The 113,821-nt window shown below is 47.9% G+C and overlaps 1 protein-coding gene across 1 annotated transcript; it reads right to left on the bottom strand.

Annotated features, from left to right (window-relative positions):
* Window positions 1-30,411: 30,411 nt before the first annotated feature.
* DMBT1 (deleted in malignant brain tumors 1) lies at window positions 30,412-100,785 on the bottom strand. Its single transcript, XM_033180335.1, is given in 37 exon segments — window positions 30,412-30,458; window positions 30,461-30,702; window positions 33,355-33,752; window positions 35,655-35,839; window positions 36,830-37,038; window positions 39,337-39,487; window positions 39,779-39,808; window positions 40,780-40,800; window positions 41,371-41,691; window positions 42,170-42,372; window positions 42,667-42,820; window positions 46,679-46,711; window positions 47,341-47,367; window positions 51,261-51,584; window positions 55,397-55,435; window positions 56,339-56,368; window positions 57,335-57,658; window positions 58,361-58,393; window positions 59,292-59,321; window positions 60,297-60,620; window positions 61,388-61,426; window positions 63,642-63,965; window positions 64,727-64,765; window positions 67,598-67,921; window positions 68,684-68,722; window positions 71,003-71,326; window positions 72,436-72,474; window positions 73,423-73,452; window positions 74,548-74,871; window positions 75,652-75,690; window positions 77,498-77,545; window positions 78,625-78,672; window positions 79,842-79,889; window positions 83,360-83,407; window positions 87,544-87,573; window positions 94,859-94,888; window positions 100,703-100,785. Coding segments are annotated over 37 exon segments (4,944 nt in total). The 5' UTR covers window positions 100,764-100,785; the 3' UTR covers window positions 30,412-30,426.
* Between the last annotated feature and the right edge of the window lie 13,036 nt (window positions 100,786-113,821).

Consider the following 113,821-nt stretch of genomic DNA (forward strand, 5'->3'; position numbering starts at 1 on the left):
AAAGAGAATTAACAGCATATGTCTAGGTATAAATTTGTACATGAATGTTCATAGTAGCATTGCTTACATTAGCTAAAGAGGGGAAACAATCTAATATCAATGGATGAACAGATGAAGAAAACTTGGTATAGCCATAATGGGAATTAATTAATCCATATGAAGGAATTTGCCAATTTGCCAACCAAAGACTGACCAATTTATACAACAACCAGGACTTCATGAGGACCCATTTTCCTAAACTCTAACCAACTCCTGATTTTGTCATATCTTTTAATATGTCTTATAATCAAATATGATGGAAATAATACCTAATGTTATAAAATGCATTTCCCCAAAGTCCAATGGGGCTGGCATCCTTTCAATGCCTCCACTCCCACAGCAGCTCTTTCGGAAATGCCTGTTCATATCTTCAGGACAATCTTGTATTGCATCACTTGTCTTCTTATGGATCATAGAAGCCACTGTTGGCCTTTCCTTCCCACAACTTTATTTGCACAGGCCCTAATGATTTCACAGTGTGAAGGAGCTTTCCAACTCAAGTAGAACAGACTGACACTGCTGGGCTGGGAGCCCAGTTGTTTCTCCCTACTCAGAAGTCGCTGAAAATGGCTGTCTTAGTGTTAAGCCCCCATGTATTACTAAAGTGAGCTGCAATACTTCCTCACAATTCGCCTTCCTCCTCTTACTCCAGATACCCTGTCCCATTACCCCTCATTCACCCTACTCCTGGCTCTGGGCTGGGAAGAGGTCAAAGCTCCCCACCATTGGATGTGAATGCCCAGATGGAGCAAACGCTGGAGCCCATGGAGAGGATGCATCCTTCCTCTTCTACCCCAGCCCAAGGATCCTGCCATGGGCTCCAATGTGTCGGGATAGCTATGTGTCTTCCAGCAGCGTCCCCGCATGGCTGTGGCTGCCTGAGGGAACAAAGACCTAGTATCTTTTCTAGAGGACCCTGGAAACCAAAGTCTTGGGTACTGCAAGTCACGACGTCCACTTGGAGGAAAGATTTGGGTTAGCCCCAGCTTCTGAGGATTTGCGTCCCTCAGATCTTTATCCTCCCAGGTCGTCCCTTGCTCCTATGTAGCCCTAAGTGGATTTGTTTATTTCCCTTTGTATGTTCTTCTCTCATAGCCTGCTGCACTCAGACCTGTCCTCTGCTTCTCCAGGAGAGGTTAGTAATTCTCTGCACCTTGTTCAAAGACCCCTATGACTGATTGCCATCCATAGTGTCAGAACTGTCCAACTGGTCTCCTCTGTTCCAGGTCTGCCATTATCTGCCTCCTCATCACCCTTACTTTTACTTTACCAGGAAGAGTTTTAGGGTCTGATGGGCATTATGTGTGTTGTCTCCCTAGCATGATTTTCCAGTTGGAAAAAAAAAAAAAAAAAAAACCAACTTTTTTCCAAGTTATCTATTTTCACCCAGCATACCCAATGTGTCTTGGGAGCAACTGACCCCAAGCTCAGCTCCAAAACTTGGCCTGAGTAGAGTAGGAAGTTGGCATGGATGGTGACAAGAAGGCTCACCCTCTGTATCAGTGATGGATACAGACTCGAATGTGTGACCCAAATTGGTCCAATGGCGTCAAAGGAAGGTGTGACTCAGAGGGAGGTGGGCATGACTGCTCCCCACTTGCTGCCAGGATGAGGATGAAGCCAAATGGCAGAGCTGCAGAGCAAGGCAATGGTGGGAAGGCCATGCCAGAGCTGCTGGTGACGTCAGTCCCAAAGCCTCTGCATTGTCCAGACACAGGCGTCAATCCCTGTCCTTGTTGTTTAAGCCAATTGGAGATGGGGTTTCTGTGCATGTAGCTGAAAACATCCTAAGCTCTACAAGGCCCCCTGAACACCAGAAATTAAAGTGCTTGCTCTTTAGAGAGTCTTGGAAGAATGAGAACCATCCATCACCTGCTAAAGTCCCCCAGGCTGAGCAGACCCGCCACGGCACCTCATTTTGGAGATTCCAAACAGCTTGGGCGGGTGGTGCCACAGAAACCTCCAAGGTCCCTTTGACAAAATGCTGACTATGTCAACTTCCAGAGGCCTTGAGGCTCATGTGCGTGTGTGTGCTTCTCTTTACTGCCTCACCAAACTCCAGACACCAGCCACAGCCATCAGAAAATACAGCCATCTAAATTACAAGACTAAGCAGAGGGAAATATGCAAAACATTATGCTTGGGAAACACTCATCCTGAAGAGTTATGTAAAATGGTAGTTACTGAATAAAGTAACCGCAATCTATTGACTGGGCTTCTGAAAATCAAATCATGGAAAGCCAGGCTATGGCTAACCTCCAAGCCCTTATGCCGGTAACTACAGCAAAAATTCCATCTTCATTTGGCAATATCTTTTCCTATGCTTATTTGTTATCTGTCTATCTTCTGTGAAAGAAAAATAAAAACTCCAAACTCCAATTTACTATGTCAAAAGGAAAAATGAAACTAAGCTGAAAGCTGAGGCATGCAAGAAGCTGCCTTTCCTTTTGTTCCTAAGCAGAGAGCTACAGATAAAAGGTTAAATATCTACGCAGGTAGTTACTTTATGTTCACCTTATCTTACGTAAAATGCTTATTTACTGAGTGTGAGAAAAACTCATGATTGACTATCTCCTACCTGCTCCTTTTCTTAAGACTTTAAAAATGTTTTGAAAGTAATGAGTTAAGATTATTGATTGAGAAGGAAACAAAATCAACACAATGAAATGTACGAACAGAGATGCAAGAGAAGCTGCTTAATCCTACACCTTCCAGCCCGAGCGGCACAGCATAGACATGTGGATAACCCTCTTTCCCTTCCAGCCATCTTTTCCCCTTTAAGTACTGAAGCCCACAAAATCATCTTGGGACCACAAGCTTTTTCTGTGATTGTGTGTGTGTGTGCGTGCGTGTATGTGTTTGTTTTTTCAATTTCTGGTCATGTCCTTAACCTTGGCAAAATAAACTTTTAAATCACTTGAGACCTGTCTCAGATACCTTCTGGTTTACAAATTGGTGACCAACTAAAGAGCCTCTGAGTGGAGGTGCCCCTAACCTTTGATGAATCTCCTGTGGGTGCTTGGTAGTGGCTTAGGCTATCTTTATTTCTCAAATAAATGGGACAATTTGCTGAGTCTTGGGAGCTTCCCCACTCCAGAGAATCCCTGATCTCCCCCAAAACTGGGTGAGATCTAAGGTTTATTTTGCCATACAACTCCTTTTCTGGAGTTTTACTCACTTCCAACAAGGAAGGTAAGTTTGTTTTCCTGCTTTCGATGACATTGGAAAGAGGAAAGTAAGTCCTTCCTGGAATTTCCACTTACTTGCAACAGGGAAGGTGAGTTTGAGTTTTTTTCCTGCTTCTAAGATGGTAGAGAGCCATCTTCAGCCTGGGACCCATTCCTAGGTAAGTAGCTGAGTTGCGATACTGTGTTGAAAATTCTCCTTACTGACTAAAAGTTAAGACTGATAACCAGCTGGTCTTAATTTCTCCTTACCATTAGAGTGTTCAGTGGGGCAGGTGGTGACACAGAATCCTTCAAGGTCCCTTTGACTAAACGCTGACTATGTCAACTTCTCAGAGGTCCGGAGGAACACGTACATATTGGCTCCTTCAGTTTACTGCTTCACCAAAATCTCCGAATAGCCATCCTCCTCAGTCATCCAAAAAATACAGCTATATGAATAAGAAGAATAATCATACTGTTTGTTTTTTTGGGGTTTTTTTTTTAGTCTTTCTCCCATTGGATTTGACCAACTGTACTGGGCTTGGTCAAATCTGGATAATAATTCCAAATTACGGAGAATGAGGCCTCTGAATTGGCTAAAATCCCCCACAGCTGCAAAAAGAAAAACAAAAAAACAGGCTCTTGGTTTCTCTGTTCACTTCCCTTCTTAAAAATTGTTGTTTCACTTGCTTTTCTTCTGTCCTGTTGCCATCTTCAGTACCAAGTGAAAGAAAGATCCAGAAAAGGCTTCTAATAATTGGGATCCCTTAAAAAGCTCAGGATAAAGGCACCACTCACTCCTTTTAGGGCTGTTCTTCTTTCTTTGTGGAGTTTCAACAGTCGTGGGCAGATTCTTCTCATGTCTAAAGCTCTCCTGTCTTGTATTGCATTACCTGGTTTCTTTGGCTTTGAGGGGTACCAGAGATTACCTTGTACTGTGAGAGGATCAGACTTTTGTGTATGTAATGGCAGATGACAGCTACAATTTTAGGGATGGCTGAGGATAGTTGACAGGAAATCGTCATTACTACAGGGAGATACTCCTTTCTTCACACATTTGGATAAGAACACTGTGGTTTAGTCTTTAAAAAATGCATGCTTTCTTGGCCCCATTCCCCAAAGAGCTCTACCCTAAAGCCAGTCATCTAATCAAGCTAAGTTAAAAGACCACCTATCATTAGCCGGGCATGGTGGTGGGCCCCTGTAGTCCCAGCTACTCAGGAGGCTGAGGCAGGAGAATGACATGAACCCGGGAGGGGAGGTTGTGGTGAGCTGAGATTGCGTGACTGCACTCCAGACTGGGCAACACAGTGAGACTCCATCTCAAACAAAAACAAAAACAAAAACAAACAAACAAAAAAAACCTATCAAATTAAGTCACTTTAATAAAAACATTTTGTAAAGAAAATTTACATCATTAAAGGAAATCTCTGTTTTGTAAGAGAATCTCTGTCTCTGCATCTGTACCGCTAGGAACCTTAACTGGGGGAAGACAATGGCTTAAAGTTTACATAACAGACCTTGACTTTGTTTAGGTCTAAGTCTGTGCCTTTGAGATGTACATTTTCTACCCTGTTTCACCGAAGCCGTGTCTTTGGAGTTGTACATTTAGAGTTGCTTAGTTAATAATTATTTTGGACGTGGAACAGATCATCAGGAGATTAATAATCTAAAGTAGGGGACAGAAAACTTTTGAAAACACACCAAGATCTGCCTCTGTCTGTGTCCATCTATAGAATTATATGTGTCATGTGGAAGTGATATTTCAAGACCAAGTTATATGAAAGAGCTCTAATTGTCTTAAAGAAAAGTCTAGAGAACTCTAATTAGTTGTCTTAAAAAAAAGTCTAAGTGTTTATTGGACTAACAGAAACTAGTTCAGAGGCTTTTCAGTTCACATGACTCTGGTAATCTTTGGTAAGATTAATTTGGTAAATTTAATTTTCTCTGTTGATTTGAAATCTTAAAGTCATGTTATGTTAAATTAAGTATTCCTAGAATTTTCACTGGGAATTAGACTTACTAACAGTTAGAGAAATAGGAGAATAAGATGTGTTTTTGGTGAAACAAAAACATAAGGATATGGTTTTTGCTTAAGAAAATGTGTTTTTTTGTAGTTTAGAGGACCATTCTACTGGTGTTAAGATAAAAACTACTGCTTGCATCCAACCATTTTTTAATAAACTGGTGAGTTTGTGTTGATATCTCTTGGTTAGAGTTCCAAAGTAAAAGCTAGAGGATCTTTGTATGAGTGTGTATGTGTGCTTAGATGTATTTACGTGTACACACATCTGTTTTATTATGTGTTGTGACCAGAAGGTACTAAATTGGCTTAGAAATAAAGGAGTACTCATAAATTAAGGAAATAAGCCCAAATGTGTGAGATAGCCCCATGCACTGGAGCACTTTCAGCACTTTCTTGAAGAAAACTACAAAACAAAATAGAGGACCAGTGACTTAGAAGCCTGCCTGAGCAGAGGACACCAGCCCCTCACCCATGGCCACCGTTACGGGAGAGCAAGTTGCTGTGGGGACTCAGCTCCACAGGGCAGCCCTGTGCCGAGCAGAGTGTGTCCTCCAGGATGATAGGCCTGCAGCCTGGCCAGACCAGGCACTTTCCAGGGCCAACACTTCAGCCTGATCTTGCACCCCTCGTCTTCACTTAGCCCCCAGTGCATCTCCTGCTCCCAGAAGGGAGCCCAGAGGCTCTGTAGGATAGGAAGATAAGAGAGGCACATCCCAGAACAGCAGAAATATAGGAACCTTCTGTACTAGTTTTCCTATTGGCTGAACCTTGAGCCTCTTGTTGACAGGGACAGTCAGAACCAAAAAAACCTTTGAAAAAGGAAAGGGTCAATAGGAAAATGTTCCAAACATCTCACTCCTCTGACCCGTGGAGAAATAGCGACACAAGAAATGCCTGGCTCGTTCAGCCCTGTCCTCCCCGCAAGCTCCTTCTCTCTGTTCCCTGATTCATGACCTTCGTGAACATACCATTATTTTCTGCCTTATGAAAACAAAGTTTGTGTAGAGGGTTGTAGCACTGCTTGTGTAAGAGCTGTTTCCCAGGTGTCCTTCCTTCTAGAAAGCCCCGAGTAACTTAGTGGGGTATTGACACCACCCCATGTCTGGAGAGGGAGGAGCCCTTAGTCTCTCAGATTTCATCACCTGTCTCATCCACCACTGTGGCCTGTGCTTGGCTTTGTCTGGAGTTGATGGAAATGTGACTCCCACGTTAAAATCCATGATGATGGCCCTGGGAACAGCACACAGCAAAGATGCCCAGTGTGTGAGGCTCCCACCAACAGTGTGGGCTTTTCTGTTTTACTCAGAGTTGTTAAAGGGACCCATACCCAGATTTGAAGGGCTGTTTCTTATCAGTCAGTAGGAAACAGAAGAAATGTAACATGAATCCCTAAAACATGCTTTATTTTCACCACATTTGGCAGATTTTTGAGGAGAAAACCAAGGCCAACACCTCTTTTGTGTTCCCTGGAGTTCTTTTATTACTGCAGGCCAAAGAGACAGCAAATCATCAGTTCTGCTTCAAGACAGACGGCATTAGTCAGAGTTCTCCAGAGAGAGAGAGAACCAATGTGATAGATGGTTGATAAAGAGAGATGATAGATAGATATAGACAGATAGGTAGATAGATTGATAATGGGTAGATAGATGATAGATAGATAGGTGATAGATAGATAGATAGATAATAGATAGAGGCAATTTATTTATTGGGGGGAATTGGCTCATGCTATTATGGAGGCAGGGAAGTCTCATGAGAGTCCGTCTGCAAGCTGGAGCCCCAGGGATGCCAGTTGTGTGGTGCAGTAAAGTCTGAAGGCCTCACCATGGGAGGTGATGATGGTGTCACTCTCAATCTGAAGATGAAGCCTGAGAACCTATTAGTGCACTGCTGCAAGTCCTAAAGTGCAAAGACCAGAGAACCAGGAGTTCTGATGTCCAGGGCAGGAGACGAAGGATGTCCCAGCACCAGGAGACAGAGAGCATGCCTGCATGGTTCCCTGGTGTTTTTGTTCTCTCTGGGCTCCAATGAATTGAATGGTGACCACTCACAGAGATGGTGAATCTTTTCATTCAGTTCACTGATTCACACCCATCTCCTCCAGAAACACCCTCAGAGACACACCCGGAAATACTGCTTTCCCACTTATCCGGATGCCTTTTAATCCAGTCAAGTTGACACTTGTAATTAACCATCACAGAGGTTGAACCATTCAGAAAATAAGAATCCAACTGCTTTAAAAAGTGCATCTGAATGGGCTCCCACCACTCTCAGTGATGAGGGTTCAGTTTCCACACTGTCTAACGAGGAGAATTATAGCCATTTCCTTGAGGGTGTTCTAGGATCCAATATGTTCCTATTTTAAAAGGTTTGTGCTGTACCTGGCAAGTCCTCTGTATGATAAAAAATAAATTAATAAGCTGCCTGAATCACAGGGAAACTGCTCCCGCCTCCAACCCGCATCCTCCGTGCTGAGGTTCTTCCCTCTTCCTTCACAGCTCTCACTTTTGACTCTGAAGATGGAGCAGTCCGTCCGCTCTCCAGACTCTGGGCACTTAGAGGAGGCTCCTGTCCCCCTGAGACACAGGTTTTGTGGAGAGGCAGCTCCTTTCCCTGCCCAGTGAGGCTTCCCAGATGGGAAGGCAGAGGGGACCCTCATGCTGGAAAGGAGTTGACAGAGCTGGGGGGATGTTCCAGGAAGGAGACCCCTGAGAGGTCCAGTCTCATGTCTGAGCCTCTCAAATGCTCCACTCAACTGTCCTGCCCCAACCCACCCCAGTGCACACATCTCTGGACCAGCAATGCCCACAGGGACCATGAGGAAGTGTCTCTCTCTCCTTGTCCTTCAGTTCACTCCACTCAGGTGACTCCACTCCTGGTCATGGCACCTGCCCACCACGTCCTATTGCAGTCTTCCCAGGCCTCCCCATCCTGAAGGCCAGGCCTGAGCTCCACCTCACTGGGAAGCCTGGTGTGATCAGTGCAGTTGGGGCCGACTTCAAACTTCACAGTGTCTGCAGCTTCCACCCATTGCCCGGTGGAGGTGTTGGGGGCCGTTGCTTCTTGTGCTGCCACTTGACTCTGTGTAAGCTAGTTTCAGTCCTCAACTGAATACACGCCTCTGGGGATACAGACTGGGCATTGGTCCACTCGTGTGTCAACATGAGTTGCTCCAGGCTATAATCGTATGTCCCGATGCTTTTTTGTACTACCTATACTCAATACTGGGCCACTGGAAGGTAGTCTCACCTTTTTTTCTGGCAGTCACAGAAACATCTGTATATGCAATATGTCACTCTGCTGGCTTCCACAGAGAAGGGGAGAATCAGCACATTCCCCCCTTCCCCACCTACCTTCTGAGTCACTATGGTAATATACATCAAAGAATGTGGATGGTTGGCTGGAAGTTCTGTTATATATGATGGTCATAATATTGGAAGAGGATTGGTAGGTCAGGGACACGTCTTTACACATTTTGCTCAGGGATCTGGACCGCAGAGATCGATCCAAGACTTCTACCTGTTCACTCCCACAGGTGAGGCTGTGGGGCAGAGAACTGACAGGTGTTAGCATTTGGAATCACCCTCCCTCCAACAGGCAGCCTCCTCCCCAGCGACTGGCACCAGCTTTCATCAGCTCCGCTTCTCAAAAGTGCAAGGCCTGGGGCGAGCAAGGAATGGAAAGTCTAACAGTTCTTCTGTACACAGATTAGTCTCTTTCCATAACCCCTGAATAAAATAAATGTTTTGTTCACCAGGGCTGCAGGCATCTTCCAAGTTCCCTTGGGAACCCTGCCTGTGGATGGGAATACCACTTAGAAATTTTAATTCCAGGCACCAGCTGTGTTTCAGGCCCCACAAGCTACAAAATCTGCATCTCAGGGACATGCATTTCAGTCACAGCCTCTGTGTCAGGATGAGATGCTCCAGACATGAGTGTGTGGATGCCACTCTGTGATTCCTGCTTCTCCTTCCCTTGGCAAATAGAGGGGCAACAAGGGTCCCCAGCCCAAGCTTGGCTTCCTTGACTCAAGGCAGGGAAGGGCCTCCATTTCTTACCTACAGTGAGATATTGTGGACATGGATTGTCACTCTCCTGAGAGGTCTCCCCGCTACTCTCACTCCCTTCAACCACCTTTCACACTGCAGTGATACTATAAACACAATGTTAACACCCCACCTTTCACACCGCGGTGATCATACTATAAATACAATGTTCACACTCCACCTTTCACACCGCGGTGATCATACTATAAACACAATGTTCACTCCCTTCAACTCTGACCTCTCATCCTCAGTTAGCCCCCAGCCAACTTTATGTGCCTGGGAGAGTGTTTACAGCTTATCTGAAGTATGAGAAGACCGTTAAGAGATATCCCATTAGGAAACACACAGGGTTGACTTTATACTAGTTTTGTTCCTGGCCCAGCCTGAATTCTTCCTTGATGCCAAGGACAGTGAGATCTAAAACCAATCTTTGAAAAGGGCAAAGAAACAATACAGGAAACTGTTCAGAGCTGCCAATCCTGAGCCCGGAAAAATGATGGCACAGGGAATTCCCAACTCCTTTATCCCAGGTCCTTCTCCAACCGCCTTCTCTCCCTGTTTCCCCATCTTAGTCTCCTGGGCTGCACATCCTTTTTCAGAATCACTGGAGCCCGTGTTGGGCAAATGGTCTAAGTTCTATATCTGAGGCAGCCATCTGAAAGATGTTCTTCATCACCCAGAGCACCTCCATAACCTGGAGGTCCAAGCCCAAAAGCCAGTATGGAGGGGAAGGGGGACCTTAGTCACACAAATTCCATCATCTTTCTCATCCACATCCTGGGTTGTGTTTGGCTTGGTCTGGAATTGATGGAAATGTGGCTGCCATGCTCAATCAGAACAGACTGTCTTGGGTATAAATGCTACAGGGTTTTCTGCCTTCTGGGATCTTATCACTGCTTTCGTTCATTCAATCATTCATTCATGTATTCATTCATTATCAATTTTGCCTTGAACCCCAAAAGAGAGCTTCCATTGCAGTGGTGTCAAAGAATGAAACAAGTGTCAGTGTACATTGAAAAGACACCTCGGCCTTTTCTGAAGATATCTAGTAGGGTGCAAAAGAGAGAGCTCTGCCCATCTGGGAAGGAGTCATGCAGACACTTTGGAAGAGCTGGGCCTCCAGCTGAATCATGAAATCCTCGTGGAGGACCCTAAGGAGAGGGCAGATGAGTCTGACAGAGGTAGAAGGAGGCGTTCTCATCAGAGCCCAGTGTGAGCAACGGCAAGGAGCTGCTTCACAGACGGTGCCAGGAACCCCAGTGTGGGGGAAGCCGAAGGCAGGAGTGGGTGGAGACGAGGAGAGGTCCAGGAGCCGTAATGGGAAGTATTTTGCAATGCAGGCTAAGGAGAGAGAACCTGACCTGGAAGACAGGGAGGTACTAAATGCATTTGCAGCGGGAAAGGAAGGCTCCAATTCTATTTAGAGGCCTCTGGGTTGAGTAGGGGTAAACTGGCAAGATGACAGGTGGATTTCATCCCAGAAAACTGTACCATCAACAAAGAAAATCACATCCTGAACATTCACTTGAGGAGAGGAAATGACAGATGGATTTTCTTTTGGTTTCACCCGGATGACCCAGATACATTCCGTTTTGTTCCTGACTGAGTTGAAAACCTTCCCAGAGAATACGTCAGGACATCCCCCACATCGAGGACACCCCTACACTGAGGACACCCCACACTGAGGACACACCCACACTGAGGACGCCCCACCCTTAGGACACCCCCACCCTTAGGACACCCCCACCCTTAGGACACCCCCACACTGAGGACACCCCCACACTGAGGACAGCCCCACACTGAGGACACACCCACACTGAGGACACCCCTACACTGAGGACAGCCCCACACTGAGGACACACCCACACTGAGGACGCCCCACCCTTAGGACACCCCCCACCCTTAGGACACCCCCACCCTTAGGACCCCCCACCCTTAGGACACCCCCACACTGAGGATGCCCCCACACCAGACACCCCAACACCGAGGATGCCCCCACACCGAGGACACCCCTACACTGAGGACAGCCCCACACTGAGGACACACCCACACTGAGGACACACCCACACTGAGGACACACCCACACTGAGGACGCCCCACACTGAGGACACACCCACACTGAGGACACACCCACACTGAGGACACACCCCACACTGAGGACACCCCTACACTGAGGACACACCCACACTGAGGACACCCCCCACCCTTAGGACACCCCCACCCTTAGGACACCCCCACACTGAGGACACCCCCACACTGAGGATGCCCCCACACCAGACACCCCAACACCGAGGATGCCCCCACACCGAGGACACCCTGACACTGAGGATGTCCCCACACCGAGGAAACCCCCACACTGAGGATACCCCCACACTGAGCAGGTCCTACAACCACAGAATCAGGAACCAGCATGGCTCCAGGGCATCTCCTGAGCTGAGGGACTTTGCTATTTCTGGGGCAAATGGTTGTTGATACTCACCACTTTCAGGAGTTCTCAGAAAAATTGCTGATCAGGCCAGGTGCGGTGGCTCACACATGTAATCCCAGAACTTTGGGAGGCCGAGGCAGGCACATCACTTGAGATCAGGAGTTTGAGACCAGTCTAGCCAACAGGGTGAAATCCCGTCTGTACTAAAAAATACAAACATTAGCTGGGTGTGGTTGTGCACACCTGTAATCCCATCTACTCAAGAGGCTGAGGCACAAGAATCACTTGAACTCAGGAGGTGGAGGTTGTAGTGAGCCAAGATAGCGCCACTGCCCTCCAGCCTGGGTGACAGAGCCAGACTCGGTCTCAAAGAAACAAAAACAAAACAAAACAAAACAAAACAAAAACAAAAAAGAAAAAAGAAAATTGGTGACCAAATAGCCATTCCCCCAAAACTAATGGGCTTCTGTTTCATACACTCAGAGATTTTGAGTTCTCACACCCATTTGTACTATAATTTCTTTTAGATCACTGGGAAATAGAGGAAATTTAGCACCCCTCAGCAAATATTCCTTATCCTCTACCCCACTGCCACAATGGAAAACAGAAAGTCAGCACGAATACCTCCTTTCTACCTCTCCAACTGTCCTTTCCACCTCTCCGACTGTCCTTTCCTAAGGAGGCCAGAAAAAATAGCAAATAGGCAGTGTTCCTGCCCCCAGAGAGGCCTAACCCCTCATATATGAGAATCCATGTCACTGTAAGACCCGAGGGTGTGGTTCCAGAACACTGTTCAGTGAGATGAAAGTAGCACCTAGCATAAGGGGGCAAACGTGTTCGGATGTGTAAAGTGCCCAGCAGGTACCGAGCAACTGCCTAAGCACTCAGTAAATAAATCCATCCATCAACAAGCTGCCTGCAGCAGGAGGAAACCTCTCCTCTCTTCCCTCTGACCCACACTCTCCACGCTGCAGTTCTTCCGTCTTCCTTCAAGGCTTTCATCTCTGACTCCGAGGATACAGCAGCCCCTCAGCTCTCCAGAACTCCAGGTGTTTAGAAGAGGCTCCCATTCTCCTGGGACACAGCTGGGCAGGGAGGAGACTCCTTTCTCTGCACAGTGAGGCTGCAGAGAAGGCAGGAGAAGAGAGGGGGCTCCATGGGGCTTGAAGGAGTTGGGGGGCACACAGAGGAAGACCATATGTGGAGACAGAAGTTTCAGGATTGAGCTGAAGTTGTATCAGTGCTAAAGCTGATATTCAGATACATGTACCACATTCTTTTGGCCCAGAAAAAGGCTCAGGTCCCACACTTCCTGTTGAGACATGTGGTGTCCAACTCAGAAATATGTAGTCCTTGTGTGAGGAGAGGAAAAGGGTGAATATATATTGCCCATGTTTACTTCTTGTCATTGTTGGTGAATGGATTATTCCTGAATAACCATGAAAACAGAAAAGCAAAACGAAAAGCCAAAGTTACCAATGAGTCAAGGGAGGAGAATGGAAAATGACCACACTATGAGGAGGAGCTTGAGAGCAAAGGGACAGAGCTGGGCAGGGAGAGGAGGGGACATTGCTGTCCCCATCCCTGGAGCAGCCCTGGGTCACAAGGAAAGAAGGAATGGCTCTCAGCACTCATGGACCAGCCCACTCACTGCTTTCTCCTTGTTTGGTTTGACTCAAAATGCAATGTCCACATTCTGACACCACAGTCTGAAAAACTGTTCTGATCAAGGGGACTGTCGTGTCCTAGTTTTTGATGAGTTTTGTTGCTTTAGCATGGAAGATCACTTGTCCATGAACCTTTCATCCTGGGCAAAACTGGAGAGTTTTTCACACTAAACCCTTTCTGAACATTTCTTGTTGTAAATTTCATAATAAAATCAATAATCAACTTGAATAAATTTTTAAGTGAAGGGAAATGACACGTTTATTTATGGAAGGCTCACCATTTCAGGGACGTGTCATGGATTTGGATGCAGGAGCTCTGGGTGCAGTCGCAGGGCCTCCCTCAGGCAACGTGTTTCTGTGGCCCACACTCGTGACAGACATGGTGGCAGGAGCCCAGCCTCTGCATCAGACGGCCCTCATCTGGCATGAGAGCATGTGCCTCTAGGGAAGCTGTTTTCAACTTATTTACTTTCTCAAACCCTAAAAATTTTGGGAAAACGATTACTATTCAAAAAGTTCTAATCATGATGGAATTAGACAACCTGTGTGAAATTATTAATGTAGTACCTAGAGAATGTTGAGAGCTGAATAAGTGTTTAATGGTCTTCACCATTATTATTTCTCTGTTACCTGTTTCTATCTCCAATTCATAAATGAGAAAATTGTGGTTGACAGAGGTGAAAGGCCTGACCTGGAGCAGCATGTCAGTCAGCAGGAGAATGGGCACAGGCACCTTGTTATTTCTATTTCTTTGACTTTTTTGGCCAGAGTTTCCCTGGACCCTTTCCAGTCAAAGACATCAGTGTGCTAAGCAGAAGCTAGAACTCAGCTGGTCCCATCGTATTATTCTATTCCAGGGTGCTCTAGGAACATCAAAGACCTGGATCTGCTCACACTAAATCCCAGGGTACCGTGTGCTATGTGCCAGAGCTAGAGGACAATGCCTACCTGCAGCGCCTCTGTATCTGTTAATTTAGAAAAACAGAAAGAGCAAATAAAAGTAGGATTTGCTTTTCTTCTCCACACGTGTCAGTGAGTTTCAGGTGATCTTTCAAGCTCTAAGACAAACATTCAGAACAACTTAGATGACATGACAGAGATACTCGCTTCATGTGAGGTTTACAGGACCCGGACGCTCCTTCCAGCTTCATGGGTGGAAGAAAACTCTGCAAGGGTAGCTCTGGAATGTCCCTGACCCTGTGTCCTCCGCCCCCACAATCACATTCATGGAGGACTGTGGGCCTCCCCAAAGCCCACCAAGTGTCTTGGAAAAAACCCAGACCCATCTAGAACCAAGACCAGGAGTCAAGCCCTCTTCTGTCCCCAGAGAGACCTCACGCATGGTGAAGCAAGAAGCAGCCACTTCAGCAATGAGCCTGAAATGCACTCACATATGCTCAAATGTGCCTAACCCAGGCCCCAGTGTGAGCTTTGCCCTTCCTGAAACACTCAGAATATGGAGGGAGCACCTTTCTCTGTGTTCTCTTTGTTCCTAAATTCACCCCACTCAGGTGTCCACCTCTGCTCACAGCATCTGCTCAGCACGTCCTACTCTGGTCTCATCAGACCTCCCCATGCTGGAGGCCAGGCCTGAGCTCCACCTCACTGGGAAGCCTGGCTTGATCAGCACAGCTGGGCAAACCCCAGACCTCACAGGGTCTGCAGCTGCCTCCCACTGCCTGGTGGGGCTGTCGGGGGCCATTACTTCTTGTGCTGCTGTTTGACGGTGTGAGCTGGTTTCAGTCCTCAATTGAATACAAGCCTCTTAGGGAGGGATAATGTGTGCTGTGTGTTTCAGTAGTGATTCACAGGGCACCAGCTGTCACCACGTTCCATGAGTTATGAGTTTCTTTATTTTATATATTTTTTCTAGGATATATATCTTATATAGACATTGGGTATTATACATCCTTGATATTATAAAGTTCACATGCTACTTATTTTGCATAAATAAATTGGGAAATGCCATAGGGCTTATAATAACATCAACGAAGAGGAAGAAGATAGAGTCTAAGAGACACATGCTCCAATATCAAGAGGACAGGAACGATAGAATAGTTTTCACATCTGATCTACTGACCCCAAAGAAGTAGGTGTACAGAAATGCTGGAACAGAATCCATGTATGTTTCCGGAAGGGTCAGTGGGTCGTACTCCTTCTCCCTCACCCAAGGCTGATCCAGGAAAACTGTGGCTCAATCTTATTTCTGCAGTCACAGGTGCAGCTTCTGCCCAACATGTGCGGAGCCAGGCTCGCCTGGGCCAGGGGAGCATCAGCAGATGCTCACATCACCTGGAACGCCTCCAAAGCAAGACCGTGTCTCATTCTCTCAGCCACTTCTGGGTGAGCCCAGGCTGGCCCACTGTAGAATCTCAGTATAAGTTGCTTAAGGCAAGGAAGAGGCCCATAGATCCAAGAGCTGAGAAATGTTAAAAATCATGCTGACATCAGCCCAGTGACCAGAACAATCCCTGTCTGTCCCTTCCTCCTCCAGTACTAAGGGGAAAGTGACACATTTTGTATGGAGGAGAGTATCTCACAGCCAATCAGCCACGAGCCTCTTCCTATGCAAAAAGCAAACTACAACACCCTCAGAATGGAACAGGAAAGCAAAGAGAAGCCCAGGACAAAGGGCTCAGGGGCCACACATTACCTGTACTGCACAGCAGTGCCCAAGCGAAGGCTCTGAACAGCCTCATCCTGAGCAAAGCCTGGCACCAGCCTCAGGAGTGAGCACAGCGCTGGTGGCTTGGGGCTATATAGAGCCACTCCTGAAATCGGATTCCCTCCCTCCCACCTGGAGCCAGGGCTGTCCAAGCTGCAGGATCTGAGGGTGCTGCAGGATCACCTGCAGCACTGGGTGGTCTAGACAGGGAGGTGTGAGGTGTGGCTAGATGCTAATGAACACTGATCTTTCTCGGTCTGGTTCAGAGTCCTCTGTCACCTAGAACGAGATATAATGATCAGATTCTCCTTCTCGTTTCCTCTCTGGGTGGTCTCAGAGGAAGAATCGCAAGTTGACCACAGACCATCATGACCTCCTAATTGGGCAGCCCGCCTGCCTTAGGTTAGCTCATAGCACTTTCACCTGTGTTACACTGCAAAAGCCTCATAACACCTGAGAGGTGAGGCAGGGCAGGAGTCCTTGGACAGGCAAAGAACCAAGACCCACAAAGACCAGGAGACTTGCCCAAAGTCACAGGGCATCAGGGGTGCAACCAGGGCGAGGTCCCAACCTCCTGACTGCTTGTGGCTCCCACGGCCCTCCCTGTGTCCGTGGAGGACAAAGGCACAGAATCAGGCCCCTAAGTTGCTCAAGGTGTGAGTGGGTCATGGTGGGGCCACTGCAGGGGCAGGTCCACCTGTGTAGGAATGTCCAGGTGGATGGCATGAGTACCTGCGTCTGTATTTATTACACGTGGGTCGTGCTCGGACCCACACAGCTCAGTCCCAGGGCGGGATTGTGGTTAAAATAACATAGCACGAGCCTCTGTGGAAACAGGTTGGCAGTTTTCCTTAAGGTTACACAGAGAGTTCCCTTATGGCCCATAAATTCCATCAGGTATATACTTAAGAGAAATGAAAACATAAGCCCACACAAAAATTGGTACATGAATTTCCATAGCAGCATTGCTTATAATAGCCATCATGTGGAAGCAGCCCAAGTGTCCATCAGCTGATGAATAAGTAAGTGAAACGTGGTATGGACTTATGATGGACTGTTCCTCTACCATAAATACGAATGAGAGCTGCAATGCCTACCAAGGACTGTTGCCAATTTATACAACAACTAAGACAACAGGAGCATCCACCTTTCTGAACTATTTACCAAATCTTTTCATGTGTCTTGCTGATCCATTATGCTGGAAACAATACCTAGCTTTATTAAATGTGTGTTTTCCCAAATTCCAGTGGGACTGGCATCTTTTCAACGTCTCTGCTCCAGCTGAGGCTCTTTTGGAAATGCCTGTCCGTGCCTTCAGAACAGTTTTCTCTTGCATTGCTCTTCTTCTTCTTATGAATCATAGAGGCCACACTTGTCATTTCCTTCCCATAACTTTATTTGCACAGGCCCTGATGGGTTCACAGTGTGAAGGAGCTTTCCAACTCAAGTAGAACAGGCTGACCCTGCCGGGCTAGGAGCCATCTAGACATTCATAGCATCCCAGCTGAGGAAGGGAGGCAGAAGTGAAGTTGGTAAGTTTCCTCTCTGCTCAGAATTCAGTGCTAAGGCTGTTTTAGTGTTAAGCTCCCAGGTATTACCAAAGTAAACTGCAATGCTTCCTCACAATTCTCCTTCCTTCTCTTACTCCAGATACCCTGTCCCATTACCCCTCATTCATCTTTCTTCTGGCCCTGGACTGGGGAAGGACAAAGCTCCCCACCATTGGATGTGAATGCCCAGATGGAGCAAATGCAGGAGCCCATGGAGAGGATATGTCCTTCTTCTTGTAGTCCATGCTGAGGATGCTACCATGGGCTCCAATGTGTCAGGGCAGCTGTGCTCTTCAACCAGCAGCATCCCAGCATGGCTGCAGCTTCCTGGGAAGAAGAAGCAGTTAATCTCTTACTACCTAACTTCTTTCCTGGGGGACCCCAGAAATCAAAGTCTTAGGTACCCCAAATAGTGTCTTCTTGGAGGAAAGACCTGGGTTCACACCAGCTTTTGAGGATTTGTGTCCCTCGGATCTTTGTTCCTTCAGGTCATTCCTAGTTTCCAAATGGTCCTAGGCATACTGGCATTTCTCCCATTTGTATGTTCCTTCCTCAGAGCCTTCTGCACTGCAGTTTTTCTCTCTGCTTCTCCAGGAGAGTTTAGTAATTCTCCGCATCTTGTTCAAACACCCCCTCTGTCTGCCCCCCACAGATTCAGAACTGTCACACTGGTCTTCTCGCCACTGCCCCAGGGTCTGTCATCATCCACCTCCCCAGCACCCTTGCCTTTATTTTACTGGGAAAAGTTTAAGGATCTTGTGGGCATTTCATAACTTGCTTCTCCAGCATAGTTTCCCTCCTTTTTTATAGAACTCCAATTTTTTCCATGTATCTATTCTCACCCCACGCACCCAATGTGCCCATGGGGCAACTGACTTCATACTCAGGTCTGAGAACTGGCCTGAGTTGCCACGTCCCACCTGCCCATTATTCACTTAGGAGCCATCTGGGTTACAAGATTGAGTGTGTTGTATAGCCATGCTAGCATCCAAATAACCTTTATTTTATTTAAAAATGGCCTTAAGGTGCAGGACGTGGAATCATGACAATCTGGATATGCTATAGAGAAGTCATGAAGTGCGTTCTTTAAGTGAAAATGTGAATATTCTTGGCTTAAAAAGGAAAAAAGATGTGTGTGCTGAAGTTGCTAAGATCTACAGTACAATAAGATGTTTTGAGAGACAAAGGCAGACCACATTTACATAACTTTTATTATAGTATATTTTTATAACTGTTCTATGTATTATCATTGTCGTTAATCTCTTACTGTCTAATTTATGAAATAAATGTTGTCATAGGTATGTATGAATAGGAGAAAACATAGTATATATAGGATTTAGTACTACCTGCAATTTCAGGTATTTATTAGGGTCTTGAAATGTATACTTTGTGGATAAGGGGGACTACTGTATTTGTCCTTGGTGTTTAAGCCAACTTGAGTGGGTTTCTGTTACATGAAGCTAAAAATATCCTAACCCCTACAATGTCCCATGAATACCAGAAAATAAAACGCCCCTTAAGAAAGTCTTTCAACAACAAGAACAACACTCCATCACCTGTTAGTCACGCCCCTTCCAGAACTAACCAGACATGCTCTGCCTGTTCACTTTTAGTGATACCAAACTCCTTGGACAGGTGGTTACAAAGAAATCTTCCAGGTTCGTCTAACAAATGTTAACTTCATCTTCTTAGAAGCATACGTGCATATCTGCGACTTTGGTTCAGTGCTTCAGCCCAGTCTCCACAAGCCTGTCAAAGCTGTTCTAGAATACAACCAAATAAATATCAAAAACAATCAGATAGAAATATGAAAAATACTATGCTTGGAAAACACCCATCCTGACAGTTTACACCAAATGATTCTTAATAACTTTCCTAATCTTAGACTATATTGACAGGGCTTGCAAAAATTAAACCACGGAAAGCCAGGACATAGCTAGAATCAATGGACTATATATTGCTAACTACCACTATAATTCCATATTCACAATGCAACAAATAACCCCGGCACTATTGTGAGCAATTATTGCTCAACTTTGGTACAGACTCAGAATGTTTTAAATTAAACAGATCCAGAAAGTTCAAAAGACTTCATTTTCAATGAAAATATCCAAATTCCTACACAGATTAATTGATGCTTTAACCTCTCTCTCATTTTTTAAAATTCTGTGGTAATAGCCGTCAGAGAGATGAAGCACTTAAGACTTAAAGTCTACAAAAATACCAAATGCATCACTGAATTTCACTCCATTCCAAATTGGCCCATCACTTGTCATTTGGTAACTGCTCTTATTAAAGAGTTGTATAGCTTTTAAGTCAGACATTCTCTTGAAATCCTTTTCATTCACTGCTTTTGACCATCCAATTCTTCTCACATATCAGAGGTTGTTTCAGCCATTTTTGACATGGAGAGCATAAAACATTCTTTCCTGCTTAGAAGGGAGTTTTTTTTTTTTTTTTTTTAAACATGAAATGCTTTCAAAGAGAAATACCATGGATTTTAAAGAGTTAAAAAGCATTCCTGTTTTTAAAATCACAGTGGTATTTATTGCTTATAATGTGGGGGTTAAATGTTAGCTAATTATATTTACATCCTAATGAGTAACTGGTTCATAGCTACTAAAAATAAACATTATGACCTTAGTAACTATGTCCCAATAGAAAAAAGAAAGAAAGAAGAAAGAAAAAGAAAGAAGGAAAGAAAGAAAGAAGAAAGAAAGAAAGAAAGAAGAAAGAAAAGAAAGAAGAAAGAAAGAAAAAGAAAGAAGGAAAGAAAGAAAGAAAGAAAGAAGAAAGAAAGAAAAGAGAAGAGAAAAGAAAGAAAGAAAGAAGGAAGGAAGAAAGGAAGAAGGAAGGAAGGAAGGAAGGAAGGAAGGAAGGAAGGAAGGTAGGTCAACATCAACCTACTTTCACATTGCTCCTTATATCAAAGGTGATTGTGGACACCCACAAATGTAGGCCTAAGAAACTTTTATTACAGTTATCCAGGCTTATACAGTTCAAGGCTATATGCCAACTGATGAATTTATTTATTTAAAGAAAAAATGTCCAAGGCAGAGGGGAAGGGTGATGTGAGCAAGATGGCAGAATAGGAATCCCCAGCTCTCACTTTTCCACAGAACAACAATTGGGCAACCATCCACAGACACATATACCTGTATGGAAGCTTCAGGACCCAGGTAGGAGGTTGTGACACACCATTGGAACCTAAGAGCATGGAAATCTGCTTCTAGAAGGTATGCCTGTGTCCCAGGAACAGGTCAGCTACCATAGACTCAGCCCCAGACTCAAAACCAGCCTGCATAGTCAACTCTAGCCCTACTATCCATAGTGTTAAAAGCAGTCTCTTTTCTCTGGGGACCCCACAGAAACTATACTCACCCACACCCAGGATAACAGGACTGCCAACCATGGACCCAGCTGAAGACATGAAAGAAGCCCCATGACCAAGGGTCATCCCATCTTGACTGCAGTCCCAGAGGCAGCATATCTGTCTTGAGACCCAGTAGATCATTTCCTACAAAATCCAGTCTTTAAAGATCAGAAGAGGCGACTGCTCCTTTAGATGCACAGACACCAATGCAAGATTACAAGGACCATTAAGAATCAGGCAAACATGATTCCATCAAAGGAAACTAATAAGCCTCCAGTAACCAACTCTAAAGAAGTGGAAATCCATTAACTACTTGACAAATAATTCAAATAATTGTCTTGAAGTTCATAGAAAAGAACAGACTTAGTAGTACATGAAATCTATGAAACAACAATGACCAAAATTATAAGTTCATTTAAAAAATAGAAACCATAAAAAGAAACAAGCAGAAATCCTATCACTGAAGAATACAATGACTGAGCTGAAAAACTCAAGAGATCTTCAATAGTAAGCACAATTGGCAGAAGAAAGAATCAGTGAACTCAAACACTGGTTATTTGAAATCATTTGGTTAGATAAACAAAAAGAAGAAAGATGAAAAAGAGGAGGAAAAGACTGGGATTTATGTGACACCGTCAGGCAAACAAATGTAAATATTCTGAGAATTCCAGATGCAGAAAAGAGAGAAAAAAGGGAGAAAAACATATTTAAGAAAATCATAATTGAGAATTTCTGATAGCTAGGCAGAGAAATGGACATTCAGATTCATGAAGATCAAAGGTTCCCAGTAGGTGAATCCTAAAAGGTTTACACTGAGACACAATATAATTAAATTTTCAGTAGTCAAAGAGAGAATTTTGAGAGAAACAAGAGAAAAGCAACTTATCATATACAACGGCACTCCCCTTAAGACTGAGTTAATTTCTCAGTGGAAACTTTGCAGGCCGGGAGAGAGTGGGATAATGATACATTCAAAATACTAAAAGAAAAGAGTCATCCAACCATTAATACTTTAGATGGGAAAACTGTCCTTTTTAAACAAAGGAAATATAAAGATTTTCCCAGACTAACTATAACCAAGGGAGTTCATTAGTTTATCACCACTAGACCTTCCCTACAAGAAATGCTAAAAGGAATTATTCAAATTAAGTTGAAAAGAGACTAAAAAAGTGAAAGTCTAAATTTCATTGCTAAAGGTTTTCCAGTCTTCTGTGTTTCATGATTGTTACAGCATCTGGACCTCCTCTTCCCTATGGCCTTGTCCAGAGGCTCTAGAGTGAGCAGTTATTCTGGTTTGTCTGAGATTGAAGGGTTCCAGAACTTGAGATTTTCAGTGCTAAAACTGGAAAAGTCCCAGGGAAATAGTACTGAATTGGTTCCCCTACCAAAGTTCTGGGTGTAATTTAAAGGACAATCCAGTGATCAGAGGAAGGGAGAAGAGACAGAGATTTTATTAACAAAAGTGCCAGGAAAATAATACTGAATTGGTTCTCCTACCAGAATTCTGGATGTAATTTAAAGGAAAATCCAGTGATCAGAGAAAGGGAGAAGAGACAACAATTTTATTAACCAGGCAGCCATCCTGACACAATGGGAGCCAACCAGATCCTGGCCAAACCTAACCAGAGAGGCTTCCACAAAGATTTAAGAGTTCCAGCAGTTTCCTGATACCCCCTCACCAACTCCACTCCTCTCCTCACAGCACACAGAAGACAGCCCTCTGGGAGAAGGTGACAAGCTGGGACAGTCACTGTGGGTCTCTCTTCTGAGAAGTTACTGATCCTGTGTCCCTGTGAGTTTCTTCATAATCTTCCACCCCCACCCACCCCTCCAACACAAAAGTCTGAGCTTGGCACTATCCCTAGGCACCCCAGGCCAACACTCAGCCCTCCAGTATTTACATACTTGGGAGAAGACAGGTATCAAGAAGCAAAGACTCGCCATCTTTGCCACCTGTAGCCCCATATATAGAAAGCTGCAATGGTGAATGGGGTGGAGGTGGGTTGAAGAGAGATTCTAACTCATCAGAACACAGGAAAGCCTGGGTGCCTGTGCACACATTCCAAGCCTCCCTGACCATGGAGAGCTCCCCAGTAGGCTGTGAATGAGGATGGAGCAGTTCACCCCTCTATGTTCCCTGCCAGCTCTGTACAAATCTTAGATCTCAGTCAGATGAGTCATAACCCAACATGGTGGCCTCACTCTGCCTTGGCCTCTCCTTTGTCCTGAGCAGCTATCCCAGGCCAAGCCCTTTGGGCCATCCGTGCCCCCACATGACTCCATCACTTAATCTTGGAGCTTAAGCCTCTTGGAAGAGGCTGTTGCAGAAACAAATGTTTGTCTCTGATTCCACAGGGATGCTATTCCTCATTTCGAAGCTTGGACAAACCATATGGGCTCCCAGGCACTTACAGGTATAGAGTTCCAGGGAAAACAGTACTGTCACCTGAATGTTGGCTCAGGCCAGAGATCCACAGCTGGGGCTGAGGGGTATCAGACTTCCTCATGGCTAAGAGGAACAGGAGAAGGATCTGGTGCTGGACTCAGGCAGAGGGAGATGAGGCAGTACTCTGACATGTGCCATCCGTAGCCTCCACCACCTGGCTCCCCATCTTTGGCCTGCCCCTAAACCTGCATCTGGACAGCTTTCCCTTTGCCAGGGGCCCACAGTAGGCCAAGCACCACAACCACTGCTTCCATCAGAGCCTGTGGGAGCTTCCTGAGGCATCTCCTTGCCCAGGTAGCTTTGGATTCCACACTTGCTAAAATACAGGTGCTTTCCAAAAAAAATGTAATGCCAATGGAGGAAACTTGAACATGGTGGCAGGCCAATGAAGTCTTTTTCCAAGCTCTCCTAGTGTAGTTGCCCCTTTCTGGGTGAGCTGTAGGCAGTGGGGTGTTGTGAAATCTCTACCAACAGGCTCTGGGAAGGGGGAAGCTTCCTTTGTATCATGATTTCCATGGTGTGAATCCTCCCCCATGGCCATTTTATGCCAGCAATAAGACGCCAGTGCGTGTGGAGCTGGGAGAGCTGGGCAGTCACTCCGCAGGGGACAGTATTTCCAGCAGACAGACATGATGTGATGTAAATATCCTTGGGCACAGATAATAGTAAAATGGAGTCAAATAACCAGAAAGTGCTGAGTTTTGGTATGTAATACTTTTATTTTTAATATAATTTACTTAATTGTAAGACTCGACAGTTTCATTTTTAAAATGGCCATATAACATCCAGCTTGTATGATTTCGGAAAAGGCAGTATTTCACAGACACAGGTTTCCTGAGAGGACCTTTTCCCTCCAGTCAGTGCACGCCTGAGTGGCCTCGCTAAGCACTCGGAACACTAAAAGTATTCCAGCCAACACAGGCAATGGGGAGAGACGCTGAGGTCAAAAGTTTCATCCCCTACAGGAAACGATCATTGGCTGGGACTGTCCCTGATTCCCACACACCAGAAGCCATTCAGGTGCCATCAAACCTGCAGAGGATAGAGCCCCTGCCCAGGGAAGAACCCCTGACTGGCCACTGCAGGGATCCGGATGCCAGGAACAGGGCCGGAAGGGACAGGATCTCAAGGGGCTGCTGGATGCCACCTTCAGCCTGTGGTAGGGACCAGGCAGAAAGGGGAGCTACCATCCACTCTGTTGTCAGAGAATAGATCAGATTCTGTCCTCTTAAAGTAAGGGAAAGGAGCCAGGACAGGCTTTCACAAGAGTCCTTTATTAGAGCTGAAAACTGTGGAACCCCTTCCTATAATGGACAACCACTGGCACTCACAGTAAACACAGTAACAAGTTCCTCAGGAATAAAATAGTTCCAAGGTTACTCTGCAGCACCCTCTGGCACTGGCAGGTGGGCCAATAGGAGGGTGGTGAGAGATGCTGCTGTGGTTCGAAGCGGCTGGAGGGCAGTTTCTGTCCCTACAAGGTCACAGGAGACAGCTCAAAACAGGTGCCATGTGGCCCAGCCTTGTGTTCTCCTGGCGTCTGGTTGTCAGTCACTCTGCTGGGGGTGGAGCCTGGGGCAGGATCACTGGGCTATGAGCAGGTCCTGGAGGTGCAGAGAACTTGGAGGAGCCACCACAGGTCAAATGAGCAGTCCTGTGGGGCCAGCTGGGGTGTGGGTGTGGTGTAGACATCACAACCCTCCTGTAACCCCTCCTTTTGCACCTGGTACTACATCCCACACAGGAGCTGCAGACAGGAGTGTGTCTGATGCAGTTCTCTGTGCAAACTCAATGTGAGGCCAGGCCTCCTGGGCTCCTGGGCTCCTGGTGCCTTGAGGATGATGGAACAGGGAGGAGGGAACCTAGGACCAGGAGTCAGTGACCCCGACTCAGACCCCAGCTCTGCCACTCGCTGCCCGAATCCTGTGCAGTTCTGTGCTGACTCACCTCTCTCAGCCTCAGTTTCCATCCCTGACAGGTGAGAATAATACCTGGTCACACAGAGGATTAGAGGATTACGTCCAAGGTGCCAGGCTGGCAGAAGATGCTTAATCAGTGTTTCCTCTACGGCATATTCTCATGGATGGCAGAGGCTGGGGCAAATGTGAATCAGCAGAAATGAGGCACTTTTAGGTCAGTGGTATTTTGATATGGTCTTTTGGGACTTGGAAAGTAGATCTTTCAGGAACACTCAGGGGAAGCCTGCTGAGACCCCGGCCCCACGGTTTCCTTCATCCTCACAGCAGGGACCCATAGTCTCCACTGCTCCTTCTTCAGCTCAGGGCACAACCTGGACTCTTTCAGAGGGATTTAAGGAGTCCTAAACCAGCAACTCTCAATATTGGAACAACCTGTGTCTGGTGGGTCACCAGTGTCCAGGCCTACCCTCTGGTTAGATTCTGATCTAACTGGCCTGGGTGCAGCCTGGCAGCAGCAGATTCAAAAGCCCCTGGGCCATTCTCATGTGCAGTAGAGTCGAGCACCCTTGCCTCAAACCACAGTCTCAGTTGCTGCGAATCACAGCCACTTGGTGTGAGCCCAGTCCTCCCTGAGTGTGGTGTGGATGGGGGGGACGGGTCCCTGCTCCCAAGCAAGCCTGCTTCTCTGTGTCCCCTGTGACTGGACCCTCAGTCACACTCTGACAGCTTTACTCCAGAGGCCCTGTCATCAGTGACCCTGTCTTCTGCTCCACATGTCACCTGGACGTTACTGTCTCTTGCTGCCAAACTCATCTGTCCCTACTAGCCACTCATCTGGCTGGGCCCTGCTGATAAAGGGGCCCTTACCGCCTTCCTTGAGAGGCTGCCAAGTGGCTAAGACTGTGGTGGTTATCTGTGAAGCAGCACTGGCTACTGGGGCTCTTTTTAAGGAGGGAGGACACTTCAGGAGGTGGAAATGTTTCCAGTGGAAATAAATTTCCCCTTTATAATGGTGACCCTTGCATGACCTCTCTTTGTAGCCACAGGTTCAAGCACAGAGCCTGGCTTGGGGTTAGAACGCATGGGGACCACTCAGGGCAAGCCTGCTGAGCCCCAGCCCCAGGGTCCCCCTCATCCTCACAGCGGGGACCCGCAGCCTCCACTGCTCCTTCTCAAGCACAGGGTACAACCTGGACATTCATGAATGAGTGAATGAATGAATGGGGAGTTGGGATTCCATGTTGGGTTCCCAGCCTCTGAACTTTTTTGAATTCTCAGATGTCTGACTTGCCACTTCATTACTGTGTTTGATGTGTATCTCAAACCCACACACCACTCCAGGTTCCTGCTTCTTCTGCAACTGCTCAGATCCAGTCCTGGGCTGGTGCCTGCATTCCACTGTATTGACATTGCTTTTCAGGGCAGACTCATGGTCACAGGGTGACCCTCAAGGCTTTCCTTAACTGCCCCAGCCTGGGAGGGTAAGGGTGAGTGTGGGGGGTGATGGCAAGGAGAATGGAAACCAACAAGAGACAGTCCCTGGGGCCCCCTAGCTCCTCAGGACTTACCCTGCATCCCACGGAGGCTCACGGCCTCTCACCACAGCTGTCGGTGGTGGGCAGCTCTTGGGTAGCCCTAGTCAGAGCTGGCAGCTGTGGCCAAGTCTCTGTTGGAATTCTCTGTGCCCTCGTCCTGGGGTTTCCCCTGTAGCCGTTGCCCTGCTGGGATCTCATGCAGCTCAACTCCCACATCCAGAGTTAGGTTGTCTGAGCTGTCCCCTCTTGGGACAGGGGTCCTGAGATTGGCTTCATGGGGCTAACACTGGCACTGCCAGGGCAGTAAACAAAAGCTCCCATTCCTGCCAAGCCTAACCTAGGAGTTCTGAGCCTGATGTCTCTCTGATTTTCCAGGCAAATTCACTGCTTCCTTGGAACCCAGCTCATCCCTTTGCTTCTTCTGAGCTCCTTGGGTCGCCTGTCGATCTCCTTCTCTCTGGAGACCTCATGCAAACAGGACTCTCTTCCTAAGGGCTCTAAGGAGTTTGCTTCTTTCCCTGAACCGCCCCAGCCCACTGCTCTGGAGATGATGTGTCAAAAACCAACAGGCAGGTCCCTAGAGAAATGGAGGCAATCATCTTTAATTTTCAATCACAGCCACTGAAACTTATGATGCAGGTAGCATTCTTGTCTTTCTCCAGGCTGCATCCTGCATATCCTGCTTTGGGAAGAACAAAATCACTCCAAGGACACTGGGAAGACACACGAGCTGCCCCTTCTCATTCTGTATGACAACCACCCCACCTGTCTGCTTAATTTGAAGGGATCTAGTTCTTAGGGGAAATAAAGTAAACAGTATCCAAACTGACACTTACTCTGAAAAAGGTTATTTGTTCAGCTGGCTCTACCCTAAGGAAAGGCTGAGATTTATGCTACAGGCCTAAGAAGTGAGCTTATAAAAGGTCAGAAAAGAGGCCAGGTACAGTGGCTCATGCCTGTAATCCTGGCACTTTGGGAGGCCTAGGCGGGCAGATCACTCGAAGTCAGGAGTTTGAGACCAGCCTGGCCAACATGATGAAACCTCGTCTCTACTAAAAATACAAAACTTAGCTGGGCGTGGGTCTATCGTGTCTGTAATCCCAGCTACTAGGGAAGTTGGGGCAGAACAATTGCTTGAACCCGGGAGACGGAGGTTGCAGCGAGTTCAGATTGTGCCACTGCACTCAAGCCTGGGCGACAGAGCAAGAGTCTGTCTCAAAAAAAAAAAAAAAAAAAAAGTGAGACTTTAGACGTTAGCACCTGTTTACCTTTGACATTTTGCCCCAGAACTGAGCCTTTGGATCTGGGGAAAACCTGGGCCCCACCTTTCTTCACCCCACCTCCACCCACGCCACCATACACCTGTGCAAAGGTAAATGGAGTTCAGGTGCTGCTGGGCCCCAAGCTCTGCACCCTTGTTTCTTCCATCCTCTCTCGGGTGCCTGGGCTGGCAGAGCCAATATCTAAACACCTTCTCTGCGCTTCACATCTTGGAGCTCAGAGGCCGGCCACTGGTGCTGTGTGTCTTCCTCCCCAGGGTGAAGGCCACCACAGCCAGGACCACAGCCAGGAAGACCCCAGCAGAGATGGCAGTGCTGTGATAGCTCCCCTGGGAGCTGGCTGTCTCCAGTTGGTGTCAGCCACCAACACGTCTGGGAAGGATAGGAGACCACAATAATAGAGTGGGGACCAGGACACAGCCCGGCAGAGGAGGAGAGAAAGACAAGTAAAGGCCGTGGCCCCCTGGGCATGGTAAAGACAATCAGAACTGTTTGGTGGGAAGGGATAAAAAATTTGGAGAAGGAAGTGCTGAATGGGAAACTGAGGCCAGACCCCAATGGGCAGCTGTCTGTCGGACTAAAGGGATTTCACGTTTGTCAGCCAAGGAGAGTCAGGGAAGGTTTCCTTAGCAGGAACTGGGAACTGGGCTTTGGCAGAACAAATCTGGCCTGAGGCTCCAGATGGATGGGAGGGGAGAGAAGTGGGCATTTTAGACCAGCTGGGAAATGATGACAAGAGTCCCAGGTAAGAGGCCTCCAGGACGTGAGCTACTACAGCAGCTGCAGGGAACAGGAGGAAGAGGAGGGAAGTGAGCCTGTGCCTGCAGGCGCCTTCGCCCTACCCTGCTGTCCTCTGCTCCTCACTCCAACCCCATTGCATGCACCATTCATGAGACTTATTCTGAATTGTATCTTTTCCTGCAAGACTTTATCTGCCTCCTGGTGCATAACATTCCTTCATTAAACATGTATTGAATGAATGAACAAGTGAGGAAAGAGTCTGGAATCAGCTGGACATAAAGACGGCCTGAACAGGAATAAAGAAGAGAGAGAGCTGTCAAAGATGCCCCATGGACAGCGCCCTGAACAAGGAGAGGGTTTGTGACAACTACTGCTACCCTACCCATCCCCAATACCACGGCCACCACATCCATTGACCTGGCCCCAGACTGGGCCAGAAATCCTGGGCATCACCCTGCGAACATTCATTCCCTCATGCATGTCCACAACACGGCAACACAACAGCACAGCAACACAGCAGCACAGCAACACGGCAACAGAACAACACAGCAGCACAGCAGCACAGGCAACACAGCAGCACAGCAACACGGCAACAGAACAACACAGCAGCACAGCAGCACAGGCAACACAGCAGCACAGCAACACGGCAACAGAACAACACAGCAGCACAGCAGCCCAGGCAACACAGCAGCACAGCAGCACAGCAGCACAGCAACAGAGCAACACAGCAGCACAGCAGCAGAGCAGCACAGCAGCACAGCAGGAGAGCAGCACAGCAACACAGCAACAGAACAACACAGCAGCACAGCAGGAGAGCAGCACAGCAGCACAGCAACAGAGCAACACAGCAGCACAGCAGCAGAGCAGCACAGCAGGAGAGCAGCACAGCAACAGCACAGCACAACAACACAGCAGCACACAACACAGCAACACAACAACAGAGCAACACAGCAGCGGGTGCACTCCCTGTTCCAGAGGAGAAAAGTGACATGGCTTGTGCCGAGCAGAGCCTGCCAGCGGTCAGGACAAATCGATGCAGCTGGCATCCCCATGGCGCTGCCTAGACCCTGATGTCAACACATCTGCTGTCATAGTTACTATCATTGTGAGGAATACTGTCATCATTAGTGTTGTTAACATGGGTGACAACAGGAGTAACAGAAACTACCATTTACCAAGCACTCAATGACTTGCACCAGGAACAGGCTGAGGCAGTTTCACCAAAATTCTTTTATGTAACCCTCTCAACAGTGCTAAGAAGTAAGTATTGACATTTTCATTTTGCAGATGAGAAGCATGGATTCTGGGACGTCAGGTCTATGGGCCATCCAGGTCAGAACTCTCTTGACCTCGCCCTGCAATGGGTCCTCTAAGGACCATGAGCCTTGGAGAAGGCAGGAACCAGGTCTGATTCAACTCTGTATGACCAGGTGCAGCACAGTGTAGAGCTCAATTTGAGTTGGAGTATGACACCAAGAGAAACATCCCAAGTCCCCGAAAGTCAGGGGTCTGTGCCCCGGTGGGCAGTGGGGTCTGATAGCGACCACCTACTGAGGCTCCTCTTCTAGGCGTGGGGGGTCTGCAGCTGGATGGGACCCAGGACGACGTCCACCTTTTCCTGGTAGGAGCCCACATCCCTCTTGGACCTCATCACACAGCCTCGGTTGCAGCGGGAAGAGGGGTCATACGCCCTGCACACCACCATTTTACAATGCAGGTACACGGAGGGGAAGCGGTTCAGGAAGTGGAAGGCCCTGAACCGGAAGCGGGCAATGCGAGGAGACGGCTGGGAGTAGGATCCGTAGGTGTCATCCCTCACGCATCTGGAAGAAAACAGTAGCCCTTTAGCTCTCACCAAGGCCCAATTCTTCCTTCATGACTCAGTTATGCCAGGTGAGGAACTCCACAGCCTGTCCTCACTGCCCTTGCCTCCTGCACACCTGACTTTCCTTCTGTCAGAACGTGTGGATCAGACACTCGCTGTGGGGCCTGCAGACAAACCCTGGCAGCTCCGGTACCTCACCGCCATCTTTAGGTAGCAAAGCCTGCGGGGGTTTTCCCGATAGACAAGCAGGCCCCATACTGCATAGTGGGTTGGGGCCTAATTCCACAATGACCACACGCTCCATGTACCCAGGTAAGCCAGGTGAGTCAGGGAAGTAGCTGGAGTTTGGCGCCCAGGAGCGGGACCCTGAGAGACAGCAGAAAAGGAAATGACCTTCCCTTCTCTCTCCTGGTGTCAGGGCCAGGCAAGGTCTCATTGGGCTGCACTCTGAGTACAGTGCCCTGGCCCTCCCTCTCCCAGGGTCTCTCTCTCCTGACCCTGGTCAGCCTGCCCTGAGCCCTATGCAACTGTACTTTCCACACTGGCCTGCGAACCCTCCAGTAGCCCCTACCCTGATATCAACCCCTTCCTCATTCCCTTGGGCACCTCCTGTCAGCCACTGTCAGAAGGAAAATAACCTAAGGATATGCTTACAGGAATTTTTCTAAGATATGGAAGAAGCAGCTCACACTAACCCAGTTATTATAGATTGGTGGGATTTTGAAGGGTGCAGCAAACAGAAGAGCCAGGAAAGTTGGCCCACGGGCCTAGAATGGGCATTTCTCATGGGTGGTTGGTGTGGCTCCAGGACAGTCTGGCTCAGCCTGGGAACCCGGCCAGGATCTACTCCCCTCCTTCTATCTTCTAGAGCCTCCTTCCTTCCTCCATAGGCAACCCAGATTCTCTCAAATACCAAGATTTTTTTTTTCCCACAGTAGCTCCCTTAGTGGCAAAGGAGGAATCAAAAATAGCTGGAGGCTTGTTCAGAGGTGGGACACTGGGGGAAAAGGTCAGGGTCACTCAGAAGCCCCCGGGCAGTCATTGTATTTGCCATCAAACCCTGCCATTCAGGGCTTCAGGCAGACCAGAATGCCACAGCGAAGCTACAGCCAAGAGTCCACCTCAGAATCACTCAAGATTTTTTAAATGTAACCCAGGCCCCACCAGGCCAAATACAGAGAATGTATGGGTGGGGCCTGGGCAGGGTGTGTTTGGAGCCCTGGTCATTCTAATGTACATCCAGGTGCATGATCTTGTTGATGGCCAGGGATAGCCTATAAGTCCCTGTGCTCCAGGTACAGCCAGGGTGCATCTACCCCTGCACACACATCCCCATCTTTCCAGCAAATTGCATTGTCATATATAAATGGCAGGATTTGACCAGAAAGAATCCTTTGGCAGGGAAGAACTAAGTCACCCACTTGTTTTCATTAATGTCAATCAATTCACACAAATTTAAATGTCACCTTATGACACTTTGTACAAAGGGAATCTGGTTAAGCTTTCTCCCCTCCTCTCAGCCACCAAGGGGGCTGCTGTGAATTGAACAAACTGCATAGACTGTGAACAAGATGAGCCTCAACACCTGCTTACTGAACTGACATATGTTCACCCTATGCCTGGAAAGAGGTGCTATGCTTAGCATATCAAGGGGGTGTTGAATTGAATCCACCCACCTCTAATTCCTAGCAGAACCCTTTACCCTATTGGTATAAATTCTCTTGGAAGGCAATGGCTACTGAAGTGTCCAGGTCTAGATTGTAAGCCAAGAAGCGTGGTACACACCCATCAACAGAGACTTCAGAGGGGGCTGGAGTTGCACATCATGGTGTTGTCATGAGTGTAGAAGAGTCAAACCCCACCTCATCCACGTGCAGTCATCCCAGGAAGCTGGGCTGTGGTAGAGCAGCCCAGCCTGGACACCCTCTGGCCCCAGCCTGACATTCCTGGCCTGACCTCTGCACTTCCTGAGCTTGACTAGAACCATGGACTCCCAGAGCTTCTATTCCCAGACTGAAGGAGGGCAGCAGGGCTCCTGCCATCTTCAGTGCACATTCCTGGTATACCACCTGCCGCACACTGTCTGTGCTCAGTGCCCCGTCCACTCTCTCTCATCTCATCCTCCCAACAGCCTTACGATGTGTGTGTCATTATCCCTACCTGACAGGCGAGCAGCTGGGCCATAGAGGTGCTTTCACTGGCCCAGAATCAGGCAACTGGCATGTGGCAGAGCTGACATTTCAACTTGGTCTGCTGCAAATCAATGCTTTTCCCACTATATGTAGGTCTTTTTAACCATATGGCTGGAGTTCAGTCACCTGGAGTCTAATCCCAGTTTACAGCTAACCTGCTGAGTGAACACCGCTGAGCTGTTCTATTCTCCAGACACCCACCTCCCCAGATGTTAACTGGAGATGATACATGGTCATCCTACCTGATGAGAAATCAGGGATGTGATACAGAACACAGAGTAAAATCACCTCAAAGGTAAAAGCTACAGGATGTTACTACATGTAGAAAGGGATCTAGTTAAGCTTGAAGTACTGGGAACTGCAGTTCATCAAAATTTGCATTCTTCAAGCCTTTAGGGCTACTCATGTTTGAGTTATCAAGTAAAGATTTAAGGTCATCGCATAAAGACACTCCTTACCCACTCCGGATTAGATCATAATTCAAAGACGTGAAGTCATTGGAGTATGGTGATGCCACGCAGGTGTCCACAAACAAGGTCAGTGCAGCATCAGAATGGAGGATCTCAGCCTGAACGTACAAGTCCTGGTTCAGCTTCACATAGTAAGGGTGGCTGGTCACAGGATACAAGAAAGAGGAGGAAGTATAAAAGGAAACGTTCACGTCAAAATTGCCATACTGGACTTCCTCGACCTGGATGGTGTCATTAGCAATGTACATGGTGTCAACCCAGGTGTTCTGAAGCATCCTGCAGCTGACGTGAATACGGAAGTTCTTCCTCCTTGTGATGATGCCATGTGATGGTGCCACGTGAGCTGCTGTGAGGAAGTTGGAATAGTCGATGGTGTCATTGTCTGCCTAGAAGAGGCAGGCGAGAGAGCAGAGTCAGGCACATGTCACCTGCTAAGGGAATCCCACAGCTGATTTGGGTGTGAATGAGAGGGACATGATTCAGCAAGACTTCCACCCCTCCCAGAATCACTCAGAGATGGCGATGGCACGTGCCTGTCCTTTAGCTATGAGGCAGCAGAGGATGCCAGAGCCCACACTCTGGTTCCATGTCTGGGGAAGACCCACAGGAAGGGGTTCTACGTTGCCCACCTGCTCTTAGCTACATTTTCTGACTCTAAACTGTCTTAAAAAAATTTTTTTTGCTTTATATTTCAGTACCAACAGTTGTCACAATAAATCATATGACTTAAACCATATGACCACAATAAACCGTATTGTCAGGCCTCTGAGCCTAAGCCAGCACATAAACATCCAGATGGCCTGAGGTAACTGAAGAATCACAAAAGAAGTGAAAATGGCCAGTTCCTGCCTTAACTGATGACATTACCTTGTGAAATTCCTTCTCCTGGTTCAGAAGCTCCCCCACTGAGCACCTTGTGACCCCTACCCCTGCCCACCAGAGAACAACCCGCTTTGACTGTAATTTTCCACTACCTACCCAAATCCTATAAAATGGCCCCACCCCTATCTCCCTTCACTGACGCTCTTTTTGGACTCAGCCCGCCTGCACCCAGGTGATTAAAAAGTTTTATTGCTCACACAAAGCCTGTTTGGTGGTCTTTTCACATGGATGCACGTGACATTTGGTGCCGTGACTCAGATTGGGGGACCTCCCTTGGGAGATCAATCCCCTGTCCTCCTGCTCTTTGTTCCATGAGAAAGATCCGCCTATGACCTCTGGTCCTCAGACCAACCAGCCCAATGAACATCTCACCAATTTTAAATTGGGTAAGTGGCCACTTTTTACTCTCTTCCCCAACCTCTCTCACTGTCCCTCAACCTCTTTCTCCTTTCAATCCTGGCGCCTTCCTTCAATCTCTGCCTTCTCTTAATTTCAGTTCCTTTTCTGGTAGAGACAGAGAAGACACGTTTTATCCGTGAACCCAAAACTCCGGCATCAGTCACAGACTCAGGAAGACAGTCTCCCCTTGGTGTTTAATCACTGTGGGGATGCCTGCTTGATTATTCCACGTTTCAGAGGTGTCTGATCACTGCAGGGATGCCTGCCTTGATCCTTCACCCTTAGTGGCAAGCACTGCTTTTCTGGGGGGCAAGCACCCCCAACCCCTTCTCTCGTGTCTCTATCCTTTCTTTTCTCTGGGGGAAAAGGTCAGGGTCACTCAGAAGCCCCCAGGCAGTCATTGTATTTGCCATCAAACCCTGCCATTCAGGGCTTCAGGCAGACCAGAATGCCACAGCGAAGCTACAGCCAAGAGTCCACCTCAGAATCACTCAAGATTTTTTAAATGTAACCCAGGCCCCACCAGGCCAAATACAGAGAATGTATGGACTCAGTCTGGAAATAGAAGCTCTGGGAGTCCATGGTTCTAGTCAAGCTCAGGAAGTGCAGAGGTCAGGCCAGGAATGTCAGGCTGGGGCCAGAGGGTGTCCAGGCTGGGCTGCTCTACCACAGTCCAGCTTCCTGGGATGACTGCACGTGGATGAGGTGGGGTTTGACTCTTCTACACTCATGACAACACCATGATGTGCAACTCCAGCCCCCTCTGAAGTCTCTGTTGATGGGTGTGTACCACGCTTCTTGGCTTACAATCTAGACCTGGACACTTCAGTAGCCATTGCCTTCCAAGAGAATTTATACCAAAAGTTTTTTTATCTTCATTTATTCCAATTATGTCCTGATTATGCCAAAATCATAATTTCTGCATCCCCAGAATTCAAGAAGCACAGCACATACCACTATAAGAAAGCTCGTGCACTGAGAAATGGAATGGGAAGCCCCAGGCTTACCTGCTTGATGGTGCCGCAGCCTGAGTAGGGAATTGTGAATATCACCAGGCTCGGTGTTATCTGGGACCGACACTCGTAGTACCCGTTCCAGGTGGAAATGACAAGGTCACGGGCAGAAAAGCCCAAGGATTGGAGGTAGCTCCTGCTCACGCTGGCTTGCATGTGATTTGGCAGACAGAGCAGGTCTGATAGACAAGGACAGATAAGGCACTCAGTCATTGCCCCGGACTCCACAAGTCCTACGGAGTCAGATGCCCTTTCCACTTAAAAAGTGCACAGACCAGGGTGGCTGACAGGGAGGGTGGGCACCTAGGGTGTGGGCACAGACTTCACTGCAATCCCCCAAGGACCCTAGGGTCAAGTCAGCCCCATTCTTATGAAAGCCCAGGGAGAGCACGTGGACTCGGGATTTCTCTGATGGAGACTTGGAGGCAGCATTTTCAAATAAGTGGAATGTTTGGCCAATAAGTGGAATATTTATCCTTTATAGATAATATTTGTTTACCATTATGTTTACCATAATAAATGTTTACCATTTATCTCTAAAGGAAAGTAACTGCATGGTCAAATTGTGGGAATGTCATGAAACAAGGCCTTTTAGCCATGAAGCAAGTCAATCTTTAATCCTGACTGCATAGGAGACCCTGGAGGTCACCTTGCCTGGCCCTTGGCCATCTATACATCAGTCCATATGGCAACTCAAATCATAGCCACACAGGCTCTGCTGGAAGTGGCTGAGTGACCTTATCTCAGCCACTTCCAGCCACCCAGCTCAGTCTATCTTCAGATAGAAGCCAAATGTGTTAGGTCTCAGGCCATGGACACAGTGTCCCACACTCTGAGAAGGTCACAAGGTTTCAAGCCAAGAGGTCACCTCTGCCTCTGGCACTGACTCATCACTCTCCACTAAGAGCATCATCTGGGACCCTCTACTTAGTCTCTGCTGACCACAGAAAGGCCAATCAGCACCTCTCAGCTAGTTCTAGTCCTGACTTCATTTCTGGGCAGCCAGAGTCCTGAGGCCCACTACTCCTGGCCCCTTTCAGCTGAAAATCAAGCCCTGGTGACCTGAAAGGGTTCCTTCATTTCTTATTTCACAACCACAGGACAGTTGAGCCACAGATGCTCTCAGGATGTCCCCAGGCCCAACAGATCATTCCCACAAGAGGACTTACTGGTGCTGTCATTGGAGGGACTGGAGTAGTACTCAGCCCGGAACCCTCTCCTCGTGATGCTGTGGTCACTGACGAAGCGAATGGACATGAAGTTGGAGGAGGAAGTGAAGGAGCCTCTGGCCCCATCACAAACTCGAGCAATGAGAGGGGAACTGTGGTAGGGGCCATCGAAAACTTCAACGTAATCATAGTTGCAGCCACCTTCAAGCCTGCAAAGACAGGAAACACCATTTGGCTTCATTTCCTCCCAGAATTTGACACAGGGGTCAGATCTCAGGGTGGGGTTGCACCTCTGTGCCAGAAACTCTGACAAAGTTCATCAATGAAAGTCATAGGTCTCCTTGGCTGGGCACGGTAGCTCACGCTTATAATCCCAGCACTTTGGGAGGCCGAGGCGGGTGGATCATCTGAGGTCATAAGTTCGAGACCAGCCTGGCCAATGTGGTGAAACCCTGTCTCTACTAAAAATACAAAAATTAGCTGGGTGTGGTGGCACAAGCCTATAGTGTGAGGGAGGCTACTCAGGAGGCTGAGGTAGGAGAATCACTTGAACCCGGGAGGCAGAGGTTCCAGTGAGCCAAGATCGTGCCACTGCACTCCAGTTTGGGCAACAGAGCAAGGCCCTGTCTCAAAAACTAAAAAGAAAAATAAAAATTGAAGAAAAAGAAAGCCATAGGTCTCCTTAAATCAAGAGAGTCTCATCTTCCCTCAACCTCCATGCCTGGGTCTCAGTCCTGCCCTTTGTAGTCACAAATACGAAATCTACAGCCCTTCACGTATCAGCCCTTTACATCAGGAAAGGAAGGGCTCGCATCCTGATCTAGACCATTTTTCTTCTATCGAAAAGTCCCTGGTGCCCCCACAGAATAAAATCAATATGCATGAGTTCATAGTGAGAGAAATAAATAACTGAATAAATATTGGGCAAGTCAAATAATCTCTCTAAAGATTTTCCTGTTTACAAAGGCCAAATAATCTGATCCATACGTGCTGAAGAGGGCTATGGTGAAGCTCAAATAAAACAACATACAGAAAAGGGCTTTGTAAAATGTCACAAATGGTGATGGTCATTGCTGTCAAGATGCTGGTTAAAGAACCAGTCATGGTCAACCTTTTCCCATAGGACTGCATAAGTTTTAAGTGCAATCTTTGTATTGTAATGACAAAGAGAATAAAATGATGTATCTTTTGCAAAATCCCAAATGAACTACTAAAGCAGAGACTCCAAAACCCACTGCAAACAGAAATCAACAGGGCAAACTGTTTTGTTCAATAGTGGCTGTTAGAGAAGAAATTAGTGTAGCCCCTCGTTCAGGACACTAGAAAATACTGGTGCCTCTTCGCGGTCAGCTGGGCCACCCACCTCCTTGGATAAATCATATATTAATGTACTTTTGATGTCAGCCATGGTGGCTCACACCTGTAATCCCAGCACTTTGGGAGGCCGAGGTGGGAGGGTCACCTGAGGTCAGAGTTGAAGACCAGCCTGGCCAACATGGTGAAACCCCATCTCTAATAAAAATACAAAAATTAGCCAGGCATTGTGGTATGCGCCTGTAATCCCAGCTACTTGAGAGGCTGAAGCAGGAGAATCGCTTGAACCCAGGAGGCGGAGGTTAGAGTGAGCCAAGACTGTGCCTCTACACTCCAGCCTGGGCGACAGAGCGAGACTCCGTGTCAAAAAAAAAAAAAAAAAAAAAGAAAGAAAGAAAAGAAAAGAAAAGAAAAGAAAAGAAAAGTGCTTTTAGTAATGTCCCCTCTGCTTAAAACGATGATTTCTACTTGTGATTGGATGCAGAGCAGATACCCTACCCTCTGCAGCAGCAATTCCTCCAACTCTGCCCGATCCCTGGGGAACTCACATGAAGAAAGGAGAGGGTGGAGAGAAAGGGTTCCACAAAACCGATACAATTGTTCTTTTTGTTTTGTTTTGTTTTTTTCCATAGAGATGGGGGTCTCCCTATGTTGCTCAGGTTGGTCTTGAACTCCTGGGCTCAGGTGATCCTCTTGCCTCAGCCTCCGAAACTGTTGGGATTACAAGCCTGAAGCACCATACCTGGCCAGTGTGGTTGCTAATAGGATTGTTTGTGCTATTATTGCCCCTAAGTCTATCATTACTACTTAACAACCATCTTTTCCATTGGACAACATTTTGTAAATATTTTCACATCTCTCTCCCTCTCTCTCCTCTCTCTTTCTCGTGACCTTCCCAGTAACCAATGAGGTGAGGAGACCAGGTATTTTATTCCCCCCTTTTGACTGAGGCTCAGGAAAGTTGAGTGACTTCCTGTGGTCACACAGCAAATTGGTGGCAGACCTAGAACTTGAAACCAGAGCTTTTGTCCAGTCCAAGGCTCTTGTGTCCCCTCCCCAACTCTCCACGGGATGCCTCTGGGCTAGGTCAGAAATGTCTTCCAGCAAACATCTCTCCTGATGTTCTAAGTACCATTTATTCCCTCTTGAAAGGTCTGTGAGGCCCCAAGGCATTCTTCTTGGTGCACACTTACTGGACATCTCTGAAGATCACCGTCACACGGTGGTTGTTTTGCACCTCAATGTCCCACACACACTTGGCATTGTTCGGATAGTTCTTGGGATAGAATGGGCTGGAAAAGTCCCCTGATGGTCGGGACAGGAACCCTCCACAGGAATAATTTGCTGTCAGGACAAAAAACGGGAATGTCGGGGACCCTCAGAGCATACTGCACAGTCACCTGGGGACTATTTTAAATTTAAATTACTTTAAAAATTTAAAAAATAATTCCCAAGACAGAAACCAAATAAAAGCAAGAGGTGGCCTAGATCTGGACCATCCACTGAGGGCTGGTGGGGCAGGGAGACCACTTTTGGGGAAGCCATCTCCTCCCCAGCCCCATTGTCACTGAGGAAATGGGAAGGGGGATTTCCAGGCCACTCTGCCACAGACTCATCAGGGAGCTCAGAACTTACTGTTTGGACGGGTGACGCTGAGAAAAGGAGCTGTTGACAAAAAGAAAAGATCAGGATCAGCTTTCCGGCATCCCTGGCACAGCTGTCGACTGCTCGTGAGCTGTGCAGATGCTGTGCCAAGCCTGAGTCCACAGGGAGGAGCTGGACACAGGCCTTGCCTTTGGGGAGCTCACTTGCCCTTGGGGAGGTCTGGAGGAGAGCGAATCCCAGCAGAGTGGGAAGAGGCTGAGATTGACCAAAGCCTGGGGAAGGAGAGGAGCCTGAAAGTCTGGCCCCTGCCCCAGATGGAGTGGGGAAAAAAGGGCAGTAATTAGAGGGCAGGCAAAGAGGTAGAAACGGGGTGTCCCAGGCAGAGGAACAGCAGGTGCAACTGCACCCAGGTGGAAGAGATTTGGGAACCTCCCTGTGGATGGAGCAGCAGCAGAGGGTGAGAGGGCACCAAGCATAGGGAGCCCTGGCAGTCATGCTGTGCTGAGGAGGGGGTCACCACCAGAAGACCCTGAGGAATCACTTGAAGGGGCTGCACAGTGGAGAATGGATGAGAGGGGCAGGCCTGAAGCTGCTGCTGTGGGAGGCCAGAAGATGACAAGGCAAGCAGCGGTGGGAGGTGGTATTGGAAAGGAAAGACCTGAAGTGCCAGGGCCATGCTGGGAACACTCAGAGCAGCTCAGGAGCAGGTAGGGAGGAGCTTAGCGATGCAGTGGGCTCCATTTGGCCAACACTGGTCAGGGTCTGGTGTCTGCGAGGACAGGCAAATTTGACAGGTGGCAGGCCTCACCTTGGGACTGACTGGAGATCCTACTCTTAGGTGGGCCAAGCCACTGAAGCACAGAGAGGGGCACACCGTCCTGGTGGCTGGCAGGGGAGGGGACAGGGGCTGTAGAGGAGGGCACCACAGATGAACTCCTTGGAGAGTGAGCAACATGCCCTGCACAGTCTAGGCAGCAGCAATGGAGAGATCTGGAGACCAGGGAAGTGGAATGGAAATCGGGGGGACTTACCAGGTGTCGATAGTGGGTTTCCTGAAAAGGAATAGAAGAAAAGCATAGGTCACAGATGTGTGGCTTTGACGAGGGGCCAGAATGAGGCAGAGATACACGTACATAGCTCATAACCTGACCCCCTCGCCGAGGACCCCCAGGTCCACCGAGCAATTGCTGTTGAGAAGCCTTCGCAGCTTCCCCAGATGCTCCCTAAGTCCCGTCATACTTGTGGTCATCAGGATTACAGCTGAGGTCATAACACCCATCACTCTCTCCTTGACCATGACTGTTCTAAAATCATCCCAACTGTCACTGGTAGCAAGTACTATCATAGCCACCCCGACTCAACAGTCAAGGAAACTGAAGCATAAAGAAGTTGAATCATTGCTGGAGGTCCTTTAGTCAGAGGAGTGTTCAGCATAATGGCCCTGGGTCCAGAAACTGGCCAAAGATAAAGCAGCCCCCTGCATGCTCTTCTGGAGTGCACAGGCCACGAGCACACATGACCAGCTCCTGCCTGGGCCACAGACACCATCAGCCACTGGCCTTAAGCTCTCCCTTGATAGCAGGTTACAGGTGAAATGGGCCTTCCATGGCATTGGGCCATACCTGAGCAGATGACACCAGCATCTTCGTTGTGACGACAGTTGTGGGAGAACCAGCCTCGGTTCCGGCACTGCCAGAGAGTGGATTCCGTCCCTGAGCACTCTACATCGTCCAGGGTGATGGGGCCAGAGCCAGCGCCAAAATAGGCGTTTCCAAGGGCTGAAACTGCACGTCCACACCCCAGCTGTCTGCAGACCACCTCAGCTTCGTGAATGGTCCAGGAGTCATCACAAACTGTCCCCCAGGTGCCACCATGGTAAATTTCAACACGCCCGGCACATAGACCGTAGGATGAGTTTAAATTGACCAACCTCAAGGTGGCATCTGAAAGACACATTAACTGGGAAATCATGGCCATTTCCCACAACAAATGTCCCACAACAAACCTCAAAGGCCAAGCATCCCACAGGCCTTTCCCCACCTCCAAAGTCATCAAATAGAAATGTGGAAAAGCTGGAATGGAGGTACTGGACTCCATGCAGAGCTGAAAGGGGCTCCAGACATCGTCAAGCTCAGATCTCCTCACCTCCAGACAGAGAGGGGTGGCTCTGCAACTTTCCAGGTCCCCCGGAAAGTTAGTGGCAGACCCAAGGCCAGGTGTGACCCCCCCAGTCTGCACCCTTTGCTGCCTTCCCAAAGGCCTGCCCCTCCTTGAGGCTCACACAGTCAGTGCCAAGAGAAGGAGAATGGGCAATGCATTGATGAGGCCCTTCTTTGATTTCCTTGGGGAACCATGATGCCCCCAAAGAGGCAGCTGGGTAAATCCACCAAGCCTCGAAGGCATGGTCTAGTGTGCACTTACCGCTTGGGAAGGAGTTATACCAAGCCAAAAAGCCGGTGTTTTGGAAACTGATGTCACTTCGAAAGTGAATAGTCATTCGGTTGTAAGAAGATGTAAATATTTGCCTGGTATCATTACAGATTTTCCCCAGCAGGTGACTGCTATTTAATGATCCATCAAAGATTTCAACATAATCAAAACTGCAGTTATACTGCACCTCCAACCTGTATGGAGAAAATGTATTCAAGTCAACATTGAAATTCCTATTGGCCCTCCATTTTTAAAATAGTTTGGACTTTACGAGTGATGCCATTGAATACAGGTTTTTCTTCTAGCTCTTCCTCAATTAAGTCAAAGGACATCAGTATTCCTTGATTCTTTATGATAAGAACCAAAGCCACCAAAAGCTTGTCCACAGCACACAAGAGTGAAAAACATCCCAGCCCAGGACACAGTCTAAACCACTGGGTGTGCTGCAGAGGGACTCACCCCTCATCAGATGACCAGGCATTACTTACTGCAGATTACTGAAGCCCAGGTTTATGCGATAACCAGAATTCACTTCTATTTCCCAAACACATTTAGCATTGTTGGGGTAATATGCAGGGTAGGATGGGCTGGAGAATGTCCCACTGGCACTGAATAAGAAGCCACCACAATTTGAAGAGGGTCCTAGAGAGGAGAGAGGGGACATCTCCATTGTACCAGGTCTTCAGGTATTTTGTGATAAGCAATCGTCTGTGTAAGTATCATCCAGTTTCATCTTCTGCACTTTATGACATGACTTAACTTTCCCTGTAAACAAGTCCCCTCTCTTGGGCCTGGTTCGAGGTGGCCCAACATTAGGAGCTTTGATTCGAGTCTGCTTTCCCTGTTGGGCCTGGACAGCAATCCTCTGGGAGGAGGTGACCTAAGCTTCAGAGGGAGCATGTGTCACCTCTAGCAAAAATGCCAAGAAAGCAACAAAGTGACTGCTATCATTGTTCAATCAGCTACAGACAGGGACGTGGGATAGTCCCGGCTGAGCACAGCACTGACCCGTGGAGAGCACTCCATAATACAAGGTGTTCCCTAGCGTCTTCCATGAGCACAGGACTCTGTCAATTCACAAGTAGCACAACGTTGGGTTAGGAGCAGGGTTTCTGCAACAAGAAGCCTGGGTTTGCATCTTGGCTCTGCCTCCATCAGCTCTATGATCCGGAGCCAGTTACTTAACCTCTCTGCCTCAGTTTCCTCATCAGAAAAATGAGAGTGGTAATGGCATCTGCCTCATCAGACTCTTATAGGTATTAAATAAGATATGTATATATGAACATTTACACATAAACATGAGATATGTTTCTATGTCTATATAAACTCTTAGAGAGTGCCAGGCACATAAGCACCCAGCAATATGAGCTATTGCTATTTATCAGAAAGGGATAAATACTAAACAGTCAAACATTTTGTTGGTGGTTTATAGTAATAAAAACTTATTTAAAACGTGCACACTCAGTGATATAAATTAAAACGTTTTCTTTTTTTTTCTTTTTCATAACTCTTTGTTTACTTCTTCTAAGGGGACAAGTCCCTGGTTTTTAGCATACTCAGAGCTCTGAAATCACCACAGTTTTAGATTATTTTCGTCACCCTAAAAAGAAACCTTGTACCCATCAGCAATCACTCCCCATTTCTTCTCAACACCCTCCATTCCTGGCAACCACTGATCTACTTTTCTGTCTCTACAGATTTGCCTATTCTGGACATTTCATATAAAACAAATTGTACAATATGGTAGTCTTTTTTTTACTTACTTCTCAATGTGTTTTCAAAGTTCATCATGTTGTAGCATAAATCAGTATTAAATTCTTTTTTTTTTTTTTTTTTGAGATGGAGTTTCGCTCTTGTAGCCCAGGCTGGAGTGCAACGGCATAATCTCAGCTCATTGCAACCTCCGCTTCCCAGATTCAAGCGATTCTCCTGCCCCAGCCTCCCAAGTAGCTGGGATCACAGCCACCCACCATCATGCCCAGCTAATTTTTGTATTTTTAGTAGAGACAGGGTTTCACCATGTTGGCCAGGCTGGTCTCGAAGTCCTGACCTCAGCCAATCCACCCATCGCAGCCTCCCAAAGTGCTGGGATTACAGGCGTGAGCCACCGCGTCCGGCCACTATTAAATTCATTTTTATTGCCAAATAATACTCCACTGCATGGACGTATCATATTTGTTTCTTGATTCACCATGAGGAACGTTTGCACTGCGTTCACATTTGGCTACTACGAATGAAGCTGTCCTGAACATTCACATACAAGTTTCTGTGTGGACATATGTTTTCATGTCTCCTGGGTATATGCCTAGGAGTTCAAGTGATGGGTCATGTGGTGACTCCAGGTCTAACCTTTTGGTGAGCCACCAAACTACTTCTCACAGTGGCTGTACCATTTCACATTCCCTGAAGCCATGTATAAGGTTTCCAATTTCTCCACATCCTCATCAACACTTGCTATGATCTGGCTCTCTGACTACCACCCGCCTACTGGGCGTTTCGTTTGCATGTCCTTGACGGCTAATGACATTGAGCATCTTTCCAATGCCTTCTCTGCCATCTGTGAATCTTCGGCAGAGAAATATCTTTTAGGTCTTTTGCTCATGGTTCAGTTGGGTTATTTGACGTTTTATCATTGACTACAAGAGTCACTTACGTATCATAGGTACAAGTCCCTTATGAGACAGAAATGTGTTCTCCCATTTGGCGGGAATACAGTGTTTCTTGAAGATCGTGTGGCCTGCCCACCCATTCTATTTCTACACTGGGAAATAATTAAGGATAAAGTCAAACTTTCAGAGGCAAGGATACGAATTACATATTTCTAAACATTAAATAGAAATGGTTATAAAACATGCTATTGTATGTAGTCACTTAACATTATAAAATATAATTGGAAACAATGTTTTTGTCCCACATTAGTAACTGTTTAACTAAATGATGGTATATCTATACAGTGGAAAATTGTGTAGTCATTAAACCTACTTCTATACAAATAATTTCAATGCTATAAAAATGCTAATTTTAAGGTCATAAAAAAGTATTATATACACTTAAATGAAAATGATGGGTTATACAATGGGATATAAAGCATGCCATACTGTGTGTGTGTGTGTGTGTGTGTGTGTGTGTGTGTATAGTGCATGGAATGTATGCCAAAATGCGAACAGTAATTATGTATGTATTCATTAATTTATCCATTCATTCATTTATTCTTTCAATAAATAGTTCTTGAAAGGCAGACACAACGCTGCATAATAAGGATACATTATGGAAAAGGCAGACACGGCCCCTGCCTTCAGGAAATGCAGTTTGGCAGAAAAGATAAACATGATCTTTTGCAAATATATTTCCAATTAGCTAATTCTCAAGATTAAAATCTTTCCACAGCCTCCCTACCTTTAGGATAAAGATGGAAGTCTGAACCCACCCACAAGACCCTGAATGATCTGGCCTCACCCAACAGATTTCCTGCAGTCCCTCCTTGCCCCCACCCCACCCTCCTTCAAAGAGCCAAGCTCCTTCCCAGCCTAGGGCCTTCAAAGCATTCCTTCTAGTTAGAAGACACTTCAGCAAATGAACCTGCTCCTCTGTTAACTCCCAGCTTAAATGTCACTTCCATAAGGAACTTCCCCAACCCCCCAGTCAAGGAAGATCTCTATTAATACTTCCTCTTTGCACACTGAACTTTTCCTTGGAGACACTTGTCACAACTGTAATTGTCTAGTTGGTTGGGTATTAAATAATATTGTGAGCTCTGAGGAAGAAGATCACTTTGTCTCTTACATCATTCCATAATTTTACAACCATTCTTGATGGTAGTTGGACCATACACACAGCAAGATCTTAAAATACCTAACACAGTAAAAGTTAGTATGTATGAAGTACATTCTATGTACCAGGCACTATGTGGATGTTGACTTTAGTCCAGTACACCCATTTATATCCTAAAGGAAAAATTAGTGAGATATGCAAAAAAATTGTCTATAAAAATATTCTTCATCACAAAATCATTTACAGTAATGAAAAAATACAAACAAATATCTAGTATCTGAGGATCTGTCAAATAATTCATGGCATATCTCTATAGCAGAATACAATACAGGCACTTAAAATGATTGTGAGAAAACATTTAATAACACAGAAAAGTAGTCCTACTGTTTTTTAAAAGCAATGAAAATCTATTGAAACATATCCATATAGTGAAATAAAAATGACATGGAAAAGCATAGTTTGTAGTAAAATTATCCATTTACTATTTGTCTCCCTTCTTCTTCCCAAAGCTTTAGAGATACCCCCAAAATAAAAGCCTTTAAGTCGATTATTTTAAGAATACTTATCTCATTGATTCAAATGAAGAGGTGAAGGGTGTAGTGGGACAGGCCAGGGCTATGTGCAGATTGAGGAAGGCTGGGGTGGGGGCAGAGCATTCACTCATGGATAGCCAAGCTTGAGGATAAGAAATGCATGACCTATGGTTCAGGTGGAAAACGTGATACTTACTTGTAGTGGTTGTAGTTGTTGGATGCCACCAATCTAGAACAAAAAAATGAAGCTGTTTAGGAATTTACTAGATAATTTTTCCATTCCATAGTCATTTGTTTGACTGACAAAGTTAAATCCTTTTCCTTAGTACAGGACTTCTCAGAGCCTTCACCATTCCAGTTTACACTGTTCATGGCCAGTAAGGTTTAGAGTATGTAGCACCTCCCAACATATTTGGCCCAGGATATTTTCACTGTGGCACAAAAACACATTGGGGATGGCTCCCTCAAAGTGAAAGAATTCTTTATTTGACAAATACGTGCAGAAGTATCGCTTGGCTATGTTTCTAAAATGAAGGTCCTAATTTTCCATGGGTTAATATAGACAGTTATTTTCATCTGAAATAATGGGAGGACCAAAGCCTCCTTCCACAGCAGCATGTCTGCCAGCACTTAGCACTATCAGCAGGCAATAGCAGGAGGCCACAGGGGCTCTCTGCGGTGAGCCAGACATGAGAGTGATGGCAGTGGGAACTCAGCTCATCACCCTAACAAAGGTCTGAGTCCTCAGAGAGAAATTACCCCTCAGGGGGAACTTACCCTACTCCTCCTACTTCTGGAAACAAGAGAGGGTGGAATTTCCAAGAGAAATATTGCTAGGCTGGGGTGGAGCAGACTCACCTGTCGTAGTAGAATTTATTTGGGTGGCTGCAAGGAAAAGAAGAAAACATGAGTCAGTCCCAGTGCCCAGGATGATGAGCGAGAGTAATGTTGAGTGTCTGTCCCCACCTTGTCACTTAGAAATGCTCCCCAAGAGTTGTCCAGGAGAGTGGAACAGTAGACATAAACATTAAGGGTTAGTCTCAAAAAAGGTGTTTGAAGAATTCATTCTTACAGCTGAAAGTGGACTGAACCCTTGTTTGCTATAGGAACCTATGTAAGGAAGAAGCTAGTGCCTACCCATAAAAGTCAAAGACACCGATAACATTTGCTGATGTTCTTGCCCTGTTGAGGTATCAGAGAAACTGGCCATCTAGAAGAGAAGCTCAGGCTGGGAGGAGGCTAGTGCAAAGAGAAGCCTTGTCATGGAGAAAACCATGCACTAAAATAGAGGCCCATCTGAACAGATGACAGTGGCTTCACTATGCTGATAGCTGTGGGAGAGCCAGTCATTGTGGAGGCAGCTCCACAGGTAGGACTCATTCCCTGAGCAGTGCACGTCATCCAGGACAACGGGTCCTGAGCCCTGACCAAACTGGGCATTTCCAGGGGCTGACATGGCCCAGCCACAGCCCAGCTGCCTGCAGACCACATTGGCATCATTGGTGTCCCAGCTGTCATCACACATGGTGCCCCAGGAGCCTTGGTATAGGACTTCCACTCCTGACCCCTGTCACCTCCATTCACCAGCCTCAGGCCCACACCAGAATTGGATTCTAGAAGAGACAGGAAAATTCACTCTCTCCTGTATCTCCTAAAGGGAGAGGATCTGAGGTCAGAGTGAAGTTCTGAATTCTTCCAGAAGGCCAAGGTTTCTGGGTCTCCAGTCAATGTTCTCCAGCAGCATAGACACTGACAGAAGCCTCTTCTTCAACATGTTATCCTTAAGGGCTATCTTCCAGAACCTTTGGGCATGGACTGAGCTGTGCATGTTCTCCAATGGAGTTATCCCAGTGCCCAGAAATTCAAGTGCTGAGCCAGGCCTTCAGATTCAGAGGTTAAAGTGCAGGAGCCATCAGCCTGGATCTGCAGGGACCACTGGGCTCAAGCGCCCCTGCAGCAGGATGCAACCAAGACCAGCTCCCACTTGCCTGGCAAGGTGCAGCCCTAGGACCTGGCTCTTGGGAGATTCCAGGTCTCCACCTCTGGCTGACTCACTCTGCTCACAGGGACCACCCCATCAAGCCTGAGGCTTGTTCCTGAGTCACTTTCAAACCCACAGCTTGCCTTCAATCTGAAACAAAACCTGGACCCACTGAATACCATGAGCTACAGGGACAGTGGGCAGAAGTGACTATGATAACACTTAGTTGTGCATACCTAGAGGTGCCTATGCCTGAGAGTGGAGGAAAAATGGCAGAGTTAGGCCTCCATGAAGGAATGTCACATGCTAGACACAACACTGGGCCAGGCATCCTGATCCCTCTGTGTAACTGAACCCTGTCCTGTAAGCCTGGGAGCTGGGCTAAGATACTGACATTAGTCTAGTTCTTCTGGTCTTCAGCTTAGTATCTATAAAAAAGCCACTCTTCTCCCAAGGATATATACAAAGGGCCCACCAACACATGAAAAGATGCTCAGCATCATTAGTCATCAGGGAAATGCAAATCAAAACACCATGAAATACCACCTTACACCCACTGGGATGGCCACGATGAAAAAGACATCATAACAAGTGTTGGTGAGGATATGGAGGAATCAGAATTCTCAGGCATTGCTAGGGGGAAAGCAAATTGATGCAGCAGCTATGGCAACTGTTCGGTATTTCCACAATAAATTAAACATAATTACCCTATTACCCAGCAATCCCACTCCTAGGTATATATCTCCCAAAACTGGAAACACAAGAGCAAACAAAAAATCATACACTAATGTTCATAGCAGCCTTATTCACAACAGCCAAAAGATGGAAGCAACCCAAATGTCCATAAGCTGATAAATGGATAGACAAAAATGGCATGGCCATACAATGGAATATTAGTTGGCAATTAAAAGTAATGAAGTTCTGACACATGCTAAAACATGAATGAACCTTGGAAACATTATGTTAAGTGAATGAAGCCAGAAAGAAAAGGCTATGATTCCATTCACAGAAAATGATCAGGGTTCTTAGTAAAATCTGTATACAGAGACAGAAAGCAGATTAGTGGTTGTCAGGAGCTGAGGGAAAGGGGAATGGATTATGAATGGTTAAGGGGTAAGAGCTTTCAGTTGGGGATAATGAAAAAGTCCTGGAACTAGATAGAGACGATGGTAATGAACATGGACAACAGCCAGGGAGAGGGAAGGTTCCATCTCGGGATAGAGGGGTAACATCAGCCAGCAAAGAGCAGAGAGTATCAAAGGAAAGGAAGGGTCCAACTAAGGGACTGCTGTCTCTGTCTCAAACATCCTGCCTGTTTTTTATTCTAACAGAAACAGTCATTCCTATTTTAAAAAGTAGCATCCTACAAGGTTCAAGTACAGCCTAGTGCCCCCATCCTTCCCATTGCCCCAAGGGAACACAAAGATGGGTATAGAACTCTGGCTGAGCCATCAGAGCTAATAGAGATGGTTTGGAAGAAAGCACCTGTTGACAAGCAGGTCAATCAGAGTCCTCCCAGGCCTTGTCAGCCAGAGGTACTGGGACAGACTGACTCCTTCTCCTAAAGGGATATGGACTTGGGGCTGCCCTCTGCTGTCTTTCAGCCATATGCAAAAAGCAAGTTGATAGTGAAGCCCACACAGATAAAAGAGTAGATGTAAGCAAAGCATAGGGAAAAAAAGACGTGGAACTTCCGGAACCAGCTGTACCTGAAGCTCCAGATCCACCACTAAACATTCTGGATACCTGAGCCAATGAATTCCTTTCTAGCTTAAGAGAGTTTGAGTTGAGTTCCTGCCATGTGCAAACAAAAGCATCCCTAATAATAAATCCTCTTTAAAGATCAATTGACAACTGGTAAATAAGGGAATCTTCCACATCGAATGAGGTAGGGAGTGGCCAGAGGCTTCAAGCAAGACCCAGGAGTTTCACCCAGACCTGCTGAATGCCAGTGCTTTGGCTGGACTCAAAGATGCTCCTTAGAAGGGGTCCAAGCAGATTCTGCCCACCATTTCCAGCTCCAAGGCGATTAACTCTGTGTCTGGATGTGATGTTCAAGTTGAACCAAAACCAACCCTTACCCTTGCAGGTTTTAGCAATTCACCAAGTCAGCAAGTCTCAGGATACCACTCCAGCAAAAATCTCCTGTGTAATCTTCCATCCCAAACCACAGGTAATAACAAGGGTTTGCCTGGCAGATCTCATGGGGGCTGCCCTCCCAACACCAGGCTTGCTAGACAGACAATGCACTTCAGTTCTTTGGAAGGAGCTGAAACTGACCAAGAACCAGGTCACACAGGCACAGCTACCTATTTGCACTCCTAGCCCATATGCCTCCAATCAAAATGCTCCTTACTGGGGCCTTAAGTGAGAATTCCCTACCCCAACATATGTCCTTTCCTTACCATGAGCCTCTCACAAGGAGAGGATCCCTCCTCTGCCCCGCTGTCTGTCCAGTGGCTACCATACCCTCACTCAGTGTTACTCAGCAGGGGAGAAATGGAACCCTGGGGAGCCAGCAGTTTTCTCTTCTGCCTCTTCCTTGCACTGCCTCAGGAAGGGGATAAACTCTGGATTGTTGTTTGAGTTTGGCCCCTCTCCTAAGTGACCATAGGAACACCAGGCAGTGAATTCATACGGATTCTTAACAGAGAGCTAACAAGTCTTCAGAAACATAGGAAACATAGAAGAAGCTTCGAGTGAGGAGATTAGAATGTAATTAGGACTTTCCTCTGGAGCAAACTCCACCCCAGGAGAGGGACCCCACTCTTGGGTCTGAAAGGTCTCGAAGGCCCACCTGAGCAGATGACACCAGCGTCTTCACTATGGCCACAGTTGTGGGAAAGCCAGCCTCTGTGGGGACAGTTCCACAGGTAGGACTCGTGTCCTGAGCAGCGCACGTCATCCAGGACAATGGGTCCTGAGCCCTGGCCAAACCGGGCATTTCCTGGGGCCGACGTGGCCCAGCCACAGCCCAGCTGCCTGCAGACCACATTGGCATCATTGGTGTCCCAGAAGTCATCACACACGGTGCCCCAGGAGCCTCGGTATAGGACCTCCACTCGGCCCTGACACCTGTCACCTCCATTCACCAGCCTCAGGGCCAAACTGGATTCAGATCCTACAGGGGAACACAAGAACCCTTCATCCATACTGATTATGAGTTCAAGGATTTAAGGAATGTTCTACACTCAGGGCACTTCCTCGTGGCCAAAGTCACGTGGGCAGGTAATCACCTTTGAATATGAATACAAACAGAGGTTCAGCTTCATCAGAGTGGAAGAAGCAGTGAGCTCCTACTCTGCCCAAGTCTATGGAAGCTCAAATAATTGGGAAAGCACCTGTGACTCCACTGGAGGTGACAGGAATGGATGCCTCACTCCTCATTCTGAGCTCCATTCTCACACAGGATGAAGCTGCACAGCTCCAGACAGGAGGCCGACACCTGCCTCATGTTCAGGAGTTTGGTGGCACCCACAGGGTCCCCTCTGGCTTCTAACAAAGTGCCAGGAATGGCAGGACTTGGCCAGACAGTGGCAGGGACAGGTACTTTCCCCACTCTTCTCAGGTCTGCAGCCTGTGGCCTGAGGGCCAGGAACAAGGTCCCAGTAGGATTAGGAGCCCTCCAGGGCTAGTCCTGAGCACCTGGATGAGGATCTTTCCTGACTACATAAGACAGAATCCAGGGGAGACAGGTCACTAGTACCCTCCAACCTCCAACATCAGACCCGGGACTAGGTTCCCAGGGAGTCCACCTTTCTCCCCAGGCAACTTGCAGAAAAATAAAAAACAGAGGCACCCACTTGAGATTCATTCTACCATTTTTAAAAGAAACATTTGTCCAGAGGTAGAGAGTGAGCCTCTGGGAGGAGTGAGAGGATCATTTACCTATTGGCGATGTCAGTAAGTTCGTGGTCAGCAAAGCATCTGTAAATTGCAACAAAAAAAAGGGACAAAATTAGACTTGAAGGTGAAAAGCTACAAGAGGAAAAAGTCTCTGGACCAGGCAAGCATCATGAAAACTATTCAATTTCTGGTTCCTGCCACTTGCTCCAAGTGCTGCCCAAGTCTTCAGCTCAGTGAGCTCAGTCAGGAACAAAAGTCTTGCTGAAAACCAGTCTGATCCTTTCTACCTCTGAAGTGTGAGATGTCCTCTTCTCGGCTACAAAGGGTTAGCCTGCCCCATCCAGTGACACATGGACTGATGGGCACATCTGACACCATTGCTGAGACTCTGACACTTGGAGCTAAAATGTTAGGAAACCAAGGAGCCGTCCAAAGGGGTATCAAGTTTCTTGGGAAGTGGAGGCATCAGAAATATTTATTATCCTTCTCCCTGCCCAAGCATGGCCTCTGTCTTTTCTGGATGCAGATGTAGCCCTGCAAAATCTGCAGAGTTTGAAGGAGTGAGGGATGGAGGGATCAGGCTTGCACTGACACTGCTTGCCCATGGCAGAAGTCATGTTTAAGGCTCGAACTGACATTGTCTTCCCAGGTGACTTTGGCAATCACTCTCAATTCTCAGAAAGGTTATATCAGCTCTGAATATGAAGGAGCCAAAACTCATTAAACATGAGGCCACTTCCTGAACCTGTAAGGGTTGTCCATTGTACAGTATGAAACTGCTTCATAAAAGCTGAGATAAATTGAACAGAAAACAGAAGCCTCCAGAACCCTATGTCTGTTGAAGCACTGTGCTGGGGTCTCAGTTACAGAGTGGTGGGGGTGAAAATAATATGCCCCACACTATCTGCACAGAGAAGCAGGAGAGCTCTGTGGAGTGGGGAAGAGGTAACTGGGCAGAAAGAGAAGGGACATCCTGCGGAAGGATGCTGGGGACTCACCTGGCCTGGGCGTTGACTGGGACTCAGCAGCTGTGAGAAAGAGAAGGTCAGATCAGATGCACTATACACAAAATGGCAAAACTGGAACAAAGGTAGAAGGAACTGGGCAAGCCTGACACTCAGTCCATCCCAGTCCCTGTCACAGAGGGAGAGGCATTGCCGGGCACATCCCCACAGAGATGCACCATATAAGGGGTCTGGGCAGATCCCAGCCACTATTGTCAGCTCCGAGGTGAGTGACTGTGTCTGCCCAGGGTGACCAGATTGACCCAAAGCTAACCCTCTCCCTTGCATGTTTTGGCAGTTCCTGAGTCAGCAAGGCTGAGGAGGCCACTCCAGCCCAAATGCCTTGTGTGATCTTCCAGACCCGACCACAGGCAATAACAAGCCATGCCTGACTGGCTTCATGGGGGCTGCCCTCCGCACACCAGACCTGGGACACAGGCAGTGCCCTGCAGCGTTCTGAGAGGACCTGAGGTCAAGGACTCCAACCCCATGTGACCCAGGCCTGACACAAACAGACACGCATTTGCACCCCTAACCCTTCAGCCGCTATTTCCAGACATCCTCACTGGGTCTCAGCTGAGAACCCATTTCCAGACAAGCATCTTTAGTTCAGAGTTCCTCGCAGTGACAGGATCCCTCCCTGGCCCTGCTGTCTGTGCTGTGTCCACGATACCCTCGCCCAGTGCTACTCAGCAGGGGAGAAATGGAGCCCTGGTGAGCCAGCACATTTGTCTTCTGCCTCTTCCTTGCACTACCTCAGGAAGGGGATAAAGTCTGAGTGGTTGTCTCAGTTTGGAGCCCTGGCCTAAGTGACCAGGAACTGTAGCAAAATTCATATAGATTCTTAGCAAAGAGCTAACAAGACTACAGAAATATAGAAAACACAGAAGAATCTTTGAGTGAGATTAGAATGTAATTAGGACTTTCTTCCGGAACAAACTCTACCCCAAGAGAGGGAGCCCACTCTTGGGTCTGAAAGGTCTCGAAGGCCCACCTGAGCAGATGACACCAGCGTCTTCATAATGGCCACAGTTGTGGGAGAGCCAGCCTCTATGGGGACAGTTCCACAGGTAGGACTCATGTCCTGAGCAGCCCACGTCATCCAGGACAATGGGTCCTGAGCCCTGGCCAAACCGGGCATTTCCTGGGGCCGACGTGGCCCAGCCACAGCCCAGCTGCCTGCAGACCACATTGGCATCATTGTGTCCCAGAAGTCATCACACACGGTGCCCCAGGAGCCTCGGTATAGGACCTCCACTCGGCCCTGACACCTGTCACTCCATTCACCAGCCTCAGGGCCAAACTGGATTCAGATCCTACAGGGGAACACAAGAACCCTTCATTCATACTGATTATGAGCTCAAGGATTTAAGGAATGTTCTACACTCAGGCACTTCCTCGTGGCCAAAGTCACGTGGGCAGGTAGTCACCTTTGAATATGAACAAACAGAGGTTCAGCTTCATCAGAGTGGAAGAAGCAGTGAGCTCCTACTCTGCCCAAGTCTATGGAAACTCAAATAATTGGGAAAGCACCTGTGACTCCACTGGAGGTGACAGGAATGGATGCCTCACTCCTCATTCTGAGCTCCATTCTCACACAGGATGAAGCTGCACAGCTCCAGACAGGAGGCCGAGACCTGCCTCATGTTCAGGAGTTTGCTGGCACCCACAGGGTCCCCTCTGGCTTCTAACAAAGTGCCAGGAATGGCAGGACTTTGGCCAGACAATGGCGGGGACAGGCACTTTCCCCACTCTTCTCAGGTCTGCAGCCTGTGGCCTGAGGGCCAGGAACAAGGTCCCAGTAGGATTAGGGAGCCCTCCAGGGCTAGTCCTGAGCACCTGGATGAGGATCTTTCCTGACTACATAAGACAGAATCCCGGGGGAGACGGGTCACTAGTACCCTCCAACCTCCAACATCAGACCCGGGACTAGGTTCCCAGGGAGTCCACCTTTCTCCCCAGGCAACTTGCAGAAAAATGAAAAACAGAGGCACCCACTTGAGCCTCATTCTATCATTTTCAAAAGAAACATTTGTCCAGAGGCAGAGAGTGAGCCTCTGGGAGGAGTGAGAGGATCATTTACCTATTAGCGATGTCAGTAAGTTGGTGGTCAGCCAAGTATCTGTAAATTGCAACAAAGAGAAAGGACAAAATTAGACTTGAAGGTGAAAAGCTACAAAAAAAGGTCTCTGGACCTGGCAAGCATCATGAAAACTATTCGATTTCTGGTTCCTGCCACTTGCTCCAAGTGCTGCCCAGGTCTTCAGCTCAGTGAGCTCAGCCAGGAACAAAAAGACCAGTCTGATCCCTCCTACCTCTGAAGGGTGAGATGTCCTCTTCTCGGCTACAAAGGGTTAGCCGGCCCCATCCAGTGACACATGGATGGGGCCGGCACATCTGACACCATTGCTGAGACTCTGACACTTGGAGCTAAAATGTTAGGAAACCAAGGAGCCGTCCAAAGGGGTATCAAGTTTCTTGGGAAGTGGAGGCATCAGATATATTTATTATCCTTCTCCCTGCCCAAGCATGGCCTCTGTCTTTTCTGGATGCAGATGTAGCCCTGCAAAATCTGCAGAGTTTGAAGGAGTGAGGGATGGAGGGATCAGGCTTGCACTGACACTGCTTGCCCATGGCAGAAGTCATGTTTAAGGCTCGAACTGACATTGTCTTCCCAGGTGACTTTGGCAATCACTCTCAATTCTCAGAAAGGTTATATCAGCTCTGAATATGAAGGAGCCAAAACTCATTAAACATGAGGCCACTTCCTGAACCTGTAAGGGTTGTCCATTGTACAGTATGAAACTGCTTCATAAAAGCTGAGATAAATGGAACAGAAAACAGAAGCCTCCGGAACCCTATGTCTGTTGAAGCACTGTGCTGGGTCTCAGTTACAGAGTGGTGGGGGTGAAAATAATATGCCCCACACTATCTGCACAGAGAAGCAGGAGAGCTCTGTGGAGTGGGGAAGAGGTAACTGGGCAGAAAGAGAAGGACATCCTGCGGAAGGATGCTGGGGACTCACCTGGCCTGGGCGTTGACTGGGACTCAGCAGCTGTGAGAAAGAGAAGGTCAGATCAGATGCACTATACACAAAATGGCAAAACTGGAACAAAGGTAGAAGGAACTGGGCAAGCCTGACACTCAGTCCATCCCAGTCCCTGTCACAGAGGGAGAGGCATTGCCGGGCACATCCCCACAGAGATGCACCATATAAGGGGTCTGGGCAGATCCCAGCCACTATTGTCAGCTCCGAGGTGAGTGACTGTGTCTGCCCAGGGTGACCAGATTGACCCAAAGCTAACCCTCTCCCTTGCATGTTTTGGCAGTTCCTGAGTCAGCAAGGCTGAGGAGGCCACTCCAGCCCAAATGCCTTGTGTGATCTTCCAGACCCGACCACAGGCAATAACAAGCCATGCCTGACTGGCTTCATGGGGGCTGCCCTCCGCACACCAGACCTGGGACACAGGCAGTGCCCTGCAGCGTTCTGAGAGGACCTGAGGTCAAGGACTCCAACCCCATGTGACCCAGGCCTGACACAAACAGACACGCATTTGCACCCCTAACCCTTCAGCCGCTATTTCCAGACATCCTCACTGGGTCTCAGCTGAGAACCCATCTCTAGACAAGCATTTTTAGTTCAGAGTTCCTCGCAGTGAGAGGATCTCTGCCCCTGCTGTCTGTGCTGTGTCCACGATACCCTCACCCAGTGCTACTCAGCAGGGGAGAAATGGAGCCCTGGGGAGCCAGCACGTTTCTCTTCTGCCTCTTCCTTATACTACCTCAGGAAGGGGATAAAGTCTGGGTGGTTGTCTCAGTTTGGAGCACTGGCCTAAGTGACCACAGCTACACCAGGTACTGTAGTAAAATTCATACAGATTCTTAGCAGAGAGCTAACAAGACTACAGAAATATAGGAAACATAGAAGAATCTTTGAGTGAGGAGATCAGAATGTAATTAGGATTTTCTTCCCGAGCAAACTTGAACTTAAGAGAGGGAGCCCAAGTGCTTGAAGGCTCACCTGAGCAAATGACACCAGCGTCTTCATGATGGCCACAGTTGTGGGAGAGCCAGCCTCTATGGGGACAGTTCCACAGGTAGGACTCATGCCCTGAGCAGCTCACGTCATCCAGGACAATGGGTCCTGAGCCCTGGCCAAACCGGGCATTTCCTGGGGCTGATGTGGCCCAGCCACAGCCCAGCTGCCTGCAGACCACATTGGCATCATTGGTGTCCCAGCTGTCATCACACACGGTGCCCCAGGAGCCTCGGTATAGGACCTCCACTCGGCCCTGACACCTGTCACCTCCATTCACCAGCCTCAGGGCCAAACTGGATTCAGATCCTACAGGGGAACACAAGAACCCTTCATCCATCCCTCAAGAACCCTTCATCCATCCCTATCAAGGATTGTATATTACTGCTACCGGAGGTTCAGCTTTATCACAGTGGAAGGAGAGGTGATGTACTATGTTGCCCGGGTTTATGGAGGCTCGGATTTTGGGGAAACATCTGTGACCCCAGTGGAGGTGACAGGAATGGAAGCCCCACTCCCTACTCTGGGCACACACAGGATGGAACTCCACAGCTCCAGAGGGCAGGCCCATGTTGGCCCCATGTTCAAGAGTTTGGTGGCACCCATGCAGTCCTCTCTGGTTTCTGCAAATTGCCAGGGATAGCGGGGCCATGGCCAGAGAGCTGCACGGATAGAAATTTTCACCCACCCTTGCAGGTCTGCAGTGCATGGTCAGAAGGCCAGGAATGAGGTCCCTACAGAATTAGGGAGCCCTCCAGTGCTTGTCCTGAGCACCTGGATGAGGATCATTCCCGAACACTTGGAACAGGGTCCCGTGAGAGACAGATCACCAGCAGCCTCCACCCTCCAACATCAGACCCAGGACTGGCTCACCAGAGACTCCACCTTCCTCCCACACAACCCACAGGGACATGAAGAGAGGGGCCCACCTTGAGCCGCATCCTATCAGTTTGAAACACAAAATACGTCCAGAGATAGTGAGCCCTGGGGAGGGGTGAGAGGATTATTTACCTGCTGTTGATGCACGTGAGATGGGCCAAGTGTCTGTAAATTGCAACAAAGAAAAAAGACAGAATTAGACTTGAAGGCAAAAGGCCCAAAACAAAAGGTTCTCTGGGAAGGGGAATCAAATTGGAAACAATTCCACTTCCTGTTCCTGCCACTTGCTTCCCATGTGTCTGCCCTGGTTTCCTCTGCTGTGAACTCATCCAGGGACAAAGGTCCTGCTGGAGACCAGACTAAGCCCTCCATTTCTCTAATCCTGGGGTATCTTTCTATGTGTTAGGGGATACTCCCCACCACGCCATCCCACATCTGCTGATGCATGGACTGACTAAGATATCAGACGCCATTGCTGAGGCTTGGACACTGGAAGCTAAAATGTTAGGGGCACCAGGGGCTTCCCAGGGGACAATCAGAAATCAGGTTTCTGGCTAAGCAGAGACACCACAAACCTTTATTATCCCTTTCCCTGCCCAAGCACAAACTCTGGCTATTCTGGATACAAATGTGGCCCATCATAATCTTGGAATTTTTCCAGCAGCGATGGATGGGGGTATTGAGCCTGCCCTGACAATGCGTTGAACAGTTCAGAAGGTGACACCCTCAATTTTCAGAAACTATATGTGAGTCCTGAATATAAAAGGACCAAAGCTGATTAAACAAGGGCCAGTTCCTGAACCTGTAAGGGTTGTCCACTGGGCCGGTTTGAAACTGTTTCATGAAAGCTGAGAGGGGTTGAAAAGAAGACAGAAGCCTCCTGAATCCTATGTGTGTTTAAAAAGCGTTGTGCTGGGGTCTCAGTTACATAGCCGGTGTTGGGGGTGGAAATAATATGCTCCACAGTATCCACACAGAGAAACAGGAGAGGTCTGTGGAGTGGGGAAGAGGTGATTGGGCAGAAAGAGAAGGGGCGTTTTGAGGAAGGACACTGGAAACTTACCTGGGCCAGGTGTCGACTGGGACTGGGAAACTGTGAGAAAGAGAAGAGAAGGTCAGATCAGGCATGTTACACAGAAGTCTGCAAAACTGGAAGGAGGAGGGAAAGAAATGGGCAAGTGTGACACTCAGTCCATCCTAGTTCCTATCACACAGGCAGGAACATTGCCATGCCCATTCCCACAGAGATGCACCGTGTAAGGAGTCGAGGCAGATCCTGTCCACTATTGCCCGCTCTGAGGTGACTAACTTTGTGTCTGCCCAGGGTAACCAGGTTGACCCCAAACCAACCCTCTCCCTTGCATGTCTTAGGCGTTTCTGAGTCAACAAGGCTGAGGAAGCCACTCCAGCCAAAATCCCTTGTGTGATCTTCCAGCCTGGACCAGAGGCAATAACAAGGCCATGCCTGACCGGCCTCATGTGGGCTGCCCTCCCCACACCAGACCTGGAACACAGGCAATGCTCAGCAGCGTTCTGAGAGGAGCTGAGGTCAAGAACTCCAACCCCACACAACCCAGGCCTGACATGAAGAGACACACATTTACATTCCTAACCCTTGAGCCTCTATTTGCAGACGTCCTCACTGGGTCTCAGCTGAGAACCCACTTCCAGAGAAGCATTTTTAGTTCAGAGTTCCTCGCAGCGAGAGGATTCCTCCCCTGCCTTGCTGTCTGTCCTGCGTCCATGATACCCTCACCCAGTGCTACTCAGCAGGGCAGAAATGGAACCCTGGGGAGCCAGCACTTTTCTCTTCTGCCTCTTCCTTGCACTACCTCAAGAAAGGGAGAAAGTCTGGGTTGTTCGAGTTTGGTCCCCTGTCCTAAGTGACCATAGGAACACCAGGCCCTGTAGCGAAATTCATACAGATTCTTAGCAGAGAGCTAACAAGACTGCATAAATACGGGAAACATAGAAGAAGCTTTGAGTGAGGAGATCAGAATGTAATTAGGATTTTCTTCCTAAGCAAACTCCAGCCTAGGAGAGGGAACCCAAGGTCTTGGAGGCCCACCTGAGCAGATGACACCAGCATCTTCATGATGGCCACAGTTGTGGGAGAGCCAGCCATTGTGGGGGCAGCTCCACAGGTAGGACTCCTGTCCTGAGCAGCGCACGTCATCCAGGACAATGGGTCCTGAGCCCTGGCCAAACCGGGCATTTCCTGGGGCTGATGTGGCCCAGCCACAGCCCAGCTGCCTGCAGACCACATTGGCATCACTGGTGTCCCAGCTGTCATCACACACGGTGCCCCAGGAGCCTCGGTATAGGACCTCCACTCGGCCCTGACACCTGTCACTTCCATTCACCAGCCTCACGGCCAAACTGGATTCAGATCCTACAGGGGAACACAAGAACCCTTTATCCATCCCTACCATGAGGTCAAGGATCTAAGGCACGTTCCACACTCAGGGCACTTCCTAATGGCCAAGGTCACCTGGACAAGCAGTCACAATTGAATATGACTGCAACCAGAGGTTCAGCTTCATCACAGTGGAAGGAGAGGTGATACCCTATTCTGCCTGGGTTTGTGGAGTCTCAGGTTTTGGGGAAGCACCTGTGACCCCAGTGGAGGTGACAGGAATGGACGCCCCACTCTATACTCTGAGCACACACAGGATGGAGCTCCACAACTCCAGAGGCCAGGCCCATGCTGTCCCCATGTTGAAGACTTTGGTGGTACCCACGTGGTCCTCTGTGACTTCTGGAAAATTACCAGGGATGGCAAGGCCTTGGCCAGACAGCTGCAGGGACAGGAATTTTCACCCATCCTTGCAGGTCTGCAATGCATGGCCAGAGGGCCAGGAATGAGGTCCCAGGAATAGGGAGCCCTCCAGAGCTTGTCCTGAGCACCTGAATGAGGATCTTTCTGATACTTGGAACAGGGTCCCACAGGAGACCACAGGAGACAGGTCACCAACACCATCCACCCTCCAACACCCGACCCAGGACTGGCTCCCCAGAGACTCCAACTTCCTCTCACTCAATGCACAGGGACATGAAACAGAGAAGGGCCCACCTTGACCCTCATCCTATCATTTTCATTCAAAATATTTGTCCAGAGGTAGACAGTGAGCCCTAAGGAGGGGTGAGAGGATTATTTACCTACTGTCGATGCAGGTAAGGTGCTGGTCGACAACGTGTCTGTAAATTGCAACAAAGACAAAGGCTGGAATTAAAGTTGAAGGTGAAAAACTCCAAAAGGAAAGGTCTCTGGACAAGGCAAGCATCATGAAAACTACTCAATTTCTGGTTCCTGCCACTTGCTCCCCATGTGTCTGCCCAAGTCTATAGGTCAAGGAGCACAGCCAGGGACATAGGCCTCGCTGGAGACCAGTCCAATCCCTCTTACCTCTGAAGTGTGGAATATCCTCTTCTCAGCTACAAAGGGTTTACCTGCCCCATCCACAGACACATGGACTGATGGGCACATTGGACACCATTGCTGAGACTCTCACACTTGAAACTAAAATGTTAGAAGGATCGGGGAGCTGCCCAAAGGAGTACAAAGTCTCCTGGCAAGTGGAGGTACCAGAAATATCTAATATATCTCTCCCCGCCCGAGCACGGCCTCTGCCTTTCTGGAGGTAGATGGGGCCCTGCCGCATCTGGGGGTGTTTGAAGGAGTGAGGAATGGAGGTATCAGGCCTGCACTGACATTGCTTGCCCACCGACAGTCATGTTTAAGGCTCTAGCTGACATTGCCTTCCCAGGAGACTTTGGCAATCACTCTCAATTCTTAGAAAGATCATACCTTCTTAACCATGTCTGGTTAAGAAGCTTCATGCTAGGGTCTCAGTTACAGAGCAGGGAAAATAGTATGACCCACAGTATCCACACGGATAAGAAGGAGGGCTCTGCAGAGTGAGAAAAAGGACAATTGTACAGAAAGAAAAGGGACATCCCAAGGAAGGACACTGGGGAATCACCTGGCCTGGGTGTCAACCGGGACTGGGTGGCTGTGAGAAAGAGGAGGTCAGATCAGATGCACTACACAGAAGCTGGCAAAACTGGAACAAAGGTGGAAGGAACTAAACAGGTCATTCGTTCAGTCTATGCTAGGTCCCCATCAAGAGGGAGGGGCATTGCCATGCACGTCCCCACAAGGATGCTCCTTGGAAGATGTCTGGGCAGATCCTGCCACTACTGCTAGCTCCAAAGTGATTAAGTTTGTGTCTGTCCATAGTAATCAGGTTGACACAAAACCAACCCTCTCCCTTGCATGTCTTAGCAGTCCCTGAGTCAGCAAGTATGAAGAGGCCACTCTAGCAAAAATCCAGCCTGTGATCTTCCAGCCCAGCCCACAGTCATTCAGAACAAGGCTTTGCTCAGCAGGCCTCATGGGCACTGCCCACCCCACACCTGACCAGTGCACAGGCAGGACCCTGCAGTTCTCTGGAGGGAATTGCAGTCAAGCACTCACACCCCCAAAACCCAGGCCAGACATGGACAGACACAGATCTGCATTCCAAGCCTTGTGTTTCCAGTCTGAGGCCTGCTTACTGGGCCTCACCAGAAGACCCTCCCTTCCCAGCATGAGCCTTTGCTTCTGGGCTCCTCCCAGTGAGATTGACCCTCCCCCAATGCCTATATGTGCTGCATCCACCTCACTGTCACCTAAACCTTTCAGTAGGGGAAAGGCGGAACCTTGGAGAGACAGTGTGCTATAGATTGGATGTTTGTCCCATCCAAGACTCATCTTGGGATTGGAAACCCCAAGTATAGAGGTGAGGCCTGATGCGCCATGTCTGGGTCATGGAGGCCAACCCTTTATGAATCACTTAGTGCCCTCTCTGGTCAAGGGTGAGTTCTTCTCTTAGTTCCTAGCAAGAGCTGGTGGTTGAAGAGTCTGGGCCCTCCCTCTTGCCCTCTCTTACTTCGTTTACTTCTTAACCATGTGACCTCTGCCCAGGACAGCTCCCCATCTCCTTCTGCCAGGAGCTAAAGCAGCCTGAGGCCCGCAGCAGCAGCCAAGCAGATATCATGCTCCTATGCAGCCTGCAAAGCCACGACCCAAATCAACCTCTATCTTCATGAGCAACCTGGCCCCAGCTATTCCTTTCCAGCCACACTAAAAGGCAAAGACCCAGCACTTTTCTCTTCTCTCTGCTTGCGCTGCCTCAGTAGGTGAACAAAGACGTGACCCTTATTACACTTTGGCCCATTTTTCTCCCTAAACTCCTCAAAACCTGGTAATGTGGCAAGGACTCATGCAGTTTCCTAGGAGAGAGCTAAGGAGATATCAGAAATATAGGGAAGGTTGAAAAAGCTCTGAGTGAGGAGATTAGAACATATTAAGACCTCACTTCCTGAGCAAAATCTACCCCAAGAGAGGAGACCCAAAGTCTTGGAGACCCACCTGAACAGATGACACCAGCGTCTTCACCATGGCCACAGTTGTGGGAGAGCCAGCCTCTGTGGGGACAGTTCCACAGGTAGGACTCATTCCCCGAGCAGCGCACGTCATCCAGGACAATGGGTCCTGAGCCCTGGCCAAACCGGGCATTTCCTGGGGCTGACGTGGCCCAGCCACAGTCCAGCTGCCTGCAGACCACATTGGCGTCATTGGTGTCCCAGTAGTCATCACACACGGTGCCCCAGGAGCCTCGGTATAGGACCTCCACTCGGCCCTGACACCTGTTAGCTCCATTCACCAGCCTCAGGGCCAAACTGGATTCAGGTCCTACAGGGGAACACAAGAAACCTTCATCCATCTCTATCAGGAGGTCAAGGATCTAAGGCACATTCCACACTCAGGGCACTTCCTAATGGCCAAAGTCACCTGGGCAGGCAGTCACGATTGAGTATGACTGCAACCAGAGGTTCAGTTTTATCACAGTGGAAGGAGAGGTGATATGCTATCCTGCCCAGGTTTATGGAGGATCAAGTTTTGGGGAAGCACCTGTGTCCCCAGTGGAGGTAACAGGAATAGGTGCCCTACTCCCTACTCTGGGCACACACAGGATGGAGTGCCACAGCTCCAGCGGGCAGGCCCATGCTGTCCCCATGTTCAAGAGTTAGGTGGCACCCATGTGGTCCTCCGTGGTTTCTGGCAAATTGCCAAGGATGGCAAGGCTTTGGCCAGACAGCTGCAGGGACAGGAACGGTCACCCACCCTTGCAGGTCTGCAGTGCATGGTCCGGAGGGCCAGGAACAAGGTCCCATTAGGATGTAGGGAGACCTCCAGGGCTTGTACTCAGCACCTTGATGAGGATCTATCCTAATACTTGGAAGAAGATCCCACGGGAGACAGGTCACCAGCACCCTTCAGCCTCCAACACCAGAACCAGGATTCGCTCCCCAGAGACTCGAACTTCCTCCCACTAATACACAAGGACATGAAAAACACAGGGGCCCACCTTGACCCTCATCCTATCCTTTTCAGAAAAACATTTGTCCAGAGGTAGAGAGTGAGCCCTAGGAAGGGTTGAGAGGATTATTTACCTACTGTCGACGCAGGTAAGGGAGTGGTCGGCAACATGTCTTTAATTGCAACAAAGACAAAGGTTAGAATTAAACTTGAGGGTGAAAAGTTCCAAAAGGAAAAGTCTCCGGACATGGCAAGCATCATGAAAACTACTCAATTTCTGGTTCCTGTCACTTGCTCCCCATGTGTCTGCCCAAGTCTTCAGCCCAGTGAGCTCAGCAAGGGACACAGGCCTCGCTGGAGACCAGTCTGATCCCTCCGACCTCTGAAGTATGGGATATCCTCTTCTCAGGTACAAAGGGTTTGCCTGCCCCATCCAGTGACATGTGTTGCGGGAAGTCAGGGACCCCAAACGGAGGGAACGGCTGAAGCCGCAGCAGAAGAAGATAAATTGTGAAGATTTCACGGACATTTATTAGTTCCCCAAATTAATACTTTTATAATTTCTTACACCTGTCTTTACTGTAATCTCTGAAGATAAATTGTGAAGATTTCGTGCACACTTATCACTTCCCCAATCAATACCCTTGTGATTTCCTATGCCTGTTTTTACTTTAATCTCTTAATCCCATCATCTTCTTCATAAACTGAGGAGGATGAAGGTCGCCTCAGGACCCTGTGATTGTATCAACTGCACAAATTGTTTGTAGAACATGTGTGTTTGAACAATATGAAATCTGGGCATCTTAAAAAAAAAGAACAGGATAACAGTGAGATTCAGGGAGCAAGAGAGGTAACTTTGAACTGGCTGTTGATGAGCCGGACAGAACAGAGCTATATTTCTCCTCTTTTATAAGCAAATAGGAGAAATATTGCTGAATTCTTTTTCTCAGCAAGGAACATCCCTGAGAAAGAGAATGCACCCTGAAGGTAGGCTTATAGACGGCCCCTTTTAAGGCGTCCTGTCTTTTATGGTTGAAGCCGAAGGGATGAAATAAGCCCCGGTCTCCTATAGTGCTCCCAGGCTTATTAGGTGGAGGAAAATTCCTGCCTAATAAATTTGGTCAGACAGGTTACCTGCTCTCAAACCCTGTTTCCTGATAAGATGTTATCAATGACAATGCGTGCCCGAAATTTCATTAGCAATTTTAATTTCACCTCACCTGGTGGTCCTGTGATCTCACCCTGCCTCCATTTGCTTTGTGATATTTTATTACCTTGTGAAGTATACGATCTCTGTGACCCACACCCTATTCGTGCACTCCCTCCCCTTTTGAAAATTGCTAATAAAAACTTGCTGGTTTTACGGCTCAGGGAACATCACGGATCCTGCCGATATGTGATGTCTCCCCCAGACACCCAGCTTTAAATTTCTCTCTCTTGTGCTCTTTCCCTTTATTTCTGAACCCAGCTGAGACACTTAGGAAATAGAAAAGAACCCACGTTAAACATTGGGAGCAGGTTTTCCCGATACACACGGACTAATGGGCACATCTGATACCATTGCTGAGCCTCCGACCATTGGAGCTAAATGTTAGAAGGATCAGGGAGATGCCCAAAGGAGTAGAAAGTCTCCTAGCAAGTGGAGGCACCAGAAATATATAATATCTCTCTCCCTGCACGAGCATGGCCTTTGTCTTTCTGGATGTAGATGGGGCCCTGATGCATCTGGGGGTGTTTGAAGGACTTTGTGTCTGCCCATAGCAATCAGGTTGACACAAAACCAACCCTCTCCCCGGCACGTGTTAGCAGTCCCTGCATCAGCAAGTATGAAGAGGCCACTCCAGCAAAAATCCAGCCTGTCATCTCCTAGCCCAGCCCACAGGCATTCATAACAAGGCTTTGCTCAGCAGGCCTCATGGGCATTGCCACCACCCCACCACCACCACACCTGACTGGTGCACAGGCAGGACACTGCAGTGCTCTGGAGGGAACTGCAGTCAAGCACTCACACCCCCAAAATCCAGGCCAGACATGGACAGTCACAAAACTGTACTCTCAGCCTTGTGTTTCCAGTCTGATGCCTCCTTATTGGTCCTCAGCAGAAGACCCTCCCTTCCCAGCATGAGCCTTTGCTTCTGGGCTCCTCCCAGTGAGATTGACCCTCCTCCAACGCCTATATGTGCTGCATCCACCTCACCCTCACCTAAACCTTTCAGTAGGGGAAAGGCAGAACCCTGGAGAGCCAGAGTGCTATAGTTTGGATGCTTGTCCCCTCCAAGACTCATGTTGGGATTGGATCCCCAAGTGTACAGGGGAGGCCTGATGTCCCATGTCTGGGTCATGGAGGCCAACCCTTCATGAATCACTTAGTGACCTCCCTGGTCAGGGATGAGTTCTTCTCTTAGTTCCTAGCAAGAGCTGTGGTTGAAAAGAGTCTGGGCCCTCCGTCTTGCTCTCTCTTGCTTCCTCCCTTACCATGTGACCTCTGTCCAAGCCACTTCCCCATCTCCTTCTGCCATCTTGCTTCCTCCCTCGCCATGTGACCTATGCCCAAGCCAGCTCCCCATCCCCTTCTGCCAGGAGTACAAGCAGCCTGAGGCCCGCAGAGGAAGCTGAGCAGATGCCTGCACCATGCTCCTATGCAGCCTGCAAAGTCACAACCCAAATCAACCACTATCTTCATGAGCAACCTAGCCCCAGCTATTCCTTTCCAGCCACACTAAAAGGCAAAGACCTGGCGCTTTTGTCTTCTCCCTCTGCTTGTGCTGCCTCGGTGAACAAAGGTGTGACCCTTATTTCACTTTGGCCCATTGTCCTCTCTGACCTCCTCAAAACCTGGCAATGTGGTAAAGACTCATGCAGTTTCCTAGGAGAGAGCTAAGGAGATACCAGAAATATAGGAAAGACTGAAAAAGCTCTGAGTGAGAAGATTGGAACATATTAAGATCTCGCTTCCTGAGCAAAATCTACCCCAAGAGAGGAAACCCAAAGTCTTGGAGACTCACCTGAGCAGATGACACCAGCGTCTTCACCATGGCCACAGTTGTGGGAGAGCCAGCCTCTGTGGGGACAGTTCCACAGGTAGGACTCATTCCCGGAACAGCGCACGTCATCCAGGACAATGGGTCCTGAGCCCCGGCCAAACTGGGCATTTCCTGGGGCTGATGTGGCCCAGCCACAGTCCAGCTGCCTGCAGACCACATTGGCGTCATTGGTGTCCCAGTAGTCATCACACACAGTGCCCCAGGAGCCTCGGTATAGGACCTCCACACGGCCCTGACACCTGTCTCCTCCATTCACCAGCCTCAGGGCCAAACTGGATTCAGGTCCTACAGGGGAACACAAGAACTCTTCATCAATCCCTATCAGGAGGTCAAGGATCTAAGGAATGTTCCACACTCAAGGCACATCCTAATGGCTAAAGTTACCTGAGCAGGCAGTCACCTTTGAATATGACTGCAACCAGAGATTCAGCTTCATCAAAGTCAAAGGAGCAGTGACACCCTTTTCTGTCTGGGTTCATGAAGGCTCAAGTTTTGGGGAAGCACCTGTGATCCCATTGGAGTTAAAGGGAATTGATATTCCATTCCCTAACTTGGGCACACCCAGGACAGAGCTACACAGCTACAGTTGGCAGGCGAGACCCTCCCCATGCTCAGGAGCTTGGTGGCTATTTCATGGTCCTGTCTGCCTTCTGAAAATTTCACAGGTATGACAAGGCCTTGGCCAGACAGGTGCAGGGACGGTTACTTTCACTGACTCTTCACACCTCTGCAATGCATGAGCTGAGGGACAGGAATGAGGTCTTAGCAGGATTAGGGAATCCTCCAGGGCTTTTCCTCAGCACCTGGATGAGGATCTTTCCTGACCAGTTGGAACAGGATTCCACAGGAGACAAGTCACCAGCAACCTTCAGCCTCCAACATCAGACCCAGAGCTTGGTCCCCACAGACTCTACCTTCCTCCCCCGCAACCCACAGGGACATGAAAAAGAGAGGGGCCCTCCTTGACCCTCATCCTATCATTTTCAGACAAAACATTTGTCCAGAGGTAGAGAGCAAGCCCTAGGGAGGAGTGAGAGGACTATTTACCTACTGTTGATGCAGGTAAGGTGGTGGTCGGCAACGCGTCTGTAAATTGCAACAAAGACAAAGGCTAGAGTTAAACCTGAGGGTGAAAAGCCCCAAAAGGAAAGGTCTCTGGACAAGGCAAGCATCATTAAAACTACCCCACTTCTGGTTCCCGCCACTTGTTCCCTATGTGTCTGCCCAAGTCTTCAGCTCAGCAGGCTTGGCAAGGGACATAGGCCTCACAGAAGACTAGTTTGATCCCTCCTATCTCTGAAGTGTGGGATGTCCTCTTCTCAGTCACAAAGGGTTAGCCTGTTCCATGAACTGACACATGGACTGACAGGCACATTTGACACCATTGCTAAGACTCTACTAGTTTGAGCTAAAGTGTTAGGGGAACCAAGGAGCTGACCGAAGGGGTATCAAGTTTCCTGGTAAGTGGAATCACCAGAAATATTTATTATCCCTCTCCCTGCCCGAGCATGACCTCTGCCTCTTCTGGATGTAGATGTGGCCCTGCAGAATCTGGGGTGTTTGAAGGAGTGAGGAATGGAGGTATCAGGCCTGCACTGACATTGCTTGCCCATGGCAGAAGTCATGTTTAAGGCTTTAGCTGATATTGGCTTCCCAGGAGACTTTGGCAATCACTCTCAATTCTCAGGAAGGTCATATCAGCTCTGAATAGAAAAGGACCAAAGCTAATTAAATATGAGGCCACTTTCTAAACCTCTAAGGGTTGGCCATTGGGACAATATGAAACTGCTTCCTGAAAGCTGAGATAAATGGAACAGAAGACAGAAGCCTCCTGAGCCCTATGTCTGGTTTAGAAGTGCCATGCGGGGGTCTCAGTTACAGAGCAAGGGAAAATCATACACCCTGAGGTATCCACTCTGAGAAGAATGAGGGCTCTGTGGAGTACAGAAAGGGATAATTGTGCAGAAAGAAAAGGGACATCCCAAGGAAGGACACTGGGGAATCACCTGACTTGGGCGTTGACCAGGACTGGGCAGCTGTGAGAAAGAGGAGGTCAGATCAGGTGCACTACGAAGCTGGCAAAACCAGAACAAACGTGGAAGGAACTAAAAAGGCCATGCCTTCAGTCCACCCTAGGTCTCCACCACAGAGGGAGGGGCATTGCCATGCACATCCCCACAGAGATGCTCCTTGGAAGGTGTCTAGGCAGATCCTGTCCACTATTGCCAACTCCAAAGTGATTAACTTTGTGTCTGTCAATAGTAATCAGGTTGACACAAAACCAATACTCTCCCTTGCATGTCTTAGCAGTCCCTGAGTCAAAAAACGTGAGGAGGACACTCCAGCGAAAGTCCTGCCTGTGATCTTCCAGCCCAGCCCACAGGCATTCATAATAAGACTTTGCCTAGCAGACCTCATGGGAACTGCACACTCCACACCAGACTGGTGCACAGGCACAACACTGCAGTGCTCTGGAGGGAGTTGTGGTCAAGGACTCACAGTGCCCAAATCCCAGACCAGACACGGACAGACACAGATCTGCACTCCTAGCCTTGTGTCTCTATTAAGACACCACCTTATTGGGCCTAAGCAGAAGACTGCACTTCCTCGCAGGAGCCTTTGGTTGTGGGCTCCTTCCAGTGAGACAGTCCCTCCCCTATCCCCTATATGTGCTTCATCCACGTAACCCTTATGCAAAATCTTTCAGTAGGGGAAAGTTGGAACCCTGGAGGGCCAGGGTGCTATACTTTGGAGGCTTGTCACGTCCAAGTGTCATATTGCAATTGGATCCCCAAGTTTAGAGTTGAGGCCTGATGCGCCATGTCTGGGTCATGGAGGCCTACCCTTCATGAATAACTTACTGCGCTCCCTGGTCAGGGATGAGTTCTTCTCTTAGTTCCTAGCAAGAGCTGGTGGTTGAAAAGAGCCTGGGCCTTCCCTGTTGCTCTCTCTTGCTTCCTCCCTCACCATGTGACCTCTGCCCAGGCCAGTTCCCCATCCTCTTCTGCCAGGAGCACAGGTAGCCCGAGGATCTCAGCAGAAGCTGAGCTGAACAAACCGGCCCAAGCTATTCCTTTCCAGCCACACTAAAAGGCATAGACCTGGCTCTTTCGTCTTCTCCCTCTGCTTGTGCTGCCTCGGTGAACAAAGGTGTGACCCTTATTTCACTTTGGCCATTGTCCTGCCTGACCTCCTCAAAACCTGGCAATGAACACTCATGCTGTTTCCTAGCAGAGAGCTAAGGAGATATTAGAAATATAGGAAAGGTTGAAAAAGCTCTGAGTGAGGAGGTCAGAGCATAATGAGACCTCGCTTCCTGAGCAAACTCTACTCCAAGAGAGGGAGCCCAAGGTCTTGGAGACCCACCTGAGCAGATGACACCAGCATCTTCACTGTGCTGACAGTTGTGGAAGAGCCAGCCACTGTGGGGGCAGCTCCACAGGTAGGACTCCTGTCCTGAGCAGCGCACGTCATCCAGGACAATGGGTCCTGAGCCCTGGCCAAACCGGGCATTTCCTGGGGCTGACGTGGCCCAGCCACAGTCCAGCTGCCTGCAGACCACATTGGCGTCATTGGTGTCCCAGTAGTCATCACACACAGTGCCCCAGGAGCCTCGGTATAGGACCTCCACTCGGCCCTGACACCTGTTACCTCCATTCACCAGCCTCAGGGCCAAACTGGATTCAGATCCTACAGGGGAACACAAGAACCCTTCATTCATCTCTATGATGAGGTCAAGGATAAGGCATGTACAACACTCAGAGCAGTAGGCAAAATAGTCAAGTTTGAATACAAATGCCAACGTCACCAGGACATGCAGTCAGGACTGAAGATTACTGTACCCAGAGGTTAAGCTTTGTCATAGTGGAAAAAGTGATGCCCTATTCTACTCAAGTCTATAAAAGCTCAAGTTATGGGTAAGCATGTATGACATCCCAGAGGAGGGGCCAGGAATGGACACCCCACTCCCCACTCTGCGGGCAGACAGGATGGAGCTACACAGCTACAAATGGCAGGCCTAGACCCCTAACAATCTAGGGCAAGTTCCACACTCAGGGCATTTCCTAATGAACTAAGTCACCCAGGCAGGCAGTCACCTTTGCATAATGAAGCCAGAGATTAGGCTTAATTACAGTGAAAGTAGCACTGATATCCTACTCTGCCCAGGTCTATGGATGCTCAACTTTTGGGGAAGCACCTGTGACCCCATTGGAGGTGATAGGAATGGATATCCCACTATCTAGTTGAGTACACAGACGATGGAGCTGCTCAGCTCCAGATGGCAGGCCCAGACCCCTCCCTTATTCAGGAGCATGGTCCTGTCTGGCTGACTGAGAAAGTACCAGAGATGGCAGGGATGAGGTCCCCGTAGGATTAGGGAGACCCCCAGGGCTTGTCCTGAGCACACAAATGAGGATCTTTCCTGACCACTTGGAACAGGATCCCACAGAAGACAGGTCGCCAGCACCCTCCACTCTCCAACATCACATCTAGTTCTGGGTCTTCAGAGACCCCAGCTTCCTCCCTACCCAACCCACAGAAACATGAAGAAGCAAGGGCCCACCTTGAGTCTCATCCTATCGCAAGTCTAATGAATCCTAATGATCTTCTGGGAGGTCCTACTCCTGTTCCTAGTGCCGAGCTCACTGTTGAGCCAACTGTTTATCACCTGCTGCCATCCTCCCACCCTTAGCCTACTTCCCCACCTCTCTTCATGGCAATCATAAGTGAACTATGAAATCCGAAGTGTATCCAGAGGTAGAAAGTGAGCCCCACGGAGTGTTGAGAGGATTCTTTACCTTCTGTGGGTACAGGTGATATCCTGACAGGCCAACTGTCTGTAAACAGCAACAAAGAGAAAGGATACAATTGGATTTGAAGGGAAAAAGGTAAAAAACAAACAGTTCTCTGGACCAGGCAGCACACGTCATCCAGGACAATGGGTCCTGAGCCCTGGCCAAACCGGGCATTTCCTAGGACCTGGTTGTGAAAACAATTCCACTCCCAGGTCTAGCCACTTGCTCCCCATGTGTCTGCCCAGGTCTCCTGCCCACAGAACTCATTCAGGGACAAAGGACACCATGCAGGCCCTTCCACCTCTCTCTGAGACAGGGATGACCTTTTCTCAGTTAGGAAACCTTTACCACCTCCATCCCCCACCATCCGCTGACACACGGACTGTCTGACTCATCTGACACCACTGCCAAGACTTGACACTTACAGCTAAAATGTTCGGGGGACTAGCGGGCCCACCCAGGGGAAATCAGGTTTCCTGGTAAGTGAAGGTACCAGAAACATTTCTTAGCCTCTCTCTCCCCTGAGCATGGCCTCTGCCTCTTCTGAATGCAGACATGGCCCTGCAGAATCTAGGGGTCTTTCAAGGGTCTTTCGTGTAGTGAGAGATGGAGGTATCAGGCCTGTACTGACCTTGCCTTCAACAGAACATTAGAGGGTCTCACCCTCAATTCTCAGAAAGGTTATGTCAGCCCTGAACATAAAGGGGCCAAAGCTCATTAAACAGGTGGCTTCTTTCTGAACCTGTAAGGGTTTTCCATTGGGACAGCATGGAACTATATGATGAAAGCTGAGATGGACTGAAGAGAAGGCAGAAGCTGAATCCTATGTGTGCTTAAGAAGCACCATGCTAGGGTCTCAGTTACAGAGCTGGGGGGAAAATAACATGCCCCAGAGTATCTGCAGAGAAGCAGGAGGGCTCTGTGGACTGGGGAAAGGGTAACCAAGCAGAAAGAGAAGGGGTATCCCGAGGAAGGATTCTGGGGACTCACCTGGCCTGAGCGTCGACTGAGGCTGGGCAGCTGTGAGAAAAAATAGTAACATTAGACACCAAACACTCAGTGACTCCAATTAGAGTTAAGGTTGAAGTGACTTGGGGTAGCCACACCCTCAGGTGACGCCCATCACATGACCACCAAGTGGGCCCTGCCAGTGCCCACCGTGAAGCCCTCAGTCCCTCAGGGACCCCACAGCCCCCGGCATTGCCTCCCTCTCTGTGCCTGTGGCTCACTCTCCAGGGATATGAAGGTCACTTCGGTGCCTGGGACCAGCCACAACAACCTCAGTATCAACACCCAGGGAGCAGCAAACAGCCACCCTAAGCAATGAGTGGATGAAGACCCTAACTCTCCACCCTTGAACTGCAGTGAGTCTGAGGTTTGACGTGGATTCTTGGTGATCCTCTGGGAGGTCCTCTCACTCCCCATGCTGAGCTCGCATGTGAGCCCACTATTTGTGACTCACTGCCATCCTCCCACCCTTACCCCACTTCCCTGCCTCTCTTCACAGCAATCATAAGTGAACTATTTACAAATGCGTCCTTCCCTCTGAGTCAGTGGCTGACAGCACTCAAGGTAATACAGTGTTCAAGGGGAGGGGAGGTTTCATCAACCAGATCCCTGAAATATGCCATCCCTGAGTAGGAGCATCAGGGAAAATGGGGGTATGAGTTATGCGGATGTTCCTAGAGCAGAATAAAAAGCTCGTTATTTCTAATGTCAGCATGCTGGACCCTGTGTCTGAACACCGGTGCCTCAGTCACCCCCAAACTAATGTTGGGGCACTGCTTGCAGCTTGGGGATCCGTGCTGACCATGGCATTGTACCCACAGGCCAGTTGCCCCAACTAAACTCCAGAGCCACCAGATAACCAGGAAAGTCTTGGGCGGGGGCCCTGGAGTGAGAAACTTGTTTGTCACTATATTATCTGAATACAGTCTGTCCCCAGAATGGGCCCAAGTGATTTTCCTTTTTTAATAGAGACGGGGTTTGCCATCTTGCCCAGAGCTGGTCTTAAACACCTGAGCTCAAGAAATCTGCCTGCCTCATCCTCCCAAAGTGCTGGGATTACAGTTGTGAGCCACCACACCTGACCCTCCAGAGATCTTTGATGCCTACCTGAGCAGATAACACCAGCATCTTCACTATGGCCACAGTTATGGGAGAGCCAGCCATTGTGGGGGCAGCTCCACAGGTAGGACTCGTACCCTGAGCAGCGCACGTCATCCAGGACAATGGATCCTGAGCCCTGGCCAAACCGGGCATTTCCTAGAGCTGACGTGGCCCAGCCACAACCCAGCTGCCTGCAGACCACATTGGCATCATTGGTGTCCCAGCTGTCATCACACACGGTGCCCCAGGAGCCTTGATACAGGACCTCCACACGGCCCTGACACCTGTCACCTCCATTCACCAGCCTCAGGGCCAAACCATAATCAGATCCTAGAGGAAGGCACAGAATTTCTCTTGTACACTCCTACTGAGAGACAAGGTCTCAGGGCCTGCAGGGCATTCAGGGTCTTTCCCACAGGCAAATATCTTTGAGAGAATCTCTAACTAGGCTGGGCTCTAACATGCCTTAAGGTTAGAGTTCTTTGTGGGGAAGAGGACAGTGACTGCTTGGCCCAAACCCAAGTCTTAGAGCTTCTGCTGGAAGAGAATAAAAGGCTCCTCCTAATCTGCATCCTGGAAGGGGCCTAGAGATACACAAGACCCTTCTCTAAGCAGACCATGGGCTCTGCCTGATTCACTCAGACAGGGGACACATAACATCCCACACTGAAGAGCAGCGTCATGACATCAGGATGTGCTGGAAGGAGCTCTGATGTGTATCTGCAGCTCTAAGATTGGCTTGGAGCACATTTTGCATGTGATCTTCCTGGCCTTATAGCCTTCCTCAGGGCCAGGATGGCTGGGGTCAGCACAGAGCTGTGGAGATGGGGGAGCTGGGATGTCACTCTGGACTGGAGACTGATCCCACTGGTCTCTGCTTCCAAAGCACAAAGGCTCTTGGAGATGCCACATTCTGACTGATTTCTCCCTACCCCCAGGAACATGGGCAATGAAAGAATCTTCACTCTAGCTGACCTCTGGGATCTAGCACTGTCTATTCACAACATTCCATCCCATCCCATTCCCTAAAATGTTTCCTGAATAACAGTAAAGCCCATGGATATAGTTGGCACCACGACATACAGAAACAGACTCAAAATTACTGATTACCTGTCACAACAGTAGACTCGGTATTTGTGATGGTAGTCTCTGCATTTGCCAGTTGTAGAAGATGAAAAACAAAACAAAACAAAACAAAACAAAAAAACAGAAAATATAAAATTAGATCTCCTTTGAGGACACTCATGGGCTGAAAGTAAACTAGGATCTGCTGAGAAGCCATCACTCCTGATCTGGATATTGTCTTGCTGTGTAACTTTGGGAAAGTCAAGAAACCTGTCTAGCACTGAGTTCTTCAATTCTAAAGGGCTGCTTGTGGAGGAAATATTTCTGTACCAACATACTCACTCTGATTCTGATATGCCTACATGTAACCTATACAGAACTCCAGGAGAGATATGCAAAAATAACTTTTCCCATTATTATGCCTCTAATTGATTTCTCTTCTCTAATTGCATTGGCTACTATCTCCAGTATGACATTGAACAGCAGTGGGGATGGAGGGCATACTTGCCTTGTTTTTCACACTAGTGGAAATGCTTCCAATATTCCCCTTTAAGTAAGATACTGGCTTGGAATCTCTATTTTTTAATTGCTCCAGAGCCCTGGAATTTGTCCAGGGCACCTACAAGAACTGACTGAGTGCTAGGACTTGGAGAGGAAGGGACCTGAGAGTTACCCTTAACCCACTGCAGCCACAACACTCAGCTTCTGTCTGAGCTCTCCACTGGGCTTCTACATGAGGTCTCTGGATCTAGAAGAAATGTGACTCCCACCTGACACTGGAGTTCCTGATAAGAGCAACTCCGAGTAAGTCCTATCTGCAGTCCTGTGTGACAGGCAGATCAGTCAAATCCCTCCACCCCCTTGCTCCCATCCCTGGCCGGACCAGTTATACCAAAGGGCTTGTCAGGCCGAGGTGTGGTCCTTAACATGTAACAGGGTCCTCAGGGGAAACCACTCCAGAGGAAGGAACAGATTCTCCTCTTATAGCTGCTGCAAATAACAAAATGTGGGAATCTTGGTTAAGGGACATGGCTAAGTCAGAATAAAGCCAGTCTCACCCTCATTCCTAGTGTCTTCTGTGTCCTTCATCATAGGGAAGAGAAAGAGGTTAAGTCAGGCCTCACCCCATGGGCCAGAGGGAGAGGAAAGCAGATGATCTGAGGAATGGGAGGGCCTGATGCATGTACCATCAGCATTCCCAACTGCTGCATGCCAACCCTGGGCAGAGCAGAGGCTTTGGTGAGAATGTTGTCCTTGAGCTTCTCCTAGGGCCAAGGTTTCCCATGGGAAATGGAAAGTGACTTCCCTTCCCAAAGCCCAGACTGCCAGCATCCCAGGCTATATTGACTATGTCTCCCAGATTTCTCACTGGAGGTACTCAAGGGGGAAGTACCTGACCTCTGATGTCCATGAGTTGAAGGACTATGATTTCTCTCTGTTAAGAAGAAACAAGGGTGGCCTAACATGGGCTTAAAGAAAGGGCAAGGGCAAGGATGCTGTCCTAGCAATTTGGCTACGTTAGCAGGTAGGCACCTGCGTCTCAAGGCCCTGTAGCCAGAGATCCAGCACCATAGGCTGGCCAGAGATGAGCACAGCTGGGTGAGGAACATAGGAGTGAGCAACAAGCAAGGATAACAGAATCTCTAGAGATAGAACAAGAGGCTCCACTGAGAACTCCTTGGAGATGTATCTTCAAGTTGATTCCTCCTCAGTCTCAGACACGATCGATGCAAGAGATACCTGTTCAGACCTGAGGCCTTATGTGGAAGGGCCCCTCTTGGGAACTAAGCACCCTACTTTCTAGGCCCTGTACACCTCATCTGAATCAGAGATGAACCTATGGGTGCAGAGTGGTAGTGAGCCCACAGGGATCCCTGATAGTTGACGTTACCTTCTGCTACAGTTGACTCCAGGGGCGCCTCTGAGGGAAACACAGAACCTGCAGGGTGGAGAAAGGAGGAGCTCACTAATGGTAGCCCTCGCTTGGGGAGGGCGGGTCCATGGCTTCCTCAGCTCTGAAGCAAGGGCTGGAAACACAGGGCCTAAGGGCACCCTCCATTGCTAAAAGCCAACCATGTGCCAATCGCTCTGTCATTGTACTGGTCCCAGGCTGGCTAGGATGCCACATGAGCATCCTTTACTCTTATTACCCTATCCCCACCTCCTCAAATGACAAAACACACCCTCAAATGACAAATATTCACCATGACTGGAATATTCCTGAGAAGGTGGTTCAACTAGAAAAAAGGTAGTTTCGAAAGCAAACCAACCTTTCCAGAATGCAACACTAAGCCACTCACAAAGCGGCTGCATGGAGGACGATGCCCCCTTGGGGAGCCCAGTCCCACTTGGTAGCTGGATTATCAAGGGCACACCCCAGGCATGGTAACCTGGGCTCAGTCCAGCCCACACTCCAAATGCCAGAGTTGCTCTCAAAGTAGACAGTTTAACCAGAAACTCCTCTTTGGGGAACACACGATGGGACAGTGTCCTTGTAGGTTTCTTTGTGGATTAAAAAACCCCTCCATCCTCCTCAGCCTTTAAAAGAGGAGAAACTGCCACTTAGGAAGATATATATTTGGTATCCTAGGCCAGGGGTGGTCGCGATGCTGCTCATCAGAACCAGTCTACAAGGTGATTGTATCAGCAGACTCCGGGGGGCTGAGACTGAAGCCTGCTTCCATCACATTCAGCTTCAGAAAGACAGGCAGATGATCCATTGACCTGCACTATCTATGAAAAGGGGCGGTACTACCTGCCCTCCAACATCAATTAAGACATGACTTACATCAAAGCAAGTAAACTATAGAGCACACTCATAAATATACACATGAGCTTATGTGTGGTGATATTGACTCAGAGTTGCACATACACAGTGTAAGGTGACATCCACACTACCTGAGCACATGACGCCAGCACACTACTTTCTATGCCCTCTGCACCTGTTCTGAATCAGAGATGAACCTAGGGGTGCAGAGTGGTAGTGAGCCCACAGGGATCCCCCATAGTAGATGTTACCTTCTGCTACAGTTGACTCCAGGCGTGTCTCCGAGGGAAACACAGAACCTGCAGGGTGGAGAAAGGAGGAGCTCATTAATGGTAGCCCTCGCTTGGGGAGGGTGGGTCCATGGCTTCCTCAGCTCTGAAGCAAGGGCTGGAAACACAGGGCCTAAGGGCACCCTCCATTGCTAAAAGCCAACCATGTGCCAATCGCTCTGTCATTGTACTGGTCCCAGACTGGGCTAGGATGCCACACGAGCATCCTTTACTATGTTTACCCTACCCCTACCTCCTCTGCTGCCACAGCCTCTATTCAAGAGGTTACCCAGTCCATTCACAACCCCAGGCTAGTCACAAGATTGAATGTCAAAAGACATCTGACTGTGTCTATGGCTCAAACACACCCTCAAATGACAAATATTCACCATGACTGGAATATTCCTGAGAAGGTGGTTCAACTAGAAAAAAGGTGGTTTTGAAAGCAAACCAACCTTTCCAAAATGCAACACTAAGCCACTCACAAAGCGGCTGCATGGAGGACGATGCCCCCTTGGGGAGCCCAGTCCCACTTGGTAGTTGGATTATCAAGGGCACATCCCAGGCATGGTAGCCTGGGCTCAGTCCAGCCCACACTCCAATGCCAGAGTTGCTCTCAAAGTAGACAGTTTAACCAGAAACTCCTCTTTGGGGAACACACGATGGGACAGTGTCCTTGTAGGTTTCTTTGTGGATTAAAAAACCCCTCCATCCTCCTCAGCCTTTAAAAGAGGAGAAACTGCCACTTAGGAAGATATATATTGGTATCCTAGGCCAGGGGTGGTCGCGATGCTGCTCATCAGAACCAGTCTACAAGGTGATTGTATCAGCAGACTCCGGGGGGCTGAGACTGAAGCCTGCTTCCATCACATTCAGCTCAGAAAGACAGGCAGATGATCCATTGACCTGCACTATCTATGAAAAGGGGCGGTACCACCTGCCTCCAACATCAATTAAGACATGACTTACATCAAAGCAAGTAAACTATAGAGCACACTCATAAATATACACATGAGCTTATGTGTGGTGATATTGACTCAGAGTTGCACATACACAGTGTAAGGTGACATCCACACTACCTGAGCACATGACGCCAGCACACTACTTTCTATGCCCTCTGCACCTGTTCTGAATCAGAGATGAACCTAGGGGTGCAGAGTGGTAGTGAGCCCACAGGGATCCCCCATAGTAGATGTTACCTTCTGCTACAGTTGACTCCAGGCGTGTCTCCGAGGGAAACACAGAACCTGCAGGGTGGAGAAAGGAGGAGCTCATTAATGGTAGCCCTCGCTTGGGGAGGGTGGGTCCATGGCTTCCTCAGCTCTGAAGCAAGGGCTGGAAACACAGGGCCTAAGGGCACCCTCCATTGCTAAAAGCCAACCATGTGCCAATCGCTCTGTCATTGTACTGGTCCCAGACTGGGCTAGGATGCCACACGAGCATCCTTTACTATGTTTACCCTACCCCTACCTCCTCTGCTGCCACAGCCTCTATTCAAGAGGTTACCCAGTCCATTCACAACCCCAGGCTAGTCACAAGATTGAATGTCAAAAGACATCTGACTGTGTCTATGGCTCAAACACACCCTCAAATGACAAATATTCACCATGACTGGAATATTCCTGAGAAGGTGGTTCAACTAGAAAAAAGGTGGTTTTGAAAGCAAACCAACCTTTCCAAAATGCAACACTAAGCCACTCACAAAGCGGCTGCATGGAGGACGATGCCCCCTTGGGGAGCCCAGTCCCACTTGGTAGTTGGATTATCAAGGGCACATCCCAGGCATGGTAGCCTGGGCTCAGTCCAGCCCACACTCCAAATGCCAGAGTTGCTCTCAAAGTAGACAGCTTAACCAGAAACTCCTCTTTGGGGATCACACCATGAGACAGTGTCCTTGTAGGTTTCTTTGTGGATTAAAAAACCCCTTGGTGTCTGCACACATCCTGGCACTGTGTGGACAAAGGAAATCAGAACTGGGATTTGCTGGGTCGGGTCCAGGAGAAGTTCTCTTTTCCATTGAGAATATTAAGTATCTTTTATTTGTCTTTTAATTCCCAACAAAGAGAATGCCTTGGGTTACTCCTCAATTTGATGTTGGTATACATTTCTGTCTTAAGGACCAGCAGCACCCCCATCCTCCTTAGCCTTTAAAAGAGGAGAAACTTCCCCCTAGGAAGGTATTTATTTGTATCCCAGGACAGGGGTTGTCGTGATGCTGCTCATCAGAACTAGTCCACGAAGTGATTGCATCAGCAGACTCTGAGGGGCTGAGACTGAAGACTGCCTGTACCACATCCAGCTTCAGAAGGACAGGCAGATGATCCCTTGACCTTCGTTGTCTATGAAAAGGGGCAGTATCACCTACCCTCCAACATCAATTAAGATACGACTTACATCAAAGCAAGTAACTGCAGAGCACACACATATGAAACCACACGTGCTCATGTGTGGTGATATTGACTCAGAGTTGCACAGACACAGTGTAAGGTGATATCCACGCTACCTGAGCACACGACGCCAGCACCCTACCTTCTATGCCCTCTGGACCTCGTCTGAATCAGAGACAAACCTAGGGGTACAGTGGGGTAAGGAGCCCACAGGGATCCCCCACAGTAGACGTTACCTTCTAATACTCTAGTTGACTCCAGGGGCGCCTCCGAGGGAAATGGAGAAACTGCTGGGTGGAAAAGGAAGAGCTCATTGATGGTATCCCTCGCTTTGGGAGGGTTGGCCCATGGCTTCCTCAGCTCTCAAGCAAGGGCTGGAAGCACAGGGCCTAACCGCACCCTCCATTGCTAAAAGCCAACAAAGTACCAATCACTCTGTCACCATAATGGCCCCAGGCTGGGCTAGGATGCCACACAAGTGTCCTTTGCTCTTATTACACTTCCCCCACCTCCTCTACTGCCACGACCTCTATTCAAAAAGCCGCCCAGTCTATTCACAGCCCCATGCTAGTCACAAGATTGAATGTCAAATAACATCAGGGTATTTCTTTTTTCTTTTTTTTTTTTTTTTGAGACAGAGTCATGCTTTGTCGCCCAGGCTGGAGTGCAGTGGCGCGATCTCTGCTCACTGCAAGCTCTGCCCCCCCGGGGTTCACGCCATTCTCCTACCTCAGCCTCCTGAGTAGCTGGGACTACAGGTGCCCACCACCACACCCGGTTAATTTTTTTGTATTTTTAGTAGAGACGGGGTTTCACCGTGTTTGCCAGGATGGTCTCGATCTCCTGACCTCATGATCTGCCTGCCTCGGTCTCCCAAAGTGCTGAGATTATAGGCGTGAGCCACCCCGTACAGGCTTTTTTCTTTTTTCTTTCTTTTTTTTTTTTTTTTTTTTTTTTGTGAGACGGAGTCTTGCTCTGTCGCCCAGGCTGGAGTGCAGTGGCACCATCTCAGCTCACTGCAACCTTCACCCCTGCAGGTTTAAGCAATTATCTGCCTCAGCCTCCAGAGTAGCTGGGATTACAGGCGCGTGCCACCACGCCCAGCTAATTTTTTTGTATTTTTAGTAGAGACAGGGTTTCACCATCTTGGCCAGGCTGATCTTGAACTCCTGACCTCATGATCCACCTGCCTCAGCCTTCCAAAGTGCTAGGATTACAGGCATGAGCCACCGTAAACATCAGGCTATTTCTATACCTCAAACATACCCTGAAATGACAAATACTCACTATCACTGAAATATTCCTGAGAAGGTGGTTCATCTAGAAAAAAAGGTGGTTTTGAAGGAAAACCAACCTTCCCAGAATGCAAAACTAAGCCACTCACAAACTGGCTGCAAGGAGGACGATGCCCCCTTGGAGAGCCCAGTCCCACTTGGTAGTTGGATTATCAAGGGCACATCCCAGGCATGGTAGCCTGGTAGCATGGTAGCATGAGCATGGGCTCAATCCAGCCCACACACCAAATGCCAGAGTTGCTCTAGAAGTGGACAGTTTAGCTAGAAACTCCTCTTTGGGGATCACGCCATGGGACAGTGTCCTTGTAGGTTTCTTTGAGGATCAAAAATCCCCTTGGTGTCCACACACATCCTGGCTCTATGTGAACAAAGGAAATCAGAACTGGGATTTGCTGGGTTGGGTCCAGGAGAAGTTCTCTTTTCCATTGAGGATGTTAAGTATCTTTTATTTGTCATTTAATTCCTAATAAAGAGAATGCTATAGTTTACTCCTCAATTTGATGTTGGGATATATTTATATCTTAAGGACTAGCAGTTCCCCCATCCTCCTCAGCCTATAAAAAAAGGAGAAACTGCCACTTAGGAAGATATATGTTTGGTACCGCAGGACAGGGGTGGTCCTGATGCTGCTCATCAGAACTAGTCCACAAGGTGATTGCATCAGCAGGCTCTGAGGGGCTGAGACTGAAGCCTGCCTCCACCACATCCAGCTTCAGAAGAACAGGCAGATAATCCCTTGACCTTCATTGTCTATGAAAAGGGGGCAGTGCCACCTACCCTCCAACATCAACTAAGACATCACTTACAGCAAAGCAAGTAACTGCAGAGGACACACAAGTGTACAAACACGTGCTCATGTGTGGTGATATTGACTCAGAGTTGCACATACACAGTGCAAGGCGATATCCACACTACCTGAGCACATGATGCCAGCACCCTACCTTCTATGCCCTCTGCACCTCTTCTGGATCAGAGATGAACCTAGGGGTGCAGTGGGGAAATGACCCCACAGGGATGCCCCATAGTAGACTTTACCTTCTACTGATGTTACCTCCAGGGACGCCTCCGAGGGAATCAGAGAACCTGCAGGGTGGAGAAAGGAAGAGCGCATTGATGGTAGCCCTCGCTTGGGAAGGGCTGGCCCATAGCTTCCTCAGCTCTCAAGCAAAGACTGGAAGCACAGGGCCTAAGGGCAGGCTCCATGACTAACAGCCAATCAACTGCCAATCCCTCTGTCACCGTAATGGTCCCAGGCTGGGCTAGGATGCTGCACGAGCATCCTTTGCTCTTGTTACCCTCCCCCAACCTGCTCTGCTGCCACAGCCTCTATTCAAAAAGTCACCCAGTCCATTCACAGCCCCATCCTAGTCACAAGATTGGATGAAAAATAACACCTGGCCATTTCTACAGCTCAAACACACCCTCAAATGACAAATATTCACCATCACTGAAGCATTCCTGAGAACGTGATTCAACCAGAAAAAAGGTGGTTTCCAAAGAAAACCAACCTTTTCTGAATGCAAAACGAAACCACTCACAAAGTGGCTGCATATAGGACCATGCCCCCTTGGGGAGCCCAGCCCTACATGGTGGTTGGATTATCAAGGGCACATCCCATGCACAGAGGCATGGGCTCAGGCCAGTCCACACAGCAAATGCCACAGTTCCTCTAGAAGTGGACAGTTTAACCCAAAACTCCTCTTTGAGGAGCACGCCATTGGCCAGTGTCCTTGGAGGTTTATTTGTGGATCAAAGAACCCCTTGGTCTCTGCGCACATCCTGGCACTATGTGAACAAAGGACATCAGCACTGGGATTTGCTGGATTGGGTCCAGGAGAAGTTCTCTTTTCCATTGAGGATGTTAAGTATCTTTTATTTAATTCCCAATAAAGAGAATGCTTTGGGTTACTCCTCAATTTCATGTTGGTATACATTTATGTCTTAAGGACCAGCAGTTCCCCCATCCTCCTCAGCCTTTAAAGAAGGAGAAACTGCCACTTAGGAAGATATTTATTTGGTATCTGAGGCCAGGGGTGGTCATGATGCTGCTCATCAGAACCAGTCCATGAGGTGATTGCATCAGCAGGCTCTGGGGGCCTGAGACTGAAGCCTGCCTCCACCACATCCAGCTTCAGGACAGGCCGATTATCCCTTGACCTTCCTTGTCTATGAATTGGCCAGTAACCACCTGCCCTCCAATATCAATTAAGACATGACTTACTGCAAAGCAAGTAAGCTGCAGAGCACACACATACGTACACACATGTGCTCACGTGTGTTGATATTGGCTCAGAATTGCACATACACAGAGCAAGGTGATATCCACACTACCAGAGCATATGACACCAGCATCTTCCCTGTGGCCACATTCGTGGTTATACCATCTGCTGTGGGGACAGCTTGACAGGTAGGGCTCCCTTCCCGAGCAATGCACATCACCCAAGAGAATGTTTCCCAAGCCCTGACCAAAGTGGGCCCCGCCCAGGGCTGACACGGAATAGCCACAGCCAAGCTGCCTGCAGACAACATCTGCATCCTGGGCATCCCAGCTGTCATCACACACAGTGCCCCAGTAGCCTTGGTACAGGACCTCCACCCGGCCCTGACACAGGTCACCTCCATTCACCAGTCTCAGAGGTAGACCTGCAGTGACACAGTGAGAAGCCCTTATCCTGGTGCTCTTGGCTGCCTTGACTTGCATCCCTACCCACCTCCCTCCCCCTTCTTCCTCTCACCACCCTGCCTATTTATAGTCCTTCTCCCCACAGGACCTTAAATATCCTTGTTCTTCCACGTTCTGTCTTTGCCCTCCTCTCATTCTGTATTTTCCCCCTGGAGAACCTCATGTACTCTGAGAACTTTCCAGAAGACCCCCAAATCCACCTCTCTGATCCTGACTCAGCCCTGACAGCCCAGCCCTGAGCTCTAGACCAGCATTTTCAGTGGCCTCCTGGCCATCCCATCCCCCACATCATCCCAAACTCAACACAGCCTCTTCCCTCCATTTGAATTAAGGATGTCATCATGCTCCACATCAACCATGCTGGGAATGAGGGCATCATATTCGACTCCTCCTGCTCCTCACGTCCTACATCTAACATCACCAAGGTCATTCTTTCCTTGTCATTCCCACTGCCATTTCACTGGGATAAGCCTTCATCCCCTTGAACCTGGCCTCCTCCCAGCTGAATCCTCAGTCTCTGCTCTTCCTTTCTCTAGTCCATCCACATTCATTGATTCAACCAGCATTGATGGAGTGCTTACTCTGTGCCCATTTCTGTGCTAAGAGGATTCATCAGTCTCCAGGTGGTCTTCAAGTTTTATCTTTACCAAGTACAAATATATTCAATTCAATTCCTTGCTCAAAATGCTTCAATATACTCTCCAGTCCCATCAGGATCAAGTCCAAGAGCAAGCTTTGACCTACTTTTCCAGCTTCCTATCCTGGGAGGGGCTGAAACAGCCTGCTTCCCACCGTGGAGCTGGCCATGCTGGGAAGTCAGTAAGTACCATGTTCCTGCCTGACACAATGCCACTAGACCACCCACTGGGGTAAGCTGCATTGATGGTGTGAGGAAAAGAGGCACAGGTCCTGAGGGGTGCAGCCCACCATCCTGAGAGTACGAGCCAGATCCCGGGTGTGGCTTTTCAATGGTGCGTTTGAGATTATGAGAAACTTGTGGTCACAGAGTGAGAGGCTGGAATGGGATGCAAGGGAAGGGGGCAGGTTGCTTTTTCTCCCAGAGGGAGGAAAGGCCAGCTGCACCATCTTCAGGGCATCCCCAAAATACATTCAGGACCTCGCATGCTCTGCCCCTCCCCAGATTCAGGGACATAATCCATGGAGAAGATGCCTGTTCAGACCTGAGGCCTTATTCGGAAGGGCCCCTCTTAGGAGCTAAACACGCTACCTTCTATGCTATCTGCATCTCTTCTGGTGCAGAGATGAACCTAGAGGTGCAGCGGGGCAATGCGCCCCCTCCTGGTCACCCTGTGAATGGTCCTTCCAGAAAAGTGCTCAGTCTCCCTGCCTCAGACTCTCCCTTGCTGGGTGTTGGTCAGAAAGCTGCCTTTCCCAGGCCATTTCTGGATCTCTCAAGTCATGTCTTGGAAAGGGAGGGACTGACCTCACAGAGCCAAGGGCCCAGGAGCAGAGTCATCCCAAGTGAACACATAGAAGACCCTGAAAAATCAAACTTAGGCACAAAGGTCTGCACACTCTCACTGGAGAGGCAAGGACATTTAGCCAAAGTCAAAGACCAGGGCAGGGGTAGGAAGAGGCACCCATCCTAGGCTCAAATCTCTGCCCTGCTACTCACCAGACACATAATCTTAGACATAGAAATATTGACAAGTTAGCTAACTATGCCCTGGTTTTCCCATCTGCAAAATGGGCATAATCATATTACTTACCTCAAAGTGTTCTTGGGAAGATTTCATGACAATAGCACTCACTATGTGCATTAGTTGGGCACTTACTGTGTGCCAGGTGGCATTTTAAGTATTTTTAAAATATATCAATTCATTTCATACATGAAAATCATTTTATGAATGGTATAGAGCAAGTACTTGGTAGAGTTTAGTGATCTTCAAGATACCTGTCATTATTAGTGAAAAGAAAGGTGGGCTGGGCGCAGTGACTCACGCCTGTAATCCCAGCACTTTGGGAATCCGAGGTGGGTGGATCACAAGATCAAGAGATCGAGACCATCCTGGCCAACATGGTGAAACCCCATCTCTACTAAAAATACAAAAATTGGCTGGGCGTGGTGGCGCGTGCCTGTAGTCCCAGCTACTCTGGAGGCTGAGGCAGGAAAATTGCATGAACCCGGGAGGCGGAGATTGCAGTGAGCCGAGATTGCACCACCGCACTCCAGTCTGGCGACAGAGCTAGACTCCGTCCCAAAAAAAAAAAGAAAGAAAGGTACTGACCTTTATTTTCAACTATCTCTCCTCACACGAAACTGAAGCTAACCTCCTCTGATAAATGACTGAGAGAGAGCAAGAGGAAGGAGAACGACAGCTGGGATTGACCGAGTGTGCACTTGGGATATGCCCCAGGTCTTGGCACCCACGTCTCCTGTCTCCCCGGCATTCCTGCGTTCGCAAGGCGGGTGTTTGCTCTGTGACCTGGGCTGTGCTCAGCGTCAACTAGCCAACAGCAGCAGAGGAGAACTGACCAACCCCACCAGGGAAGACGAGTGAAGAAAAGGTCTTACCGTAGTCTGTAGTACTTGGGATCCACTCACCTGGAAAGAACGCAAATTCGTCTTAGAAACACTGTTTAGAAATGATTTCCTATGAGTCACAGAAATTGGCTTTCACTTCACCGTACAACACACCAGAGGGCGCTGTGGCTCAATCTTGGGTTTGTGTGTCTCCGACGTTCTTGCTAAATGATTTTGCAATAGCAGATTAAAGCAAGGGGATTGGATATGAGGAGTTCGATCATTTTAGATGTAATGAAGCACATATGTCTCTTTACTAGGCCCCTAACGCTACAGCTTATAGCTACAGGATGTAATCTATGCTTGGAAAGAAGGGTTGGACAAGAGAAGACAGCTTAAGCTGGTTGTCCAGTCTGAAATTTGAGTATAGCTGGCATCGACAACAACCACTCGGATGCCCCGTAAATAAGAAAATATGTTAGTGTCAGATATTCTGTTCCTTCTGACCCGTAACCTGAAAACATTTTATTCTATCTTGAAGCAAATGGAAATCTAGAGATCCCTGGATCTTTATATTCAGTGAGGCCGGACAAGGTCTGTCGGACTCAACTGTAGCTTTTGAGTTTCTTTTTGAGCAGTTCTAACTATACTTGTGAGTGTTGATATTTCACAACTTTTATATATTTTAGAGGTCTTTCAAAGATCAGAGACAATATGTATTCATTTTTTTAAAAGGATAAAACTCATTCTATCTTGTAATCACCATATGAATCCATTAGATCCTTTTATAAATCCAAGATTCATTATTGGCTTCTGATTTTATTTTTCCTATATCTTGAAACATTTCACTATTTCATCATCCAATAAGTTATTGCATCATCATTCATCAATTATTAAATAGTAAGAAAATGGTAGAATGGTCAAGTTGCCTAGAAGGAAGATGAACGAGTGAAATAAGTCATAATTCTTCCATGCCCAAAGTATTGTATTATCTTTCAAGAAGATTTTTTTAAGACTAGAGATACTTTCTTCATAGTCCGCTTTTAGCTTTCATGGATGCAGTTAGGAATTAGAATTTTTTCATTTTCTACTTGTGATGGCAAAGAGAAGAAAACTGACAAAGGAAAATGTTTTTGCAATAATTAGATGAACCAGAAGAGGAATATAAAGATACAAGATATAGCACTCTATCAAATAATGTTAGAATTGATTGTACAACAAAAATCTCAGACTCTGAGTCCTCAGATGATGATATCTTAGATGAATTTCTCAAATTCAAGAATCCAGGAGCCAATGATACAATTCTAAGGACAAAAATAAAATACAGTACTCTTACCCACTTCCATAGGGATTTCATTACATGATATTTTGCAGCAAGAACTTCCATCATCTTATTTTGCTAGAAAAAGACCTGTGATGGTATTCTTTTATCTTTTGTGATGTTTATATACCAAAATCTATGTGATACAAAAAGGTCTGCTATGTTTAAATTTTTATTAACAATCCAATATACTTTCTTTCATTATTCCTTTTCTTTTTACTTCCTGGCAAAAGGAGGATTAAGGCATTTGACAAAATTATCAGATTATTATTTTATTTTTAGAGACAGAGTCTTGCTCTATTGCCCAGGCTGGATTCAAATTCCTGGATTCAAGCGAGCCTCCTGCCTCCAGCCCTGGAGTAGCTGGAACTATAGGCATGTACCACCATGCCCGGCTCTTCAGATTCTTTGTAAATGTGGGTCCTGATAGCACTGACAATTGTGGTTCAGAGATATGAATTTCTCTAATGGAACCAAGAGGCCAGTGACAGGACTTGCTGTATGTCAGAGAACCTCTTCACCTGCCTCAACAGTCTGAATGTGAGCTCCATGATGGGCTCCCCTAGCTGCCTTGATGGCTTAGGAAGGGGGCCACTGAAACCATGTGGCTACATATCCCTGAAAATGAAGAAGAAACTCACAGTAGAAACCAGAACATTCATGATGGAACGTATCTCAAAATAATAAGAGCTACTTATGACAAACCCACAGACAATATCACATTGAATGGGAAAAAACTGGAAGCATTCCCTTTGAAAACTGGCACAAGACAGGGGTGCCCTCTCTCACCACTCCGATTCAACATAGTGTTGGAAGTTCTGGTCAGGGCAGTCAGGCAGGAGAAAGAAATAAGGGGTATTCAGTTAGGAAAAGAGGAAGTCAAATTGTCCCTGTTTGCAGATGACATGATTGTATATTTAGAAAACCCCATCGTCTCAGCCCAAAATCTCCTCAAGCTGATAAGCAACTTCAGCAAAGCCTCAGGATACAAAATCAATGTGCAAAAATCACAAGCATTCTTATACATCAATAACAGACAAACAGAGAGCCAAATCATGAGTGAATCCCATTCACAATTGCTTCAAATAGAATAAAATACTTAGGAATCAAACTTACAAGGATGTGAAGGACCTCTTCAAGGAAAACTAGAAACCACTGCTCAATGAAATAAAAGAGGACACAAAGGAAGAACATTCCATGCTTATGGATAGGAAGAATCAATATTGTGAAAATGGCCACACTGCCCAAGGTAATTTATAGATTCAATGCCATCCCCATTAAGCTACCAATGACTTTCTTCACAGAATTGGAAAAACTACTTTAAAATTCATATGGAACCGAAAAAGAGCCCACATTGCCAAGACAATCCTAAGTCAAAAGAACAAAGCTACCTGACTTCAAACTATACTACAAGGCTACAGTAACCAAAACAGCATGGTACTTGTACCAAAACAGAGATATAGACCAATGGAACAGAACAGAGCCCTCAGAAATAATACCACACATCAACAATCATCTGATCTTTGACAAACCTGAGAAAAACAAGAAATGGGGAAAGGATTCCCTATTTAATAAATGATGCTGGGAAAACTGGCTAGCCATATTTAGAAAGCTGAAACCAGATCCCTTCCTTACACCTTATACAAAAAGTAATTCAAGATGGATTAGAGACTTAAATGTTAGACCTAATACCATAAAAACCCTAGAAGAGGCCGGGCGCGGTGGCTCAAGCCTGTAATCCCAGCACTTTGGGAGGCCGAGACGGGCGGATCACGAGGTCAGGAGATCGAGACCATCCTGGCTAACACGGTGAAACCCCGTCTCTACTAAAAATACAAAAACTAGCCGGGCGAGGTGGCGGGCGCCTGTAGTCCCAGCTACTCGGGAGGCTGAGGCAGGAGAATGGCGTAAACCCGGGAGGCGGAGCTTGCAGTGAGCTGAGATCCGGCCACTGCACTCCAGCCTGGGCGACAGAGCGAGACTCCGTCTCAAAAAAAAAAAACCCTAGAAGAAAACCTAGGTAATACCATTCAGGACATAGGCATGGGCAAGGACTTCATGTCTAAAACACCAAAAGCAATGGCAACAAAAGCCAAATTTGACAAATGGGATCTAATTAAACTAAAGAGCTTCTGCACAGCAAAAGAAACTACCATAAGAGTGAACAGGCAACCTACAGAATGGGAGAAAATTTTTGCAATCTACTCATCTGACAAAGGGCTAATATCCAGAACCTACAAAGAACTCAAACAAATTTACAAGAAAAAAACAAACAACCCCATCAAAAATTGGGTGAAGGATATGAACAGATACTTCTCAAAAGAAGACATTCATGCAGCCAATAGACACATGAAAAAATGCTCATCATCACTTACCATCAGAGAAATGCAAATCAAAACCACAATGAGATACCATCTCACACCAGTTAGAATGGTAATCATTAAAAAGTCAGGAAACAACAGGTGCTGGAGAGGATGTGGAGAAATAGGAACACTTTTACACTGTTGGTGGGACTGTAAACTAGTTCAACCATTGTGGAAGACAGTGTGGCTATTCCTCAAGTATCTAGAACTAGAAATACCATTTGACCCAGCCATGCCATTACTGGGTTTATAACCAAAGGAGTATAAATCATACTGCTATAAAGACACATGCACACGTATGTTTATTGCGGCACTATTCACAATAGCAGACTTGGAACCAACCCAAATGTCCATCAATGACAGACTGGATTAAGAAAATGTGGCACATATACACCATGAAATACTATGCAGCCATAAAAAGGATGAGTTCATGTCCTTTGTAGGGACATGAATGCAGCTGGAAACCATCATTCTCAGCAAACTATCGCAAGAACAGAAAACCAAACACCGCATGTTCTAACTCACAGGTGGGAACTGAACAATGAGAACACTTGGACACAGGAAGGGGAACATCACACACTGGGGCCTGTCGTGGGGTGGGGGCAGGGGGTAGGGATAGCATTAGGAGATAGACCTAATGTAAATGACGAGTTAATGGGTGCAGCACACCAATATAGCACGTGTAAACATATGTAACAAACCTGCACGTTATGCACATGTACCCTAGAACTTAAAGTATAATAAAAAATAAAAAAATAAAATAAAAAAAGAAACCAGAAACCAGAACATTCTTTCAACAGAGATAGCAAACTAGGGAACATCTGTACCAGAACATCCCCACCTCATTTCTGACATGCCAACCCTGCTCCCACACTCAAGGACAAGCTGACAGATGTGCCTGAGAGAGCCTTCCATTCAACACTCTGTCATTTAAACACAGTCTACATGACACCATGCAATTCCAACTGCCAGGTCCCAGGTATCCTGCTTAATCCCATGGCAGTCGAACTCATCCAGCTCAGAAACTCAGAGCTCCAGAGCCTTGACAAGGCTCATCCACAGCATGGAACAGAACATTGAAGTTGTTCCTGGTTCTGCTGTCCACACATTTTGAATAGACCTTTCTGCACATATTGAGACCAATTGGTAGTTTTCCAAGAATCAACCACATGGCTGTGGATTACTCCAGCTGCCATTGTGGTAAATTGTCTGAAGGGAAAAGCTTCCACTTGTTTGTTTTCCAGGAAATGGAGATAGGCTGGTCTCTACCACTGGGGATCAGTGTCCGACATAGCTAAGCCATCAGAATGGCCCAACCAGAAGCGACAAAGAGATCTGTCAAGGTATTTCCCAAAGATCTAAGCATTTTCCAAAAGTTCTGGTGCCTTTCCATTTGGACTTAGTCACTGTCACAAATCTCATGAAGGTGAGAAATGTACCTGCTGATGAAGAGCTTGAACATAAAAATAGGCAAGGTTTCATCAAGCCAGCCCATATCTACCAAGTAGGCTACTCCAGTGATGCTGGGAGAGAAGCCTAAGGGGAGGAGCACTACAGGAAGAGAACCTAAGCAAACATTCATTGAAGACTTACTGTGTCTTCATAGTTTCTTGAAGATAATACCATTTTACTATTTATATATGTTATCGCTTTTAACCCTCCCATAAACCCTGCCATCTGCACTTACAGATGAGAAACTGAGGCACAGATGTTTACAGAGTAGGCAAGGACACACAGACTGTAACATCCCTGTCCACCATTTTCCCCTGTACTGCCTCCTGCAAAACCACTGTCTGCTACCAACCCACTTCTTGTGGTTCTAGCTGATGCAAGGAAGGTGGTCCATGCCAACCTACTTTCCATAGCCCACCAGAGGTGGGTCTTCAATGGGAAGTCACCCAGCAGCCTTGACCAAAGCTCCACATTGCTTTACTATTGACTTTGCAGCACCATTCAAGATAAGACCATTTTGATCCTCACAATTTTCATCTTTAAGGAGGTGGTAAGCCCTTCCCCTTCATCCATCACAAACACACAGGTTATCTCACACTCTCAGGCACTATCTTTTCTGCCCTATAGTCTGCCTCTGTCTCAGTACGGTTTAAGGACTTCGTGGATGGGAGCCTCATGTGAGCCCTTGCCATGGAGTCTCATTGTCCCCAAGTGAATGGGGACAGCCCGAGGGGATAGTGTGGAGGAGGTAGAGGATGACACAAAGTGGATGTAGTGGTGGATTGTTCATTGCTTAATGTGTCAGTTCGAGACATGACCAAGAATGAGCTCCCCAGAGATTTCCTCATTGATTATGTCTGCAGACTTGCCCCTGCCCTCTCCCTCCAGATTTAGACAAGGACTTAGAAAGCAAACAAGAACCAAGACTGACCACAGCTGTTCACACACCCACTCTTCACCCCTTTATCCCCAAAGACCAATATTTTCCTGCCACCAAAAGCAAGCACCACTTTCAAAACCTCACTGATCAGCAGTCTTTTTCCCTAGAGCTTCAGCAAGTGTATCAAGAACACAGACAGAGAAATGGGACCTCAGGAGAGCCTCCCATCAGAGCATCACCCTGGCTAGATACACATTAGGGTAGCTGAGCAGGGAGGAGAGTATATGGCTGCTGGGGGACGGTGGCTACAGTCAACCTAAGTCCATGTCTGTTTCTTTCAAGTTCCTGACAACAGTGCCGGGGGTAAGAGGCAAATACTCTCCTTCCCCACTCTGCCTGGCTACTCCTGCACCTGCTCCCGACCTCAGCTCCCTGTGACTTCCTCAGGGTTGCTCTCCCAGATGGGCTGCTCACACCTTTCCTGCCATGCACTTCTGGCTCCAGCACTTTTTACACTTTGTCATTGTGCCTGTGTTATCAGTTGATGCGTCATCCCTGAAGGCAGGCGACGTGTTCCCAAGCTGTGGGCTCTCCTGCTTAGAAGGCTCCTAGGAGGACTGGGGTTCGCCAGATGAGGTGGCAAGGATGTCGAGGCCATTTTGAGAAGTCAATGTTAAAGGTTCAGTGTTACCAATCTGCTCGTGAAAAAGTCTTTAATATCAACAAGTCAAACTTACGATGTAGCCAAGAACTGTTTGGGAAAATGTTAAAAATTTAAATTCACTTGACAATAAATAAAAGTAGGCAGCACTTAAAGGACACACACACACACACACACACACACACACACACCCCTTCTGTCACTTTCTTTGTAAATTCTGAGCAAAGTAGTGCTTCCAAAATTACATTGTAGACACCAAAGTTTAATTCAGTATTGGGCCACGCAGGATGGTTTCTCAAAGTGTGGTCTGCAAACCGTCCTCGTGTGGTTCCATAGAACTGAGGATTCTTGAGCCTCACCTCAGGCCCTCCAAATCAGGGTCTCTGGAGGGAGGAATTCCAAGGACCTATTCGAACAAATACTCTAGTTGATTCTGACGTGCACTGAAGTTTAAGGCAGGGACAAAATAACATTGAAAAAGAACACAATTTATAACCCATTTATGCTGCACTGAAATAAGTTTCTATTGTCTTTGTATTTCAAGAAGGGACACAAATCAAAGTTTTATTCAGTCCTTATACCATTCATTAAAGTTCAGTGAAGCAGCATTTATTCTTAAGATATAAATAATTATATAGGATTTTTAAAAATCATAGACTAATACAGGATATTCTTTTCAAAGTACTTACTGGGTATTGTGAGATGAGATGATTCAGAAGCTGAAAAGAAATAAAAGAAAAGTCAGACACATGTGTTTCACCCACAGGAATCCTGACCAAAACACCCACCTTCAAACCAATACAGTGGGCTGTGAACTAGAGCTGTAGAGGCTACACATAAATCAACATCAACAGATCTATAGTCTGTTTTTGAAATGTAATTCAAATTGATAACAATTTCCTGAGTCTTTAGCATACACAAGGCGAAATACTAAACCAGCCCCAGGAAATGTGGCGATTAAAAAAAAAGGGCTCTCAATATCTTAAAAATAAGTTTAATGAAACACTCGGTAATAACTTGTACATTTGCTCCTGTATATTTCCTGCTGAAGATACTTTGTTATTTTACTAAAATACAATTAACCCTTCATTACAGTGGAAAAGCAGACTAGGCTTGTGCACAAATGTGGGACTCATTGCTTTTCTTACTTCTTTGAAAAAATTAGCCCACCCAGCTGGTATTTATGGGCCTGAGGAGTTGAGTTTGAGAGCTTTGCATTAATTTGCTAGCTTTCAAGGAACTGAATGAAATTGCTAAAATGCAGATTAGCAATTACTTGGTCATTTAATTCTAAAAAGTCAGGTGATGTGTTGACAGAGACCATGGGCGATGAAAATGCCTTTTCTTTCCCATAAAATGACAGAGATAATCATTTATTGAGACTTCCTACCTTTCATAAGGTTACTGGGAGAATTAAAGGGGACAATGCCCATGAAATTCTCATCCTACTAACTGGCACAAAGTCAGCACACCGCAAGGGTTAGGTACTATAGTAATATCATGATGATGATGACTGATTGTACAATTTCTACCACTCAGTGTTTTAAGCATTTCACCTGTATTATCTCATTTTGTCTTTATGGCAACTCACGATGGTAGGGTTTTTCCTCTTGACTTATAGAGATGTAAACTGAAGCACTTAGAGGTAAAATAAGTTACCCAAGATATTGGTATTATTTCCATTTTCCTTTTGGAGAAACTGAAGTCTAGGGAGGAATAGGTATATTGACTATTATTACTCTGCCCTGTGCTACACATTTGCATTATCTCTTGGAGGCCCAACTGAGCAGATGACACCAGCGTCTTCATTGTGGCCACACTTATGGGAGAGCCAGTCATTGTGGGGGCAGCTCCACAGGTAAGACTCATATCCTGAGCAGCATATGTCATCCAGGACAATCAGCCCTGAGCCTTGGCCAAAACCAGCCACTTCCTGGGGCTGACACAGCCGAGCTGCCTGCAGACCATGTTGGTATCATTGATGTCCCAGAAGTCATCACACATGGTGTCCCAGGAACCATGGTACCTGACCTCCACCCAGCCTTTACACCAGTCACCTCCATTCACCAGCCTCAGGGTCAAATCTAGAGGGAGACACAGAGACTTCACTTCTCTGTCCCTTGCCCTACACTGTGAGCAAGGACCCCAAAAAGAACTGACGATCCGAAACCCTGATTTCTCAGCGTGTTTTCCTGTTTGAACTTAAGCTCAACTTTCCTGACTCTTCAGTAGAGTTTGGCCAACCTTGCGTCTTGAGGGGGCCTGTGTGGCATCATCAATTTCGAATTCCACTGTGCCTCTGGCCTGACCTTTCAAGTAAGGTTCCAACTATGAGGAACCTGTCCTGCCCATGGCAACTCCTTTTCTCGCCAACGGAAGTGCCCCACGTGAGCCCAGCACTGTGATGGGAATTACTCCAGATGGGGTCCCTTCAGTAAACAAAATAGCCCTCCAGGTATCACTGGAAGAGCTAGGCTTGCTTCTAAGGTGCCTGTAACCCTGCGCTTCACACTTCCACACTCCTGACACCTCTTCTCCCCACTCCCTCATGCCCCAGGAGGATGGAAATGAGATGGGAGAACCTGTGTTCCCCATGGACTTGGGAGGCAGGTGACCGGGGTTCAAGTTCTAGACCCGCCATGTATTTGTTCTCTGAACACAGACAAGTCATGCAACCTCATCGGTCTTCATCTCCTCCTTTGTAAAAGGGTGATTATGCTACTTCATAAGGTTATTGTGAAGACAAAATCAGAAAACATAAGTGTTTAGTACAGTGTTTGCCATGTAGTCAGTGTTCAAAAACATTATTTGCTCAAAATTATTAAAATAAAGTGAGATAAACTAAAGTTATAAAAATTAAAATACAGAAAAAAAACCTAAGTCAGATATAACTCACACCAGAAAGTAAAATAATTTTCAGAACTCAAGAACTATTTTTTAAAGGCACAAAAAATAAGAAACTAGTTACATTTTTATCTGATTCCTGTTAGAAATTTCTAGATTTAAAATCAATAGAAGAAATCAGCTGGGTGTGGTGGCTCACGCCTGTAATCTCAGCACTTTGGGAGGCCAGGGTAGGTCACCTGAGCTCAGTTCGAGACCAGCCTAGCCAACATGGTGAAACCCTATCTCTACTAAAAATACAAAAATTAGCCAGGCGTGGTGATGGGCACCTGTGGTCCCAGCTACTCGGGAGGCTGAGATAGGAGAATTGCTTGAACCCGGGAGGCAGAGGTTGCAGTGAGCCAAGATCACACCACTGCACTCCAGCCTGGCTGGGCAACAGAGCAAGACTGCATCTCAAAAAAAAAAAAAAAAATCAATCGCAGAAATCACAAAGGAAAACAGCAGTATATTTAATTACATAAAAATATAAAATATGCTTGCAGAAAAAAATCAAGATTAAAAGGCAAACCACAAACTGGGAAAATATTTGTCATCAATATAATGGCAAAGTATAAGTATCCCAAATATATAGAGTTTATATAAATCAATAAAGAAAACACTAACTTTCCCCAAAATTGGACAAAATACATAAGCAATTCAAAGAAAAGGAGTACAGATGACTTAAAAATGTTCACTCTAAGAAAAGAAATGCAAGAAATGTAGACTAAGAAATGCAAACTTAAATGACTCTATGGCATGGCATTTTTTCATCCAGCAGTTCAGCCAAGATTTTTGAAAAGTAACTTCAGAGCTGGTGAAAGTGCAGGAATTGCTACTCTTGTTTTCTACTGGTAGAAGTAAGAATCGCTTCTGGAAAACGATTTATCGTTTTTTTTTTTTTTTTTGAGACAGAGTCTCACTCTGTCACCCAGGCTGGAGCGCAGTGGCACAATCGCAGCTCACTGCAACCTCCGCCTCCTGAGTTCAAGTGATTCTCATGCTAACAAACGAACACTGGTACCTTCCTACTAAGTTTACTCCAGGCTTTATCTGGATTTCACCAGTTTTTCCTTTTCTGTTCCAGGATCCAATCCAAGAGTTCACATTACTTTTAGGAAGCTGCTTTTGGACAAAACATGAGGAAAATGTCTAGAGTAGCAACACTAAATGGTTCTGAGGCTCTGTCCATGTGCCAGACACTGCATGGGTTGGAACATAACCCCCATTTATAAATGAGTAAACTGAGACTCGCAGGGGCTCCACAGCGGGCAAGTGGCAGAGGAGGGGCATTGCTGGGGCCAGCCAGTGGGTACCACAGCCCTTCCTGCCCAGCACAAACCTGGGCATACTGAGTTTTTCTCAAGAGTTTGCATGAAGACCAAAGCTGACAGGTGCTTGCCACCTTGGTACTTCCAGCGCAAAGCTCTGTGACCAGGCTCCAAGCACTGAGTAAGATGCCATGGTTCAGTTCATCACCTCAGCTCCCTGCAAGGAGCAGCAAGGGCCAGTGGGCCAGAGCTGTCGTCTGAATGCTAATGAATTCGATCCAGATTCAAGCCCTAACACAACTACTCACCAGTGCTGCCTTTGGACAACCCAATAACCTTTCTGAGCCTCAGTTCCCCCACCTGAAATGTGGAAATAATTGTTCCTAACTTCAGGGATGTTAGCAGATTTAAATAAGAGAATACGGGTCCACTTCAGAGAGCATGAATTCCCACCTCTGAACGGCAAACACAGGCCTGCTTGCACATGTGTGCATGTCTGTCCATATGCATGCACATAACATCATGGGCAAACTACAAATTTCCTCCATCCAAGAGCACTGCTGCCTGTTGTTCCTCTGTGGATAAAGACAGGGCAATTCACTCCATCTACAGCGGCTGATGTGAATTCCATGTCACGGTTCAGAGACAATCTGGAGGGTGAACTCGGTACTGACAAGAGCTGGGGCTGAGGACACAGCCTCCCAGTTTCAAATGCGTCTGATGGAGGCAGGATGAGGATGCCCAGTCTCCACTCCCCTGAGGTCCTGGGTCTGGTGACCCCTAGCCCCTCCACACGCTCATCACAGGGCATGGGCCTGCTCCCTACCACCCGGGTGTGATGGCTGGGTTTTGGGGTGCTGCTTTCATGAAAGCAAACTCCCAAATGAACCTTAATCTTCAAAGCTTCCCCCACTGAGCCTAGGGGGAGAGTGAGAGTTCTGGAAGTTATCTGAAAATTAGGTGATTTTTTTACCCTGTCTCCTGAAATTCATAAATCTAGCAAAAGGTGACACAAAAGAAAAAAAAATGGCAGTAGGAAATATAGAAGAAGGAAGAAAGAAATGAATAAAGAGAGGAAGAGAAAGCAAAAGGGAGGGAAGGAAGGTAGAAAGAAGATAGAAACAAAGGGAGAGAGAGAGAAATAGGGAGGAAAGGTGATAAGAGCTGCCCCATAGATGAGGAGAAAGAGCGAGAGAGAAAAAGAGAGAGGGAGGGAAAGTGGTAATAGCTGCCTGATAGATGAAGAGAAACAGAGAGAGAGAGAGAAGGAAGGTGATAATAGTGCCCAATAGTTGAAGACAGAGACAGAGAGAAAGGTGATAACAGCTCCCCAATAGATAAAGAGAAAGAGAGATAGAGAGAGAAACAGAGAGGAGGGAGGAAGGAGGGAGGAAAAGTAATAACTGCCTGATAGATGAGAGAGACAGGAAGATACGGTGCGGGGGGCGGGGAGAGAAAGGCAGAGACAGAAACAGAGGGAGGAGGAGGGAGAAAAGGTGATAGCTGCCCAAAAGATGGGAAAGAGAGAGAAAGATACAGAGAGAGAGAGAGAAACATAGAGAGGCAGACAGAAACAGAGGGAGAGAGAGGGGAGAGAAAAGGTGATAATAACTACACAATAGAAAAAAGAGAAAGATACAGAGAGAGAGAGAGACAGAGGCATAGAGAGAGGAAGAGAGAGAGACAGAATAGGCAAACTGAGAATCACTTGTTCCCCTAGTATCTCTGCAAAATGCCATTGAGATGCAGCAATCAGCATGCTCTGCCGATGGCTCTCTCACGTTTATTATCTGACTCTAAGAACATACAGCTATGCTTGAGTGACTGGGCTTCAAGTGTTTGTTTAAAGCTGTGCATGACAGACAAACTTGGAATCTTAATGATTTTGTCTGTGCTCAATTACTTGACCTGATTTTGCTCGGCAAATATTAGCCATCAAGCCAGACACACCTGTAGAAAGAAGCCACATAAAGGGCATTTGCAGTGGGAATCCTTTCTGCCCGTTTTCGTAGCACACAAATTGTGTGTTTAACCAATTGCTGCAAAGTTTGAGGGCCTCTTTAATAATACACATCCACCTTTCCTGAACTTCAGGGATTTTTCTAAGACCAATCAATCATTCCTTTAGTTGAAAGACTTACTGAAAACATTGACATAATGACTGGCTTTTTCTAACTACAACCATTTATATTTCTCAGCCAGAAACAAAACAAAAAAGAGCCATTCCTCCTGAACACCTGCAAACAATTAGAATTATCAGCAAAGGGCTACCCACTCTTTGATATAAAACTTCCCTTGAAATGGAAACTAGTAGATATAATTTGCCATGATTGAGTCTGCAGGAGAGAAATTAATGAATATAATAATTAAACGTAATACCTGTAGGTAGAACTTGTCCCCATAATAGACACATTTCAAGGATGACCGTGGAGATCCCCATTTTGCTGGGTTCTCAATTGAATAGAAAATCCTTGACATTTATAGGTACCTAGCTAAAAGGAGGTGTGTCCTCTAGGGTGGCATATTTCTACTGCTGCTATAAATCAATATGAAGGAAGTGAGGGCTTTTGCTAACGGTCAATGGCTAATCTGTGGGAAAAACTTAGGTGTGTTTGATTGATTGCCATATGAACAATCTGGCTGTTGCCCAGCTGCAAACGCACTGACATAAGTGAACAATTTCCAACTTCCTTCTAGGTGAACCTCGAAGACTCCCAAGTGTTTCCTGAATATGGGCTTGATTTTAATCTTGGGGCGTTCAAATTAACCTGTGGGAAGTTTGCCCCAAGGTTTGGGGCCGAACAGGATGTGGGCTGCTGAGCAAATACAAGACACAGTGCCAAGTGGGAAAGAATCTCTTTGGGATGGTTTTTCCTGGCAGGACATTCTCTCATCAACCCCTGTGCAGTGCAAGTAACCTCACCTTGGAAGAATGAAGATGACATGAGTGTGGATGTGATCGGAGAGCAGAAGGCATGAGGGATGATTCCATGGAGACCATGAGTCCATAATAACTTTGGCCACAGTCTTCTGGGTCTCACACTAATTCCACAACAGGAGCTGAGAAACGCATGACCTCAAACTGAACCACCTCCAACCATTTCCACGGCTTTGATTTCTTATACTTGACATGCACATTGTATGACCCTCGGAGCTTGGCAAACCCACAAAACCTGCCCCCAACCTCCACCTACACTGCACACAATCCCCCTCATTGGATTTGCTATGCAAATATCACTTCACTCTTTGGGACCCTCAGAAGTCATCACCAGAGTCTGACAATCCCCCCACACACTCTACCGAGAAGGTTGCCTGATATTTATTTTTTAAAAAAGACACTTGATGGCCAGTAACTCTTGGTTAAAAGCAGGCAGTTTTCCAGGACTTGCCTCTGTTTTCCTAGCCTGGGTGAGCTGTGCCCTGCTTCTCAGTTGAGAGGCTGAAGCTGTCAAATGACACTTGGCTTCTCTGCCATGCACTGCTCATCAGTAGTCTGTGCTGCATTCTAGAAGGGTACCATGAACCCATGTCTTGTGTCAGCCACCAGTCAGAATTTAGGGCTGGAAGTCTGCCTTTGGCTTCATCTAGATGAAAGTTACATTCAATCTTTGATTTCTTTTTTAATCCTACAACTCTTCCTGTTGTTTCCAGGTGCCTCTTCACCCCTTGAGGAGAACAGGAACACAGAATAGGCTGACTGTGTTTCATCCTCCTACTGCCAGATCAGCAACTGATAAGCATTGAGTGATGACAGAACAGGGTTACTCACCTACCAGGGAATGCCCAAGACCAGACACATGCTGGATTCCTCTTAGAAGGGGATTGTGATCCCTTGGTTTCTGGAGTGTTGGACTGAGAATGATTATGCAGCTGGGTCTGGGGATCCTCAGAGTGTCATGACAGATTAGCATTGTCTGCCGTGAGCGCAGCAGGGAAAGATGATGGTAAGAATACTAAATACCTGTGAACAGGAAGGGGTAATAAGTGTCCTTCTGAGACAAAAGCAGACTGCCTGGTCTTAGAGACAGACCTGCCTGGTGACAATTTCAACAGGGGGTAGCAAGTATTAGTACAAGCTACTATGAGAATGTAAAGAAGAGCATCTAAATCAGATGACAGAGGCCATCCCTCAGACAGGGTGGCACCAAACAGTCTTGAAATACCAGTAGGGGTCAGCCCAGCAAATGAGAGTGAGAAGACTGGATGAGGAACAGGAGAGATTCTCCCAGCAGTGCAGGAATGGGGGCGGGGAGCCTTCTCCTCCAGGAAAGCGTGATGTCCCAGCTATCTCTCAGCTTGCCAGGGACACCCTTCTTGAGAATGTGTGGGATTTTCTGAACTGTGCAACCTCCCTGTTTTTGTTGTTTTGACCGCATCCTTTGTCCACGCCGGTTAGCAGAAAAGATCCTAAGACAACAAGGGCTTGTGAGCTTTTTATTCAGGAGACAGCAGGAGGAAGGAAATGGTGAAGTCCAGCTGTCATTTCAACGCCAGCCCAGGTAGGCACCCCAGGTGGGAGATGGGTGACTTCAGTGGAACAAGAAGGATGTGGTGGTCCTGGGCGTGCGGGCAGAAGACAATGGGGTTGAAGGCCACCTGCCAACACCGTGTGGGTCCTCGGGCTTCACCGTCAGGTGCCCCATCTTGTCCCAAGGCCATTTTGTGGCTCCTAAGACACCATTTAGAGAGGTCTTTCCTTGGAGGAAGAGAAGGGTTCCGGGGGGACAACCCCTTCCAGCAGCAGCCCCTCCCAGAGGACCCTCATCTTCCTCTGCCTACTGGTTGGAAGTATCTGCTTAAACAGCGTGGGGTGGAAGACCACAACCACAAAGTTCCATTTGATTCACCCCAGAACTGCCATGAAGAACAACAGGAAGCAAGAGAAGCCCATTAAAGCTCAGAGACTCGGCGCCCAGGCCCCATTTGCAAAGCACCTTCCCCAGGCAATTTTAAGCGGCTCCCCACAGCACACTCCAGGAGGTCGGACCAAGCCCCTGAATCCCAGCACCAGAAGACTGGTCTTCATGGGGAAGAGCCCCCTACAAGGGTCATATGTGGCTTTTTATTTATTTATTTGAGTCTCGCTCTGTCGCCAGGCTGGAGTGCAGTGGTGCGATCTCAGCTCACTGCAACCTCTGCCTCCCGGGTTCAAGTGATTCTCCTGCCTCAGCCTCCCAAGTAGCTGGAACTACAGGCGTGCATCCCCACACACCAGCTAATTTTTGTATTTTTAGTAGAAACAGTTTTACCATGTTGACCAGGATAGTCTCCATCTCTTGACCTTGTGATCCACCTGCCTCGGCCTCTCAAAGTCCTGGGATTACAGGTGTGAGCCACTGTGCCCAGCCATATATGGCATTTTTAAAGCTACAGAATCCTTTCCTAAATTGGAATTCATGGGGAAGCCCCAAAACCTAAAACAGGGCAGTGGAATCTCCTGACTGTGGTGAGGGAGTCCCCTTCCAGGCCCCTCCCCTAGGGCCACCTGCCATCAGAGCTGAGAATTACCTGTGGGTGGCCAAGCCCTCCCTTCATAAGACAGGGCACTGAGAGGCCCAGCAGGGCCCCTGGGGCTGCCAAGCACACAGCCCTGCCACAAAGCTGAACTGGGGTCCCAGGCAGACTTCCCAAAACAGGCCGCTGTTCTCCATCTTCTAAATATTCTTTCTACCCACAGACCAGTGCCCTGGGAAGCCAGAGGAAGATGGAGATCAGGAAGGCAGCCCAGGGCCCCTCCCGCCTCCCACCTCTGAGGGGTCTCTGATTTCTGAGCCAGGAGCCGGTGACCTGACAGAGAGATGAGGAGGACAGAAGGACGGGAGCCTGGTGGGAAGGGTCGGGGCTGTAGCACCTTCTGGCAGCGGCTGATTACCTTCCAGTCCTTGCAACCCATAATTTGTGTGACCAGGGTTCCCCTTCAGGTGTCAGTCTGACCGCAAACTCTAATTGTACCCTCATTGAGTAGCACACTGTAATTGCTAGTCATTGTTATCGTTGTAACTATCTTTTGACATTGTATGTCTAATATTTATAATGTCACTCATTTTTGTTGCTCAGAGAGCTGGTCTTCCCAATCAGGTTACAAGGGGACCCCTTCCTACCCTCCTTCACCCACTCCCCCTTGCCCCCCACCACCCCACACCTCCCTGCTGGGCTTTGAGGACCAAGCTGAGACCCGTTGTCTCCTGCTGCCCCTCTGTAATTCCAGTACCCCAGGCAGAGCAGGTGCTCGGCAGGCAATGACTTTGAAGGTGGGGATGGTGAGCGGCTCACCCATGCTGTCCAGAGGTCCCCAGAAAGAAGTCTTGTGGTTCAGTGGGGGCTGGTGATGAGCCAGTTCTCCTTCACCACTCAGCCTCCAGCTGGGGACGATGAGGTCCAGAGAGGGGAAGTGACACACAGAGCTGAGACCGTGTCCAGGACAGCAGTCATAGCAGCTGCTGCCTCCCATCTGAAGGACAGATGCGCTCCACGTTCATCAGGATGCCATCCAACCACAGAATCTTCCAGCAACAAACAGCCCTCTAGGGACCCCTGACACACAGAAATCCCATTGCATGCCTCCCATCTTGCTCAGAGTAAGGCTCAAAGCCCCCCCATGGTTTGTAAGGCCCTGCACGAGATACCCCTGCCTCTTTCTCCCCCTTGCCCACTCTAACCATCATCCAGGCCCAGGGCCTTTGCACTTGCTGCTCCCTCTGCCTGAAGACTTTTTCCCCAAATGGCTGGAGACTCTCTCATTCCCCTTCTCCAGAGTTTTTCTAACATAGCACCTCCTCCACGCAGCCTTACTGACTGCCCCTCCCTAACACTCCCTAACACTCCCATCCTCTCCCCACGGCACTCCTTACCATCTGGGCTCCTTCTATTTCACTTCTTTATTCTTTTGCCTGTCTGCTCTGACTAAAATGCAAGCTGTACAAGGTGGGATTTTTGTCTGTTTTATCCATTGCTGTATACTCAGAACCTAGAACAATGCTTCACACATAGTAGCAGATGCTCAAGAAATATCTACATTCAGGCCAGGCACGGTGGCTCATGCCTGTAATCCCAGCACTTTGGGAGGCCAAGGTGGGCAGATCACTTGTGTTTGTGACCAGCCTGGCCAACATGGCGAACCCTGTCTCTACTAAAAATACTAAAAAATTAGCTGGGAGTGTGGCACATGCCTGTAGTCCCAGCTACTCAGGAGGCTGAGGCAGAAGAATCGCTTGAACCCAGGAGGCAAGGGTTGCAATGAGCTGAGATCATGACACTGCACTCCAGCCTAGGCAACAGAGCAAGACTCCATCTCAAAAAGAAATATATATATATATATCTGCAGATTGAATTGACTGGATGAGCGTAGGCAGATCTGGAAGAGGAGGACCAGGCCCCTCTGCACAGATGGTTCAAGTGAGTTCTGTGTTTGCCAAAGGATAATGCTCTTCATTCATCTGCTCATTCAGCAAATACACACTAATGCCTCCAATGTGCCAGATACGGCTCTAGGGAGTGGGGCTGCAGCCTGATGCCAGATGGACATGCTCCCTGTCCTCACAGGGAGGCAAAACAGACAACAGACAAGAAATCAATCAGTAGGGAGAAGGATTTCAGATTGTGGTAAGAATGATGGAGGAAATGAACAATGTAATGGCATAGAAAGTAGCTGTGGTAGGGAGGACAACTTTGGACAGGGTATTACATTAACCTACTAACTGCCCCTGGCATGAGAAATCTGAGGCTAAGAGAGGTTAAGTAACTTGCTGAAAGTCACATACCCAGAAACTGGCAGAACCAGAGCTTAAACTGATGTCTGACCCCAAAACCTGGTATTTTTCCAAAAGATGCTGAATCTTTCCCCTTCCCACCAAAAGACTGTGTTTCCATTCAAATGATGAGTTTGAGTCCCCTCCACCAAAGGACATCTTGCTATTTGGAACCATTCAAAGGAATAGGTAGAGAAGGAAAACTGGCTCTGAGGTCATCAGGAAGAGTGCAGATTTTTTGACATAAGCCCTACAAAAGGTGGTAAGTGGCCTATTCCCAAAAGAGTGAAGGGAGAATATTTTTAATGGCAACACTAGATCTACACTGACCTAGTTATAATCACAAAGGCAACTAGCAGTTCAGGGGAGGTTTACAGGAAATGGGGAACATAAAAGGAGGTTGAAGCTGTGACTCCCGCTCCCGGACCTTCTGTACTACCCTCATTTCTCCACCCCAGATCCCAAGAGCCATTCTGCTTCACCAGCAATCACTGTCCTCCCGAAGTTATTTTGCAACTCTTTCCCATTAAGGCACTTGAGGTTGGTGAAGCACAGGGTGCTGCCTCTCCAAGGGGGTTATTGGAACTGAGCAGAGAAACCCTGGTTACAGGTCCAACGACAAAGTCAACAAAGCACCAGCCAGGGGTAGCCATTTCAGGCGGGACAGCATCACTAAGCCTCAGCCTTTCAGAGTTTGCTTGGCCCAGAGTGATCAGGTTCCAGGAAACCCAGGTACACTAATTGTACTCACCAAAAACTAATTGGTACACCAGGAGGCCAGTTCATTCATTTCCAATAGGGTGTATACTTTGGCTCCAGAATTAGTCTGCTTGAGGGACAAAATTATATACCAACAGTTTGCTTGGGGAGCAAAGAATGAGAACAAGGAAACTGGATGGTGTCCAAAAGAAACTCTTATCAAGATAATGGAACTTGTCCATCCTGCATAAAGAACTGTTCTGGGCTTATCAGCATGACTGCCCTCTCAAATTCCAGACATGAAGCCCTGGTATGGGACACTCTTAAAGAGATATGGGACACTCTTAAGAAGGCCACCTCCAAGCCAGAGCACCCATGACCTTAGGCTGCAGTCAATTCAATTCACTTCATAATTATTCGTGTTCAATTCAAGTTGCTTCAGAAGGGTAGCATTTGTTGGTCTTTTTGTTGAATTAAGAGACTGGGGCTCAGTTCCTTTAGAGGAAGTCTTGTGGGTCAAAGGGGGCCGGTCATGGTCAATGTCTACCCAAAGGATGTTTCCAGCTGTGGGACATTCTCTCATTCCCTTCAACACTTTTACCCATGACTTGGAAAGGACATAGATGGAGGGATGAATAGGAAGCCAAAGATATCAGCACTATGTATGTCAATCTAGAAAGACTGAAATGAGTGACCAAACAGACATGATCAAGTGTCCCCCAAATCAGACCTGTCCTTAAGCCTAGCAAACAACTGCACAGTTCCTAAACAATGCGGACAGTGGGGACAGTCGGGTGGATTTTACTGAGTTGTGTGAAAACAACTGCAGGGTTGCAATTGGCTGGAATTGCCTGGAAGTCCAGTAGAATAAGGATGTCACAAAAAGCAGATGGATTGGGCCAGGTGCGGTGGCTCAGGCCTGTAATCCCAGCAGTTTGGGAGGCCAAGGCGGGTGGATCACCTGAGGTCAGTAGTTTGAGAACAGCCTGGCCAACATAGTGAAACCTCGTCTCTACCAAAAATACAAAAATTAGTCGGGCATCATGGTGGCCTGTAATCCCAGCTACCTGGGAGGCTGAGGCAGGAGAATCGCTGGAACCCAGGAGGCGGAGGTTGCAGTGAACTGAGATCACACCATTGCACTCCAGCCTGGGTCACAGAGAAAGACTCCATCTCAAAAAAAAAAAAAAAAAAAAGCAGATGGATCTAAGGGCATTCTAATTGTTGCATGGACCCCTGAACCACTTCCATCTGAATGGACCAGACCATACCTCGAGTACCAGCATAGCTGGAACCAATCAGTCCATGCACGATAGTACTGGTTCTCAAAGCACAGGCCTTAGGCCACTAGCATCAGCATCACCTGACAACTTGCTAGAACTGCAAAATCTGAGGCTGCAGAGTGGGACCCAGCAATGTGTGTTTTAACAAGCCTTCCAGGGGGATTCTGAGGCTTGCACAACACGGAGAACATCTGCACGGAAGCAAACTTGTAAGGAACACTGCTCTGTTTGCCAGGCCGGCTCCCCATCCAGGCACACGTAGGTGGGTAAGTCATGGACCCTGCACTCCAGGGATGAAGCAGAGCCAGCGGCCATGGGGAAGGAAGATATTTCAGAGATGATGGGAACTACAGTGAGAAACATGAGCTGGGGGCTGAATGGATATCAGGGAAGGCAGGACAAAGGGGACCAAGGAGCCCAGAATGACTCCCAGGTCTGATTGGATTAATTGCCACCAAGAGTGGATGCCACCACATGAGACAGGGAACCCAGCGGGAGGGGTGGGCTCTGGAGACAGTGAGTGCATTCCAGGCTCTGCTGCAGCCCTCTTCTCCCTCCCCCTCCTGATGGGCTCCAGCTACTCCCACTGAGCCTAGCCCTCTCCACCCAGTGCCTGCTTCCTGTCCATCCTCCAACTACTCACTGGTCGTCTCCACCTAAATGAAAGCTTAACCAGTACACCGAGGGCATTTAGCCCTGGCGAGGGTAGGACAGGGCCCTGACCTAAGGTACATAGAAGGACTAACAAAAGCCCATCAGCAGCTGGGGTTGGGCCACAAATAAAAGGAGCCCACGTCCACTTGACTGTGGGGTCTCTGGCAGCCGCACTCAGCCCCACGGGTTAGGGTGAAGAAAACAGTCCCCGGTAGTTCCAGGGGTGAGGGTCTGGAAGGCGAGGAAACAGATGGTCATGGGTGTGATATCGGGGCCGGGTAATGGTTGTAAGAGGTATCAGGGAAATGGGATGTGGCTCCATCACCAGCCGTGTGGCTGCCATCAGGGGAGGGAGGGCTGGGGCCCAGGGCCGAGTGGAGACTGGCACATCAGACCACAGTCCTGGAGGCTGCTATGGTCAGTGTGTGGCCATGGGGCTAAGGAGCCAAAGTGGAATAAAGACAAGGCCTTGGGCACAGAAGCTGGAGAGATCCCTAAAAATCACAAGACAAATCTGATGTTGTCCTGTGAAATAAACCCTTCAGTGGCAACCCCAGTGTGCTCCACATGAAGCCCGAGCTCCATGGCAGAGCCTCTAGCTAGGGCCACAGGTCCCAGTCCAGCTGCTTTTTTTTTTTTTTGAGATGGAGTTTTGCTCTTTTTACCCAAGGTGGAGTGCAATGGCACAATCTCGGCTTACCATAACCTCCGCCTCCCAGGTCCAAGCAATTCTCCTGTCTTAGCCTCCCAAGTAGCGGGGATTACAGGTATGCACCACCACGCCCAGCTAATTTTGGATTTTTAGTAGAGACGAGGTTTCTCCATGTTGGTCAGGCTGGTCTTGAACTCCCAACCTCAGGTGATCGGCCTCCCAAAGTGCTGGGGTTACAGATGTGAGCCACCGTGCCTGGCCCCAGTCCTGCTTCTTTTTTTTCTTTTTTTTTTTTTTTTTTTTTTTTTTTTTTTTTTTTTTTGCAATGGAGTCTCGCTCTGTCACCCAGGCTGGAGTGCAGTGGCATGATCTTGGCTAACTGCAAGCTCTGCCTCCGGGGTTCACTCTGTTCTCCATCTCAGCCTCCTAAGTAGCTGGGACTACAGGCTCCTGTCCTGCTTCTTATCCCAGGGCAGTGATTGCTTCAGCCCCCTTCCCCTTAACCAAGCAAGGGGGTGGGTTGGGATATTATGTGGTCACCTCCCCTAAAGTCATCCCCTGTGCACATCTGGCCCCTGCTCACGGTCCTCCTGCCCTCTGACCTACAGCCCAACCAGCCTGCCTTCTCCACCTCTCTTTCTCACCTTCAGCCAGAAGCACAGGCCTTTCAAGTCAGTGAAACCACAAGGGGGCAGAAGAGGAAGGCAGTGTGATCAACAGGAGGCAGGGGATGCTGGTGACAAACGGTGCTGTGCCTTTACAACTCACCATGCCCAAGGATTGGAGGGAAGACACACAGAAGCCCGGTCCTGAGCAGAAGCCCAGCAAGGCCCTTGTAGGGCCTCTGGGCAGGGCATCAGCCCAAGTCACCCATGCTCCAGTCATGGAGACGTTGTCATTGCCAGCCTATTTATTATTCCTACACTGAGGATGGTGGTCGTGGCTCTGGACTGCAAGCAAAGCAGGCCAAGTTGAGCGGCTCAGAGGACACCCACCACCCAGAAGGAAAGCCTTAAAAAAGGAGAGGGGGGCAAGGATCTGTTGCCCATATTGGCTGAAGAGCCGACTGTAGTCCCAAAGTGAGCTCAGTGGCAGGTGTGGCCCTGGGGGCCCTGAAGCCCTGGCCGCGCCCCTCTGTCCCAGAGAGCTGGTTCATATAGAGTTTAAGGCAGAGGCCCAAATCCACCGCTCACTCATCAACAACTACCAAGTCAGCCGTGGTTGAGAGCTTGGCAGGTAGTGTTGAAAACTACAACAAATACTCTAAGGAAATTGGAACAAAGGAAGAGTTTTAAACACGTATAGGGCAATGACGAGCACACAACACTCAGCCAAACCAAAGGACAAAAGAGCCACTGGTGTCACCAAAGCTAAAGAGGGGCATGGCCACAATGGGGTCCCTATGCCTGACCAGTGAGGAGGGAAACCGCGATGGATGGCCTCCATGAAGCTATCACTGGCACTCAGCTAGTTCCTTGAGTGGGAAATATTCCATTTATATTTCCTTCTTCCTCGTCATAGCACCAGGCCTGGGAGCCAATGCCTCTGTGTGTGTGTGTATGTGTGCTGTGTGTGCAAGTGCTCGAGTGTGGGCAGGTGCGTGTGCACATAGGTATGGGTGCATGGGTGTGCATATATGTGTGCATGGGCATGAGTGTGTGTGCACATGTAGGGGGGCACGTGTTTGTATGTAGGGGGTACATGCATATGTGTGTGCATGCAGGGAGGCACATGCTGTGTGGAAGCACCTGTGTGTGTGTGCACGTGTGTGAGCGTACGTGTGTGCCCATGCATAGGCAGTAACTCACAGCAGATGCACAACCAACACCCATTGTGGATGTAATTGAATAAACACATTTTTTCATGGCATTCAAGGCCATAGTGGTGGTTTTGATGGGAATGAGGGGTCAGCACCAGGGGAACCAGGAGGTCCAGCCCAGCAAAGAGATGGTCCCAGCAGCTCTGGGAAGGTGGAGTGTCAGCCCCGTGAAAGGAGCTGCCACTCCTCCCCCCGGTGGAGTGGAGCAGCTGCACCCTCCATCACCTCTGCAGTCATACCCTCCCCAAGACTGTGGCAACTTGGGCAGTTGGTTTGCCTTGCTCCAAAGCATTTGATGCAATTTTCACAATTTTCACAATGCAACAGCAAAGAATGAAGTGGTTAGGAAGACCACATAAATGGAAAAATAATGGTAGACTAGGGAAACAAAGGCAGGGTACATTGAGAACATAAAATTGAGGAATACCACAAGGCCTTCCACTAGAGGAACTTGGCTACAATAGATCAACTTGAATTGTGGCTCTACAGTTCCTAGCAGCCAAAGCAAACAAGGAAACAAGATCAGTGCTTATAAGACATAACCCATTTGCTGTTCTTAGGCATTACTTCTGTTCCCAGGGCCTGAAAACATGTTTCCCATGTGGCCTCATGGAGGGCTTGCCTGGGAGAAGGGCTGTGGCTTTCAAATCATGTTTCCACATCCCAGAGATGTTGGAAGTGATGAAACGGGGGAGAAGAGATGAGCTCAGATCCTGGGCCTTCTTCCTCCCCACAACCTCAGCTCCTGCAAAGCAGCTCTGCTTTTCTGGGTAACACTTAGAATGCTGCCCAGAGCTGGCAGCTGCTCATTTCAATTCACGGCTGCCAGAAATATCATCCCTTTGGCTTCGTTAAAATTTCTTCTGTCCGTTTTCTAGCATCCAAGACTCCCAGGAGCCTTTCCCTTTTCTAGGCCAACAGAGTTCTCAGTAAGACCCAGCAAGCCTGTATCTGGGTCCCTGTCCCCTTCTCCTCATCCGCCTCATCACTCCCACCATCCCTAGGCGATGTTCTCAAGCCTTACCTGGGCTCACAAGCCCCCTGGGAGGGTAGAGTTTCTCCTGAAATTGCTGTTCTCTCAAGAATTCTCCTGTAGGGCTTTTTTCTGCTCTCCTCAGACAGCGAAGAGAAGGGAAAAAAGCTAAACACTCAACAGGGAGGGAAAGGCTGTGTCCCTAACATAAAATATTCCAAGTGTTCTTGATTATAGTGCATCATGGATTGTATCTAAAACATGTTAATGACCACAGTGAGAGAGGAAGGGCGAAACAGCACATTAAAAGTATATCTCAATTGCAAGACAATTTCCAATTTCACATTAAAATTGCATAAAAGACATGCCTATTAGAATTAACAAAATTGATTTATTAGAAAGGGCTGTCTTTTTACATTTTTTCCCAGCACAAGAATTTAGAGGCCCCTAATCAATGTCTCTCATTTTTCGAGGAGGATATTGAGATCCGAAAGGTTACAGACCTTTCCCCATCCCCCAGTTAAAGGTCTCTTGACTCACCTGCTGCCTCTTTATGGGTTTCCAATGGCTTATCACCTTATAACTCCTTGATAAGGCACTGCCTTTCCAGTAGCAGCTGCTAAGAAAGCTAGCAGGTAAGTAGAGATAAGATAGGAAGAGGTAAAGAGAGTCAGATTTTTCTACACTGGCTTCCTGGTTAGACTAGGAACCTACTATCTTCCCATCGCTTTGTGGCCCAAAGGTTAGGAGGTCCTTCCTGAGGATACCGGAGATAAGTTCCAGAACCTCTGGAAAGTGTCTTAACTGAACCATGGAAGCTTACAGAGAATAGGAGCCCATTAAAAGCCCTTTTTGTGTTTCTGTGTTGCTAAATGCAGTGGCAGACTGACGAGGTTGCTCAGGACTGATTCCAAATTCGGGGCCATGAGCTGTGCTGGGCGGTATAGAAGCATTATCAGGTGTGTTGGTTTAAAATATGCATGCCTGGGCCTCACACCCCACGGATTCTAATATGCTAAGGTTGATATAAGGCCTAGAGAGGTTGTTCGAGCTTCCCAGATGATTTTAATTGTGGTGAAATAGATACAATTCCCAGGCGAAGGGGATGCATGGCCAGGTGTGTGAGAACTGAGGCCTACAGGTGCTGAGCATGCCCACCTGGCCACAAACCCAGCTGGAGATTCACCTTGATGCAGTCTCATATTCATTTGGGAATAGAAGAAAGGAAGTTTGAGCTGCAAGGCAGTGATCTCAAAGAGCTCACAGAGGACTCTGTATTTAATTCAGTGGGAAATGGGGAACTCTGGCAGGTTCCTGAGGAGGGTAGTGGTAAGAAATGAATTTTGTAAAGACAAAAGATAGAACAGTGTGTCTGTATTGAGATGCATGGAGATGCACACATTTCTTGAGCACAACCGCACCAAATAGCCTGTGCCAAGGTTCTGGAAAGCTACAATCCCTGCCTGAGAAATTTATAATCCAGTTGGGGAGAAAAGTCACTGGTGTGTCGGAAAATAACCGATGCAAACCACTAAGCCACTTCAAGACCTGTGAATCAGAACTGGCACTAGAGATGTACACTACAAACCTCAGAAGACACTTGACTTTAAGAAAAAAGACTTAGGTGAAATCAGAGACCTCTGTAAGCTTGAATTTGGGAGAACAGCTAA

This window comes from Trachypithecus francoisi, unplaced genomic scaffold (genome assembly GCF_009764315.1).
Source record: "Trachypithecus francoisi isolate TF-2019V2 unplaced genomic scaffold, Tfra_2.0 Contig01579, whole genome shotgun sequence".
Classification (NCBI taxonomy): Eukaryota; Metazoa; Chordata; class Mammalia; order Primates; family Cercopithecidae; genus Trachypithecus; species Trachypithecus francoisi.